This window comes from Parasteatoda tepidariorum, chromosome 3 (genome assembly GCF_043381705.1).
Source record: "Parasteatoda tepidariorum isolate YZ-2023 chromosome 3, CAS_Ptep_4.0, whole genome shotgun sequence".
Classification (NCBI taxonomy): Eukaryota; Metazoa; Arthropoda; class Arachnida; order Araneae; family Theridiidae; genus Parasteatoda; species Parasteatoda tepidariorum.
This window is the reverse complement of record NC_092206.1, coordinates 16,918,674-17,062,852: the sequence shown is the minus strand read 5'-3', so window position 1 is coordinate 17,062,852 and position 144,179 is coordinate 16,918,674. Positions and strand designations below refer to the sequence as shown.

The 144,179-nt window shown below is 28.8% G+C and overlaps 1 protein-coding gene and 1 long non-coding RNA gene across 5 annotated transcripts; one reads left to right on the top strand and one right to left on the bottom strand.

Annotated features, from left to right (window-relative positions):
* Positions 1 to 61,919: 61,919 nt before the first annotated feature.
* Positions 61,920 to 141,967, bottom strand: LOC107438564 (glycerophosphocholine cholinephosphodiesterase ENPP6). Of its 4 annotated transcripts, none has more exons than XM_043047481.2 (8): positions 141,595 to 141,967; positions 104,637 to 104,824; positions 96,083 to 96,254; positions 90,826 to 90,935; positions 84,857 to 85,018; positions 73,532 to 73,669; positions 68,023 to 68,137; positions 61,920 to 62,220 (listed from the first exon to the last, which is right to left on the bottom strand). In XM_043047481.2, the coding sequence occupies exons 1-8, from the start codon at positions 141,875 to 141,877 to the stop codon at positions 61,982 to 61,984; spliced, it is 1,407 nt and encodes a 468-aa protein (XP_042903415.1). In that variant the 5' UTR covers positions 141,878 to 141,967; the 3' UTR covers positions 61,920 to 61,981. The 4 variants fall into 4 exon arrangements, 2 of the variants coding, with proteins under 2 accessions (XP_042903415.1, XP_071034470.1); XM_071178369.1 differs by having other exon boundaries at positions 62,047 to 62,220; positions 68,010 to 68,137; XR_011636351.1 differs by having other exon boundaries at positions 62,081 to 62,220; positions 68,010 to 68,133.
* LOC139425123 (uncharacterized) lies at positions 121,082 to 123,507 on the top strand. Its single transcript, XR_011636349.1, has 3 exons — positions 121,082 to 121,383; positions 121,986 to 122,124; positions 123,398 to 123,507. It is a non-coding gene; the product is annotated as an uncharacterized lncRNA (long non-coding RNA).
* Positions 141,968 to 144,179: the final 2,212 nt, after the last annotated feature.

Genomic DNA, 144,179 nt, shown 5'->3' with positions numbered 1-144,179 from the left:
TGTAAATGATTAAAAAAATCGTATATTATTGTATTTATGTTTTTTTTAACCGTACTAGTTGTAAACTGTTCAAAACCGTAAAGGCAAAAAATGCTGTTTACCGTAAACTTTACGAATAATTAGATGGAAAGACTGCTGCCTGTTATTTTACCATGATTTGAGAATTAAAATTCAAGCAGCGTACTATAAATTTAAAATGTTAAATTTTTCTCCCGTATCTGAAAAGCTCTCGAATTATTAAAAATATTTGAATTTATACATTTTTATCATCTTTGTTTGAAGCGTGACACATATGAGTTCCCGTAACTAGTTCATGTGATATACACGTGGAACACATACGTTTAATATAAACACAAATTTCAAAACCATATTTTTCTGCAATTTTATTTTACAGTTTCAATAAACTAGAATTTCTGAAGTCAAGCTTTGAATTATTAACCTTTATTAAAATAGGTGATATTGAAAAATATATTTTTAAACTACGTGATTCATTTTAGGAAAACTTATCGCTTATCAAACGTTTGTTTTAATCTTCACATGATGCATGTGCTGAACACCTATGTTTGATATAAGCACAGATTTTAGAATTATACTTTTCTGCAATTTCATTTCACACGTTTCAATAAGGAAAGATCTATTGAATTCTCACTATTCTATGCATTTTAAAAATAATGACATGCAATTCATATGCAAACATCGTTTAGTTCTCGAATAAAAGGATTCGACAAGATGTTTCGAATGCAAAAATAGGATTACACCCGAAAGAAATAACCTGCTTAAAATGATTCGAGAACTGGAAGAATATTTTCAACACATAAAATTTTTGGGAAGGATTTGAAATCGTTGGTAATTTGATTAAGTAAAATGTATTCAATTTATGATACTGGATAAAAATTTGGAATGTTTTAAAAACGGATGTTTTCTATTTACAGTAAGAATGATTCAAAATATATCAGAGAAATGGAGGGACGAATCGGATAATTGAAAAGAAATACAAATTCTGTAAAGTATAGATTGAATCAATATATGGAAGTTTCACTTGCTAAATAGATAAACCTCGCTCTTTGAATATTTTTAAAATTTTCATGTCTGAGCATTTAATTGAACTGTTTAAAAAAAAAAAACCGATTTTTTTTATCAATAAGCAACAATGCCACTAAATAAATTTAGACATTGAATGATAAATAATTTATTTTAAAAATATTTATTTATTAATTCAGATAATTAATCATGTTTGCTTTATAGATTTACATAATTTGTCAAGTAGACAATTGCTATGTGAGGTAAATATTTGCGATTCTATCATATATTCTTCATATTTAAAAGTTTGTTTAGTAAGTTGCATTATTTTTTAAGAAAAAAATCAAATGTTATTGCATAACTAAAAGCAGCCTACTTTTCAGGAAAATTTTTAAACAATTCACAGTGTCCGTTTTATTGTTGATTTCGATATATACACTGGAAATTGCGTGTTTCGGACAGAATAAAACTAATATAATTATATTCTTTTAGTATTTTTAGACATGTATGAACATTTTCTGTGAATATGATTCCCATATTTTCATATGAAATCAGTTTTTAAAAATCATGTTTTTCAAAAAAATTTACGCAAAATTCCCGTTTTATTGTTACTTTTAAACGTACTTTGAAAATGGCTTGTTTTGTTAAAATAATGCTATTTAAAAAATAATCTTGATCTTTCTAATATGTAAATAGTTTTAAAAAATAAAAAAAGAAAGAAAAATAATAATAAAATAAAACTTTTCACACAATGTCCGTTTTTGATGAGATTTGTTTAGTTGATGAGCGATAATTTGCACCATTTTTGAAGAAAATCAATTGGCAGTATTTTTTTAATTTAAGTATCCATTTCTTTTTTGAAAGTTCGTTTAAATTTAAAACGTACAAATAATTAAAATAATAACCTGGATATATCAAATGCTATATTAAATTAATGATTATGTATAATTTAATTATTTATATTTATAAAGTATTTATATTTGCAAAGTAGTTTAAAGCAGTGCGTTAATAATATCATTGCTTCTCACATAAAATTTAAATATTAAATGCACGTGAATCGTGTTTCATAACGAAATTCATATTCAGTTTTTCGAGTTGCAGTGTTCTCTGAAATAATTATATGCGCAGTTTTAAAAGAGATCACAGAAGCTTTTAAGGAAATGTAAGATTAACTATATTAATCTTAAAAGTATAAATGGCATTTCATATTTGCCTATTCTTGTCTAGTGAAACCGAAAAAAATATATAAAATATTTTAAATTTAAATAATCTATGCTTCATTTTAAGATTAATAGAAATTCCTCCAAGTCATAAAGCTTAAAACATGTAGCCAGCTTCTCATATTTAGCAAGAGAAAAGCTTTAATAAAAGTGCCCTATTTTTAAAGGGATCATTAAATCTCTAACTAATGTCTATAGGAATTTGTTTTTCTGCCAAAATCTTTCTATACTAAGTACTAAATTGAAATGAAAATTCAGTTTAAGCTTTATGAGTCTTTCAGAAAAATAATATAATCAGTACATTAACTCTCCTGCTTTTAAGAAACTCATTATTTTAGGAAAAAAAAAGAATGTATGAAGTTTCACTGCTTCATTAGTAAGAAAAATGTGTGATAGAGGATAACATTGCTATATCATTTCCTCGTTAAATTTCTTATGTCCGCGTAGATGCGTTTTTTTTAATAATTCGCAACTGTTATAATTGACCATAAATTTATTTTCCAAAGAATATTATTATTACTAGGCTCATTTTTTCATTAATGAATTTTAATACTTTTGCTGCCATAAATAAAATTCCAAAATTTTTTTATACGGACACTTTTGTAACTGCTAATTTTTTTTGGGTTACTTGTAGGTTTTTGGTCACATAAACTTAGCTCTAACATTTTCTTATGTTTTTTTCGTAATAAAAACATTTAATAGAGTTAATAGTAATAACTAACTTAAGTAAGTTAACACGAAATAATAACAGATTTTCTCAAGGCGAATTTTTTAAAATTTAATTTAATTTAGCAGTATTATAGCTTCGAAAAATTATTTCAGTATGCATGTAGAAAATATGAACATTAGATATCGTCATTTAATAATTTTAGAAATTAGTGCGTCACTAGGCAACCGTTACTATGAATGATTTTTATACAACAAGTTAAAAATGAATAAAGGTACGAAAGAAGAAAAGGAAAATTGATGAATTAGTGAATCGAAATGTTTATAAATTCGGGGAATCGATATATCGGTGTTCTGAGATGGAACTATAATAGTGTTTAAATCCTCTCTTATAAGTTTCAAGTTTTCAAATTACGTGAAAAGCATAATTGTCACTTACATGTTTTCTGTATACAGAGTGTTTCAGTCTTGCGGTTACAAAATTTTAGGAAAATTACAGTACATTTAGACGGTTGGAAATCCCATAACAGAAAAATCCCTTTCCTGGTTCCATGGTGATGACATAAAACTCAGGAGAAGGACATAAAAAGCTTGATAAAACATATTTATTAATTTCAGCACTAATTGTCCACTGTGATTCTTTCAGTTGGTTTCAGCATGTTGGAGCACTCACACATTATAGCTGAAGCTTGTGTCCCCACCTGAATGTAACATATGGCCAAAACAGTTGATTATTTTATTTTATTTTATAACCGTCGTTGAACAGCAGACCCAATTTAATGGGTTTATGACTACTAATGTTCAACTCTGTATCCTTGTATTTTTGAACCCAATCCAGAAGACAAGGGAACTCCTGGATCGAGTATTATGAGAAATTTGCCTTCGTGGAGAGCTTTTTGATGGAGCTAACCCGCATTTCCTTTAGATGGAGATGAAAACCACCAGAATCTACCAAGGTTAGCCTGACGCCAAGGGGACTCTAACCCATGATCCGTTTATCACTGAGGATATTTCACGTCAGCACTGTGGTCGGCGTAAGGCGGATGCGGAATTCGTATCGACAGGGATTCGAACCCGTTTCGCCACATTAGAAGGCGAATGCTCTATCCCCTGAGCCATTGCGGCTCACAGTGGATTATTTTGTATAATTCTGTGAATTGGCCAAGTCGATCATCAGCTCTCACTCTGTAAAAAATTCCGGATCAAATTACCGTTTTAAGTACCGGAACTTTAGGTACACCGTAAATAAAATCCATTCCACAGTGAAATCTATTTTTATTGTAAAATATTGTACCGTAATTCACACAGTAATATTTATGTAATGAGTGTGATTAAATGATTCTATGGTAATTATTATTTTATTATTGTAAAAATTACAGTGTCACAGATTTTTTGTTCCGTAACATGCTCCGGTCATAAGTATTGGCATCCTGAGTGCCGGTGATTTTTTACCATAATTTGACCTGTAATTTTTATAGTACACTTGTTTTGACAGCTAGGGTATACGTCAAAACCCTGGTATACGAAACCCTTATAAATAGAGCTGAGCAGAAATCGAAATAGTAAAAATTGAGCACATTGAAGGCATTCAGCCATTACTGTATCATAAACAAGTATATTAAATTTGGAAAAAAAACACTGGGAAAAATAACACAAAACTAATACAGTAATTACACTTTATTGTAGGGTCTTATTCCTGCATTTATGAGATACTTATTTACCGTAATTGTTTTTGCTGTTACTTATGGTACTCGTCAATAAAAGCAAGCTTGCTTGAAATCAAGTGAGATTTTAAGGCAGAGGGTGCGTTTTTTGTTTTTTCAGTGGCGCCATCTACGGCAAAAATACGACTTCAGCCACACACACGTCACAGCTCGTTTTGCAGAGAGGTCCCATTCATATTCATTCATCTATGAATCGCAATTTTGATCTGAAGTACACCCAGAATTTTGATTTGTTATGGGAACTTGGAAAACTTAATGACCTAACAGATTTAACGTACACATGTCACCATTTAGTACACGGGGATTCTTCCGCCTTTCAGGATTCGAACTCACGTTCTCTCGAACAGGAGCCCAACGTCCTATCAACCAGGTATCACGGCCTGTTCACAGAAATGAAACAACTGTCTAAATGTTAACTTTTTAATTTCAAACGTCAAAATTTGGCTTTTAATTAGCTAGATGAATCACATAACACAAAATAATTACCAAAAAACAGTTAATTAAAAAATAGCTAAGGTTTTTATAGACAATAATTTGCTAACTTTAAATTTTTCATGTGTTTCTGCGTCAAATTTTACTATATTGCTATTATGATACCCATTTTTTATGCATATTATAATTCTTTTAAATTTAAAAATGTTTGTGTCATACACTTTTTTCTGCATTTATTAACATTAATATTATATTCTCTTAGAAAGCTTATCATTTGAGTTGAAACATGCCTTCAGCAAATCGTATTAAAATTGCAAGTGCAATATGACACGCGTTCAAAAGTCACGATTATTATACGTCTAATGAACTTAAAGTCATATAATCACACAGAATTATTCAGTTACAGATTTAGATGTCACATCTCAATGAGTTAACTATCATGACACTCCCAGGAGATTAATAGATATACCACTTTAATAATAAACATGATGTTTGTTTACAAAAGTCATGAATTATTCTGACGTGTTTTCAAATACATACCTCACATGCATATTTATTTCATGTTAATTTGATATTCCATTGTTCTGAAACCTCAAATGATTTAATTGTTCTCAATTAAACTTCTATACACGATTTTGAATATATAGCTCTTAAATATATTTAAACTTCATTGAGATAGGGTATGAGACGAATCAAGAAGTTAGTTAGAAAGAGGTTTGCTAACTAAGTGTTTTAAAATACAAAAATACAAAATAGTACTATAATAAAGTTTTATAATAATATGAAATTATATAAAATATTTCCTCTTTATTTTTATCCTCTATATTTCTTTTTAAAAAAGAAATATAAAAGATTTTAAAATAAAATTTTGCATACGTATTACCATACTTCGATAAAACTTTATTTAAAAAAGAAAGAAAAAACTTTCTGCTAACACAAAATCTCAACTGAAAAACTTTCCGCAAGCCAATTAATTGAGTCTTGTAACTAGTTTCGACCCTTTGCCGTTACCTAATTTTGAAGAAATTATTTCGAAAAATCACCGATTTTTTTTATGGTGTTTTAATTTTTATGCAATCTGATATATACATAGCAGTCCATCTTTCTTTAAATTTAGCAGTTGCTGAAGATAGAAAATTAGTTGTTGACTTATCAAATATTTTGTCATTGTATTCATGCAGGATAGAATATAGAAATTTTNCATAAATTAAAATTTTTAACCCCTTAAAGTTAAAAGTTTAACCCTTTAAGTCTCTGCTCATTATTGTTTTTACTCCTAAAATATCACTACTATTTTGATCAATAAAAAAATATATCACAACTATTATAATATGTATAATTAACTATGTTTTAGTTGAATTTATGAACTGTTACAATTGTAAGTGGAGACAATTGTAACAAGTACACGACTGTCAAAAATTGTTAATAACTAATATAATAACATTTAAAATAAGGTATTTATTTTTTTCCCCAGTAGAGGATAGTCTACTTTACTCGTCTGTCAAATAATGCTAATAATATATTGGATTTTTTGTTAGTTAAAAATAGTTAAGTAAAAAATTTTACAATTGTCCCCACTCTCCCTATATATGGTAATACACTGGAATAGACTTATACATACTGGAAATTGCGTGTTTCGGACAAAATAAAACTATTTAAAAAATAATCTTTAAGGTCTTTTAGACATATATGGTAGTTTTAAGAGGGTATGACGCCCATATTTTTATATTAAACTAGTTTTAAAAGAATTTTGCTTTTCAAAAAATTTTTAAAAATTCAGAAAGTGCCCCTTTTATATGTTACTTTAATTTTTACATTCGAAATTGCGTGTTTCGGACAAAAAAAAACTATTTTAAAGATAATCTTTAAGGTATTTTAGAGATATAAGGGCATTTTGAGAGAATTCGACGTCCATATTTTTATATGAAGGCCTTTTTTAAAAAATCCCACTTTTAAAAATTTTTTAAAAAATTAAAAAGTGTCCGTTATGTTTTTTTCGATTTATACGATTTACACTAACTTCCGTTTATAAGATTTCTTTAAAGATTTCTATATTTTTTATAAAAATACTTCTTGGCATATATAAGTATTTTCTGAAAAAATGGTGTGCAGTTTATAAAACAAAATTTGCCTCACAAAAATAATAAAAGGAAATTCGCAAATTGTTCTTTCTTATGTAAACGAAAAAATGAAATATTTCAAGAAATGTAAAAATGCTTTTCAGTCAAATTTTATTTATATCACAAAAGGAAAATAAATGCTTCTCAGGAGGAAGATTTATCATTATTTTTAAAAAAAATATATTTTAAGTATAAAAAATTATAAGTTAATAAATAAATTTCCTTTAAAAAATCATGTATTTTAATTTTTTTTTAAAAAATAAATTTTTGAGTTTAAAAAATTGAAAACTTTTCTCCATAAGAAATAAATAAGTTTTCAGTATACATTTAAAAAAATGACACAATTTTTATATGACAATTAAAAATTAACATAACAGAACCGGCGTTGTTGAAAGCCGTGAGTGTTCTTATGCTTAATATTAAAAAAGCTAAAACTTTTCATCCAATTCTAAGTTTTCGATCATGCTCTTTAATTTAAGCTTGATTTCGTCTTAATAAGATGAAAAACTCATATTTCGTCTTAATAGGATGAAACAGATGAAAAATTTCGATCGAAGCGAAATTTCAATAGGAATTTTTCTTCATAAAGCGAACTACAAACGGTACTTTCTGTTTTAATAAGAATATTTCTGAATTTTTCAAATCTTTCATATTTGGAAAGATTTTATTGTAAGTTTTTCCCTTGTCAGTTTTAATTTTTGTCTTTCATTCAGAAAGAAATAAAATTATAACTTCCGTCTTTTCATTTATTTATTTATTTTCTAATAACCGGTGTTGAATAGCTGACCCAATTCTTAGTTTACGACTATCAATGTCTCCAAAGTCTTGTAATTTTGAACCCAACACAGGAAACAAGGGAACTCCTATTTTCAAGTATTGAGACAAACTAGCTTTTGTGGTGGACTTTTTGATGGAACTAATCCGCATTTGCGTTGGCAAAATTATCAAACTTCGACCAGTCTGTGGAAATAAAAAGGTTCAGTAGCACTGAGTCAGAGTTAATTCGAAATATCAATCACTGAAAAAAAATTAATATGAAAAAAAATGTAAATTTCGTCAATAATATTCTCAATAAAGTTTTATTTGTGTGGAAATTTTATTTATGAATATATAAAACACTATTTTCGATCAAATGTTTCCCCATTGGGAAGATTTTACTCGTGATAAATTATTAATTACACCAAAAAACAAATCAATAGGGTAAATTTTCACCACATGAGCTGAAAAGTTAAACCCTGATTTCTAGACGTCATTTATTAGGGCAGGCTTCTAAGTCTTGTCAATATTTGTAATGCCAAAAGTTCGGAGGAATGACTCAAAATTAATTGGGTCGAAGTTATTTTAAAGGCGTTGTTTGAGAATTTATTGCCTTCCGCTCGATCCTGAAGAACGTCAACTGAGACATCCGAGGAAGCGGGCGACAACGCATAAAAGCTTATTTTGAGATATGTTGATTTTAACTGGGCGACATTTTATTGGAAAATATTTCACTGTCTTTTGAAATAATTCATCAAACTATAAGCTTTGAGCCTCAAATTGATAGTACTCCAGAAGGAAAAGTCAATTACGTGAATTGTAATTATGCATTTAAACAATTGTTAAAATAATTTTGTGTACGATGAGGGAATGAAAACTATTTTAAAATTGATTTGAGATTGAGGAGGGAATGAGTTAGCATAACTTTTAAAAGATGAAAGTTTTCCATTGATCCAAAGTTTTATGATTTAATAAATCAGTGTTTAATTTGGAGTTAACAGACTAAGGACAAATAACACTGAATGATCATTCTATTGGAACTAACATGATACTTTTTTAAAATATAAATAAATAAAAATAGTTTCATCCAACTATTTTTAGTTGTACTAGTAGGAACTGAAATAGCTGTACTAAACTGAAACAAAATGTGTGACTTTTTTTCAGCAGAAATTAAGGTAACGATTAACGTAATATTTTTTGGTTCTGAAATGTTACATTACTAATGATAGTAGTTTTGGAAAAATAATTAGTAATATGTGCTAAAATATTGTGTTTCAGTTTAGTACTGAATCATTGTTTGTGTCACAATTACTAAAGAACGAGATCAATTTATTTTTATTCGGCCCCTGCTCACCAACCTACGTGATTTATTTTTCATTCATCATTCTTTTACGTGCTTAAAAACCGAATGAAATGCTTATTTTGTTTATGAAACATATAACTATTATAATTTTATCTAAGAGCATTTTGCTAATATGTTAATCGTAATCAAATAAACGATTACCTAGATTAGATTGAGTCGTATTTAAAAGAAAACCGTACTTAGAAAAAAAAACTGAACTTAGCAATACAAAATGTACCACTCAATACGAAGTAATAAGTAAGAAATAATTTTACTAGTTAATCATGTATAACGATAACTTTATACCATATAAAAGTTCAAATTGGAAACAGTTTTTGTCTCTCTAGTGTTTTCTATATTTTTAATAATAAATACTGATATAAATGTTAAGACTATATCTGAGAATATCTTATATATCATTCTATTATTTTTTTTATATCTTTCATATTTTTTGTTTCTTTTAACGTCAAGTCAAGTAAGTGCTTGCAAAATAATGATATTGAGAGAAATTTTTCTAAAAGAATGCATGAACAGTCATTCTTTAAAATGAAAATAGTGAAAAAAAGCGAAAAAATTAGTTACATTGCAATAACATTCGCTCAAATTGAAATTTCGAAAAAATGCGTGAAGTTTATAAATGAAAATTATCCTCTCAGCACGTCGTGTTTCAGTTATATTGCTTCCAATTATTGGGCTGCACATCTGCCGCACGATTTATTAACACTTTGAATGCCATGGGAGTCACCGGTGACCGACACTGAGTTTGTTCGTAGAGGCATGGGTGTCACCGGTGTCCGGCGAAGCCAAGATAATTAGAAACACATAATTCGAGTAAATTTTTAATGCTTTTAATTTTTTTAATATTATTATCGTTACTAAACTGGTTTGAAGAAATTAATGCAATAAATACCGAGAAAATTATTTTTGTCAGACGGGTAAGCCCTGTAAAATTAGCGTGATATTCAACGTCATAATATCAGAAGTTTAACAGTTGTTAATTCTCAAGCTAATAAATGAATCGTTAAGTTCTTTACTTCTCTGTACTTCGTACCGATTTTTCAACACACCTTCGTAATTTCAATTTTCTAAGTCTAACAGTTTCTAAGTTTATAAAGAAGTGAGATAAATTTTTAAAAAGTACATATAAATGTAAAAACTTCCGATCTAATTGGAATTCTGGAAAAAAATCGTGTAAAGTTTATAAACAAATATGCCTTTTTTAATGCGTCAAATTTTTTTTTCTGTAGTTGATTTTTGCAGTCTGCAAAGCGTCTTGCACGGTATTTTTTACTACAAAGCTTAATAAATAATAATTCTAGAACTAATTATCGAATGCTAAATTCTTTGCTCCATTGCACTACTTTCACATTTTTCTACACTATAATCATCAGATTATCTCTTTCAGATTTAGATTTCTGTTTTTTAAAATTTTTAGCTCATTATAAAGTTTTTAACTCAGTCTTAAAGTTTTAATATTTCTGTCATATATTTGTTTGCATCTGTTTATTTCACACACGATTACAATTTTAGTTTTAAAGTTGAGTTTTTTTCTTTCTTAATTTTCATAAAAAACACTTAATTCAAATAAAATTGCATAAATTCATGTAAATTACTATTTTTATATTGCGAATTAATTTATTTTTATATTGCGAATTTATGTAGAAACATTTACATTTTTAAAACAATTCCAATCTTTTATCTTACTTATTAATTTTTTTAATTTATAAATAGGGTTTCTCTCATATTTTTATTTACTCTTATTTATTTAATCTGTTATACGATGAATTTCATAGAAAAGAAGAAAAAAATGTGCATTGAGAATTTACTGAAAAACATTTATTATAATTGTCAGCAGTTACGCTTGCACCCGTATTTGTTCTTCTACTAGTTGAAATTAAAAAAAAAGTAATGGTGTTTGTCAATCATATAAATTTGCATTTTATTCAAAAGAAAAATAAGTTTAAGAACAAAAAGAATAGACACCAATTAAAATATTTAAATCATATCATAATTCATTCTAGGGATTAGAACAGAACGTACTTTGTCATCATCACACGCGACATCCCTAACAAAAAACATTCAAGCATTTTATAAAATATAAAAGAAACAAATAACCGAATGATGAGAGTGATTTCTTTTATCTTCAATGGAAAATAATAAAAGAAAACTTTAAACTCTTAGTCTAGTTATTAGTTAAGCTTTTTACCGCAATGGAGATCTTTACCCACATGATCGAAAAACTTTGTACTGAAGTACAAAAAAAAAAAAAAATGCAATGTTCCTAAAAGCTTCTTTTAAAAATCTCATAAATCTAAAATATGTGGATAGTTTAAAAAAAGTGTAAAGTATCTAATTTTTTGCATAAATAGCTTAACTTTAAAAATAATATTAACTTATGTGCAGAGTTTGAAAAAGAAAGATTGATAAATACTATGTTCCTGAAAAGATATAGTTTGAACTTTATTGCCTAAACTATTTGGATACTTCTGAAAAACAGCAATATGCATAGTTTTTATAAAAGTATCCCTCTCTAAAATAACATTTATTTAATTTATTTTCCTAATCCCCCCCCCCTGAAAAATACAACGTTGTAAAGTTTCTGAAAAGAGACATCTTTAAAATTTTTTTCGCCTAAATAATGTGGACAGTAAGGAAAAAAAATAAATTAACAAAATTTAAAATGGAATGTTCCTATATATAGCCTTTCTTTAAATATGATAAGCCTAAATTAATGAGGAAATTTTGGAAGAAAAAGCTGAAAAATCTAAAACTATTAAATAGTCTTCTTAAAACGTAATGGAGTTATAAGTATGGGAAAACTTTGAAAGAAAATCTATTTTAAAAAGGAAATTCAAAATATGACGATCTAAAAGAAGATTAAGATTTTCAATTCCTAAGTTTGACAATACTCCTTAAATTATATTTAAGCATTAAATGTCAGAAACGTCAAATGTAAAATTTTTTTCTCCGTTTTTAATCCATTTTAAGTTGAGGTACATTCAATTTACATAGCAAGCACTTAAATAACATTTGAAGAAAAGTCTTCTTGATTCTGATTTCTTTTAGAAATTGAAAACCATTTCCTTGAATTTCGACAATTCTTAACACAATCTTATTTCCCCTTGAAGCGAAAGTATTTAATAAACCGTGTCATATTTAAATCATAAATGCAACACACAAGAAATTTTGCCGACTACGAATTTTCAAAACCTAATGCTACAATAGTTGCAATGCAAAATTGTTATATCGTTTGTTGTTTGCTAAAATAGCCTCTAAAGTATCTGATAATAATGTTTAAACAGACCTTATATTAAATTCTGCATTATTTTGAGCCACAATCAGATTTTGTAAGAATTTTGAAATATTTCTTTTTTATTTGAAAACGAATTTGACTTTTCAATTAAAAGAAGAATTTGAACTCCAACATATATTTTTGAAAATTACTGTTTTGTTTTAGATTTCTTTTGCGTATTTATGCTGGATCTATGGAGTCGGTAGCTTAAATGTTCAACTCCGACTCTGGATAACGTTTCATATTATTATAAAACAGTTGAAGAAATAAACTTTATAAAATAAATTTGTACGAAATATTGAAATTGTGCAAAACCTCAAAATCTCACGCGTACATTCGCAAATTTATAAACATCTTATTACAAGAAATATTTTTGGAAATATTCTGTAACTTATAACAAATGATGCGTAGATTTTCTTTGTGTACCTTTTTAACTAACTTTTCAAACGAGTTAAAAAAATTATTCCGGAATGCATGTACGTTTTCAATAGTACAATGAAACACAGCCTCAAAACTATTTAAATGAGATATGTTGTGTTTAAATAATTGTCTATCTCAGTAATATGTTTTTTCATATAATTACAAATATCTGTCTAAATAATTATTAGAGGACCGATAACATTGTTTCCTTCCTTTTAAACTATGGAACCTACTTTTTAACCAAGTGTAGTCGGAGTTCTAAAAGATTTTTGACTTTGACTCCAACGAAATTTCTTCCGAATCCGTCTCCACAGCCCTAATTTTTATTCGTATCTAAAGCTATGTATCTAATAGATATTTTTAAGCATTTATAGTATTTAAAAATTCACTTAAATATCTATTATATATAATTCTCTTACGTGGCTCCCAAATTTTGGCTGTATTTCTTTTCCGCCGGTGGCAACGTTTGCTTTGTTTTGAAAACACCAAAGCATTCTGCCTCTTAATGATGTGTTTCTGATCTAAAATATATAATTCTCTTACCCCAAATTTTGGTTGAAGTACTTTGAACAACTAAATAAGATTCTTTTCACAACAGTTAAATATTTACTTTATTTTCTTCATTCATAGAGAAAACAGTCGGCAAAGAATTCTGTTAGGTTAAAAAACATTTCGCTAAAAAAATAACGAATTCTAAAAGAAATAAAAATAAACAACTTAAAAAATAAAAATGCTGTTAATTTTAACTTTTTCTATGACTATACTCATTTTCTTACTCTTTTTTTTGTTCTTCATACATTTTATATTTTTGTGATAAAATAGAAAACTTATAGTTGTTCTGCTTCTGAACACTGATGAAAACACAAAATGATGGGTTTCATCAACAATCAAAAATATATACATTTATTTTACAAATTCCATATTATTAAGGTGGCGCCCTTCAGAGAATTAAAAATACAAAATTATCTTCATCAAAGCCGATGCTTTACATCCGGCGTTCAGTGGCAGACTACTATTTCATATTGTTTTACAACACATGGCTTTAGCCCTCTGGTGGGAAAGACTTTAAAACAAAACTTACAACAGTTACTTTTCTCAACAACTGAAATTTAGAATAGTGTGATTAAGAAAAATATGTGAACTGTTTGCAATTTCAAATTAATATTGAAATGTACAGGTTTAGAATTTTCTACAGTGAAAAGTTTTCGGAACTTCAGTATTCAAAAAAGTATACAAAAACTAGACGTTAAGAACGTATCCAATGAGCGAGCAAAGCGAGCATTGGATTGCGAAGCAATCCGAAATGAACTGTGAAAGCAGTTCCGGGGGTTGGTGAGCGCCAGCGAGCAGGGGGCGAAGCCTCCTAGTATATTGAAATTGTTATAAAAATGAAATGAAATTATTAATTAAATGAAATATTAATTTAAATGAAATTGCTTACAAGATAAACACTTTTAAGGTTTAAGCTTCAAACACTCATAAATTAGCGTAAAATTTTACGATAGCATTCTCAATTTTGAAATTAATGATTTTTGAGTAACACTAAAAACATATTCTAACGTAAAACTAATGCAATTTTCGTGGTACTTCAGATTTTTTAAACATTTTAAAAATTTTCATTATGTTTCAATAAAGTTTAAGAACGTCCGTTGAATTGTCTGACAGACATTTAGTGTTAATTTGTCATATTTTAAGTTATTTTATAACTGTCGTTGAACCAAAGACCCAATTTGGAGTTTACAACTACAAATATTCAACTCCGTAGCTTTGTAATTTTGAGCCCAATCCAGAAAACAAGGAAACTCCCCATCAAGTATTCTGAGAAATTTGTCTTCGTGGAAGACTTTTTGATGGAACTAGCCAGCATTTGCTACACGGAGAGGAAAACCAAGGAGAGGTTCACTGCACGGAGGGGAAAACCACGAAAATCTCCCATGGTTAGCCTGATGGCAAGGGGACTCTAACCTTCTGTCCGTCTACCGCTAGGATACTTGACGTCAGCTCTGCAGTTGGTGCATTATTTGTATCAACCAGTCATCGCTGGGATTCGAACCAGGGTCACCGCATTTGGAGGTTAGCTCTCTATCCCCTGAGCCACCACCGTTCTTATATTTTAAGTTATACATTTTATATAATATTAATTTAAAATTAAACTTGATTTGTAACAATCGGAAAATTTGATCTGATTCATTTCAAATGATTTCTCGCAGCCATGTTGTCTAAAAGTCAAAAAACGATGGACAATATATTAACTGAGAAATATATTATAAAATATTTTATAATGAAAGTGGCAGACACAAAGAAATAAATACACAAATAAAAAAGAAATTAGTTGACTTTTATTCCATAATGCAATAACTTTGTACGAATTTTTTTGCCGCACCCAGTAAATGATTATTATTATAAAAAATATTAAACAAAAAGATTTAAAAATATTTCATTTTTGTTTGACAAATTTTTAGTATTAAAAAAAATCCTATTACTAAGTAAAAAGAATATTTTTTAAGACGTGACAATTTCTTTTTTATTACAAAAATATCCTTAATGGTCTCTTTAAGGCTTGCGACATATAAAAATAAACATAATTTTCTTTAAAGTAAACTTCATTATTTTACTTTTTTTGGAATAATTATTGCTTCATAATCTTAATAGGATTTTTAAATTATAAATTCTTTTTAATCGAAAAGTTCAAAAGAATTTCCTAGTTAATTTTATGCAAATCAGTTACTTTGGTTTTTCTCAAGTTTATGCATAATGCAAGATATTTAGTTTAGCTAAATCTGTAATAAAACGCGAAACTATAATCTTTTGTACTGTTACAGAAACAAAGTGTTTTTTATGTCAAAGAAGTATTTTTTAGGAAATTTTTCGACAACCTTGTTCATTAACATTTTATCTTAACAAGAAGCAATGGCATTATAATATGCTTCGGGTACATAAAGAATACATTTAAAATAACTTTCAACGTCTTTACATTTTTTTTATGACATAATAAGTTCAAAAATTTTTAATTACAAAAAATCGATTTATTTTAGAAATAATTTTTTTCCATACGAAGAAAATTCATTTTTATGATATATTTTTTTGTGGTTTATGCATTTTTTAAATATTTATTGAAGAGATTTATAAAACATAAAGAAATAAATATATAATATATCTAGAAATAAAGATATAATAATATATATAAAGAAATATATTACAAATATATATAACGAAATAAATATATAATATTAGTGGGACCGGAAAGTAATGTTGTTTCGGTGCATTTGATATTTGTTATCAAGATTTTATTTTTAATCAATTATGTATTCAACTTTGTTAGCAGCAACCTTCCAATGCCGGATTGAAAATGAATCGAAATGGATCGAAAGAAATTAATTGGTTTCTAAGACTAACTAATATTTAATGCAACTAAATGACATTACTTTCCGGTCCCTTTAATATAAATATGTAAAACATAAAGGAATAAATATATATTTTATAAAGATTTATAAAACACAATACAAAGATTATATTTTACGCTTGCAGTGTAAATCTTTTATTTTCTCTCACACGTTTAACAAAATAGAATTGAAAATTGCTGAATTTTAAACTTATTAGTCCACCTAGCCACAAATGCTTTTATTTCTAGAAATATTTTAAGTATCAAAAATATCAAAGTATACAGTAATGCTTACATGCTCTTAAAATTTTAAGTAAGTAATCTTATAACTAACAAATTTGGCTTAAACATGGAATGATTTTAAAATATCTTTCTTAATATTTTTAATTTTATTGTGAAAGTAAACACACAGTAAGTTTCATTTATTAGTTACTTCATAACAAATGAAGCAGTTAAATCCCGAGAAAAAAATTAAATAAAATTATTAATTAAATGAAATATTAATTTAAATAAAATTGCCAACAAGATAAACAGATGTAATGTTTAAACTTCAAACACTTATAAATTAGCGTAAAAGTTTACGATAGCATTCTCAACTTTGGAATTAATGATTTTTGAGTAGTACTAAAAACATATTCTTACATAAAACTATTGCAATTTTCTTCGTATTTCAGAATTTTTAAAAATTTTAAAAATTTTAATTATGTTTAATTAAAGTTTAAGAACATCCGTTGAAACGTCTGATATTCATTTAGTGTTAATTTGTAATATTTTAAGTTATTTTATAACCATTGTTGAACCAAAGACCCAATTTGGAGTTTACAACTACCAATATTCTTTTTTATTCCAGAAATATTTTAAGCATCAAAATATACGATAATGCTTACATGTTCTCAAAATTTTAAGGCAGTAATCTAATAACTAACAAATTTGGCTTAAACATGAAACTATTTTGAAATATCTTTCTCAATATTTTTAATTTTATTGTGAAAGTAAGCACACAGTAAGTTTTATTTATTAGTTATTTCGTAAAAAATAAAACAGTTAAATACCGAGAGAAATTTCTATAGCAATTCACAATTACCTCTTTATTACCTCGGTCAACATGTGTGGACCTTCGCTTATTAGCTTTTAAAAACAGGCTATAAGAATATGTATAGTTATACCTTCACTGAAAGATTCGCGAACGTTTAAGTTTTTTTGGGGATTCAAATAGTTGCAGACCATGTAATTTATTTAAGTAGAATTCCACTTAAACTCAAGCGATTTTCGAAATACGAAGCTAAATCCACGTTTTTGAAAACATAAGTAATTTTAAATAGTATATAATTTAGTTATTCTGAAAATATTTTTCTTTAGAGTTAGCAGTTCTGTGATCTGTATGAATTTTTTAAATTTATGTTTACTTAATATTTAAAAATACAGTCAAGAACATGCATGTCCACGTATGTGTACTTTGCGTATGTGTCAGTGTAGTAGTCAAGTTAAATCTCATAATATTATGATTATTTAATTTTATATCTATTTAGTAATATTTTAATGCGTATTTTAATTACATAAAAAATTAAATTGAATAATTGTTTTACATTACCGTACATAGATACAATTAATAACTTAAACTTTTTATAATTTTGAAATTTTACCGCACAGGTATTAAACATTTTATTATTATCAATAATTATTTATTTGCGTGATTTGCATAATTAAAATAGTTTTGAAACTAAGATTTAATGTAGTATTGTATTGTACTATTTTTCTTTTATTTCTAAAATTCAGTTTTTATCTGTAAAAATTTTTTTTTTCTAAATAATTATTCTCTATTCATCATTGTATTTAAATAGACCATAATATAACAATATTCATGTTTTTTTCAACCTTAGGTTCAATTTAACATTTGAAATATTTATAATCTTTTACTTAGTTAAGACCTGAAGCTCCACGAATGCATACCTGAAATTATTTGCCCCCCTGGCAGTTTAATTCATATTTTGTTTATCTTATAATGAATTATTGCAATAAAATAGAAATTCGGAACTGAGAAAAGCTTTGTTGCTATATTCCTTTATACTTCAGTAGTGAAGATGTTAATATTTTGCTAGCTTTATTTCATTTACTAGTTAAAACGGCGTTGATCAGTTTTAAGACTAAAATTATAAACTCAGTACTGTCTAAAAAGAAATAGTTTTGTTACATTACATATGAAGTTTATTATTAAGTTGCTAAGGGCCATTTGTGCTCTGTACAAAATACCAGTACTGGGCCAGCGCTAAGCATTCGCCACCTCGTCAAATGCGATAAAATCGTAAATTCAGCGCAACAAATTGCATTTTGGCGGAAATATTGGCAAACGATTTTTTTCTACCAACAAGAAAAATTTTAGACTCCCCACGATCCTGAAAATTACGTCAAAATGAATTTTTTCTGGGCAAACCTTGTATTTTTTTGTTCGATTTCAGTAACTTCCGCTAGGTACGTCGCATAACCAATTAGAATTACATTAAGTCCAGATAATCTCAACAGCAAGAGAGTTTATGCATACATGAAAATACCCTTAAAATTCAAACTAACACTTTCGATGCCGGATCACGTCATGTTACGTGACGAAACTCTTTCGTACAGTTTGTGTCAATAAAGCTAATCAAGTGGTAGCCAAGATTCATATTATAATCTAGCTATTTTTGTAGAAATTATGTTTTCTCTTGAAAATAACATATTGATCACTAAAATAAACTTATCGTAAAATTTAAAAACTAAAATGGTTGCTAAAATAAGAAAAATTAACTTCATACTTTTGATATTTGGATAATTTACTGACTAATAATTTGAGGTTCTTAGCGTATGCCCTGCAGTACAAGATAATTGTAATACATTTAAAATAATATTTTCGTTATCCTTTGAAGACATGCTTTTAAGATCAATAAGATTCAAACAAACTAAAATCAACTGTAAGTATATATTTAATTGTTCAAATGTACAAATCTTACATTTGAAATTATTTTCAATTCTGTAAAAATATTAAGAAATTTTTTGTACGATTATAACCAGTGTTCGATTTTTAAAAATGAAATATCCGGAATCTTAAATTATCAAATGGTACGACCAAAAATATATTCCAATAAAATCTTTAATTTTTTCCTTGCTTCAAAACTGAACACAAATTTTGAAAAAATAGTAGTGCAAAATGTAGCTTCTGTTATTGTTAGGTTTATTAAATTAAGCGAGATATAATTTTGAATTTTTAGAGGTTTATGTTTTTTCCTTTAGAAAATCGAACACTGAATATAACTACAAACATATCACACCATTCTATTAACGACGAGCTAAATATACTTTTGAAATATTACATAAATCATCACAATTACCGTCTTTGAGTCCTTCTATTATGATCTTCACATCGATGTTGTTTATCCAACCATATTTCACAAGGCTGGCAACAAAACTGGCAGCTTTCTTAACGCTTTCCTTTCCAGGTTCACGTGACTCTCCGGAGATAGTCCTACAGATAGCTTTCTCGAAGCAATCACCATTTTTCATTGCTCTGGAAAACTTTCCGAAGTTTTCCACAACCTTGCCATAATCATAAGAACCAGCATCCAAGCTTCTGGCTTCTTTCTTGTTTGAAGCAGTTGTTGTGACCACCTGCGTACCCGATGACATGCCGCCCATCAGCCCGTTGATCACCACAGGCACAAAAGAAGCCAGCATAACGGATAAAGGAACGAGTGCCGCTGCAAAAAAAGGTTCAGACACGAGACTGGACAAAAGACCACCTTTCTCGTCTTTCTTATCTTGTATTTTTCCCAAAGCTGCCATCCATGGATTGGTCGGCGGAGAAGTTAAAACGCTCTGTTCTGTTACTTCAGGAAACCTGAAGGGACCTTTGAAAGCAGGGTAAAATGGATATCCTTTGTAGTTTTGTCCAAAACCAGGGTAGTTGAATTGAGGGTAAGCTTTAACGTTACTCTCTTGCTGATAGCTTTCCTCGTCATTGTCGTCATCTGCAGTGTCGCCATAATTATTTTTGGGAAATTTGTGACCCTTGTCATAAGTACGTGCAAATCGCCTGACTTCAGGATTGAAAGTTGAATCCATTTCAAAGGCAGTTTCATCAGCAGTAAAATGCTGAAAGACGCACATAAACGTTGTTATACAGAGTAGTGACTTCATTGCTGAAACGATCAGATTTTACTGTGCTGCAACTAAGCTTGTATGAATGAATGTTTCAAACAGTCTGTTTTTATACTACTATATGCTTGAGATCCAAAAAAACTTTTATTTCCAATGGATATCGTGACAAGTTTTTTTTAAATCTTTATTTGGGCCATTCATCTGGCAATGAGAGGTAAAGCAAAGCGTGATGAATGAAACTAAAGAGCATAATCTATTGCCGAATGCAACTGTTATTGCCAGAATTTGTAACCTAAAAAGTGATAAAATAATGCTCCCAGACAACTGTTTTACTTTATCTTTCGCTGAATTTGTTTTGCTATTCGGTCAACCTTGGACTAAATAAAAAAAAGTATTCCGTAAGAAGTTATTATTACATAGAAATGTATTAATTTAATATTAGTAATAACCCCAAAAAATAATGCGAGAATATTATTTCTAAAATAAAATTAAGATATAAAATTATAAAAATATCCCAAGTTTCTTAGTAATAATTAGAATGTTATTTGTAAATCATTAAGTATAATCATACAAAATAAGGCTAAATTTATATGCGCTGTTATACGGGTTTCTTTCTTTTTTGTTTCTTAAAAATAAAGGCTCAAAAAACAGAACAAAATAGATGCTTTGTTTTAATGCTTATTAGAAAACGTTAGAATGTTTAAATTGATTCTATTATCTGTTCATTTTAACTTATAGCATATATGAATTACCATATCGACAAAGGAAAGAAGGATAAAAAATCAGGTGGAGAGGGAAAAAAAATCTAAAAAGACAGAGTCACATTACTAGTTATAAACTTTAATAGGATTATATTCTTTAAATAAGTAGTATTTTCTTTTAGATATTAAGAAACTAAAATGAGTTTTAAATGATTTTTTAGCGAATGTTTTGATAAAAATACAATTAAGTGTCTTATTTTGTCGAATTTTTATTTTTCCATTGTGATTAAGGAAATTTTATTTAGCAAAATGCACCAGCTTCTCTACAATGCATCAGCTTTTTTAGTGTTTAATATTTGGAAGATCATTTCCGTGAGTTATCTCTATGGAAAATGAAATGGAAGAGATTTTTCTTCTTTTATTTTTTTGATTAAAGAAATAAAAATGTTTGTATCTCAAATTTGGATTATTTTTTTTCTAAGATAAAGCTTAGAAGGTGTGCACACAATTCTGCAAAATAATTAAAATAAAAAGTAAATTTAAATTTTTTTATAATACCCTCTATTAATGTTGGCTGCATTAGTTTTTATGCTTTATTATTATTATAATAAAGCATAAAATACGTTATAATTTTATATTATTTATTATTGCATTTGTTTAATAATTTATTATTGCATTTGTTTAAAATATGTTATAATTTTAAACAAATGCAGCAAATAAAAAAAACAAAATTTTAAGCAAACGTAGCATCAAAAAATTTCTTTTTTGCAATCTGTCTTTGAAGGAAGGATGTGATTGCACACACGAAAGAAGAAATTGTTATTAATAATAAATATAACTAAATTGTCAATAATAATATTCATTCTTAAATGATGTTGCTTTTTAGAGTTTTGTCAATGTATATTTTAATATTAGAAGTTAACAAATCTACTTAATTTTTAAATTACCAAAACAATGGGGTGTAGAAAAAAAATAAAAAACCAGAAAATGTAACTTTTAGTAAAATTAATTGGTGATCCTGGATCATATGCCATATTCTTGCCAATCTCATTTTTTGACTTCTTAAACACTGCACAATATCTCCCAGCATAGAGCAATATTCCATATCTAATCAATTTGGAACAATGTCTTGGATCTTCAAACTCTCATTTGGATCTTCAAACTCTCCTTTTTTGATGGGAGTGATTGCACAGTTTTGAACCGTTTTTAGAAAGAATCATTTTCATGCGTACTGGTTTCTTTTTTGAGAAAACGCTTAATTATGAAATATTAACGTTTAATTATGAAACTGAAAACGATTACTGTAGTAGTAGTAGTACTTTACTAACGTCACATTAGAACTGCCCAATGGGCTACTGGCGACGGCCTGAGAAACATCCCTGAGGATGATCGGAAGACATGCCATAGAAATTTTGATTCTTTGCAGCATGAATTCCTTCCCTGTTTTGGTAGCCCGATGACCTGCGCACGAAGTCGAGTACTTTACGGTAGAGTAGTTTTAGGACGACCAGTACCACACACTCTCTGTCCCTTCAAAGGTTCATTGAAGTGGTCACTCACCAGCTCATGATGCTTGACTTCGGTGATCTACTGGCAGCCGTGTCTTACGATCTATGAGAAGATTATTATGAATAGATTCTAATTCAATGGCGTTTTTGACCAGTTAGTCCACTGTCTCATTTCTCGGATAGCTCACACGTTCTTTAAATTTATGCAATAAATAGTTTTTCAAAATAAGTGTAATCAAGAAGAGAATGGTCACTTGTAAATGTGGTCACTTATTCCTAATTCAATCCAAACAAAGTGATCGTGAAAAGATTTAATGATTTATAGTTGGATTTCACTGCCTATTTCTTAGACTGAGCTATAGTAAAAAGTTCTAAGGCAGGTTTATCATAGTTAAATCTAAATTTGTAACATTCTTACATTAATTTTTTAGAACTCCAAGAAAATTATTTCTTTTAGTTTGCAATTTTTTTATATATAAAACCAGAATCAGCCAAGAAAGTTGTATTGATGACCTGAAAATTTAATTTAGTATATTTTTGAAGCTGACACCGGTCGTATTGAGTAATAACCGTCCTTAATAGAAAGTTTTAGAAGACTTGTAGAAATTTAAAAAAATTGTGCATATATTAAGGTCGCTAACTAGTTGTTAAGCGAAAAAAAAAAACACTATTGAAATCGAAATGAATCATTACAGGGATGGAAGGGGGACTGAAAACATCAAAACTAGTTTGATTGTCAGGGAAAAAATTAAGAACTTTTTTAGTTTTCTAAATCTGCAGCAATCAAACAGATTTTCACGTGCAACAGAAGTGATTCGTTTGATAGCGTATTTTTTTTCGTGCTTAAATATAAATTTTTTTGGCTCTTAATGTATTTTTTGTGCTTAATTTTTAATTAGAATTCTAAAAGCATTTATTAGGGGTGATCATTAAGAAACATCGTGTAAATTGACTCTAAATTGTGTTACATGTGATTTTTCTATAACAAATATCTTCGGTTTTACTAAAAAATTTAAAATTCTATAACCGGAAAATAAGATTGTTTATATACATTTAAGATTTTATAGATATGAAAATTTTACTCATGTAAATTCGGGATTTGTTATAAAGAGGTTTAAAATCATTTCAGTAAAAAGAATTGGACCTTGATTAAAAAATTTAATCAATGGTATAATAAAAAAAACAAAGAGAATAAATTTTGACGGTTGTATAAAGTGGAATTCGTCAACCGAAATATATGTTTCTGAAATTTAATTAACTTTAAAGATAGGAAGAAATTTCATTTATTTTTAAAAAATTATAAATTGAATTTATAAAACTTTATAAAGCAAACAATTGTATCTCATGCTATAACATTTTATAAAAATTTACTATATATATATATATTTTATTTTTTTCAACGTAAAATAATTTCATATATTAATATGAGGAATTCTCTTGAATTCTAAGTATACAAAGCAACTTAGAAAATGTAGTTCGGGAAAATCGTATTGTTCTACAGGAAGAAAAATAATATTATTTTGCTACAGTTATAATTAATAGTTGTATTTCGAGTTCAGAAATACCAAGTTATTTTACCACATTTAGTTTTTCTTGTGAAAAACAAGGTATTGCTTATAAAAAGATAAAATTAATTGTCGTGTTTTAGCTCTACTTTTAGGAACACTTTTTTATTAATCATGCTGAAATCAGGTAGCGAATCTATAAAATCACGCAACGCATTCAATTTTTTTTTGGATCGAAAATTCAGTCAGATATTAAAATAAGATGCTTTATTCTGTTTATTAAACAAATTCGTTTTTTTTTAAGTTATGAGGGTTTATTAGAAAAGCTATATTAGCATTTAATTTTAGGTAATCTTGTTTATATATTCTTTTGTGAAACCGGATCTTTTTGGCATTTGTTATATAGTTTTAAAAAACAGATATATTCTGCTATTTCGTTCTCGTTCTTATATGTTTCAAAATAAATAAAAACTTGCAACGAATAAAATGTATTCCGATTTAATTTAGTTCGGGAGAACTGTCTATGCAAACTTAGATAGGAATGATGAGATTTATTGCTTTTAAAATGCATAGCCAATGGCAATCTTTTAACAACCAAAAAATTTATCTATATTGCAATGACATCATTAAAATCACATATCCCTTCCAGGAGGTGAATTTTTTTTTCATTAAAAAAATTCGGAATATCCTATGATAATGAATTGGAGTTTTCATTGTCACTTTTTCTCAAATTCACAAATTTTTTTTTTCCTTCATGTTTTCTGCAGCCCAAAGAGATAAAGGGATAAAAAAAACAGGCATCAATCTTTCAAAGAGAATTTTATTTTTACAAATTTTTTGTGCTTATTTTACTTACAGTTAAAAAAGAAGCTTAGCATCTTTTTTGTCACTTTACTATTTTTTTTAAAATATGCTTTTAAAATCTAATTTACTTCAAAATATTGATCATATGAGAATGATAGTTAAAAAAAATCAAGTGTTTTTTCCTCCAGGAAACATTTTTAAGAATAGGTTTGATGAGTTATCGAAAATAAAAGCAAAACTTTCATCACTGTATTGAAACTTTAAATAATGCTTTAGAGCAGTGTTTCCCAAACTTATGACTTTTGTGTACCCTTTCTAAATTTTTCGTAACGCTGTGTACCACTAATAAAAAAAATGAATGCATTTTTTACTGTAAAAAAATTGCACAAAAGTTAAAAATCGTTTACTCAGCAAAAAATAGCCAATCGAAAAATACGTAACCGTAAATTTTCATGGCTAGCTTTGTATTTAAGTAAAATTGTTTGAAATATTCGTTTGTTGCAAGATATTTCACATAAGAACGCGTACCCCCTCTAAACTGTTCCCGTACCCCTAGGGGTACGCGTACCACACTTTGGGAAACACTGCTTTAGAGTATCATCTTAAATGCACTTAGTTAATTCTAAATAGTACTTTAAAGAAATACTATCTGCAATTGACATGCATGTACGTGTTATTTGATTTAATATAGTTTTTTTTCGAATTGTTCATTTTGAGATGTATTATTTTGTTTCTTGCTTATAATACATATTTAAAATGTGTATCTAACTTAGAGGACTGTATAAATTAAAACCATCAATTGCAAAAACATTAGTTCTTGCACGATAGCAAAATCCATCATTGCAGAACAAATTCAAATTATTTTATTTTGATGCTAGCAATTTAAATATTCTACACGTTTGATATATATTATTTGCTGAGTTTTATAAGAACGCATTATTTTAAAAATTATTTGCCTATTATAATATATAGGAACAAAAATAAATTAAAGAGAAAAATTTCTGGGAGAATACTTCGCTGTCTTGTATATTTATTGCTGTAAAATATTATGGATAAATGTTTCTGCGTTCAATATTTATTTCGTTAACAAAATTGAAATATTTATACTGCATATATGAGTTACTCGCATATTCGTATTAACTTTTTTAAAACTAAAAAAAACAAAAAACAATATTTTCTAAGATTATATTTTGCTCCAGAGAGATCTATCATACATCTAAATATTTTGTTCATGGTACTAATTTTCAACGAACAATTTTAAATAAATAAAAATTGAAAATAAAAAACACTCCAGAAAACGGTTTTTATCAAATTTGACTAGACATTTTTAAGTTCATGTTTCACAAAAGCTTAGGAATGGTGTTTCAGCTATTTTTTTAAGTATGAACAAATTAAATATTTTAAATGTTAGAACAATGTACATTTTATGGATTTAAGTCTTATTGTACAACTATCAATGAAATGCTTAGCCACTTTTGATTTATGGCTTTCAATGCTCGACTTCGATTTCGACATTTTGTACCCAACCCAGAAGACAAGGGAATTCCTGGATCAAACATTGGAACAATTTTGCTACGTCGAGTACTATATTATAGAACTATTCCGCATGTGCGTTACCTAAATAGGAAAACCACAAACATATCCCCCGGTTAGCCATATGGCAAGATTAGTAGAGTACACGCTTTATCCCCTGAATTATCTTTGTCTTATTTGTATAGTAGTCTTTCAAGATTATTCAAGACAGGTTATTCAAGATTTCTCATTTTGATAAAAACAAATTAAAATAGCCTCTTATGACTGTTTGTATTCCACAAACTGTAATAGAAACGTAAAAATTTTATAAGTTTTCAATGTACAAAAACATTACATTTGTTACATTTTCAATCTACAAAACAGGTATCGTGAAAACATGTTTATTTGGTTATTAAAACAAAAAGAATTTCGGCTTCTTTGAAACCACATTACACTTATACTTTTGATAAATTTTGTAAACATCTCGAATACATTTGGAATAGTTTTACACGTTAAAATAAAAAAAGTGTGCCATCTATATTAGAGGGGGAATATCTTTTGATGCTCTTGGAAAAAATTACATCTTGATTTTCTTAGTTAATGTATGTTATGTCGCATTCCTTGATATATTTTTCTCACCACTCTGGAATTCAACTGAGCTCTCCAAACCCCCACAATGCATTTAAAATAACGTATTTTTCATTGTATACTATAAAGATTTCTCGGTCAATTGCTTTTCTTTGTTAGAAAAGCATTAAAATTACTTCAATTGCTACTAAACTAAATATTTTTAAAAAAATTGAAGGTCAGAATTTTTTTTCTCCATAAGTCTGTATTAGAGAAATAATCAGTTAGAGGGTGAATACCTTAAAATAAAATTAATAAAACAAATAACGATTTACTTTTGATGCTCTCACAAAAAATAAGCTTTATATTCTAATATAGATATATGATATAGTCAAATTAAAAAAAGTCCCAAATGTCCTATTATTTAATGAAATATTGTAGGTCTAAGGTTACCTCATATAATAAGAGTCTTAACCACGGAGTTTATAATAATTAGAATCTATCCCAAGATTAAATCCTAATTAGAATCTGTTCTAAAGATTAAATCATAATAATCTGGTATAAGATTAAATCATCCTTAGAATCTGTCTTAAGATCAAATGCTAAAAAGAATAATTATAGTTTTGGGATTGAATATTTATTTTACCATTCATTGCAATTTTTTCAGACATTACATGTTTTCTCTGATAATATATGTATATTGAAATTGAGAACCTGCTTGGCACTAATGGTCACACAATCGACATACACACCATTAGTGCCATGCAGGTTCTCAATTTCAATTCAGAATAACTTAAAGTTTTTTGTTAAATATAAACTTCAAATATGTGTATAAGCTTCTAAGTTAAAATAGGAAAATTTAAGTGAGAATGCTTGTTTAGAAAAACTGGTGAAATATAAAATATTACAGAACACTAAAAAAACAAACATACATACTTTTAAAAAGAGGAAAAAGATGAATTTCTGCTTTAATTTATACTTTAATCTTGTTGTGCTTATTCTTGTTATACTTTAAACTATCTTAGCTACTCTAAGTAGTTTAGTCAAAATACTCTTTTTTATGGTTTAGGACATTCCACATAGTATAAAGCTGGATTCCGAGAAAAAATTTGTTTTCGCTTTTACCAATTATTTTTCATTTCTTTTTATAATCTAAAGCTGTTCTGCTTTTAATTTAGAAGCTTCTTTAATCAATTTAAATTTCTGATAAAGCATTTTTGATATCATCTAAAGCCCTTTTTCGATACAATAAAAGTAGCGAAAAAGCAATATTTATGCATTTTTTGGCAGAATTTAAAATTGAAAAATATTATTATTCAATTTTTATGATTTCTAACATCGTCTATTGAGATTGCTGCCTATCTTAATAATATCTGATATTGCAATCTGGACAAGGGGTTTTAATATAGTTAAGCTATCGTGCGGTTTTTGATGTCTGTGACAAAATATAAGCCCTATTTCCATAAATTTAAACTTATTAAAAATATAATCCATATTATTTTTGATCCATTGGTATGGGAAAGCTTGAGGTTAGCTCTCTACTTAATTTTGATGCTAGCTGATTATCCATTCTCTGAACGGGGTGAATAAAAATAGAAAAAGAATAAATTATTACTGAATACTAAGAAATCACGCACAAAACAAAAAGGCATATACCGATATAATTGATAAAGCTAAAATAATTTTAATTTTCATTTATTTATTATTATTTGTTGCTCTTCTCAGTGGCTTTACGCTATTAAATTAAGCATGTTTTTTGTGATTCATCCCATGAGAATAGAGATTAACTGTATTCAGCATGACTTGGCATAATGCTATTGCTCGCGTCTTAGCAAAAATTTACCTCAATAATAAAATAGTAATGCACAATAATTACGGCAGTAATAATAATTTACATCAGAATAAACTACTTAGAAGTAATTTATTCTAGTACACATCCCTTTCGAGGGGTTGTAACGTCAGACATTTATTTCCTTGAAACTGCTCAGTATTGGCACAGCTTTAATAATAACCACAAGTATCCGTATATGTCTTTATACCAATATTAGTATATCTGGTACCTATCACATAAACATTCAACCTTTGAGTTTTGTACAAAATGCATTGATCAGTGTTACTAAACAAAAACCGAAGTTATAAGAACAAATACAATTGTTATACGACATTGATAAGGTTTTTAAAGCATGAGCATTTCTCTATTTGACCTTTAATATACTGTTTTTAAGCAGTGGTGAAAAAAGCTCTTCTAATTCTAATTCCTTAAAATATTTCAACCCTATTTTTTATACCACTGGAAAACATATCTTCTGAAACTTCGGAAATTCAGTCGTAGAATTCTTATTAAAACTACACCGATTACCATGATACCAGTGGTACTTATTACCGAAATTAATTAAGCATCATCGTATAGCGATTTTCTTATGGTTTCCCTGAACAAATAAGTACCCTTTCTCCATTAGGCTTCTCCCGAACACATACTGGACTGTTTGGGACTTTCCAGAGACGACATATACTCATCCCCCCTTCTGGTTCTTGAACCTTGCATTTGGAGGATAAGACACAACAACAACACAACAAAAATTAAATAAATATCATTGCCGTCAGTAATAGTAGCTTGGCTCTTTTTTACACTTCTCCTAAGCGAATAGGTACTTTATTCAATAAATTTTGCAATTTGGTACATAGCTTATTTTTTTATTTTATTTTACCATGCCTCTATTACTTTAATTAATTAAGCATCGGAGGCGTCTATAACAGTATGTCTATTTTTTACGATTTTCCTAAACGAAATAGTACCACGCTCCTATTTATTTTTCCTTTCATTTCATAATTGTTTTTTTAATTTCAATTACTAATAATCTTAAATAATTTATTTTTTATAAAAATACGATGTTTTAAAAGAATTACTATAAGCAAGAAAAAAAATTGATATCAGATAACTTTAGAAATAGGGATTTAGCCACACAGTCTTCCCATGCTATCACTCTTCATGGAATTTATTTGACATAAATAACGAAACTAACTAAAACTCAACTAAATGTTAAAGTACGTGGAATAAACTCTTTCCTTGATTGAATAGAAATATAAATTTAGCAAATATTGTTAATATTATCTTTAAAATATTTGGAAGATAGTCTCAATGGCATATGACAGCAATAACAAAATATTTGGGAAAATAGAATCGCTTATAGTTTATTCTAGAACAATATCTGGCGTTTAACCGATCGGAAAATTCCTTTTCCTTTTTAGCTCGAACAGTTAAAGGTAGAATGTTCTTAAGTCTTCCAATGTCGACAGTGACTTTCCGGGCTTCAAATTTTCTATATTCCAAATTTCATCGCTTTCGGTTGGATCATTTGGGAGTCTATAAAGGACACACAGATAGACATGTACAAATAGATTTGCTATTATACTGCCGAGGAGTAGAAAAATTAACATAAAAGTAAAACAATTGAGATTTTTATCGATTTGGCATTTTTGTATGGTAAGCTAAGTTTTTCATAAAATTTTTAATCATAAAATTTCCATTAGCAATAAAATGAAAGTAATTGTCAATTTTTTTCTTGAAATCTCTTCGTAAATTGTTTTTTAAAGTGCATGTTAGTATTTTTCTCGCTAAAATTATATATTCTAAATTTGTGTAATTAAATTCAAAAATCTTGACTTAATATATATTTTTCCCCTTGATAATACGATACTTAACCTATGATTACCTATGACGACACTTAATATACGACCACCTTCAATGTATATTTTTAAAATTCTCGTAAAAAAAAAGACAAAAAAGAGTACACATGTGTACATTTTTGTATGAGTGTATATTTTTGTATGCGTGTATACTTTTTAGACTTCAACACTATGGTAACGCAAATTTATAGTTAAGCAAGAAAAAATGCTCTCAAAATCTAATGAATAACTACTGAACCAAGTATATGATAACTATTTTATAACTGAAGGAAATAATCAGGAAAATAAAGGCGAGTTTTAGAAATACTTTTAATTTTCATCAGACAGTTAAACTGGTTTTTGCTCTGAGAAAAAAATATGGTCAAAACTACCCGAATATGGTAAAGTTTACAGTCTTTCTGGTTATATGAGAACACCAAAAAGCTCGGAACTCTTTACTGAAGCGCTTTGGTAATGATTGTGATGGAATTAACAATAAAATATTAAAAGTTACATATAAAGTATAGTTAAAATTTGTTAATTTTATCATGATACCTTAGAGCAAGGCATAAAAATAATTTATTCGGTTAAATTTACTTCTCAGCTTCGTATTTGTTACTAAATGGGTGCTTATAAGAACAGCAATTTTGAAAACCAAATTTTTCGTTAATCTGTTATTATATGAGTGTAAAAGCTATGAAATGAAAGTTTTAAATACCCCATATTTTTTATCTGAATTCTGTATCTTTTTTTTAAAATTAGAAATGTCATTTAAGTACAGGTATTTTATAAGAATTTTTTCCCAGTGTATGTTATGTTTTTCCACCTCCATTTTTTCTAGTGATATGAAATGTTCCAGTAATGTTTCTGTTTCTTCCCAGCTGAAATATTAATTTCAATTTTCTAATGTATGTACTTTTTTGATTTCAAAGACTTATAAACAAGGATTCTAAAGATGTATATAAAGGCTTAAAGAACCACCTACATATTATATAGCTTGTGCATTTATTAAAATGTTCTCTAATCTTCATACTATTAAATTATTTTAAAGTATTCAAATCGAATTATTTTTGTTAAAATTTTAAAATTGCATTAGTAAATTTTCTAACATTTATAATGTGATAAGAAAGTAAGAACATTTTTAAATCCATTGCTTTTTAACCAAAAGAAAGAAAATAAACTCAAAACGTTCTATTTCATTCTAAAATTTATTCCCATTTAAGCACTTATTTTATATCTCAAATATTTAACGTTTCGCGTAATATTTTCTCTAAAATGTTTGCAAATCTCGAACATTAGTCACATCAGAACATTTATTTGATACTAAGCATATATTATTTGAATATAAAAGCAATAAAACTTATTCACAGTCACAAAAAGCTTGTAAACATGTTCGCTATTTGTTTCGTTTACTACTATTTTAAATGGTATTTTAAGTCTTAAGCATTTTACTCAAAAATATTTTAAAAAAGCTTGTTTATCTCGAAGAAAGAGATTTTTAAAATAAACCGAAAACAAACTTCATGAAAAGCAAAAGGTGTTTTATATTTCTCAACGTTAGTAAACATGTTATTCAAATCCTTTAGTTTCATAAATAAAACTATTCACATTGACATTCGTGTTTCTGGCTGTCATAAATATGCGTTTTTATTCTTGTTTAGAACTGGAATAAAGGAAGTACCTGTCAAGGTTTTGAGAGAAAAATATGGACAACACTTCTTTTCACTCCCGCCGATCTCCATGGCTTTATTTCTTTCATAACTTTACTTTGTTTATGTCCTAACACCACTTTCTTTCGTATTTAAATTGTTTATTGTTAGTTCAAGCACAGAATTGTTTCGAGAGAAAGTTCTCTCTCGTGTACTGAATACTTTTATTTCGAATATATACAATGTGATTGTTTCTGAAATTTCCAACTATTTTCTTCTTTAAATCTCATGCAATAGTTTTTTTTACATTTATTTCATATTTTATGGATATAATCGACATAGACACTTACTATATTTAATTATTTTAGTTATTTAGACTGATTCTTAAGTCCAAGCATCGCAGCTAATTAGCGTTATTATTTAATTTGCTTATAATAACCTAATCAAAACATGGTGTTTATACTTAAATATGTTATATTATTCCTAATTATATTTACATACTGCAAGAAGCACCTATCAAACTTTTATAAGAAAATTATGGGCAAAGTTACAACTCCACTTTCTTCGGTATTTAAATTGATTATTATTAGTTCAAGTACAGATTGGTTCAAGAGAAAATATTCTCAAGTATATTGAATGCTTTTAATTTGAATATGATTATTTCATGTTTTATCGATATAATCACCCTAAACAGTTACTATATTTAATTATTTTAGTTATTTAGACTGATTTTTAAGTCCAAGCATCGCAGCTAATTAGTGTCATTATTTAATTTGTTTATAATAACTTATGCAAAACACGATGTTTATACTTAGATTCATTATATTATTCTTAATTATATTTAGGAAATTAAGCAGCACCTATCAAATTTTTGTACCAAAATTGTGGGCAGAGTTACTCTAACTCCACTTTCGTCGGTATTTAAATTGATTATTATTAGTTCAAGTACAGATTGTTTCAAGAGAAAATATTCTCATGTATATTGAATGCTTTTAATTTGAATATGATTATTTCATGTTTTATCGATATAATCACCCTAAACAGTTACTATATTTAATTATTTTAGTTATTTAGACTGATTTTAAGTCCAAGCATCGCAGCTAATTAGTGTCATTATTTAGTTTGTTTACAATTAACCTATGCAAAACATGATGTTTATATTTAAATACATTATATTATTCCTAATAATATTTTTGCGTTTAAGAAGCACCTATCATACCCTAATCACTCTAAACAACTACTATACTATATAATTCTTTTAGTTACATAGACTGATTTTTAAGTCCAAGCATCGTAGCTAAATTGTGTCATTAGTTTGTTTTATAATAACCTATGCAAAATTTGAGGTTTATGCATAAAATATTTTTAATATATTATATTTTTACTTAAGATATTTGTGTATTTAAGAAGTATCTATGAAGCTTTTGTAAGAAAAATGTAGGCAGCGCTTCTTTAAACTTCTACAGATTTCCTTTGCTTTATTTCTTTCCTAACAATACTTCATTTATACTCTTAACTTTCTTTCGTATTTAAATTATTTATTGTTTGTTCGAGCACAGAATTGTTTCGAGTGAAAATTTTCTCGCGTACAATGAATATTTTTATTTCGCATATATACGATGCGATTGTGTCTGAAATTTCAACTGTTTGTTTCCTTAATTTGATGCAATAGTTTCACTAAGTTTATTCAATATTTTATATATATATATGCAATAAATAGTGCCAATGTATAGTTAGTTTCTAAATACCTATGCAAAACATGATAAATGCTAGATAAATACTTATAATATATTATAATATATAATATATTATAATATGTAATATAATATTCCTAATTTTATTTATGTGTTCAAAACGTTCTTATGAAGCTTTTGTAAGAGAAATGTGGGCCACAATTGTTTTCAGACTTGAAGATTTCATTTGTCTTATTTCTTTCCTAACGTTACTTTGTTTATATTCCGACTATAATTTCTTTCGTTGTATTATTGTAATTTCATTTGTATTGCTTGTTCAAACACAAAATTGTTTTGAGTGAAAATTTTCTCTCGTATACTGAGTATTTTTTTCAAATATATACCATGTGATTGTGTCTGAAGTTTCAACTATTTGCTTATTTAAGGCTGATGCAATAGTTTCTTTTAATTTATTTCGTAACTTACACTTTAATGATATAAATAAAAGTAGTAGTTGATACCTTACTTCTCTCATTAGTTAATTTTACTCTTCACTGTTAAATATTTCTCGGAAAAAATAGTTAAATAATAGTTTATTTAATTGTTATTTTACCATATTCAAACAAAACATACAAATAAACAAAGTAAGACGGTAGTCACTGTGACAAAAATGGTTTATTATCTGCTTTTACTTAATACGGTTAAATAATCAGAATTTTATCATACCAACTAGGCCTATTTAAAGAAGCCTTTTAGTCCCTTGCAGCTGGGTTATATTTTAGCCGATAGGGCTAATCTGTCAATCTTATGACCGATTGAACCGAGATTATAGTCCCAGCGTTGACACCGCAATATTTCTTCCATTCCCTTCAACACATGAAGAGTGTCCAGTGTCCACCACTCCCCAGTTTGCAATATTAAACTTCAAAAATACGTCTTATACGTATCATTCATAGATGTATACGCATAGATAGCAGAACCATAAAGTTGCTCAACACAAAAAGTCCAGTAGTTTATCTCTTACGATAGGTAAAACAGCCAGATAAACGAATTAAACTACATTCCATGGTTCATTTGATAATACACAACTCCAACTCTTAACTCCAATGTTCATTACGAAAAACCTTAGTTACTATGTCCAGTTAAATCTCTTTTTTACGACTTTGAAATACCGTATAGTTTTGAATTCATGTTTTTTTTAAACCATACTAGTTGTAAATTGCTTCAAAACCGTAAAGGTAAAAAATGTTTTTTACCGTAAACTTTATGATTAATTGAATGGACAGACTGCTGCCGGTTATTTTACAATACTTTTAGAATGAAAAATTCCAACAGTGTTTCGCAGGGACTCGGAGCTAGAGCAGGAGCTAGGAGCCGAAGTTGTGTTTTTCCTACGGCTTAAACAGGAGCTAAAACTCAAAAGTTTCTCGTGCTCCAGGGCTCAAACAATTTCGTTGTATCCTATGCGGCATTGTAATTGCAATGCCCGTAAGAGTTCTTGTAAAAAGACCATTCTCGGCATTGAAATACATTTAGAATGATTTATCTCAAATATGAAGAAAAAGGATTCTACTGCGATACATCCTACAGTTCAACAAAAGGATTCTACAATTTTTTCTTAAGAATAAAGAAATAATTCTACTGCGAATTAAATTTGCATTGCTCTGTAAGTGGTGATGGTTAAGTTTTTTTAATGTTCCTTTTTGCAATAAAAAATTAAAATTAAAATCCGAAACTTAAATGCGGCCATGAATATATATTAAAATTGCTGGAGGTTTAGTGGAGCTAAAGCTTTAGGTAATTGTATTGGTTTTTCAAATTTCAATTCCTTCTATGAAAAAAAAAACAACAGAATTTCCTGCAATAATTTCCAATCTAATTTTTTTTGAAAAGAAGAAGATTAGCCAGCAGCACAAAATTGTTTCGAATGAAAATTTTCTTTCAACTATTTATATTTTGTGCGTATACAGTATTGTTGTTGAAAAGTGTAAAAGCGACGAGAAAGAAGTGAACAAGAACTTTCATTTCCAATTTCAATTCCTTCTATAAAAAAACCCAGAAAAAAGCATATAGTTTTATGCAACAATTATCAATCTAATTTCAATAAAAAACGAAGATAAGCCACTAGCGCAAAATTTTTTTGAGTGAAAATTTTCTTTAAAATATTTATATTTCGAATTCATACAATGTTATTGTTCAGAAATGTAAAAGCAACGAGAAATAAGCGAACAATAACTTCTATTTCCAATTTCAATTCTTTCCATCAAAAAAGAAACACATAGTTTTCAACAACAATTATCAATCTAATTTCAATAAAAAACAAAGATTAGCCTCAAGAAGACATTTTCTTTAAACATTTCTCAAATAACCAGTAAAATCCCATTTTGCAAAAGGATTATACTATTTCAAACAATGGAATATCTAGAATCTGAATAAACCTAAGTATCGCAATATAAACGTTCACATTTTTCGAACTTTAAAAAGGATCTCAAATGAAAAAATCCAATCTATCAAAAGAATGTCTAAGTTCTTAAGATTAAAACAAAATTCATTTTAAAATGACAAAAGATAAAAAGACTTTAGTGTTTCTCGACAAAAGATTTGTATGAATTGATTGCTCTGTAGTATTTGTCAGGTAGAACTAAATGAGTTTAAACACAAATACTTATAGCATTTATTTGAGGAAAGGGAATAAAAGATCTTCAGGTTTATTGAAGATGTTTTCACTAAAATATTTAATACCATTTATTTCATTGAGAATCAAGAATAGTGGAAAATACTTGAATATTTTAAAAACAGTTTCGATGTTTATTCCCAATTTTAATTATTTTTCTGGTTAGATTGAAATGTATTTATATTGTGTTAGTTTCGAGTTATAAATATCAACATATGGGTGATGTGAGTGCATTTTTGAAAGTCTGAAGTATTCTCTAAAATCATGTTTCATTATTTTATTTTATTTTATAACCGTCGTTGAGCAGCCGACCCAATTTTATGGGTTTCCGACTACTAATGTTCAACTCCGTAGCCTTGTAATTTTGAAACCAATCCAGAAGACAAGAGAACTCCTGGATCGAGTATTGGAAGAAATTTGTCTTTGTGGAGAACTTTTTGATGGAGCTAACCCTCATTTGTGTTACATGGAGAGGAAGACCACGAGATCCTCCCACGGTTAGCCTGACTGCAAGGGAACTCTAACCTATGATCCATCCACCACTGAGGATATTTCACGTCAGCACTGTGGTTGGTGCAAGCAGGATGCGGAATTCGTATCGACTGGGATTCGAACCCGGTTCGCCACATCGGAAGGCGAACGCTCTATCCCCTGAGCCATCGCGGCTCATGTTTCATTGTTTACAATTCATCATGCCTTAAAAGAAATATTGAATGAAAATACAAGGACAGATCCAAATAATAATTGTTGTTTAAGTTATATTTATGGCTGAAATATATATTAGTATAAATATATATTAGTAGCCTTAGTATAAATAAAGAGTGACAGTTGAAAGATTGAATAGATGCGTTGAGATGGAAAGGGAAACAGTGCAAAGAATATAGAAAAGATAAGTCCAGCTTGTAGAATACGTAACTAACGCGGGGAAATGCTCAGTCCGATATGCTATACCAGAAAAACAACTTACAGTGTGAGCATCATATGTGCTAAGATCTAGCACTTGTGCATAAGAAGCAAAGTGACTGTAGGTACGTTACCAGTGAACCGGTTGTAGGGCAACTCTGCATGTAAGGTTTGGTAAGCTACCACTTGCACCGCCATTTTATTCTTTCTTTCTATGCCAAAATGTGTTAGCAGGTTTAATCTACATGGATGATATAAATATTTTCTTAAAGGAATATCTTTATTAACAGTACAGTACAGTATATCAGTAGTGTAAAAATGCAGAACAAAGCAATAATAAATAAAAATAGAGAGCTTTTTCTCTCCTCCCCAGTCCCAGTAGTGGTTGGTAGAATAGGAGGGCGGAATCCCGTTTTAAGAACCTCTTCTGTTGCACCCCTAAATGTTGTTTATTCCCTTAGACACAGGGACCGCACCAAATCTTGGAGAACTGGTTTACATTATGCCTTTGGAAGCTAGCCTTCTTCTCCTATATATATTCTTTAGAAGTAGCTCTATTATTATGTTCAAAAAACGTTTATGGTCCAAAAATGCCTTACCCCATTCATGCCAGATTTGAAACCTAGAGACTCTTTCCTGTCTTCCAAACTGAAGAAAAACTTATTTAGAACAACGTTTTCTTTAGAGAATGCTGTATAAACAGATGTTGGGAGAGTTAGCTTGTGATTTCCACTAGGATGGTTTGAAAATGAAGGGTCTGCCTTTCATTAAGTGCCTGTAATATGGATAGGGGGTTTGGTATGGGAAAATGATTTTCAACCATACTTAATTCCATCTTGTATTCTTTCCATACTGATAACAAAATGCTTCTGTACAGTAAATATTGTTGCCTCGTTAAAATGTGAAATGCATATTTGAAGCAACAATTTCATCAAAATATGCAATGCCCGAAAAAAATGTTAAGTAACGCACATGTAAATAAACTGCGGAACCTAAAATGAACAGTTCTCGACCTTGTTTTGATTTTCCACGACAGCCCATCAATACTTGTCCTCTTGTCAACTTGCACCAATGAGGGATTGTATTTACAAAAATAGTACAATGAAATATTTGGTCATTGATAGACGTAGTTTGATTTTGATGGCATCAATAGATAAGTTTGGCATGGTAACATATTTCTTATTATTTTAAAAGCCTTCCGTTATTTAAAAAAAAAATAGAAAAAAACATTTAATTGTTACATAAATTGTATTTTAGTCTTTTATAGAGAATTTATTACTTCAGTGCTTCTCAACTTGCATCAATGATGGTTTGAAATCGACATAATAGTTGAGAATAGTATAAACAAATGATTAGCCATTCACCGTCGTATTTAGAGTATGTTGACATTTACCGGAGAGCTGAATTACAATCAAGTTGCCTTTAACGATTCGCTTGCTTTTCCGGAGACTTTCTTAATTTCATTTCTTCCTGAACGAAAAAAAAGTCAAGTTTTATTTAAAAAAATTTCGAACTTTAGAGAGGGTCCTTGAAAGCCACTGAATTTGAAAATTGTTTACTTGAAGATTTTAAGCTTTCACGGTATAAAATATTAGTGCTTCAAACAACTCTCAAAACATAAATCATTTCGCCGTTTTCTTTGTGAAAATAACAAACAAAACAATTAGTTGTGAGATAAAATGTATTGTTATCTTTAAAAATATTAAATTCTAAAATAACATATCCCTAAAATAATTATAACAATACATTTCTTGCCTTCATCTTTCTTTACATATTTTAAGAATAGATTGAAAGAATAATTTGTTTTAAATGAAACAGAATAAAATCGAGTCATTAATTAATACAGCATTAAGCAACAAGGAAACATAGATTTTAAGTCACTTTCAAATGATCGAGGCTTTGTACAGATTCTAGAAAAATTCTTCATTGCACTAACTTCATTAGTTATAACTGATTAGTTACAGTAATGGTTAACCTCAAGAGTCACTATCATTAGTAAATGTTGAAGTAAATATGCTGAGACCGTGTTTAACCCCGATTATGTGACATCATTTATTTTACCGGAATAATGACCTTTCATTCTTTACTCCGTGTGATGAATTTCAAGCTTACATAGCATGCTCTTTTATAACTGACTAAAATTTCGTAACTAATTAAATTAATTAAAAATAACTTATTATATTTCATATTTTTTATTAATTATTTGGAAAAGTTGTAAGGATTAAATTAAGATCGAAAATAATAATTGAGATATATATATGTATAGTAATATTTTTGTTTTTCATTCTCAAAATAATTAATTTCCCCAGTGAATCGTATTAAGTATTTTAATACCCTGAGCTTCAAAATTCATACGATGTTAAACTGAATTGTGTTTGAACAAGTTGAACCATAGAACTGAAAATCAAGTTAGAATGAAATTTGCATGAAAATGTGGTTTATTTTGGCCCAATCGTAATTAACCATAAGTGTTCAACAATTTCTGGAATTTCTGTCAATGTCAACCCTTGTCAATGAACTTCCACGTGTGCCCCCTTCGTCGCACGGAGAATATCAAGTCGATAGTCAATTTCACGCAAGGTAGCGGCAAGCGTTATGATCAAACATCAAAATGGCATTGTTAATCGCTATAATGTGCGCATTTGTGGATCTGAATACCCCCATGAATACCGTGAGACACAAAGGGATTCCCCAAAGTTTAATGTGTGGTGTGGACTAATGCACGACCGAGTCATTGGGCCTTTCTTTTTTACAGAAAAGACGGTCTCATCAGTCGTATACTTAGACATGTTGGAAAACTTCGTATTTCCACAACTAGAAGAGCTTCAGCCACATGTCTTTTTGCAACAAGATGGTGCACCACCTCATTGGGGTATCATCGTTCGTAGTTCTTTGAATGACCATTTTCCAGGAAGATGGATTGGGCGAGGAGGTCCAATTCCTTGGCCACCCAGATCACCTGATATAACGCCGCTGGACTTTTTTCTTTGGGGATTTATAAAGGACAATGTTTACAGGAGGATCGTGTCGAACATTGATGGCCTAAAAGCCAGAATTACAACCGCAATAGCCTCTGTGGATGCCGACATGCTTGCCGCTACCTGGCGTGAAATTGACTATCGACTTGATATTCTCCGTGCGACGAAGGGGGCACACGTGGAAGTTCATTGACAAGGTTCATGAAAGTTTTTGAGTCTATCTAACCATTTATGTTATTAATTTTAATCTATCTTTATTATTTTATGAGTTATTAAACATCAAAATGGGTCCGGTACTTTATAAACACCCTGTATTTTCATAACAAGAAAGAATGACAGAAGATTTTTAAAGCTAAATTGGTTTAATATTCTTTCGATTTTAAAATTATGTTTGCCTCTATAGTCAATCTTATATTTAAGTCTTTTATTGGAAATTATTGTGAATGTTGAAAAATGTATTTAATTTGTGGCTAATTTTTTGGAGGCTTCCGCAACGTTTAATTACAATTCTTATTTTGTTATTTTCATTTTTAATCAAAGCATTTATTTTTTTGTTTTATTCGGCAAGAAAGCGTTCTTTGAGTATCGTTTTCTGCTACGAAATGGGATACCTGCAAGTGACGCAAAGTGAGTATCATGATCTTAATTGCTTGTTGAAGCGTGACATTTGTTACGTTAGCGACTGTTCTTTCCATTCTATTTCGAGTAAGCCAAGCCCGTCAGAATCAACTCCTTTAAGTGACATATTCTATATTCTTCATCAAAGATTCTTTCATAAGGATTTCAATTTTTTCACAGTATATTTCTTACTTAACCCAAACACAACCACGAAGCCGTATAGGACATAAACAAACTAAAACTAACTATGCTTCGAAGTTGCCAGGTTCACATAACAAAAATATATCATGGTTGCAATGAAATACATAAGCAAATAGTAAATCTAAGTTAAGTAAAAGACATAGGAGAGAAATAATTATATCTTAACAAATTCGATGTGCGATACTGCGTTACATTTATTTAACTTCACGTTAATTAACATTCTAACTTACGTGGTGAGACTTAGTACGCCATGTTGTTATGAATGATCAGCTGGCGCTGAGGTCATAAATCACATGATTTGGTATCAATGATCTTCTTTTTCTTGAAATGCAAATACCCAATTGTTGTATATTGAAGGAAACTAATATGTTATACATGATTTAAGTGTATGTCCGGTTCTTTTTTTAAGGAATTTTCAAAATATTTATATTTATAAATATTTTTTTAAGCATTTTTTTTCATCTAATAAACATTATTTACACATACATTTAAATAATTTGCTCTAAATATTGACATTATAAATTACTCTCGTATATCTAATAATATACTAAAAAATTATATTTATAATTTTATTTATGAAAAATAAATTTTATTATAATATTATATGGAAAATATTGTATGTTGAAAAGAATAAATGGAATATATACAATTTTGAATCTAAACATATTTGAAATAATTATTTATTTATGATTATTGTATTTATATCTTTCAACATAATTAATAACTATATTATTCTAAAATTATAAACTGCATAGTATGATTTATTATATTGTATAAAAAGTTCTATATTGAATTGACATGATTTCTAGAAGGATAAAAACACAGAAAAATTTATAAAAATTCTTGATTTTTTTCTTCAATTTTTCAAGAATACCGTTTGAAATCAAATGCAAAACAGAAGCAGTCACGTATTTTCTTAGAGAAGACATTTCTATTTCGAGTTTAAAGAATAAATTTGCGTACAAAACGTAGACTTCTAACTTTCAATTTGAATTCTTTGAAATGAGAAAGAGAGAAAAATGTTTTAAAAAGGAACTAAAATCAAAACGTTTATACTTTTTACTCAAAATACAACAAATTGAAAAACAAATACGTAATTTTACTCAATAATATGAGAGTTTTAATTAACAGAATACCTTTTTGAAATTCTGAAGTAGCTCATAAGTAAATTTATTTATTACTGAAAAACCAGCAACAATAAAACGATTACTTTTCTAAGAAAATTCTATAACAAATTTTGTATTAATATTTAATGCGTATAACATCACTAAAAATGTTACTTTTTTAATTAAACAATGTAATTTTAAGCATTACTGTTAATTGAACGCATTTTAGAAAATTTGCAGTAGCTTATAACGAAATCTACTTTTATTTACTAAATTAGTAACAAATAAATGGATACCTTTTTAAGAAAATTCTACCATTCTATCACAGGTTTTGTATTAATATTTAATGTAACATATAAGATCACCAATAACTTCATTGTCGGTAAAACTATGCACAGTGCTAAAAAAACGGACCATCCTGAACAACTTTTGATCTAATGATCGGATCTTCACATTTTAGGACTCTATCTTAATGGCTTGAAGGGCCATTAAAATAGACAAACGAATTTTATAATTGCTTGAAAATTTTTCTTAATTCGCTTAAAAAGTTTTCGATTTATAGCGAAATACGCAAAAAGTAAAATTAACATTAAGGGATCTAAGCTTTAGAGTGCTCTCCTTAACCAACTTATTGGTACCATATTATCCAGATAGCTGCTACCCCTATATTTTGGGGGTCAGAAATCCGGATTCGTCAGAAAAAGCATGTTTATTCAGAGAGAGTATGTTTTTGTGTCCGATTTTAGTTACTTAAAATATTGTCTGCACTAATTAATTAGTATATTTGAGATTAGTATACTACCTCCTCGAACCATTAAGAATGAGTCTCAGAACGTGTAGATCCGATCATTAGATCAAAAGTTATTCAGGGTGGTCCTTCTTACTGGCGCACTGTATGTTTCTTCAAAACTATGAGTGTTAAATTTAATAAAATGGATTTTAGAAAAACTGAAGTAACTTATAACCAAATCTATTTTTATTTATTAAAACAATCAGCAACAAATAAACGAGAACTTTTGTGAGAAAATTCAATAATTCAAAAACAAATTTAATATTAATATTCAACATGTATATAAAATCATCCAAAACTTCATTCTTAAAAAAAAGAAAGCATTTTCCAATGTTTCTTTCGAATTTATACACATTATATTTGCTCGTGAACAACTATAAAGCTGTTTCAGCATAAAAATCACTTAAGATAAATTCGATATGGTCTAAACTACCAGAATATAGTAAAATTTACCATGTTTCTAGCTGTATGGGAACATCAAAATGCTTGTTAATTTTGACCGAAGCGCTTTTATAATGATTTTGGTATTTTGGTAGAATTAACAATAAAATATTGTTTTCGGTTTGTGAAAAAATTTGGTAAATGCGGTATAATTTGATAATTTTATCATGATACCTTAGATCAAACCATGAGAACCATTTATTCAGTTAAATTTACTTTCAATTTTGTATTTTTTACTAAATTCGTGGTGATAAGAACTGTAATTTTGAAGACCAGCATTTTCGGTAAATCATTTCCATATAAACTGAAAAATTATCAAATGAATGGTTTAAATACCGTATATTTTATTTTTTAATATCAGAATTATGTTTTCTTATTAATCAAAAATGTCTTAAGCATACTGTACGGTGATTATCAGAATTTTTCTCTCCGTGTAGAATAAACTCAATATTAATATTTGATTAAATATAACATCATTGTTAGAAAAATCAACGAATCCTTCAAAGTTACAAAATAATAAAAAAAATATTATTATATTTGTTTATTAAATATATTTGTTTGTTAAATGTAACATAGATGTTTTCAAAAAGCATCTTTCTAAATAACGACTGCATAAAAAATGTAATTATATTCGTTTTTCAACAACTATAAAGTTATTTTTGTATTAAAATCTAACTGTTTTAGAGTATAAATTACCTAAGATAATTCAATAATTGAATAGCAAACTCAATGTTAATATTTAATATACGTATAATATTGTTTGAAAAACAAAAGTTATCTTTCAATCAATCTATGAAACAAATCTATGAAAAATGTTTATTATATTTGCTTTTTAACAATTCTAAAGTTTTTTAGTACAATAATCACTTAAGATATTTAGTAACAAATTCAATATTGGTATTTAGTAAGTCTATCATTGATAATTTGTTGTTAGAAAAATGGAAGTTACCGAAAAATGGAGTTGCGAATCTCTAAGAAATAGATATTATATTAATTTATAAAAAGTTATTAAGTTGTTTTAGAATAAAAATTTCGTAAGATAAGATGTTACAGAAGTAAACTTTGGAATGTATAATTTAGAATGTATAATTAATGGAATCTATAAATCAAAACTAATAATTTATGTTCTAATAAATCCTTTCATAAACAAGCAATTACATTTGCCATCTTGTGTTGTAATTAGATTTTATATGCTAAGATAATTTAATTTTGCGTTTATAAAAAGATTTATTAGAACATAAATGATTGAGTTTGATAATATCTATTGCTTCATTTCAACAACGAATAAATTATATATTGCATTATTTATACATTCATAATTATACATTTATAAAATATAAAGTCTATTTACAATACAAGAGGACACATTAATGAATACAATCCATAAGTAAACGAATATAATCAATAAATGAAATAAATATATTGGTTTTACCACTATTACAACTCTAAAGTTTTTTTTAGAGCAATATTAAATTATATATCCAAGAATATAATTTACCAACAAAATACTTAAAATTGACAATTTAAATGTAAAAATGTAAATGTTTATATTTGTCGCCTTTGAAAAATTTTATGTTAAAAAGAAATAAATTTGGCAACAGACATCAGCAAAAGGTTTAATATGTGTTCTAAAAATTCCTGTTATAAAAGCTCCGTTATATTATCAAAATATTTAAAAGTGCAATCACAATAAAACAGAACATGCTATTGTATAACCACATATTTTTATTAATTCAAGATATTTTTTCCCATACTTTTAAGCATGAAATTAAATGATATTTCTAAACATAAAATGCATGAAGCAGAAAAAAAAACACTTTTAAGGATTTTTCCAATTTGAAACCAATAATGCATAAGCGAAATATTTAAAATATACTTTTTAATTTAAAGATTTGGGATTAATCATTGATCTCATTTCAATTTATATAGTTATCATTTTAAAATATCTGACATTTAATCATTAAACAATTACAAAAAATATCTGTCTAACACATATGCAAAAAATTGCGTCAGGTCACAGTATATCTGACAGTGTGTAAAATAGCAGCCATTAATCAGAGCTCAGCTATTTATGGTTTTTAAAACCAGATCTCCTATTAAGACACAAATTATCACAATTACCTTCTTTGATATTTTCTAAAATGTCCTTTACTTCAAGGTTTTTAATCCAATCGTATCTTCTTAGACTGGAAAGTAATCCAAAAGCTCTTCGGATTTCGTCTGGACCGGCTCCTTGTGCCTGCTTTGTCACGGATTTGCATATGGCCTTCTCAAAACAGTCATTCTCACTCACATCCCTGTAATATTGTGCCATCATCCTTTCAAACCTATCCGAAACGTCTTCGAGATTTCTACCCTCTTTCTTCTTGGAGGCTGTTGTTGTGACCACCTGTTGGCCGGAAGGCGCACCACCCATCAAGTTGTTCATCATTACAGGCACAAGAGAGGCAAACATTACTGATAAGGGCACCAGAGCTGCAGCGGCAAGAGGATCCGACATCAGATTGGACAGGAATCCACCTTTATCATCTTTGTCTTGAGGCTTGCTTAGAGCTGCCAACTGATTTGAGGAGGAATCGGGTTGTCCAACAGCACCAGGGAATTTAAAAGCACCTTTGAAGGAAGGGTAGAAAGGATACCCTTTGTAATTCGCCCCGAAAGGTGAGTAGTTGTATGGCACATTTCCTTTGAAATCGTTAAAGTCAAGCGCTGGTTGTCCATACTTATAATCCTCGTCTTCATCACCCTTATCACCACCGAAATCTCCGTGATTTACTTTAGGGTATTTGAAGTGTTTGTCGTAGGTACGGCCGGAACGACCGCTTTCAGGTTTAATACCAGATTCAATGTCTGACGTTTCCACTGCAAAGCAAGCAGATAGTGCTGCGAAAAAGACAAACATTATTCTCGTTAAAGATTCCATACTAGCTAGAGAGAGCATACCGAACCAGAAAGGAATGATAGAGAAATGAAAACCGTCTCGCTTTTTATACAAGGATTTTGACATTTTGTACCAACATTTAATATTACTTAGTGACAATATCCGTGATTCGATAGCATGACAAGTCAGAATCAATTTTGGGTCGTCCTTTACTTTTTGTATAAATGACTCTATAAACAGTGTGAACGTAAATCAACAAAAAAATTTTATGACCGAGAAAAAGGTTAGTTTACCTGGTAACCTAAAAAGGAAAAAGAGTCCCTGCTTCCCATTTAATTTATAACCCCACGCAAAGCAAATGAAAAAGATATAGTTTTATACATCCGTAACAAGTAAATGTTTATTTTCTAATAATGAGACATTAATCTGTGCACAGTGAAAGAAATACGAAGGATTCATACACAACTAGAAATTTTTTTTCAATGGATACATTTTATTGTTAATTTTTCATTATTGAGGAGGAGGATAATAACTAAAGAAATAGCTTATTTCCTTGAATATATGATATATTTATTTTCTGTCTAATCACTGTGTTAGCCAAAAGCCTAATTATTGCCTAAGTTTTTAATAAATGATTCTATTATTCAGCATTCTTTTATCATTTGGTTTAACTGCCTTCAAATTAGAATTTAAAAGAAAAGATAATCAAAATCTATTATTTATTTAAAAATGCAGCAATTTAAGCTTAAACTGGATAAAATTTAAGAATAAAAAGTAAATAAATTATCAGAATTATTTCGATTTTAACTTTTTTTTACTCTTCTTTTGTATAATTAAGAAACAGCTTATTTAAAATCATTTTTGGTTTATCATTATATATAATAAATAAAACTAATCAAGAGTTATTTCATAAATGACTGTATCGTTGTTAAGTTTTTAATTAATCTTTTAACGAACTTTTAAAGAAAAATAGTTTTATTTCCTAATTAAGTGAATAAAATGAATGAAATTTAAGAAACCTAATTAATGCTTTTTATATCACATAAAATTAAGTTATTTCAACTATGTTTTTAATATTTCGTTTAGAATATTCTCTAATTCTTGATTTTTATTCCAAGGATAAATAAATAAAAGTTGTATTGTTCATATTTAATTAAGAACTATGGAGTAAAGATTAAACGCAACTTAATTAAGAATAACAACTTTAAAATAAGTAGATATGCAATGCATCTTTGTCACCATCTGCTTTTGTCTCATTTTTAAAGTAAAATGACGCAAAAATTGTTTACGAAAAGGATTAAGATTATACCGGGATCCTAACGCGAAAGTGTCAATGCCAAAAGTGAAAAATAAAACTAGTTATTTTAACTCTTTGAAAGTTTTCGTAGTTAGGAAGGAAGTTTAAAGTGACAGACTGACGTAAACTATTTTAGCTAAACATTGAGAAAGACAATGTTTTTGATATAATTATTTAATGCATTTAAGATTATTATTTTGTCTAAATAAACCTTTTACATAACTCAAGGAAATACCAAAGGAAATATGTTGGAATAGATTAAAAAGTAGACAAAATTGTTTTTAAAAGGTGATAAAATGAATCAATTTAATTGTTAAAGTACTCCACAAAATATATATATATGTATTCATTGTGTCTCTTTATTAAAAGAGAAGTTGTTGATCTTATAATGTAAATTTTTTTGTATGAAATTTTAATCCCCTGGCTTAATTTCAACGTCTTAGCACAGAGAAACTTTGGGGAAAATACCGTACAGTATGGTTATGACATTTGTGTTTAAAAAAAATCATAATTCTGGTTAATAGAACCAAAATGTACGGTATTTGAACCATTCATTTCGTAATTTTCCTTTCCTTTACTAGAAATTCTAGTTATAAAAATCAGAGTTATTATTACCACACATTTAGAAAAAAAACCCTGAAAGTTGAACCAAATAAATGGTTTTTATGTCATACTCTAAAGTGTCATGATAAAATTTCCAAATTTACCTCTTTTACCAAATTTTATTGGATATTACCATCTAGCAAAACCATTACCAAAGTGCTTCGGTAAAAATTACCGAGCTTTTTGACGCTTTCATAGAGCTAGAAACACTTTAAATGAAGAAAAGAGCTAGAAACACTTTTTCTCATTGTGCTATTATATCGTTCAGAGTTGTTTAATACATAACTACTATCAAGCTACGAAATGCAAACTACTTAAATGTTTTTAGTTACATGCGCATTTTAAAAACATTTTTGTATTAATCATCGTTTCAAAATGTGCAGAACGTGTTGAGAAAAGCAATAGTTCCAACATTATGCTATAATAGCAGAAGTTAGCAGGGATTGAATAAAATAAAATAGTTTCTTTTTATTCCGTTTTAAAATGATCGACGAACTTTAAAGTTTTAATCTACACAATTTATTGCATCATTTTAAATTATGTAAATTTAATTGAAAAAATTAAAATTTTAAAGAGAATTTTGCAAAATGGCTTTAAATAGTAAATATTCTAGTAAGTAATAGTTTTAAATTTTTATTCCTCAAGACCTATTTGGTAAACTATGTTCAAATTTCGATCTAACCATAATTTCGAACTTCATTTATAACTAACGGAAAAAATTCATGAATTAATAGAAAATAATTTTTTTATGAAATTATAGTCAGGCATAAGATTGTGAGATTTGTCTAGAGTCACTTAAATAGTTTCAGAAATCTGTCTAAAGTATGCAGAGGGTAAAATTAAAACAATGGGGTTAAATCTTTGAACACTCTCTGAATCAAATTAAACAGTTTGGACAATTTTTTTTCGATTGCAGGTGTCGACCATATTTTGAAGTTCAGAGTTTATCTTTGTCAAAAAAAAGTTTGTTTAATTATAAAAAGTACGTTTTTGTGCTTATTTTGCAATTTAGAACAGCGTCAGCATTAATCAATAAACATGTTTGAAGTCGACCTATGTATAAGAACTATAGAATATCATTTTAAGCATGAAAATCCTAAAATTTGCTCAAAAGTTATTTATGATGTTCTGCTTTTCTTTATTTTTTATACTTATTGCACTGATTATAGTAAGAAAAATAATAAATGCATTAAAATGGGCATTTTTAAAGAAACATCAATGCATTGAACTTTGTTAAAAATAAATAAGAATTATACACTATCAATGTATCTTAGAACTGATTGCAAAGTTTAATTTATTCATGCCTGATTGATCTTTATAATTTTAAACTTTAAAATTTTTTATTTTAATTAGAAATTTTAATTTTAATTTTAATTAAAAAGTGTTAACCTTTATGGATAATTTCCTACAACATTAAACTAAATGTTAATTTTTCTAGCACCTTTCTATTTAATTATGAATTAAGATTATCAAAGAATAATAAATTATTTTATAGTTATTTATGAATCCAATCAAGGAACTTCTAAATGTATGGAAATATATATATATATATATATATTGAAATAATTAATAATTTTACTATTTAGCTTTAAACAGCAAACAAGTTTCAAGACTTTTTACACTTCGTTTATTTATTGATCTAATTATTATTATCAGATTATGAAACAAATGAGTTTACAAAACACGGGGAAGAATAAAAAAATAATTAGATTTCTCGAAGGAACACTTTTGTAATCTTAAACAAAGCCTGAACAACATAAAAGCTTGTTTAAACAATTTTCTCGAACTTTTACTTCAATATAGCGTTAAATAATGTAATTCATAAAGGTTATCTACAGTATTTGTTGATAGTTCCTTCTTATTTTTAATAAAACTTTTCTCGTTACTTTCATATTTCTTTAAAAGATTAAACCTTTCAAAACAAGGCTGAAACTTTTTATCATATTTTTTCAAAAAGGCCAGATAATATATTCCTTTTAGATGATCTTTCAAATAAGCTACTACCATACCCACTTAAAATCTTCCATGTTACGATTTCAAGCATGTTCTTTCTTTGTGTATAAGCGCACGTTTTCTTCCAATACTATTATGAAAAACTAGTTTAACTCTAACAAGTCAGCTAAATAAATATTTGTTCGAATTCATAATATTAATGTTGAGGTTAACGAATTAGTCTAGTTAAGTCTTTGGTAGTAAGACATAAAAACGTTTAATATGCGTAGCTTTATGCAAAAATATTGCAATCAAAGTTAATTTATATTCAAGTTAAAAGTAAACATGTTCTCTTTCTTAATTTATACATTTTTCTTTCTGAAACACCATCTGTTATTTCCAATTAGAAATATAGAATTATAAAAAAAAAATAATGCCTCTAGATCTTATTAGAATAAAATACGAAGGTCTTGCGTGTTGCTGTTTTGTCTTTCAGAATAATCAACTAACACTCTTTTAATTTATTTCATTACATCAATAAGAGAATTATTTAGAACATATATTCTTAACACACGTTTTATTGATATTCTTTTATTGTCAACATTAAAATGGAGAACACATTTTTAAATAAAGTTTCAATTAAACAATATAATTGAACAATATTAATAACATTTATCATTCGAAAAATGTAAAAATAGTTTCATTGTTTTTAGGAGACATTATAAGCACACCGGACAAAGAATTAGTCACCCTTAGAGAAATCATGAAAAACATCATTTAATAGCGTGTAACACTGCCTCTGAATTTGATAACCTCTTGGATTCGGTTAGGAAGAGAGTTCACAAGGTTTGACAAGTATTTCAAATCCAGTTTAAGCCACACGCTGATTATTTGATCTCGCAAATCCATCACATTGCGAGGATGCTGATTTCGGTGTTTTACCCGTTGTTCCAACATGTCCCAACCAGTCTTTAACCTGATTTCGCACACAGTCAGGATGAAATGCTTCATGCACTCGACAACTTGCGTCATTTGAATAAAGGCAAAAAGTTTATTCATCAGACCATATTACATTCCACCAGTCAGCAATTGTTCACGTTCGGTGACTTCTAGCTCACTGAAGTCTCGCAACATTATGTGCCTGTGTGAGCAATGACTTCCTACGAGGTGCTCGAATCCAAATGTTCATTGCATGCAGCTCCCGTCGCAATATTCTCTCCCTAATAGGTTGGAATGGACCTTCATTCACTAACTGAAGTAATTCCTGTCGGGTTTGGAAATGATTTTGATTGATAAGTCGTAAAACACAACTCCGGTCCCTTTCATGCGGTATCTTCTTCCAACCACAATTCTGGCGTCGTCTTTCTTGACCACGTGTATTGCACCGCTGATTGTAGACACTTTGAACAATCCGCATCGAAACACCAACAAATCCAGAAACTTCATTCACCGTATGACCATGGGCACGGCCAAACACAATTAACCTTTTTTGCCACACTGTCACATCCTTACACTTACCCACATTTTCTGCTTAAAACAAAAATATCTCACTGATGGCTACTTGCCTTGATCCCTTTGAGGCAGTGGGCACGCAACTGAACACGTTACATAACTACTGCGTCATCTGACGAAACCTAACAATTCATCGGTGCTTGCGCACTAGGGTGACTAATTTTTTGTCCGGTGAGCTTACATCTGACATGTTACCCGTATACCCTAATTAAGGGTGGGTCGGGGTATATTCTTCCATCTGTCATGTTACTTCGAACATAAAACTTTTAGTAGAGTAAGAAAATTTTATAAAACGTTATATTTAAGACATTTTAGTTTGATTGCAAATGGAATACTGATAGATTTAATTACAGATGGTAGAAAATTCTTCTTCAACACTGGTTCAACGGCCCTGGGTGACGTTTGGCCTTCTTTTAAAAGTTTCTTCCATGCAATTATATTTTTAGCAGCTTTTTTGCAGTTTTGCAGTTTACAATATTGCGGCTACCAGTTTAGCCTTTGTCTCCAATGTTGAGCAAAAGTTCATTTTGTTAAACCTTTGTTTCCAAGCTGAAAAATCTCTTTGACTCAAGTTTAGTAAATGAAGAAGCCTTTCTTGCATTGAAAGCAAGTCACAATTCATAAGTGGTTACAGTTGCGTGTACTACAACACAAAATGTACAGAGGTCTATCGTTGATTTTTTTTAAAAAAAGTTATGTTGAATATCGTTTTTTCGACATGTTGCGATAAAAATACTGGCATTATATTTTGACCAAGTTATTTCTTATCACTCTGTTATTATCAACCAAACATCTGAGCCGAAAATATAAAGTAAACTTAAAAACTGTATATATTTTTTTCTTAATAAACCGAGTATTAAAAAAAACAGCATGTCAAGAACGTTACTAAAACGCAACAAAAAATATTTGAAGGTACAAAATTCCTCAAAAAACAACGACACATTCTTTTCTAATCCTGCCTTTCTTCGGAATGCCTTTTTTTCTTCTAACACCTGTCTATTAAGTGTCTGATTACTGCTTCTTTCAACTACTATTTTTATTTACTTCCTATTACCGTGAAGAAAAGTTGATAAATACAACGTATCGTGGTAAATCTATTAGGTTAGAACTTCCTGATTAAAAATATAATTGAGAAAAATCAGTTTGGGCGTGAAAGTTAGTTGAAAGTAGTTAAAAATACTTGAAGCCACTAACAGTGTCTCTCATTTAAAAATATTTAATTTTTTCTTCTTTTATGATATTTATTTATTTTTTGTTGTTTTGTTTTTTTATAGAATTTTTTCTTATCATCTTATTTTGAAGTATTTTAGTAACTTCGTAAAAATATTTAAAAACAAGTAATTTTTGATATCCTATTCATTATTTTTTATTGACTATTTTATCACTATTGACTATCGATCAGCACCCCACATATTTTCAAAATCGATATATGTTTTGATGTCTGATTATGGAACTTAGAATATCATTTACATTTATTAATATAATTTGATTTTATAACCGTCGTTGAACAGCTGATCCAAATTTTGACGACTACCTACCTTTCACAAAAACTTAAGAATGGTCTTTCAGATATGTTTTTACGTATGAACAAATAAAATAATTTAAATGTTAGAACAATGTAGATTTTATGTATTTTAGTTTTATTTTATAACTAGCAATGAAATGCTTAGCCACTTTTGACTTGTGGCTATCAATGTTCCATAGACTTGTAATTGTGAACCCAATCCAGAAGACAAGGGAACTCCTGGAACAGTACCTCCCAGAGGAATTTAATTACACTATTTAATTAGCATATTTGTGGTTAGACATTGGATCTTAGAACGTAAAAATCCAATCATTAGATCAAAAATTGTTAAAGCCGTTTCTTTCTGTTTTGTTGCACTGTGCATTTTTTTTCATTATATACTATTATATTAACTTTAAATAAACAGCTCGTTTAAGATCAGAAACAAATCAACATTTAAGTACATTAGGTGAAACGTTACTAAGGTGATCATTATTATTTTTTATTATTTTTCGCACAGTACATTAGAAATAACTGCAGGATAAGGTCATATAAGTTACGTTTTTTTTTCAATATGCGTGAAGACTTATTTATTATATCTTTTGATTTCTATTGCTTTTAAAGTTTTCTTAGAAAGTATGATAGATTTTCGGGAAATTTTTCGAAAGGATACAAAAAGAAAAAAGAAAGATTTAAAGTAACAAAGCAACAGAGGAACCAATATTTCCATTTCTTTCGCATTCATTAAAACTGAAACCTAATTTATTTGCAGCGCACTATTTTCGTTTTTATAAAAATTATATTATTTGTTGAGAAATTGAAATGGTTTCTTCGCTTTGGAATGGATATTTTTATAAAAATAAAAGCGTTATAGAAGTTACTCTTATTTGGAAATATATTATTTTTTTAAAAAGGAGAAGCTGCTTATAAAGAATTAATCTTATTACTTTTTTTACTTACTAAATTACTCTGCTAGTAACATTTTAAAGAAATGTATCTTACAAAATAGTTCCTTATAAAATAAGTTCTTTTGGAAATGTTGTTTGTATTCAAAAATTTGTTTTAAAAATGTTTGTTAAAAATCTGAAGAAGTAGTCATTTTTCTCCATTAAATTAATAGATTTTGTTTCATATAAACATATTCAATCCCTTTGAATTTTTTTTTCTTCACATTTCAGCTTGTATGTTGCAATGGGTTTATTTTATTGTGTTTTATTAATTCCCTTTCTTTTTATCCATATTTTCTATTAGATGAATAAACATTTTTTATAATGAACACTTTTTATGCATGATTACGAAACAATTAATTTATAAATTTTTTTTCCCTCTTATATTTGATAAAAGAAAGAATATTAATTTGTATATTGTATCATATTTTCTTTTGAAACCTTTGCACTGGGAAAATAATTTTTGTCAGCCTTGTGGATCTTTATCATTAAATTTCTTATTAATTTTTTTGGTCTTAACAAATTCACGAGGTTAAAATACTTGCAAAAAGGTATATGAAGTATAGGTAATAAAGCTATATGAAGTCCGGTTGAATTTTTTTTCACGAATAGTTTTTTTGATTCTAAAATTATATATAAATTTTTTTTTGTCTGTTTCAAAAAAATTTGAACAATCAATTATCAAAAACTAACAAATTTTCACCTTGAGGATTTGAAACTGAAATTTTTACATTCGATCTGATAAGGATAAAATAAAAAGGCAGAAGGTTTAGAAATAAATGCTTATAGAATTGAAGAAAGCAGTGTTTCATTTCAATAAATAATGTTTCAGTGTGTTTACTCTAACAAATTTTTACTAAATACGGAGAGTTAGCTGTAAATTTAACGACCCAGCTTCTTTAATTGAGAAAAAAAGACCAGTTATCGTAATTGTTTGGAATTTCAGCATTATTAACATAGTTGACCATTATTTTATACAGTTAGCTTCCTCCTTTTGCAAAAAAAGTTCATTGGCTGCATTTGCAACGAACTTCAGCAATATTAGTAGATTTATACGGTTTTCATATAAAGCTTCATAACTCAATTCTAGAATGTTACATCCTTTTTCTTGGTGGTTAGACCATCGGGCAAGGGTTGAAAAGATCCCTAATTCGAACTCAATCGGCGACAAAGAACATTTCTCTCTCACAGCATTTACATTACTGACCATTTGCAAAGAACTCATAAGACTGTAACTCATTGATGCAGCACAACTCTATTCTACTTCGTTCTACGGTTCACCTTAATTCGTCAAGTAAGTCCCTTGAGTCTTTAACAACGTCAAGGTCAAAACTAAAGATTATGAGCATAATGTTAATTTACGGTTATACTCCACATTCTTTACGAGAAAAATTTACGGTCATACTTGAATTTTTATGGTTATGATTGCTCTACGGGCATAGATATAAGCATTTTAATATGTATAATAAAACCAAATTTAATTTTGAAATAATATACATTTTTTAAACTTATACTAATATAAATGTTCAGTTAAAAAACGTGTCCACTTAAAAATATTTCGATTTTAATTGAAAAAAAAATTAAATCTAACTATTCAAAATGCTTTAGTCAATAAAAAAAATATAACTGATTTATGTACTTAAACTAATTTTTTATTTATAGAAATTGTTTGTTCTTCGGAGAGAGAAAAAAACATTTCAAGTGATTCCATTGTCAATTTTAAGAAGAAAAATCGTGAATAGTTAAAAGATTCAGTGAAAAAAATTTATTGACATTGAAATCTCATTTATGTCATTATGCGTATTCATGGAAAGTAATAACACTTTATTACGCGTTTGTTTTTCTAAGTGTACTTCCTATTTAATTAAAGCTACTATTCTGATATCATTAATGATTTTAATGAACAGTACTTATTATTTAGAAAAAAATCTGCCACTTAATTTTTCTGCTTCATTAGAAAGCTAATTAAAGTAGGTACTTTTAGTCTTCTTTTTTCTTACTAACTGCATTATTTTACCAGAGAGAGCGTTTATGATGTATCAAATGAAGAAACGAAAAAAAAGTAGTGAATTTAATCTGACAGGTTTTAAAGCTGCTTGAAAGTTTGTTTTTTAAACGAATGTTTTTTTCTTTTAATTTTCTTGCAAACATTTAGTTTTCAGTCTCTTAAAATGCCTTTTGGAGACCATTAGTTTTATTTCTTTTATTTTTGTTTCCAGCAACGGAAGTGAATATGCAGTTTACTTGTATTTTGGTCATTTAAGACTGTAGTACTTTTCTAATATAGATTGGGTATATTTTGTGTTGAGTATGAATAATGACGTGAAATGAAGCAAACCGTCTTGAATGAAAAATGAATAATGGCACAAAAATGAAAAACGTATTATTGTTACAAATTTGTAAATATGTGTATAATTTTGTGCATATTCTTTTGTTATAATGCTAAATAGAATTAGAAAATTAGAAAATTTGAAAATTAGAAAATTAAAATTAGAAAATTAAAATGAAAATTAAAATTAGAAAATTTGCAAGAAAATAGCTCAATTCTAATGTAATTTAGAAGGAAAATAACAGCTAATGTATTTCTTATGGAATACTTGGTTTGGCCACATTTTTGCCGACTTGGCAATAATTTTGGCGACCATTTCGACAATAAAATCATAGTACTGAAAACTTCGATTTTCAAAACGATGAGACCAATATTGACGAGAATTGTCAAGAATCATGTTGGAAGGTAGTAAGTCTGGGCTTTCCTCGCCAAGGGCTTTCCTCGTATTATGTCTCTATTGGTGAAACAGATTTGTAAAATACTTACGACATTGAACTACTGAAACACAAATACATTCATATTTTCCTGAATAATATAAAATCCAGGCTGTTTCTTAATCACCACCCATAATCTATCTTTTTAGAATCATTGTCGAAAATTAAAGACAAAATATTTTACACATTGGAGAACTTAAGTTAATATTTAAAAGAGGAGAGGACAAAAACTCTTTTAAACTCCGACAAATGTTCATTGTGGAATACAGTTGTGCAAAACTGAAAACCTGCTTGGGTGTTTGAGTATATAAGGAAGAGTTGAAAGACAATTATTAGAAGCACCTTTAAAAGTAGATAATATTTTAAGTTACCAAGTCAAACACAGAAAATTACTTTCTCTGAATAAATGTGATTTTTTTGAGGGATTTGAATTTTTCTCCTTCCAAATGTGGGGGCGGACGAAGCAATCTGAAAAGCGTGATCACAACAGACTTACGGTTATATCCACATAGTTTTTTTGACAGATATTTTCAAATCGATTGGAAAAAAAGTGCGTTTATTCGACGAAAGAACATTTTTGCATCTCATTTCGTTACTTAAAATATCGTTTGCAGGAGTTTCTTTACATCTTTAAGGTTTGCATTTTAAGGTTACATATAAGGTACGGGAAAATGTGTTTTCTAAATCAAAGTTTATTTTGTTATGATTTTTATTTTGCGCATTGTACAGTAGGCAAAAAAAAAGATATCGCCCTGAATAGCTTTCGTTCTAATGATCGGATTTTCACGTTCTAAGTGTCCATCTTAACCAACTATTTACATAAATTTCAGCCTCTTTAAAACTCTTATTCTTTAAGCTACCACGCATATTATTTTTTCATTAATACACTAATCAATTGGTTTTCCTTTAAAGTAAAACTCATTTCTAAATGATTGTCAAGTTTTTATTAAAAGAATTATTGCCTGCTAGCTGAGAATAAAATCTTGTTACGAAATTAGAAACATTCTGCTGTTTAAAATTATTCTTTTGCAAAACAGCTGACTGTTTACTTAGCATCCTATTTTTTCGAAAAGTGAAGATAAATTATTGAGTGACTTCTTTTAATTGTTTCTTGTGATTTCAACATAGATTATCTGAAACAGTCTTAATGTTTTGTAAGTCACTACAAGGAGCATAAAGATACCGAACATAAAGAGCTGTACATAAAGAGATACCGAACATAAAGTTACCGAATCCAAAATTTTTAAGCGTCTTAAAATATCTCAACATCTTAGATGTCGACCGAACATCTGAATTTTGAAATTAAATTTTTAATCCCCTATCACAGAACTATTTAACTAATTATTTCATTATATTTTCCCCTCTTTCTTTATTCTACCACGCAGATTTTTTCCCGATAATATGCTAAACTACTTTGTTTAATTTTTATTAGTACTTAAAATTTTTCTAGAAATTAACACTTGCTTTAAATAATTGTTAAGTTTTTATTTAAGTCTCAGAACTATAGCCAGTTAGCTGATAAGATTTCAAGAACATTTTCTATGTTAAAATAACTCATCGCAAAACGTCTGACTTATGGTAGTAAATAAGTGCACCCTTTTTTCTAAGATTGAGCAAATTAGTTATTTATTTATTTACTTTGTTGTTTCTTATTTGCTTGGTTTGTGAGAAGTAAATGCATATTAGAGCCGTTCAAAAAATTGAGTTCTTTGTTTTTTAAATGAACAAATTCGAACAGCAATTTTATTTTGACGTTTAAATATTATTACACAGTTATATATTACACCGCTAACTTAAAGTAAGCTGTTCTTTTAAAAAAAGATGTTGAGAAAATTTTCTTTTGTTAAAATTATTTTTCAACTTTAGCACAATTCCCAAGGTATTATTATAGCATAATTTGTCATTAGGAAAATGCCTTATTGTGTTAAACAGCAAATACTGAAAATTGAAATTTGCAAAAAGATCCGAAGGCGTGCCTGTTTTAGAATCATCATCTGATTTGAAAAATGTAATAAAAAATTACGCATTTTTCGAACTTATTTTGATAAAAAAGAAAAATAAACCACGAGAAGATTAACATACTTTTTACTGAAACTTTGAGTACCATTTTTTCCTATATTTCGTCATAAGAGGATAAGAATGATATTGTTCCAAGGAATTTACTGAATAATTTTTCTATTTCCAGAATTGAAATCTGTTTGGATGAAACATTAAAACCAATTAGGCAATTATTTGTTTTCGTTTCACCCAGTTATTTTCAGGCAGTCATTAAACAAATTTTATAAATCACATCAAATTATTAAATTAAAACAATCATAATTCCAATCAACTGTTTATATTACCCGGTATTTTTGTTTATAAAAATAATTTCTTTTTATGAACAGCAACTAACATTTATCCCAGAACAAAAATTAAATTGAGTACTACCCAAATCATCCAAGACCAAATCTTCCAATTAAAAATATTTAACTATCCTTAATGAGATAAATTTCTTAGTTTTCATAAAAAAAAACATAAACGATAATTGCATTAAAAATGCCAAATAAATAATAAAACTGTAATACCTAATTATTATAAGTAATCTAAAATATTTAAGTACATCTTTGAATTAATTCTATCAGAGTAAGTCATTGATTAAATCTCGAAATGCATCCACTCAGCTTTAACCAAATTATACAAATATGAAACTTAACTTAATTAATATTTAAAAGGGTATTAAAAAGATTAATTAAATTGCCTAATATTGACAAAGAGATTTTAGCCTGTTTACAAGAGCAAATTTTTAACTGCCTATCGCGACTCTGACCTAAACGGAAAGTGAATATAAATATTAATATGTTATTCTAAAGCGGAAATGTTCACGTCCAACAGATTATTGTCGCGAATGAATTTTAATTAAAATTATTTGATTGTTTAAATCAAAGACCACCGAAGTACTGGATGAATATTTCAATTCTTGTAAAAAAAGTATATAAATGGAATTAAACGGAAAGTTAAGGAAAATAATTCTTTAAGTTTCAGTTTGAAAAGAATTTCTTTATGGAAAAAATCTTATTAAAAGGCAATAAATAAAATGGCAAATTGCTATAGAAAACTATAACAAGGTGGTCAAATATGAAATTTGTAGAAAAAAAAGAGTAAGTTGGTCAAATGAGTATGGAGAATAATGGTCAAGTTGCTCGTAGTTTTCTCGTAGTCATTTGTGCAGTGATTGGTTTGACAATTTCATGCTATTAAAAGAGAAGACGATCTCAGACAATCTGTCTTTTTCAGAAAAAAAATATTATGTTGGTTTAATACAGTGTTTCCCAAAGTGTGATACGCATACCCCCAGGAGTACGGGAACAGTTCAGCTGGGGTACGCGTTCTTATGCAAAATATCTTGCAACAAACGAAAATTTAAAAAAAATGTTATTTAAAAACAAAGCTAGCCATGAAAATTTACGATTACGTATTTTTCCATTGGCTATTTTTTGCAGAGTTAACAGTTAATAATTAGTAGTTTCAACAGCTAGTTGTGATTTTTAACTTTCGTGCAATTTTTTTATAGTAAAAAATACATTCATTTTTTATTAGTGGTACACAGCGTTACGAAAAATTTAAAAAGGATATACAAAAGTCATAAGTTTGGGAAACATTGGTCTAATAAGTAAGAAGGATGATGGAGAAGTTCCTTGTAGTTTTTCCATAGTCATTTGTGCAGTGATTAGTTTGGAACATTCTTGCAATTAAAAGAGGAGACGATCTGCAGACAATCTGTCTTTTTTAGAAAAAAAAAAGACTAAGTTGGTCTAATAAGTATGAAGGATGATGGAGAAGTTCCCTGTAGTTTTTCCATTGTCATTTGTACAGTGTTTGGTTTGGCAATTTCATGCAATTAAAGAGGAGAAGATCTAAAAACAATGTCTTTTTAGAAGAAAAGACTAAGTTGGTCTAATGAGTATGGAGAAGTTCCCTGTAGTTTTTCCGTAGCCATTTGTGCTGGAAATTATTTAGTAACATCATGCAATTAAGACAGGAAACGATCTGTAGACCAATTTAGACTATCTTCTCCTTACATTATTTCGTCAAATTAATTTCAGTATAATGCTATTGCGACCGTTTCATAATATTATAATGAATCACACTTACGCTTTGGTGCAATGTGTTTCAGTGATTCATTCTTGTTCAACTAAAACTAAAGCCAACTAACTCTAGTGTACCTTTGTAGTAACTTAATAGTCATTTCGGAATTGTGTGTTTTGGTGACTCATTCGTAGTAAACTAAAACTAAACCTAATAAATACTAGAGAAGCGTAACTTTGCAATAGTGTGCTTTGGTTATTCATTCTTGTTCACTAAAAATTAAGACTAGAGCCAATTACTCTACCAATGTTTTCATGCCGTCATTTCACGTAAAAAATCAAATTTCACAGTGAATTTTCAACCGTTCCTTTTTTAATAAAATTTAATTTCTTTTAAAAAAAAATACATTTTTGGTATTTTTAGAGATTACGATAATTTGTTTTTTCGTCCGTAGAGATATATAGAGTTTCAATAAAAGAAAAAGATACTATGAAATATTAAGCTAATGTAAAATAATAAGTGCTGAAGTTGATACATCCAACTTTAAAAATCTCCATCCTGACGACTAAATAATAAGAAACCAACAAATGATTGACGCATTAAAATCCAATAGACACTTATTAAAATAGCGCACTTTTATTCAAAACGCCTTTATATAAATATAAATGCACACCAATAATTAGGTAATTCTTGAAAAATAACTGTGACTTATAGAGTTGCAGAGAAGTACAGTAGATGCAAGAATTGTTAGAGACAGTTTAGAAATCTTCACTCCCGAGGAATATCTGAGTGCGGTTATTCCTTTCGTCACGGTATTTGTTCCGTTATTTGGAAGAGGCTCGATTCCCAAAAGCTCACATAAAATGTTATATATGTACACCATCTGCAAAGGTTCAGAAATGTAGTTCTTTTTCAGACCTGAAATAAAATAATGTTAGATGTTGACATGAACATTTAGTATCTAAGTTTAAGTTTTTTTATTTATTTATCATTACTGGTTATTAACATTTTGACACAAATGGGACACCGGTGTCCTTTTTATCTATTTTTTTCCGGATGGAGCCTAGATTAGCTTTCTCTGTGGCGATTTTTTGAAATTTCGCCAAGCGACTTTTTGAAATCTCGCCAGACTAGATTTCGAGGAGATATGTTGCAACCTTAATGCAAGTTATTTTTTATTCTATTAAAAATATTTTAATAAATTTGAAATAATTTAAATTGATTTTTTAATAATGAAAAACAACTTTGATCCAAGTAATAATCGCAAACTTAGCGAGATTTCAAGAAGTCGTCAAGAGGTGAGCTATTCTAGGATTTTACCTTTTTACTAACGCTCTAATTAGAAGAAAAACAAAGTTTGGTAATTTTCAATTATAAAAAGCATTCTAATATAAAGTCTGTTAGATTATCGGAATTATATTTGTACTAAAATATAAAATTCAAAAATATATCAATCATTGATTACGGAAATTAACAGAAGTTTCAATAATGAATAACTGTTTCGCTTAGATCTAAACTGCAAATAAGTATAAATTTAAAAAATTATTGTTGGAAAGTGAGCCGTGATTGGATGATTTTACCTTTAACGCTGAAAAAGACAGCAATGTTTCATGCTATATTTAATAATCATCAATTATTAAAATGTTAAATAGAATATTTTTCACTTATTTCGACCAAAATTAATATAAATTAATAAAAAAACAAAGAAAAATATATTCAATAAAAATTCTGAGTAGAAATGTTTCGCAAAGAGCTCAGTTCAGAAAAAGTGACAAAATAGTGAAATGTGTTTTGAAATCAATAACTATAACAGGAAGTATTTTTAAAAAAAAACACAGTTTTTCAGTTCTTAACAAATTAAATGTTGTTTATTATGGTTCGCAAAAACATGAGTTCAAGTATTTATTTATAAAGAACATTTATAAAGTAAACATATTTACCGATTCGAATTATCTTGATTTATAATTCCATCAAGAGCTTAATTATGTTAGAATTAAATAATTGTTTTGTATTGATTTATGCATTACTATCGATAATTTAGATTACTACGAGGTTTTGATAAATAGACGAACCATGAAGTGTAAATGGCGAATCACTTCCATTCAAAAACCCTCCTATTATATAAAAATATTTGCTTTAAATGAAATTATACAGCAAGAAGATTAAAACATTTAGAAATATAAAATATCTTAGAAAATAAAACTTGAAAACTAAGTTGAAATGCATAAAAACCAGTTGAATTTGTATATTTCCTTATGTAAGTTGATATAAGAAATGGGTAAAATGAAAAAAAAATTTCCACACGTTATTAATTAGTGAAGGAGATAAAAATATTAATGTGGAAAAGAGAAAACAATTGCAAAAATACAAACTCTTTAATGATGTTTAATAAATCTGGAAAAAATTCTAATAAATTCTTTTGGAAATAAACTATAATAATTCTAAATAAATCAATATTTATTATTCGTTAAATAATTCTTAAATTCTATTAGGTTTTAAAAATCCCTTTTTTCTTTTCTTTCAGTTTTAAATGTCCAAGTGTTTTTTTTTCTATTAATTTGAGTTTAGAATTTTAAATATTATGGAGTTTTAAATAATATAAGAGATAGGAATTAAGAAAAAAATTATATGAAGAATTATAGTTTACTGAAAAAAAAATTTCTAACTCTCAAAAAAAGTTTTTTTAGAAGTACAAGAATCCTAATGTAAAAAAGAAAGTATATTCTGTGGTTATTAACATAGAAATACTCAAATAAATCATTCATCGCAGCTCAATTTGTGAATGCATAATTTCGGAGATTACTTTTATTTAATTTGAAATAATAGGAAATTGAATATTTTAGCGGGACTATAAATTCAACCATCTTAACTTTTGTATTGTTAAAATTCATGCGTTAACAGAATTTAAAAGAGAGAATTTGAACTGAAAAAAAAATTAAACGAAGCAGACTAATTATCTTAAGCATTTAATGAAATAAAATTTTGCCACTTTCGTAATTGCGTATGCTACGTAATACGTAAATACTTAGGTAAACGGACGGAGCGTTACGAACTTACGTAAATACGCACTGAAACTAAAATTCCGTAAGAAAAATATGAATACTGATTTCTTATGAATGAATATGTGTAATAATGTGGTTTCGAAATCATAAATATTTGAAATTTCAGTAACTTGTTTGCGTTAATCTTGTATTGAGAGTAGAATATTTTGCATATGTGATAGGTATGGAGACGGAATTTGTTTACAATTAAGAACTAGGGAACTATAACTTGAAATATAAGTTGACTACAGTAAGCAATTACTACACTAAGAAAAAAAGGCATGGTAAAACCACCAGAATATGGCAAGAACCGTGTTTCTGACTCTACAGGAACACCAAAAAGCTCGGTTATTTTTACCGCAGCGCTTTGATAAAGATTTTAGTTAAATTTATCATAAAGTATAGTGTTGTGAAATGTGGTGAAACTTGGTAAATGTGGCAAAATTTGGTAATTTTATCTTGATTCCTTATTCCTTAGATCCATGGTATGAAAACCATATATTCGGTTAAATTTACTTTTCAGTTTTGAATTTTTTACTAAATGTTTGGTAATAAGAACTATAATTTTAAAAACCAGAGTATCTGGTAAACCGTTAGTAATTGAACGGGAAAATTGCCAAATGAATGGGTTATAAATAACCATATATTTTGGTTTTATCACAGAATTATGTTTTTTTCATTTTTTTTCGCCAGAAATGTCATTACCATACAATACGGTCATTTTACCAAAGTTTTTCTCCGTGTAAATTAATTTAGTTTTGTAAATTGATTTTTCATTTAACTATGCTTTTCTCAAATAAAAAAAGGAGGGAAAAAATGTTACTGCTCTGCAACAAGAATTATCACTAAAATCCCTATGGTATAATGGTTTATTCCTAACATTGAACAATGTCAATTTGACCACACTTACACTTAACCGAAAATAACTCCTCTTTCCTTGTATTCACTTCAATTAACGACAAGTAATTTCTTTGTATATAATCTTCTTACAATTACCTGCCATTATAGAATTCTTCTGCCTTTTTTTCAGAATAGTATCATTATTCTTCGCAAAAAATTCTTAAGACAAACATTGTTTGAGTTGCAGTAATTGTTTAACGCGCAGTTTTTTTTTCCTCCATCGATTTGCAATTAATCGGAATGTGTTATTTCTTTTGCAAATACTTATAGCGAAAGAATTCTTTTACTCATTCTTTTTTTTATTTAATAAATTTATTTTCGTTTTCAGTTGGAAGATCTCCCTTGAAAAAAGTTTACTAGTATCAATCCTGGAATAATTTAGAGCATACGTAAAAGGAAAAAAAAAACTAGATATTTGAAATTCATATCGCGTGTGTTCACGGGTGTTTGTGCAGTGTAGGCAAAAAATCTTTTATTGACCTTGTTAGATTTTTTTTTTATTGAAACTGTATTTTTTTTATACATTTTACGCAACATTTGTTCTAAATCGTTTTCACGACCAATATTTTAACAATTGAAATTATTTTTGTTTTTTCTGTAAGAAAAATGTGATAAAAAATTTACTTGTTTCTATTTATGTAAGATTGTTTTAGTTATATAGATATATAAAAACGTTTCAAATTTTATTTTTGTAAATTTTAATATTTTTATGTAACTTGAAGCACGAGATATCTCTCATTAGGTTTATTACACTGAGAAAAAAAAAGGTATGGTCAAAATTACCAGAATATGGTACCGTGTTTCTGTCTCCATGAGAACAACAAAAAGCTCGGTAATTTTACCCAACCCGCTTTGTTAATAATTATGGTAAAATCAATAATAAAATATGGTTTATAATGTGAGATAAAATTCGGTAACTGTGGTAAAATTTGGCAATTTTATAGTGATACTTTAGAAAATGGCATAAAAACCATTTATTCGGTTAAATTTACTTTTTAAGTTTTGTATTTTTTAATAAAATTGTGGTACTAAGAATTATAATTTTGAAAACCAGAATTTCCGATAAACTGTTACCAAATGAATGGTTTAAATACCGCACATTTTGGTTTTTATTACTAGAATTATGTTTTTTTTTTTAATCTTAGTTCTTTTTTAACAGAAATGTCATTACTATATAGTACGGTAATTTTACTAGAATTTCTACCTCCGTGTACAGACAAAAGTTTCTGGTATTGAAAGAGACAAAGTTTATTTTTAAAGTTCATTAGTTATAGATAATGTTTCCCAGCAAAACTTTGATTCATGCAATAATTAAGCTTACCATAAAACTACTTTGTGCTAAGGTTCCGTTTAAAAAATCATTATAAACATACATTTGTCTCGACTATGTCAATTTTTTTTATTATCGTCGTAATAAGAATCACTCTCTCATTTTTTATCGGTCTCAGAAAGTTCTTTAACCAAATATTTTTTCGTGAAGTCTTCGTTATTTTAAATATAGTCTTTTATATACATGTACAAAAGTTTCCAGCGTTGTCAATTTTTTCAATATTTCATACGTTATGATTTTTTTCTTCTTTCTAAATCATTCCTTCTAATCATTCAATATACCTGCTTTTATTTAAAAAAACTCAGTGGCGTGACAGCCCATAAAGGGCCAAATCTCAGTGACCATCTCAGTTTTCTTGACCTTAGGCTTTGGGGTGCAGGAGCAGACGTTTCGGTTAGGTGGTCAGGCGAACGTGAATCCCCCAATGTTTAATTCCCAACCATGTTTGGTACTCATTTATCGACCCACTGAAGGGATGAAATGCCGAGTCAACCTTACCCGGCCTGAGGATCGAACCCAGGACCTATGATACGGGAGCGCTACCACTCAGACCTGCCTTTATTATTTATGGCTTTTAACCTAATAATGAATTAGTGCATAACAAGTGCTGTAATTTTACATTTTCTGAAACATGTTTACATATATTTCATAAGGTAACATAGGCAATGTAAAACAGTAAAAAATAAACAAATATTATAATAATTGTCAATTTTTTTAAATTAAATAAAAGAAACTCCCTCTATTTTTGAAAAAAATAGTAATTGATTTGTAGTGAGATGTGGGATTTAAACAAGAGCTAACAGAATAATACCATGTAACAACATTTTAAAAAAAATGCTGTATTTTTCAGAAAAATTATTTGTCTTTGACTTAAGTTATTACTAACGTTTGAATATTGATTTTGGCATTAATAGGGTACGCCATAAAAAAAACCTCGGACAAAACTATTGCATCACGGAATAGAAGTTACCTAATTTCTTTTTTATTTGTGTGTTCATTGCTTTTTTATTTACCACATTAATTATAAAATATTTTATTTTACATGTCTTAGTTTACGAATTGTTTATTTTTTGGATTTTGCGACAATGTCAAGCAAAAGATCTGCTATTTTAGAGTTGATTAAGCGAGGAAAACGACAGTGAAAAATCGTTCGTTTGCTATGTACACAATCATTGTACGCGAAAGTTTGGAATCTAAAACAATCGCTTCTTTGGGAATGGGCTGGATTAAAGGTCTTGCAACCCATTGCTGACAATTTCAATACGCGATTGATATTTATTTGGCATAGAATTTTGCTTTTCGGCACTATGCTTCCCAACCAGAACGTAGATAGTTGAATTTCGCGAATCCAACTATCTTTATTCTTACCTCAATGAGTGATGTAAAAAAGTACCTGAAAATGAATTATCTTCATTAATAAATTAAAGAAAGTTTACCGAGTAGGTTTACCTGGTCCTCTTGCGAAAAATATGCCTCTCATATCAGGTACTTCATACGGATCATATCCATGTGAACCTAATGAAATTGACGATCCGGTTGGAATACTTTTGCCAGGGATATCTAACTAAAAGAAATGCATCATAGTAACTCACTCTAACATTTATATATCTCATTTAACATAGTACCAAACAGGATAGAAAATAAGGATAATGTGGCGTTTCACATATCACATGTTAACTTGATTCCATCTTGAGGTACCTTTTGATAGATGAAGGTTGGCATAGTCTAAAATTAAAAATAATGAAGGGATTTAATTTTAGACTATGTCAACCTTCATCTATCAAAAGGTACCTCAAGATGGAATCAAGTTAACATGTGATATATACTACTGAATTAGTATTTAACATTTATAGTGGTAGTTACGCCACAATATAATCACGAGCCATAACACTCTTTATAAAACTCAATTAGCATTAAGACCCAAATGTGAACAATTAAATTAAAATAAAAGATACTTGATAAAGGCGTACATTTAAATAAAAAAATGTATTTACATTGATGACTAAATATATATATTTTTATTTTTAATGGCAGGATTTAAATATAAAACCATAGAGATAACGAGTATAGCGAGAAAAAAAGAACATAGATATCAAGAGAAGCAACTGTAGTAATTGTCTATGAATTCAAAAAGCCGAGTAGTGGTACGCAAGGGAACATTAAAGTTTGGCAAAAGATGAGATGGTCACCGTCTACGATCCGTCCCAGATTACAAAGACTATAGATAGTACAGTAGGGAACCGATTATCCGGAACGATCGGGACCATCGCTATTCCGGATAACTGATTTTTCCGGTTTTCTGAATCGCTACAAAAAGCCGTTTTTTTATTGTTAAAGCCAACTAAAAAAAAAAATTAGAAATAATCTTAAAAAGAGGAAAAAACGATGAAGTAATACACTAATGATTATTTCCAAAATGATGGTAAGATAAACACCTTTCAAAAAAGAAAGAAAAATCTTAAAATCTTATGAGGAAAAAAAATTTTTTTTTAAAAAAATGGGGGGAAAATTTATAGAATTTCGTTCCGGTTTTCTGAATTCCGGATAACGGGTTCTGTACTGTACTTGAAACAAAGCGATAACAGTGTCAATGCTTCGGGAAACAGTCATAGCCAGTGGCGAACTCAAACTTAAGCACTATACTAATTTTTAAAAAGAATTTGTTGAAATAAATTTGAGATTAAACTTAGAGCTAAGCCTTTAACACATAGACAGTTTTCTTGCATAAAACTCTCCATTCAAACCAAAATAAGGCGCTAATGAATTAATACATTAACTTAACAAGCAATGATCGGAAGCTTATTAAGGTTTCCATGAATCAATAAGTTTTACATTAGAAATATCTGGACTTCTTAATTTATGAAGCAAATCACATTACTCATTATAACTTAAAAATAATTATAATATAGCAAAACAAAACAAAAACTTTCACTAACACTCATATTCAAACCATGTCATAAGGGTTGAATCGTCGAGGAACATTCCAGTGACTTTCAAGTCATGTCTTGGCCCCCAAATTCACCTGATCTTAATCCAATAGAGCATTTGTGGTCGTACTTGGAAAATCAAATTCGTGCTGCCACGCTACCCCCGCACAATGTAAGGGAATTGCAGGACCAGTTGGTGAGCGCTTGGTACCAGATACCTCAGACTACCTATCATCACCTGGTGGAATCAATGCCACGGAGGGTGCTAGCAGTTTTGAGGGCTAAAGATGGTCCTACATGTTATTAGCAGGGTGGTCATAATGTAATGGATCTTCGGTGTATACCAACAAAATATATTTCGAATTAACACTTGCAATATAAATAACTTTAAACTTACTTAAAAATACTTGCATCAAAACTAGCATTAAAAATCAAATAAAAAACATTTGTATCAAGGCCTACATTTAAAGCACAATTAAATCCAAAAAATACCTACATTTGTACTCTATAATAGATACAAAATTAAAATAAAACCGAAATTCAAACTCTAATAATATAAGATTGCAGTAACTAATTTAAATAAAGCACCTTTGGATAAAAACTAAAATAAAGCACATTTTTATTATAACTTTTATTTATATTAAAATAAACACATTTGCTTAATACGAAAGCTGAAAATCAGATTACACAGAACAAAAAAAAAAGAATATAAAAAGTGAAATAAAATTTTTTTTTGTTATAAACTATGCTTAAACCCAACTAAATCACATGTGCATTTATACCAAAGTTAATTTAAGAAACTTGATTTACAAGATAACTTAAAATTTTGACATATCAGTTTCTAATATTTTTTTAAAGTGCATTGTCATATAAAGCTACTTACTTGAAAAATTAATTATGCATATTGAAAACTAAATCGAAAATATTCCTCTGAAATTATTTAAATGACAAAATAAAAGTATGTTTCATAAAAAATAGCTTAATAATAAAACTTAACGGAATAATTGAAACTTATATTTAATTAAGTGATGAATAAATAGTTAGAAAATAGAAAGCCTTCAAAATGTAATTTGAAGCAAATTATTTACATTGTTAATTAATTTTTATTCAGGTTTTCTCAAAAGTAAATATCGAATCACTCCAAATTGTAATTTATAAACCATCGAAACCATTTGTAATAAAAGCCAAAGCTTAATAAAAATGTCAAGTAACATTAACATATTTTTTCAAATTATTATTCCGTTTTACAAATAACACCTTCTGCCCTTTTAAATATTAATAAAACTTGGAATTATTTTATTCTTAATTCTAACCACTAAAATTTCACAAACTTCTGAAAATATATCTTACAATTATACGCTGTTGTGAGTAAAACATGTTATAACTGCATTAAAATATGTCACTAAAAAAACAATTTTTACGTAAAACGAAAATATATGTATAATATGTATACCTATTAATATTTTATTACGTGATGATTACATTTCCCAGGGAAAAAAAGGTAAGAATGCTTTTAAAATTTTATTGAATGCAAATTATACGCTTCGAGTTTTAAAATGCATGCATTATTCAAGATTTCTAGTAAAGAGAAACGCAGAAGTTAGAATAAATTATATTTTCCGTATCTCTAAATGTTTTCGCAGAGACAAGTAGCTTTTTCAACGCCAAGAGCACGCATGAAGAAATTGGTTCATTAGCATAATATGCGAGTAAAATATTGTACTGAATTTATTGTTTCAAAATTAAGTTTTACAATACATTTTGCTGCTTGCAAGCTTTTTATTTCTAATTATATGATACTTGCGGAATTGTTTTGATAGATTTTTTTCTCAAACAACTAATGGAATTTGCAATGAAACAGTTAACAGTGTTAGAAATGGACATGGAACTTTTTTCCTTATTGGCGAAATTTTTTAAGAAATGCTCCAAACGATTAGTTCGTTAAATTGATTTAGTTACATCTTCATTTGTTTCAAAATACATCACATCACATCACATCACATCACATCACATCAAACGCATAATTAATGTAACGTATCATTTAATGTCATTCATTAATTGATAATATGGGAAAAAACTAATAGAATTGATCACAATTGATTAAGTTGTTCGCAATAAAAAACAAAAAAGTAGTACATATTTAATGTCATTCATTAATTGATAATATGGGAAAAAACTAATAGAATTGATCACAATTGATTAAGTTGTTCGCAATAAAAAACAAAAAAGCAGTTTGCAGTCCTCACAATGTTGGAATCTTCATTCCAAAATAAGTTAAAATAATCGGCACATTCTCTCCATCAAATTTACCAGAAAATTTACGGTAAAGAACAGTTTTTACCTTTGCAAGTATATTTTAACCATTTACAACTAGCATGGTTTTGAAATCGTAAAAAACTGAACTCATAATTAATGTAACGTATCATTTAATGTTATTCATTAATTGATAATATGAGAAAAAATTAATGGAATTGTACACAATAGGCTTAAGTTGTTTGCAATAAAAACAAGAGCAGTTTGCAGTCCTTACACTGTTAGAATTTTCATTCTAAAATTGTGTTTAAATAAATGGTACATTCTTTCCATCAAATTAACCAGAAAGTTTACGGTAAAGAGCAGTTTTTACTTTTGCAACTATATTTTAACCATTTAAAGCTAGCGTGGTTTTGAAATCGTAAAAATGTAATTTAGCTGGACATGGGAGATAGTGTAGCAGATTTATGGTGCTGCCATCTATGCGTGGATGAGAGTATCATATTCTAATAGCCCAGGGTCGTAAATTGGGAGGGCAGGACACTGGAAACTCTTCATGTGTTGAAAGAAATTGATGGAATATTGTGGTGTTAACGCTGGGATTCGAACCCCCATTCTGTTGATCACGAAATTGACAGATTTGCCCTCTCGGGTATAATATATAACTATATTTGCAAAGAACTAAGTGGTTTCATTAAGTGGGCTAAGTAGGTTAAAATTCTGGTTGCTTAACGCTGTTAAGTGAAAGAAATGTTTCTCTTATAAGAATAAAGTGTCTATCTAATACGGTTAAAGAATGAACGGTTTTTCTCACAGTTAACAGTTAGAATACCATCTTATTTACGGTTATTTGACTGTTTTGTTTAAATCCATAAAAATAACAATGAATTAAATTGTTATTTAGCCATTTTTTCCGAGAAATTTAACAGTGCACCAGGATTCGAACAGGGTAAACTTTTTTGAAAAATGAGTGTATTAACCTCTGTACAATCACATCATACAGAGCAAATTGTTTTGAATCCAGACAAAAATTGATAGAGACTTCTCAATATGTACTGAGATAATGTACAGTGCATAAAAATGGAATCACACTGAATAACTTTTGATCTAATGTTCGGATCGTCATGTCTTAGGACTCATTCTTACTGGTTCGAGGAGGTAGCTTTAAATATGCTAATTAATCGGTGCAGATAGACTATCTTATTGTTTCTTTATTGTGCATTTTTTCTTCGGAAAAAACTTATGCCCGAAAATATCATCCACATCAAGAAGGAATTTATAGACTCGAAAAACATCAAAATGGAATTTTTACAAGAAAGAATTGAACTTGGAGAGGTATAATTAAGTAATTTCATGAATCACAAAAATATTATTCGCTCAAACCAGGGTTCGCTCATTAGAAGCGAGCTATGCTCCAGTCAACTTAACATAGTACCAACGAAGTATTTCTAATTTTTTTGTTAAATTCGGGATCTCGCAAAGACAGGACTCGTTATAAACGAGTTAGACTGTACTTCAAGATTAACAAATAAAAAACCATGCAAATTCCAAAAACATTTGAAAATTTAAAAATTAACAGCTAAAAAAGTAAAATCTGCAAAAATTAAAGAAATTATATAGGTATTAATAAATAATAATTATTTTCAAAATTGCATAAAAAAAGAAAGCTAAACGAAGCAAATCCTTTTCTTTAAAACTTTTCATTGTGATATTTCTCTTGATGTTGTAGAATAATCAAAAACAACGATCAAAACTTTATATAGCAAAGGATATCTTACTCCTTTTATATAATAGTTTTTGGAAGCCACAAGTAATATGGGAAGGGTAAGTCTGTTATTTTTTATGTGATAATGCTCTGGTATTTCATCTTTCAAATACACTCGAAGTCCATCTATTCCTTTGAGAGCTTTATATACCTGTAAAAAATAAGAAAAAGTATAGGTTTTTAGAAAATGTTTTAAGAGAACTTATTAGATATAGATAATGCGCAAACCAATTTATAGCTTAAACTTTTTGTCTTTTGGTCGCACGTAAAAATCCGAACACATGGTTTAAGACTCCTAGTTAGTTAAAAAAAGAGGTTTAAAAAAAACATACTAAATAAATTTATCAGATCATACGGCGCTCAAATTAAAGGCGTTACACCTAGAATAACTTTTGATTTATTGGTCGGACTTTTAAGTACCACACATAAGAACTGATAAAATCCGAACACATGGTTTACGAGACCCATTTAATTAGTCTTAAATAAAACTGCGTTTGGTAGTTAGTAGACAAAAAAAAATACACTTTCGCTTATTTTGTATACATTTTTTAAAAAGGATTTCAGATTTTAAAAATAGAGGTTTTAATGCTTTTTGAAAGATGTGATCGTAATAGTTTTTTTTCTTATTTTATAACTTATTCGACTAACAATGCTTAACACCATATTTTTGCAATTTCGAATCCAACCCAGAAGACAATGGAACTCTCGGATCATGCATGAAGACAAACTAGCTTTCGTTGCTGTCTTTTTGATGGAACTAACATTCATTTGTGTTATATTGAGAGGTAGTCCGACATTGAAGGGATTCTAACCTGTCTAGATCTGTAAACCATTGAGAAAATATACATTCATTATTCTCTAATAATACTAATTGTAATATATATATATATAAATTTAGAGCCATTAATTGCTTCAAAAAGCGACAAAGTAAATGATGTTCCCAATTGTAAAATGCTTTTGANGCAAATGGATTGTTCTGACAAAGCAAATGTTTGTGAATAAGACTGGGGGAAAAAGTTTTCGTTGCATTTAAACAAATATTTGATGTTTTCTAATTTGGATATGCGGATATCAAATCTGAAATTAGTTTTTCTCCAAAAGCTACAAAAGTTTTTAAATTTCAATTTTTAGTCTACTTTTCTCGAAATGTACAAGTTAAAAACGTTATATATAAAAGAGGTCACATAAATGTGGCTACAAACTTCCAAAGAAGTTAAGGCACATCATCAGGATTAAAATTGCATAGGAATCCATCCCCGCAAATATCGTTGTACGCAACTAGGAGTGATTCCCTACTTTACCTGCTCAGAAGCACACGAAGAAACAGTTCATAATAGGGAAGTGCCCCTAGTGGCGTAGGGCGAAACTTCTGGACATGAATTCCAGTGCAATTATAATCGATGAGGATTTTCTCTAATTCCTATAATCCCTGATGTCATCCCTAAATTCACTAATAACTGATGATGTGCCCTACCTCCCCTAGAGAAATTTGTCACAACATATATGCGAGACCCTGTAATATATAACGCTTTTAAATTTGTACATTTCAACTAAAGATAGAGTAAAAAAGTAATTTAAAAGAAACTGCAACTTGGATAGAGAAATCGATTGTAGATTTGAAATCAGCTGCCTTAAAATATTCAAATCCATTAAAAACTCGCATGCAACAGAAAACTAAAAAGAAAGTTTTCCCCATTGTAATCATACTCAGTTATTTTCCTTAATTTCAAGTTAGAAACAAACATGAAAATATATCGTTGGTTATGCAGTTTTGGAAAACTTTTCTTTTACTATATAGTTTTACTTAATAATTCTCAGAAGCTTTGAAAGGAAGTTTTTTCAGGCAGTATTCCTTAATTTATATTTGTGCAAACGGTTGAAGTATCATTGTATTTTAGTATCATTGTATTTTAGAATCATTGTATTTTAGAATCATTGTATTCTCAGAATCATTGTATTTTAGTATTTTTTGTCTGAAACTTTCAATGAAAATAATTCTGCTTATCATTTTAAAAAAAAGAAATTTTCTTCCCTTCTCTATTGCTTTAATTAAAGTGCCATGGTCTAAGAAAAGGAATACGCGTTTTAATTATATCAAATTTTTTCGAAATATCTCAAACCGTCAGGTTGCTTTAGATATAGCAAATATCCATGAAACATGGTGAAATTAGAAAAATTATTCTTTACAAGTTCTATAATTTTTATTTTGCTATGCATCTAATTCAGATTGTTGAAATATTCATCTAATTTTATTTTACTAACTGTGATATTTTTTAATGAGCAGTACTGTTTTTTTTTAAATATATTAGTCATCTGTATAAATGGATTCTTACACCCCACTTTGTAACAGAGAACAAATTTTTTCCCCGTACTTATACAAGTACTTGATCTTGTTTGATTTGGGTTTGAAGTTTTCAAATCTAAAACTAGTTTCACTCCTAAAGCTTCAAAACATTTTTAAAAATCAACATGGTTTTTTTTTATTTCTTTTTTTTTTGTCGAAATGTATAAGTTTAAGAACGCGATCTATAACGGGGCATCGTGTAAGTGTTCGACCAAATGAGTTAGAGGACACCATCGAGATTAAAATTGTAGAAGAACCCATGGCCACAAATGCCATCAGACGTGGCTGGGGGCTCGTCTCTTATTATTATCTGTTTAGAAGCGCACGAAGAAACAGTTCATAATCCGGGAAGCGCCCCTAGCGGCTTATGACATTTCGGGAGATGGGTTTCGATGCGACTTAAATTTTGATGTTGAACTCCTTTAAAAGTGTGTCGCAACATTTATGCGACTCCTTGTTATTTATATCGTTTTTAAACATTTCGACAAAAAATACGCTAAAGATGACTTCAAAAAACCCGAGTGTTGATTTGAAATCAGTGATACGAAAGTATCTAAAATTTGTAAAAAAAATCTCATGTAACAAAAAAAAAATGTTCCCCAGTGTAATCTACAAATGGTATTATTGGTATGTACCTTTAATAATTAAATGCCACCATAAATATTAATGACAAATTCCTTTATTAATGCTTCTTACAAGTATTTTCTTTATAAATAGAGTAAAAGCAAAGGAATTTTAAACATTTGACACATTTGAATTTATACATTTTTGTATGAATTTATACATTATGGATTTTATACATTTGAATTTTAAAAGGAAGTTTAAAAAAATTAATTAGTTGTAATAGTTTAAATTTTGAAAACTCATTTTCCATTAACCTGAGAGATTTAAGGGATAAAATCTTTTTATTTTTTTTTAATAAAATAAAATTGTTTTTCATACAAATTTAACTCTCAAAGTANAAAGGAATAACTACATTTGAATTTCAAAAGGAAGTTTAAAGAAATTAATTAGTTGTAATAGTTTAAATTTTGAAAACTCATTTTCCATTAACCTGAGAGATTTAAGGGATAAAACCCTTTTACTTTTTTTAATAAAATAAAATTGTTTTTCATACAAATTTAACTCTCAAAGTAGTAAAATCTTTAATAACTTTTAATTAGCATTAGTTACAAAATTTTTTTAGGTTAAGAAAAATTATATAGCTTTATGATATTTGCATATTAAAGTCATACCTGTAAAATCCTGTGGTTTTAAATATTGTGATGACAAAAGTAATGCGATAAAAATTGACATTTCCTTAATTTTAGTATGATTAATTAAATTTTTTAAACAAAACTGCTTATATTCATGTTTCTAATTGAAAAAAAAAGTTTAAGATTGGAAATTTTATGTGAATTTAATTACTAAATTAAAAAGATAGGAAACTAAAGAAAAATATTGTATTATTTGATACTAAAGTTTTAATGCAATCAGTTAAACAAATAATTTTAATATAGTTAACTAACAATACATGTATGCACACATTTCAAAAAAAGTAAATACTACAAAGTTTATAAAAGACACTTTTATTGTTTTACATCTATTGTTTACTATGCATTGTTTTTCTGTGATTTTAATTTTAATGTATTAATATTTAAACTATCCACCCTGTTAGAATTTTCACTCTTAAATTACGCTAAAATAACTGGCAGCAGTCTCCCTGTCCGATTAAGATTAGGAACATTTTTACCTTTACGGTTTTGAAACCATCTACAACAGTTACGGTTAAAAAACACCCTGAATACAAAACTATACGGTTTTGTAACCATTTATGAATATTTATGAACCGCAAAAACGAGACTTAAACTGACATTGGAGCTCTGTGGGTGCTGTGTTATTTATGCGTGAATGATAGTTATTTTATCTTATAGTTCAGGGTCACCGATTGAAGAGTACAGGATGCTGGGATTCGAACCCCTGTTCAGCCGGTCACGAGACTGACCGATTATTCCTCTCAGTTACAGTATTCACCCAGATGCAAGGGACAAAATAGCTTTATAAAATGGGCCTAGTTGGCATGCTTAAATTTCTGGTTGTTTAACCGTATTACCAAAATAAAAACAATTAAGAAGCATTTTTTTCTCACACTTACCAATTTGAATATTACCTTTTTTACGGTTTTACGTTTTACGGTATTTGACTATTTTGATTGAATATGGTAAAATTACTATTAAATAAATGGCTGTCGAACTATTTTTGCAGAGAAACGTCTAACAATGTACAACATAAATGTATGAGTTACAATTTAATCTATATGTCAGGAACGTTTTAAAATATATATTTTTAAAATAAAAGCTGATTTTTAGATTTTCCAATGAGTCAAGTGAATTAAATTTTACGGTCAACAATATCAATGATACACTGGTTGACACTCCGACCCTGGAAGAGGTACAACACGCTATCAACAAGCTGAAATGTAATAAAGTGGCAGGACCAGATGATATCCCAGCTGAATTTCTAAAATATGGTGGGAACGCTATTGTAAACAACATCTGGAAAATTATTCTATCTAGTTGGGAGAGAGAGATATTACCTACTGAATGGAAGTTGAGTATTTTATGTCCAATACATAAAAAAGGGGATGTATTGGACTGTCACAACTATAGAGGAATAAGTCTGTTATGCGTTGCCTATAAGGTCTTCTCAAATATCCTATTTGAACGTCTGTCTCCCATTGTAGACAGCGTCATAGGTGACTATCAGTGTGNCATTTAGTTCATTATATTCAAATATTCAGAAAAATATTGTCTCTTTTACCATAAAGCGACCTCATATTTAGTTTTAGAAGTTTTACTTTAAATTTTTTTTCACATATAAGAATAAGATTCTTTAATTATATCTCATATTCTGTTGAAAATACATAATGCCGTAATTTTTGTTAACTATGACAATCAAAAACTTTTTAAACCACCATTTTAGTATAACTTATATTATATACATGAAGAATAATAATTTTTTACGCAACACTTTCTTATATTCATATTTTTCAATGAAAAAAATTTAAAACACAGAATATTTAATAAATAAAATTAAAAAATAATAAATAAATAAAAAGTGTGACTTCTTCACCATAATTGAATCATTTTACTATTTAAGGTTGGATTTTTAAATATAATTCCCAATGCCTATATGAATAATTTACTTTGAAGAATAAATACTGCCAGAACTATAATGAACAATTAATTTTATTGCAAATTCTTAATATTTAACAATGGTTTATGGATAAATACATTTAAATTTACACAATCTAAATAAAACAGCAAAGTAATGAACACAAGATATTATAAATATCAGAAACATTGAAAATAAAATTTAAAAATGTAGCTTTTTATCACTTTAATATAGCTTTTTAGTTGTCTCAGTTTGCTTTGAAATCGTAAATTTTTTTTTGAAAGGGATTTTTATGCTGCAAATAATTTATATAATTATATACAATTACTACATAAATAAATCTTTTTATTTCTTTTTACCACATAGTTTCTCTAATGCAAAAAAAAATATATAAATAAATAAATTTTCCATGTTTTTATAAGTTTACTCTAGATATTATAAATAGCAGAAAAGAACTAAAAAAAAACTATTTTCAAACAAAATATATCTTTTTTATGTTGCTTAAATACAGTTTTTAGCTTATTTCAGTTTGCTTTGAAAAAGTAGAAATATTTTTTTAAAGAAGAATTTATGTAGCAAAATATTTATATAACTAAATACGAATATTACAAAATAATCATATTTCTTTTAATCACATAGTTTTTCAAATGCTAAAAAAAATCAAATAAAAATAAATTTATTCTCTATATATTTATGAATTTAATTTGGAAAATAAATTCTACCAGAATTTTATTGAGTAGTTTTATTAGAAAATTTTTATTATATAATAATGACTTACAGCTTAAGTCTATTTAAATTTGTATAATCAAAGTAAAATATCAGATGAATCTACACAAGATATTATAAATAGCAAAAATATGAAAGAATATTACTTTTCAAATAAGATATTGATTAGTATCGCTTAAATATACCACTTAGTTTATTTTAGTTTGCTTTAAAAAAAACATATTTTTGTTTTAAAAGGATTTACACGTAGAAAATTATTTATATAATTATATATGATTATATTACATAAAAGATAATTACATTTTCTTTTACCAGATAGTTTTTCCAAGAAAAAAAATTTAATATATATTAATTCGCAATGTTCTTTAGAATATACTTTAGAAAACCCAAAATTATACCAAACTATTAAAAAATGAAATATACAATACTAAATTATACCGGAACTTACTACCAAAATATTATTAACAGTTTTATTGAAAATTTTTAATGTTTAACAATGGTTTAGAGCTTAAATATATTTAAATTGGTATAATCTAAATAAAATATCAGAGGAATCTATACAAGATATTATAAACAGCAAAAGGAATAAAAAAAAAAGCTATTTTTCAACTAAAATACAACAACTTCAATTTTTCAACTTTTTCGCTTAAATATAGTTTTTAATTTGCTGTGGTTTATAATAATTAAAATATTTTTTTAAAAAGAGATTTCTATGTAGCAAATGATTTATATAATTATATATAAACATTACATAAAAATAGTTATAGTTCTTCTTACCATATTTTTTCTCTAACTGAAACAAATACAGTTATTTGAGACTTCTTGATTTAGTGCTAGATACATTGCAGACATCTTTGCAGTTGTTTTCTTTAACACCATCTAAAATGTCTTTCACGCCGATATTGCTGGCCCAGTCATCGCTCACAAGAGTAGCAACAGCACGGGAGGCTCTTTTGATGTATTCAGATCCAGGAACAAGAGTATCACCAGAGGCAACTTTGCAAACAGTTTTCCTGAGGCAGTCGTCCTCTCCAATGATCATGGCAATCTCGGCAATGTTTTCCAGAACTTTCTCATAATTAATGGGAAACTCGTAACCGTTCCTGGCGGTTTCCCTGCTGCTGGTCGCTGTGGTCTGGACAACATTAGATGCTCCTTGCATTCCACCGGTAAAGTAATTAAGTAGAGTTGGCAAAGCAGACACTAGGATCAGCGACAAGGGAATGAGAGCAGCAACCGTGAGGGACTTTGGATCTGATGCCAGTTTCGAAAGAAATCCACCCTCTTTTTCTTCCTCGGGTTTGTTCAGAGCGGTCATCATAAGTGGATAAAAAGAAGGATCAACTTGTCCGCTTGGAAATTTGAACCCACCTTTGAAACCAGGATAGACGGGGTTGTAGTTTGGTGCGAACGGTTGGTATTTCTTTGAAGCATAACCTTTGTAGCCATTGTAGCCTCCTATGGATTGGTCATCATCAGGTCCAGATTGGTAATCCTCATCGATATCGTCACTATCGGTGTCTCCAAAGTTATTTTTAGGATATTTGTAGGTTTTGTCATAGTTGCGCCCCTTTCTATGGATTTCAGTTTTGTTCTGATCAGGTGAATCAAGTGCTGAACTAACGCATAATAAAGCGCTTACAAAAAGAGCGATTTTCAAAATCGTTTTCATATTCGAAGCAATAGAATGTTGTGACTGCTGAAGGAAGGAAGGAAGAGAAGACTGATAGAAAGCTTAACCAGTAAAATGTTTATATACCTTAACTAACATCCTGTCTATCACATATTTTGTATAGAGTAATGTGTGTCCATGAACTCGTAGCGTGACGAAATAGTCTAAATACTGATTTATTTATTTATTGTAAATGAAAAAAGGTGAGAAGATTACGTGTGGATGGCTTAATAAAGAAGAATACTTTACGGTTGGTCAAAGTGAGACGCGGTTTCTTTTCGATCATGACCTAGATGACAAATGAGTTCGTTGACGAAGTTGAACTTCATGTGGATTTCTTTTAGTTTGTAACATTATAGTTTAGAGCTTGAACTGTTTACCACTCTGAGAATATGATTAATCAATTATTATTCAGTTTTCAATTGCTGTAAGTAAGTTTTAATGTGTGATCATTTTCATGTGCTGATAAAAAACTTTTGCATTAAAATTTTAACTGCGATTAATGAGCTTTAGTAACTTAAGAAAATCTATAGAATTTTAAAAACTTTTCTCCGTTAATAGTAAATATTACTTTTATTTGTGTTATGATTAAATTAGTGTAATAAATAGTAATATAATATTAGTGTAGTAAATAGTATAACGCATTTGTAAGTGGAATTTAAGTGGAGAAAAAAAAGTAATCTCAAGTAGTCGAATAATAATTGCATTATTTAAATAAAAATTAGAAGTGCTAATTACAAATAACTAGTTTTAATAATATTAAGAATGTTTGTTTTGTTTTGATATTTCAGATTAGTAAAATCTGTGTAAAATATATCATATATATATATATACACACAGAGAGAGAAAAGAGTTTTTATGTTTTATAATTTAAATATGTAATATTTTATAATTATTGTTCACTTTTACACTTCTCTAAATATTATCGAATTGCTAAAGTGCATTATAGGTTAAAAATTGCTGAATATTTTTTGATCAAGTCGATTAACTGTAAGTTACGAATAAAGATTTTTAATAAGTTAAAGAGGTATTTTTTTCAGAATTGTTCTTTATTGTATTAGGTCAAATAAATATGAAGAAAAAATCTATAATCAGAGTTTCAAAAAGCTATTTTTAAAATTACAAAATTATAAGTTACTTGAATTAAATAAAAAAATATAAGTACAAAATTATAATTTTAAAAAAGCACTGTATTTTAAAATTCTAATTGTGTTTTTCATTAGACAAGTTCAATGCATTTATGTGAAAAATATTTCTTACAAGCATTGTAGTAAAAAAAACTAAATTGTAGTTCATTTAGTTATCGAAAGAATCAAAGTTTTAATACAAAACATTTAAAAATATTACTTCTTCAAAAAAATTATCTAAGGCAATGTATACACATATTTCAAATAACTTATTTAGTTAATTTTAAAATCTTCCTTACATTTCAGTTTTACTTGAATTTTGCATAATTTTCGATTTTTTTTTAAAAATTTTGTTCCTAAATACCATATGCTAATTTGTATTGTTTTATTAAATTCTTTTGAAAAAAAAACTGTGTTGTCAAAAAAAATCTTGATATATTCCTGCAATCTTTATATAAACTTAAAGATTGTTTTGTCGGCAAAGTAGATTTGCATCTACCCTTAGTGTTATGTATTAGTAAACTTATTTAAACATTTTCGTTTTTAAAAAATACATAATAATTTTTTTTACTTTGATGTAATAAAATGAGATATTTTTGCTTATTTATTAATTACAGTCATTATAGTTTAATAAATTATTATTTTAATTTTCTTGAAATCAGTTACAAAAAAATAATTCATTAAATTATTAAAATTGAAAACTTTAAAATTAACCAAAATATCGCAGTTCATTTAATATAAATAAATTGTTTTTTATTAACTACCTCCATTAACTATTATTTTAACTTTTAATGTCAAAAGAAATATTGCCATTGAAATATTTTATGCAAAGTAGAGGTTATTTTTCTCGTTGAATGCAATTTCTTAAAAAAAATTTATTTTTTTTACATTACGTTGAAGTACTTAGACAAAACATTTTTATACTTAAGTAACTAAAATAAATTTGTTCGTAAATGTTTTTACATTTAAAATAAGCGTGACAAATTATTGCTTGGAAAACTATTTGAACATTTTATTCGTGATTTTAAATGCTTCGAAAAATTCCTGAGCTAATGTGTTCAAGGTGTAAATATTTTTAAAGGAAACTATTTTTTGATTTAGAATAGAATGAAAAATTCTCCTGAGTTGTAAATCTATGATTATGGAAATTCTATACAGAAGTCTAGGTGAAATTTTGAATAATAAATTCTTTATAAAATTTCATCTTGACGTCTGCTGATGAAGTGGCGCTTCATAACTTTTAGTTCTTTACAGGAAATATGATTTGAATGACGTATTGTGTTCCTGAATTTAAAATATATAAAATATTTCAAGAAATTGGAATTGGATTCTAAAGTTAACGAAAAGAGTCAGGATGTATTTTAAATTTTTAATTCTGAAGAGGAAATGAGCAAAAACTTAAAATAATTTTTTAGTGGGAAAAAGAAACATTTTTACGTATGTTTTATTTCCATTGATGTATGTCATAACTTTTACTTTAGTGCAATAAAATTAAAATGGGAAATATTTTGAAGAAAATACAGTGTATGATCTTGACATTTATAAATATATATATATTTTTTTAAAAAAAATTAGAGATTGTATTATCATTTTCTCATACCAAACGAAAGATAGATAAAGAAAATTTTAAGAAAATAAAATATATGAACTTTATGAGAGCAATATTAATGAGCTAAGGGTGATTTTTAAGAAAATACGAAGCATAATTTCTTCAAATGTGACTATTTTTTAAGATAATTTAATATAATTAATTTATAAGATAATTTAATTTTAAATTTTAAAGATTAACTTAAGTAATTGAAGATGAAGAAAGATTGGAGAAATAACATAGTTTTAGAAAAACAAGATGTATTTCGTCAAAAGTGATTTTAGTTGTTTTGTAAAAAAAAAAATTTTTCCCAAGCATTCATATTTAATAGAAGAAAAAAACAAAAGCACTTCGAAATTTAATAAATAATATTTTAAGAAGATGGCAAATATAAGCGACAAGACAGGTTTGATAGCGTTTGGAAACCGAGAGGAGTTGAAAGACAGTTATTAGAGACACCTTCAAGTTTGAATCTCCAATTAAACTTATTTTCATGTTTATTACACCTATCTTTCTCTACAGCAATCGATTGGATTTCCATAGCGATTCTCGATGGAATAATAATTCATCACCTCTAATGTGCATACATTTTTGCTTTCATATTCGATGAAGAATTTTTATCGTACGTATTAAGGGTGGTTTTTACGGAACACCCTGCATGCAATTGTCAAAATGACAATTTATTTCGGTAAATATGTATTGTCCAAACTATAAAAAAATACACTTACTTTCATTATCTTGCCTTCACACGGTAGTATCATACTATTAGCACCATAATATACCATGTATTTTATATCTGAAATATTTATCAATAGTTGGAGATTGATGACTGTTAATTCTCTGGAATCTGTTGAAGTCATACCATGATCAGACAACACTACTAAATTAACCTTAAAAGAGAAAATCGAAAATTTTTAATTAATTTAAAAGATTATACAGCTCTTGAAAATTTAGAAAATATATTTATTTATTCATTTTTGAACCTTAAGAGACTATACAACAAACATCTGTGAAATATTAAGATCGAATTTGATATACCTTTACTTTCCACAAACCCTTCCTCCAAAATATATAAGCGTCAGAGGCATCTCTGTTTTTGGACAAAATAAATACCTCTTTGGAAGATTCTCCCAGTTTATGCATGGCACCGCCGCTAAGTGCCTTGGATTGTCCCTAGAGTAATGATGTCCCACATTTGCCCCAACTGTCTTATCTAGACTAGTCACATAGGACTGATCACATATAACAATGCCAATTGTCAATGCTCAGTCATCACGTTTCTGTCTCCAATCATAGAGTATATTAGGGCCTCTGTGGGACAATTAATGGATGAGGGAAAGACTGTTTGCATTTTGCTGTTGTAAGGCCCAAATGCCTTATCCAGACTTAGGAATAGTCAACATATTAGCCAACATATATTTCAATGCCAATTGTCAGTGTTCAGACATCGCGTTTCCTTCTGGTTTCATTGATTATATTGGTACATCTATGGGGCAAATATTGAATGAGGTAAAGACAGTTTGCAACTTGTTTGTTGTTGTAAGGCTCGAATGCCTTATACAGACTTAGGACTGGTCACATATGAAACTATAAATGGCAATGCAACTGTCACTGCTCAGCCATCGCGTTTCTACCTCGTTTCATTGACTATATTGGTGCCTCTTTGGGGCAACTATTGAAAGATGGAAAGACTGTTTGCAACTTGTTGCTATTTAGCGCTCTTTCAGACTTGGTTTAGGAATGTAAACCTAAGAGATACAACAACATATGCTGCTCAGCATCCGTCTTGTAGCATTCAAGAGCAAGATATACCATAATTAATTTTAGAAACGTTTCTGCAAACAAATAATATATTAATGATGAATGTTTGAGTACGTTAAAAAAACGTACGATGAATTAATACTTTTACTAAAAGCAAGACTCTAAACACTTAAATTGCCGAAAGGATTGGGATTCGCAGGATCTGCTTGTTTAAAATGTCTCACAGTTTCATGAAACAACTAAACTGTGTTTTTGTTTCCTCTGTTATTTACCTCAATTAAAATTCCCTAGGTTTTTATTGCGTTTTTTTTCTTCTTATTTACATATTAAAGAGGTTTTTTGGTGCATATTTTTTCTTAAAAAGAGATTATTTTATTGCATATTTTGATACCATACCTCTATGAGTATATGTAGGCGAACTTTGCGCAGAATAACTTTGAAGAACTTTTGCGCAGAAACTATTTGATACATTTGAAAAATGCAATCATCGGCGCAAGAGGCAATGTGCGATGACCTGTTAAATGACAGTTTGCTGGAAATCTGTGTTGACGCGAACAGTCAAAACCGTAACGAATATATTTTTCTTTCGGACATCGTTCATTTAATTTCAGAATTCATAATTAACAATGCCAAATAACATGGTTTTGAAACATTTGATTAAATAATACCCTCATAGCTATTTTTAATGAATGCTGCATTTGATCAGTTATTAATTTTTATTTAGAAGAGGAATTGTATCCCCGATTCGATAAATTGTTTTGTGAATGAAAATTCTTTTAAAAAATGTTTGTTGTTTTTATAAACGTTACATTATGAAAAAAAAACTTTTTTTTAAAGAAAATATGTTTAAAAAAGGGCGTGAGACACAATAAATAGAAACCCTTTAGTACGGAACCCTTAGTTTCCTTAGTACGGAAACTCTTACATTTTTATTCCGTTGCATCAAAACAAAAAAGTATCTACAATTTTAAAGAATGTATAATGTATGTATGAAAGTACTTGTATGTTACAATAAAAATTACAGAGCTTTATGTAATTTTTAATAACAGTTCAGATAAAAATTATAGCTAAGCTAGTTGATGTGTTAGTTTAATCATTTTTGCGTGCTTTGTATCGTATTTACCAAAATAAAGAGGATATAAAATAAGGAGCTAATTGTATGATTCAACATTAAAATGATTTGTGGTAAACAAGGGGTTTAACTTAGAGATTTTTAACTGAATTTTTTTTTAATGAATAGAAGTTTTTTGTTTAATGCATATAATATTTAGAACCTTCTGTGCTGCTGTAGCATACAATACAAAAAATTCTCAAATTTTCTATAACAATCTTTTTTAATTTTAAAATTTCTTAAAATAAAATTGCTGTTCACAGTTTTTGAAGTTACTGAATAAATATCAAAAATTCTTCTATGCTTTAAAAAAATCTCCATAGCAATTTTTCCATTTTATTGTTCATTAAAAGTTATATAATAAAATTTCAAAAAAATTTTGAACTTCATGGTGCACTATTCCTATAATAACACAACTTTTAATCAAATAATTTCACGGAAATGTAATAGTTAAATTTTAAAATAAACTGATATATTTATTTTTAAAAGTTTCAAAATCTTCATTTGGGAGTTGTTTTTTCAAAAACCAAACTCGAACTTAGCCTTAAAGAGTATAGATATTTTTGTCTTAATAATGCAGGTAAAAATTAAAAACCTAAGATTCAAACTACAACTAAGTAAACATTAAACGCATAGAAGAAGGTATAAAATACCTAAAATAACAATGAAATGGATTAATAGTTAGATAAAATGTTAAATAAGACAAACTAAATAAAATAATTTTTCACAGAAACAAACTTTAAATTAAATTCCCCAAGGAAGTAAAAAGCAAGAAAAACATTTAACAGTTTTAAAAAGAGCATAATTAATGAAGAAACAGATAAAAAAAAGTATGTACATGTACGATAAACGTATTGTCTAAATTGTAAGATCAAAGATCAAAGCTCCCGTAAGAGTCTCATCCAATGTATAAAATAAAAGCTTATACAAGATTAATTCTGTTTAGTAAAAACACTCTTTGTTGTGTTTTGACTTCGTAGAAATTTAATACCCTTGACTTTTATTAATAATAGATTTACGAGGAAAATCATTTGGCTTAATAACCTCTTGAGGTTCGCCCGCTTCTGGTAAACGCGAATCCTTCTACCCAAATGCCCCCGTGGCCTTACCTTCGATTTTATTTGCACTAAATTTAAACTTGTCAATTCGACTTGAGTACGCATTGTTATTTCACACAAGTAGAGCAGATTCTAAGAATACTCTTGCACTGCTATACATATTAGTTATATGTCACATGACTAATTAGTTTATCGCACCGTTTATTTCTCTCTTTAAATCCTTTAGTAATGATTCATTTTAGTAGTTACTTCCTATTTAAATCCTTATAAGTAATGCACATTTATTTGTCTCATTAAATCTACAGTTAACCCAATCTATTCGTTTTTAAAGGTCTTACTGTCGATTTCTTTTAAATAAAATCTCTTATAAATATTTTTTGATCAGACGTAAACCTAGAAGAGTTTGCTTGTAGTTAAAAAAAAATAACACAAAATATAAATATTGCATTTTTTCCCGTTAAAATACCCCTTTACATCCAAGTCAAAATTCTTGATGGTCCTATCAAAAAAAAATTGATGGTTTATTTTGGTTTCAGTGCGATTCATGATGGTCTGACATCATTTGATGGTCAAAATCATATCAACATTTTCCGTTATGCGTTCATGGTATTAGATATGCCAACAAAATTCCATCATTCCATGATGGAATACACTACTTTAATACCGTCAAGAGAAGTTTGATTCTCATGCAACAAAAATCCATGAAGATCCGTAATGGTCCATGATGGTTTCAACTATACATTTCCATAATGGTTTTAAGGAAATTTTTGTTGGTTCTCAAGAACCATCAAAACAATTTGGGTTTTCTCATGTTGGCCCCTCATAAGTCAGTCCGAATTCCTACATCGGGGAGATGGTGGTTTATAATCGTTCCAACATTTGATTTCTCTGAAACTATGATGGAATTTCAAGATGGTCCATATTGGTACAACAATGCATTTCCATGATGGTTTAATAATAATTCTTCTTGGTTCGGTAGGGATATACCATCAAAGCAAGTTGCTATTCTAATGTTGGACCATCAAAAATAAGTGTAAATTCTTACATTAGGACGATAGTTACTTATGATGGTGACCATCAAAAAATATAATGCTTCATGATGAAATTAAGATTATGTTGGTCCATCAATGGAAAACCATCAAAAATTTTGACATTCGCTTCTTTCAATATTTATGTATTTTTATTACATTTTTGTTGCTGAGCATTAACTCAACAAACTCGATTAGAAAAAAAAGAAGTCTTTTGCGCAATAAGTCCTTATAGGGTAAAAAATAGCGCGCACATTAGAAGGTGATATAGTTATTAGTTAGGAATATAAATAAATTGTTAATAGTAATGCTTGCACTTGTTGTTATGTTTGTATAAACAAATATTAATAAATGTCTGTTCGCAGTTTTATTTATACGCTGTTCACAACCATAAAATAATTTATAAAGGGCAATTATAGAAAAAAAAAAGATAAAAAGATTGGAAATGTGAAGTTACATTGCGTAACTCAGAACTAAAACGTAAGTGCAGAAACAGGAATTTCAACTGACAGTATTAATCTGTTTGTCATTTGAGTAATAAACGAATAAATAAACGGCTAAATTTACAAACATATTAAGGGGATTCGAGTGTCCTCTTCCAGTCAGTTTAGAAATTTTCTAAAAAAAACTACTACAATTTTTAAAAAACCTTTTTTTGTTGTTGTTTGAACTACTCTTTTAGAATATTTAAACACGCGAGGGTGGGTGGAAATTCGAAAAGTTTGATTTTAGAAGTTTAGGTATATAATTTTAAATTTGTATCAAAAGTTGGCATTAAAAGTAAATAAATAAAATCAAAACATTTAGTTAAAACATGAATCATAACAAAAGGTTTAAAATTAAATCGTCTTTAAAAATCGCTACAAAATTTAATAATAAAAAACTATTCGCAGCATAAAATAGACGAAATACCCGTTACCATACACCGTTTCATACAAATTATAATAAATGCATTAGAAATTTCCAAAGTATACATTGTTTAATCTTTTTACAACGAGCATGTTTAAATGCAAGTTTTTTAATAAAATATACAGAATTCTATATCTAGCATCGTGAAGAAAAAAATGAAATAAACTATAAATGGTATTATATCTTCAACGAATTCAAACTTTGTACAACTTTTATTGCTTTTAAAGCCGTAAAATATGTTCCCAAAGGTAACTCATAATATTATTACCAGGCATTTATTTCAAATACTATACACGTTTAAATACAGTTCCTGAAAGATTTAAAATGCGAAAAACATTCTTATAGATATAAAAAAAGAACTATATTTCACATGTAACATCTTTTGAGTTATGTCTCAAACTTAAGAAAAGTATATAATCGGAATTATGGTTAAAACTTTTAAAAGAAAACTATTCACGGATAGAGCAGATTTATTTAAACTATTCCGATACAAACTAAGCAGATAATTTTCTGAAAATATATCTTTCTTTTCAACAAAATCCTTTTTGAAGGAGCTGTGGGTATTTTTCAAAGTGCAGAATCAGCTCTCGATAGATTAGGGGTTACGGATACGGAGAGCCCTCCCTTTTTTGCAAAGTATCTTCAAAAGGACTTATAAACATTCGCTTGCAGAAATCTGATTTAAAACATGGACCTATTTTTTTAAATGTCGAAAGCGCAACAGATCCATATTTATTCTTAAAAAAAAAGAAAAAAAAAGAAACGGATCTGTTATATACTTGCGCAAAAATGTTCTTGAAGTTTCTTAGATGTAACGTTTTATAACTTACCTTATCATCTATTTTCCTTCTCGTCATTTCATGTTGCAAGACATCCAGTATGCTGTCAATAGTTTTTACAGCTTGTCTGAGCTCAAAAGAATCTGGTCCGAATTTATGCCCTGAAAATCATTAATTCGTGTTATCAGTCATGCATATAAATTATTAAATATTTGAATTTAATTGATATATAAATTTTACGGGTTGCTCCGTAAGAATTTTTTCAGGCTTTAAAATAGGCAAAGAAAAAAAATGCCATCCGGTCTGTGTAGGGGGCAGGGAACTGTCCTTGCACCAGAGAGGTCCTGGGTTCGAATCCCGGGCAAGGCGATTTTTCTTTCTCTCTCTCTCTGTGTTCTATGCCCTTTCTCCTTTGTGTGTGAATGTGGCCCGCCCTATAAACGGGTTGTGGTTGTGTGAATGGCGTGACAGAAGTCGAATTCCTGGCCATAGATGGCGCCACTGAAAAGCAGGAACAATTGCACCCCCACTGCCTAAACAGGTATATGACAAAAAAAAATAGGCCAAATGTTTAAATATTAAGGAAAAATATTATACTTTTTTTTAAATCATCCGTTTGGCGAGTTTTCCTCTTAGATAAAAATTTATCAAAATCAATGAACAATTCTCGATTTTTGCAAATTTTTCTGAGCCCGCATATTTAAGTTTGCAGTAAATTTTTAAATATTTTAAAATTAAGCTACAAACGCTTTTCATTTTCACCAAAGTTTTGTTTTTCTTCATAATGACGTTTTGCTCTATTTTCGGTACAAGCAAGCATGGGGCGTTGGCCCAAGATAGGCTTAACTTGACCTAAGAGTAATATGCATTTGTTGCAAATTCTATGGCTAAGAAATAGAATAAAGTAGAAATAATTCCTAAGAAATAAATTTATTTTTTATCATGATATATATTATTACCAAGCAATATACTTATAATATAATATAAGTTAAACATTACACCCTCCTCTCAATTACAAAACTTTACAATTTAAAGAGCAGTGTTTTGGGCGATTCTTGTATGATTATCAATTTAAAAAGCAAATTGCTATAAAATTAAGTGAATTCAGTTCCTTGAGTCATGTTATTTTTCCATGAGGAAAAAAAGAGATTTTCTTTGCTTTTAACCCTATGAACGGATTTTCTCTCAATAATTAGAATGTGCTGCTAATAACGAGAACTTCTTCTAAACGAAATTATTGTTTTTTAGTAGAAATAACAATTCACAAACAATAACTCATTAAAAACTCACAAGAAAGCATAATAGCAAATTAAATTGTTTTTATGCTATTGTTTCGGTTTTGGCATCAAGATAACTATTTTAAATTCTTTAAAAAACATGCCCGTAAATTTAGTGTAAGCTATGGAAAATCAATCATGTGAATTTACTCAACGAATACTGCGAAAATTCAATAATCTTAGTAATACTTTTATAAAACCTTACTTTGGAAAAACATTTTCCTGAATAAAATTTATATATTTGTTTATATAAAATGATTTTTTTTTTTGCCAAAGAATGCATTTAATGGAAAAACATTAATGTTTCAACTGCAAAATTATTCTTCATTTAAAATACCTAAAAGACACTAAATGCTTGTTTTAACGGCATATATTTAAGCCAGTCTTTTAAATAATGTCTAAAAGTATTCTTAACGCTATTTTTCTTGTTCAAAGTTTAAGAAAATACATTCATGCACACACGCTTCGGAAATACTACCCTTAAATAAAGTCACCTTCCAATACTCATTATCATGTTACAGTCATATCTATTTCAATGAAAATCTAAAATATTTTACGATTTCGTAAGATTTTCGGTTAAGTCTCATAGTAGGAAGATGCATAATATTTAACGTTCTGTTAGTCAATTATGCAGATTCGTAATTAACTGTTCCTTGGGCTTAACGAATTCATGAGACATTTTGTGTTTCCATATTCACTCGGAAAGGAATGTATCAATGTTCTTAGAAAGTATGATACTTTCTTTGAATCTTTTATATTCTAATTTTAAGAACGCTTGTACTGGTTAGTTTTCTTGTGTGCTACACCCTACACTGCAAGAATTTTAATTCTAAATTGACGGTAAAATGATCTCAGTCTGTGAATCCAATAAACATTAAGATAAAGAGCATATTTGCCATTACGATTTTGAAATCGTTTACAACTAGTATGGGTGTTCACCATAAGTACAAAACTATACGGTTTTTTAACCAATTGCAATTAGCATGGTTTCAAAACCTTAAAAAAAGAAATTTAACTGGACATTGGAGATAGTCTTTTCGTTAGGTTGCTCACATTGGAGTAAGGCTGAGGTTGAGTTGTGTTTTATCAAATAACCCGTGGAATGTGGGTTTAATTAGTTTATTTGGCTGTTTCACCTATCGTAAGAGATGGGAAATACAAAACTTTTTTGTATTAATCCCTTAACGATCGGTTAGTTTTCAAGAAAACGGTCGTAAAAGTGCCTATTTTTTGAATACTTTAAAATTGATTAGTGCTGACATCTAGTTTAAAATAAACTATCTACAATTACCTTAAAAATATCCCGGTACTGCCATCTGGTGAGTAAAATTAGAAATAAAATGTTTTCCGAGCAAAAGAAATGAATTAGTTTTATTCTTATTAACGCGTTACTACTGAACACTCCAGCCCGTCACGGGAGCGAGAAATAGAGGGCGAAACCACACCCAGTCATTTTCATGGGAGAGAGAAGGAAGGGGTTAAGCATCTTTGCGTGCGTCTATGTGTGACCGAGAGTATGGTATTCTAATGGTCCGGAGATCACTAAGAGTCGGGAAAGAAGGAAGTCGGGGAGTGCAGGACACTGGAAACTCTTCATATGTTGAAGGGGATGGAAGAAATATTGTGGTGTCGACTAAGGGATTCGAACCCCCGCTTTCTCAGTCATGAGTTTGACAGATTAGCCCTCTCGGCTACAATATGTTGCCAGCTGCAACGAACTAAGTGGCTTCATTAGGTGGGTCTAGTTGATGCGATAAAATTCTAGTTGTATTCTAGACATAATGATTATATCAAGAACTAATTTTATATTACGTTAGTTGATAACAGAGTAAAAAATATATTCAAAATCTGTAAAGCGTAAAAAATGTTTTTTTTATTGACTAAATATAAGGACATATGTGAGTGTATGAAGGTATTTTGGAAATGTAATTTCAAACCACGATCAATTAAATATCATTTTGACGGATTGCTTATAAGTTGCCTTTCTTAAAAAAAAATAATGTAATACTTTCAAAGAAAAAAAATGCTATTTCAGCACATAGTGTAACAATTTAGGAAATCGGGCTTTCTATAGAAATTACTTTTAATCATACCTTTCCTTAAAATTCTTTAAATTCCTGTACGAACCAAATGTATCCTTTTTTTATTTTTAATTACATTTAAAAAAAATCCTTTTTAGAAAGTTTTACATTTATTAAATTATTTATTGATTAGTTTAGATGTATTCAATAAATATTTTAGGAAATGCAACTATGTATAAAGTTATTTCTTTCCTTACTTTTACATGGTTTTCGATTTTGATAGTTGTAAGAATTTTTTCATAGCACATCTCATTTTCACTTTCTCTTTTATTTTCATTTTATTTAACTTTCACAACAAAAGGTAAAATTTCGAAGCCAGAACTTTAAATTTTTCGGTTGTTAATACGGCACTTAAAATTATTGTAGAAATATTCATAGAAATTTAGGACCATTAATTGCTTCAAAAAGCGACAAGAAAATGATGTTTGTATTGTTTAGCAAAACCAATAATAAATATAAAACATTATATANTTGCATACTAAGCGCAATAAATGAAACTTATTGTTTTTCTTAACTTTCTTCGTGTTCGTGTTTTCTTGTATTTATATTATATATATTATTTCAAGTGATAGGAAATCCTTTTACTAAGACTCATAAATTGTTTGGATTGATTTGAAACTTGACACAAATGAAAGGGATTTTCTCAGAAATATTCTCTATAAAACATCTCTATCTTAAGATATTTCTATATACCTTATAATAACTCTTTATTTGTTTTATTCTTCGTATTTCTTTTTTCTTTAATTTTCATTTATTCGCATTACTCTAATTGGAACAAAAAAATCTATACACTTTAAAAATTAACCAAACTCAACATCAGGAGTCGGATTTTGGGTTGGCATAAATTGATCAAATTAGATAATTCATTTTTCAAAAAGTAATTAATATACTAAAGAGTAAACTGTCAAAACGTTTTTATCCTTATACGTATTTTGGAATTAGTTATTTGTGAATTTAACCGATACTCAAAAAAATTAGTTAATAGCTTATAAAGGAGAATTATTTGATTTAAAGTTAACAATATTAACTTCATACTATATATTGAAGAAAAAACTTTGATTTGAAATGTTACAGTCTGGCGTAACTAACACTACGATTGTCAAATATCAATTCACTAGTAGATAAGACATGTTAACTTGATTCCGTCTTGCGGTACCTTTTGATAGATGAAAGGTTGACATAGTCGATAATTATATCTCCACATTGGGGACTTGAACGTGTAATTTTAATTGCAAATTTAAATAGATATTTAATATTCTTAGTGGTAGTTACGGCACATTGCTACGGAATTTCCAACTGCTACGGAATTTCCGTAGTTTCCGAAATCTTCTTTTCAGACGGTAGCAAAATTAATGTCTTAATATTTAAAATAAATTAATTTTAGCGTAACTTGTCCACTATTACTTATAAAAGTGCAGGCCATATGGCTAGATTCTTAAGTTCTGATAAAAGTTTTATGAGATATCCATTTGTTTTAAAAATTTCTACTTTGGTTCGCTACCACTAGAAAGAATTATTTTCAAAATCCTCATAAGTTGGAGGGTATGCATCCCTTCCAGAATTTTACGTGTGATAGAATTTTATGAACGTATACCACTAGTTGATTACTGCTGTTAGTTTATTTATTTATTTTTTCGTTCATTATTTATTGTTTGTTTATTGACCGGGAGAATTGTATTTACTTCATGGGATTTATGAGCGCTATTTTATGAGCAAATCAACTGCTTAATATGGACCATCCATTGATGTTGGCGGGTTTATATCACGTCCGAAGGTTTCCAATATGAGGATATAATTATAGACCATGTCAGACTTTATCTATCAAAAGGTATCTCAAGATGGAATCAAGTTAACATGTCTTATATACTAGAGAATCGATATTTAATAATCTTAGTGGTAGTAACGCCAAACAGTACTAACAATTTTAGAAAAATAGAATAGAAATAGTACCAGTGAAATCCACTAACTCGTAATAGATTTGAGCTAACTGTATTTCATTACTCTCCAACAGCTGTAAAGCGTTCATCAAGGCTTCTTTTGTATCTTCATTTACATTAGGCCATGCAAACCCAACATATTTATATTTTTTACACAAAGATGGTTTGTGTCCTCGAATTTTGACCTGCAAATAAAACGACACATTCTTTTGAAGTACATATAAGAGAAAAAAACATCGTAGTAATTATATATAAAATCAATGAAATCGTAATACTTCTTAAATTGTATGCAGATTGATAGAAAACAATTTCTATTTCCAATAGTATACAGAGTGTCAAGTATAAACTATCCTTAATCCCTAATATTAAAATTCTTTCCAAAAACGAGCACTAGGGTCCGCAAGTTATTATTTATGCGAAGAAAAACACAGAAACACAGTTGAAATCTGCTAATCCATGCTTCTGAACTTAAAATATCAAAATTTGTTTGATTGCTGAAGGAAACAGGGGTTGAAAAGCCATTATTTAAAGCGTCTCCAAGTCATCGGGCAATTTAACTGATTTTGATGCTTTTCCATCTTGGCTTCCTCGCTAGCGATTCGGAAGATTTCAGTAGCGATTTTATTTCCTACTCGTTTGTGAACCCTACATATTATATTTGATTTGCGTCCAATATATTTCATACATTTTTACTTAAATTTTCGACAAGAGCTTTAAAAGTGTTAAGTGTGGTCATTACAGAACATCCTGTATATGGTAAGGCAGAAATATTCCTACTGATATATAATGTAAAACTGTTATTTAATGCTGATAAATACGTTATTTCTAACTAAAATTCATCGAAGTATTATTAAATATAGACTTAAATGTAGGATATATCTGTATAAACTAATTGCATAAATTAGTTAATAATCCAAAAAAACTTTGTGCGAAAGATATTAACGAGAGCAGAAACGTAAATGGTTAAAACTCATGCTTGAAACATTTATTTTACTTTGAATACTTTGAAATTTACTATTTATTTTGCGAAGTTTAACAAAAGAATATTTTTGAATTGTTAATACGTTTTTGAAATATATTTAAAATTTGCGTTGTCTGTAAAAATGAATAAAATTAAGCATGGCAAAACTTTTCCACTAAGTGGCCGTATTATAATACAATTTTAATAGTTAAAAACGTTCGCCATGGTTTTGATAATTAATTTTAGTAATTCGAAAAATATAATAAAATATATTAGAATGTTAATGAGCTAAGAGTTTTTATTTTTATTTTTAATAATAATGCTCCTTTCTTCGAATGATTTGAATTCTTGACTCACAATAGATGCCTCAATCTCAAAACCGATCCGAATATTTCAGAGAGCTTCTTCGAAAAATATTTGAAATTCATTATTTTGTATATTGTTATATATTTTGAAAAATAAAATACAGCAGGCAAAGGGAACTTTTAGTTGGCAAATATGGAATTAAATTACCCAAATATAATTCTTAGAAAAAATTATTTACTTAAATGATAATTTAACATATTTTGAATTATTAAGTACGCAATGACAAAAACTAAAATATGAAATTTTGAAAAAACTTAATCATATGCTTTTTGTGAAGTAACTATTTAAAAATAAGCTTTTTATATTATTTCTCGTAAAATAATCAGATAAAATAGTCAGATTTTAATTCTTGACATTAAAACTTATAGAATTTCATGTATGAGAAAGTGTTGTGTATTGCAGCGAAATATCTTTGTCTTTCTTGTGCTGAAAACAGAAAAAAAAGATAACGATGCACAATGATTCAAATGACTAGCAAATTTTGTAGGAAATGCATTATATAGGCTTGTTAATAATTGTAACTTTTTAAATTCAAATTCTGCCTTACACTTAAAAAATTATTTAAGTAAGGAACGTTGGTTTATTACAACATGGTATTGCATCTTGAAACACTAAATATTTTGCCTTTGACCATTGAATATTACTTTTTGAGCGACACCTATTTTGCGTTTTTTTTTCTTTGAAAATTGTTCGTTGATTAAATTTGGATATTCATGCAATTAAAACTTATTTTTCACGTATCTTAAGTAAGCTAAAATAATTCAAATCAATCATAAACGTGTTACCAATTAATATTTTTTGGAATAACTTGTAAATTTGTCTCTAAAAATATAAAATTCATTAATATATTGGGTAAGGCTAAGTCCCGAGGAAAATGTATTTAAGCTAATTTTATATGTTGACAGATCCAGGGTGTAAAATACCGAGATTGTCTCCAATTTTTAACAAGCGTGCACTTTTTGTAACATTCTGTATAAATAATGGCTAACAAACTCATGTTTCTTATCTCATTCGCTTCTTATCTCAAGAAGGATAAAAAAAAGAAGACGATCTTTCTTTATTTCGCTAGGCCTAACAAAAGAATAAATAATTTTTATTGACATTAACATTGATGCTTTATCTTAAATATAAAACTCAATTTGGACATTAATGCAATTAAAACTTATTTTTCAATCATCCTGAGCAAGTTAAAATATTTCAAATCTATCATAAACGTATTTCCAAATGACATTTTTTGGAATAATTCGCAAATTTATTGCTAAAAATATAAAATTCTTCAATATATTGTGCCAGGCCAATTCCTCGAGAAAATGTATTTATGCTAACTTGACCTTGTGCACATACGTTGATCCGATCCAGGGTACAAAGTAACGAGACTGGTTCAAGTTGCAACCGGCGTGCATTTTTTTTCCTTTTGTGCTGGGGTGATAAAGGCTAGCAAACTTATGAATTCAATCTGATTCAGATTATTAGAAGGCTTTCTTTTTATTTCGTTAAGTATAACAAAAAAAAACTTTTTTTAAAAAAACAGTGTTGTTTTTTTAATCTTATAGAGAGTAGCAATTTTGTATTTGTGAACCTATATATACACCGAAGAGCCATTACAGTATGACCACCCACCATCTATAACAATCGGCTCGCCCAGGCTTTCATGGTTTCTCGCCCAGGAACAATGATTTCCTGGGGCCCATTAGGACCCATAATCCTCATAGAACAATCCCTGACGTCTGTAAGCTACTTGAACATAGTTGTAGACCAGATTCACCTATTCATGGCAACAGTTTTTCCTGCCGGGGATGGTGTTTACCAGCAGGATAATGCACCATGTCACAAGGGTCGAATCGTCGAGGAACATTCCAGTGACTTTCAAGTCATGTCTTGGGCCCCAAATTCACCTGACCTTAATCCAATAGAGCATTTGTGGTCCTACTTGGAAAACCAGATTCGTGCTGCTACGCTACCCCCTCGCAATGTGAGGGAATTGCAGGACCAGTTGGTGAGCGCTTGGTACCAGATACCTCAGACTACCTATCAGTACCTTGTGGAATCAATGCCACGGCGGGTGCTAGCAGTTTTGAGGACTAAAAGTGGTCCTACATGTTATTAGCAGGATGGTCATAATGTAATGGCTCTTCGATGCATATATATTGAGGAGCTAAAACGCGAATGGATGCTAACTTCAGCATTGAAACGAGTTTTAATGTTTTCTGTTCCGTTTTTTTTTCAATGGTGATTCTCAAAATTTAATATTATTTTTATTTTTCGCTTGTCTTGAAAAATAATACGAGGAGGTGCAAGCTGTTTTATTTAATTTTAGCTGGAAATTTAAAAATATATACTTAGTGTGATCACATATGAATCGTATATATTAAATGTATGTTAAGAATCTAAAAGCCCGCCTTGAGTATGTAAAGTATGGTAAATTCAACGTCATTTGTGTTTGCTTATCATTTGTTATGTTGTTTCATCTGTACGTTTTGTGTATTAAGTTTCAAAACAGTTTTTAAACATGTCTGGTGTTTAAAGGTTTTTAATTTATTTAAAGGTTATTACATTTATAAACAGTTAAATATTTATAGTTGAATATTTCAAGCAAAACAAAATAGTTCAGTAATCAAATAGTTTTTCTAATAGTTAATTATTAAGAAAACTGAATTCAATTACATTTTCATGTTAAGTTTTTTTCTTGTCTTGTATTATAAAGAATTAAATTACAAGTACCATGCTAAGTCGTAAGTAATTTGTGATTTAATTGTGTGAATTCACTCTTCAGCAAATAAATAATGAAATCGGTAAATGAGTATTCGAGTGATTTTACTCTTCGGTAAAGGTAAAATAATTAATTTAAGATATAGAGAAAATTTCTGCATTTTTTTTAAAAATTTCATTTACCTATACAAAATGGTTAATTAAAAGAGAAACCAATTGTAAAATCTCTATCCTTTTAAATCCAATGAAAGAATGCTAAGATTTAAAAAATCAAACAATTGGCTGCTGTATTATACTTCAAAATGATGGGGCAGAAAAACGGAAAATAGTAACACAATATAGAAGCAGTACATTCTAATTTATAAAACTAATTATCTTTTATTAAAGTGAGAAGAATTTTAAAAATAATTCATTCATTCTTAAATTCTGTTAATAGTAACATTCTAAAACTGAAGTTTTTCTTTAATTGCTTTGACTGTGTTTTGGTAATCAGTTTTATATTTTTAAAAAAAATTCGTTTAATAACACGAAGCAGTACCAACCAAAGCAATTATTTTCTATAATTAATATTAAAAATTTTTAACAATGAATCTATTGCTCATACATTAGAAATATGAATTTTCTTATTAATGAATTCATTTAATACCCACAAGAAACTATTGTAACTGTCTTCAGCTCTTATGATTTCTTTTTAATATTTCCAATGAGCTGCATAATCAGTCTTCCCGATGAGCAGACCTAGTGCGTTCTCCAGAAGTGGTATCCACTCTTTCAGGACCACCACAATGGATTAGATACCGTTGGCCATGTTAATTTGGACATCTAGTTTCTGCCACACTAGACGGCAGCACCGAGACTCTATTTGGATGCTGAAGTGCACTAGGAATTTAATTTTGCCGGGAATGCCAAGAGCCAATAAGGCACTCCAGGGATCTTTTACATGCCACATAATCATACGACATGGCCGCTGAGGATTTTCCGCATCCCGAAAATCCGGTGTCTGGGCCGGGGATCGAACCAGCTGACTTGGGTTCAGAAGGCCGACGACAAACCAACTGCACCACCCAAGCACACTCTCTTATAAAATGCACTATATGCTATATGTACTTATGAAATGCACTGTAAAATTATACGCCGTGAGGTATGAAGTACCCATTTTAAGTTAGCCAGTACTTTTATATCGTAAAAATTTATGGTAGAAAATATAAACAGGATTTAAAGAAATCATGCTTCAGAAGTGAGCACTAAGTGCAATGTAAAATACGCCGGATCAAGTTATGGTATAAAGTATCGGAACTTAGGTTGCGTCATCCGTAAAATCCATTTTTACCGTAAAATAATGTACCTTAATTTTTACAGATATATTTATTTAATTAGACGGATTTAGGGATTCCACGGTAATTATTAAGGCAAAATTTATGGCTATCAGATTTTTTTTGTTTCGTAACCTGTTGCGGTAAAAATGAATTGTATGAAGAAAAGTACCGGCAACCTGAGTGCCGGGCGTACAAAGACTCGATTTTAAGGATTGAGGTTATTTAATTGATGCAGACCATATTTTAAGGTACGAAATTACAAAAGTGCACTTTCTCTTGATATGTGTACCTTTTTGTAAGTCGGATTTTGATTTTTGATCCTCAAAGTATGAAGGTGGGAAGCCAAAATATTGAAAATATGGACTCAATAGTGTAGGCAAGAGAACAGTTGAAAGTTTGCAACCCTTGATGCTAATTTTACTCGCCATATTTCGGGAACTTTTTAAGGGAATCAAATAATTTTTGCAAACAATAGTAACATTTATTTATCCACATATAATTCCGCTCAAATAATAATTTTTTATGTGTATAATTATTTTTTTATCAATTTATTTTATTATAAAAAATATTTTTTCTTAAAAAATTTGTTTTGTTTTTTGTCGTCTGGAATCAGAACTTCGTATTTTTCTCAAACATATGATACTTCGATAATAATCAACATTATTAGAAGTTATATCTGAGAGATAAGCAAAATTAATAGAAATGTTGCTTGCGTATGTATATAAAATGAAACGAAATCTACTTTGACAAATCTACTTTGCCTTTTCTTCTTAATATTAGACGAAAGAGAAGAAATGTGATTTTGATTTTAATTTTGTCGCACAAAAATTATAATGTTCCTTTTTTCTAGTATCATAATTGTTTACTATTGTGTATTTTTTTGTATATTTATATATTGTGTATTTTTTTTTAAACTTTTGTAAATGCCATTTTGCCCCTTTCTTTCGGAAATAATATTTTTGCTTTCTTCCAAAACACAACTATGTCTATGAAATAAAATTTTTTTAACGTTAAATTTCCTCTTCTTAAAAATAATAATTCAGAAATAGTGTTGTTTTGTTACTCTCCATGCTACACTTTTTTTGTCTTTTATAAATAATTGTCTTTTATAGAATAAAAAATTTTTGTTTCAGGAATAACAAAATTCCTTTCAGGCGTTTTATAGTTTAAATAAAAATATTTATAACTTTCAGCATAATGTTTTTTTTTTATTTTTATAATTATAACTGTATGAAACAGTTTTCATAACATTCAGTCAGCAATTTTTACTCAACATATTAACATTGTTTTTGAAGAATTTTAATATTTTAGATAATCATCATACGAACATGCTTTCAAACTCATGCACTGATATCGAAATGATATTGTTAACGATATTGTGTAGCTCTAAATGGAACACACGATAGCAAAAGCATTATTTTTAAGTGTTTATACTCAATATTATACGAATAAAAAGTGTAAAAAGATGAATATATTTAATGTTAACAAGAAACAGCTTTCAAAATTCCTATGCATGTTTCAAAAGAATGCAACATAATGCAATCTTACTATGCGAAAAAATGCAATATAAATTTAATATGCCTTCATAAATTAGGTAAATATAATTTTGTAATAGTAAGTTAAGCTTTTTGACTGTTTTTAGTGAGTTATTAAGTGCCGAAATAATCAATTCACGTGACAGTGGGCAATTAACTACATTATTAAATTTTTTTATAAATGGGGGAAGCAAAAATAAAATACACTCTTTTTATTCGTTCAGGTTAAGCTCATTAGTGAGCTAGTTTTTAGTTAATCGAATATTTTACCTCAAAAGCGTTTAAACTTTTTTGCATGCATTTTTTTTTGTTTAAACTTCCTTTTATTTTATCTATGTATATCGCTCTCTAACGTAACCTCACAGAAATTGTGAATTTATTTTTTTGCCGGTGGATACGGTAATGTCTCGATTCCATTGTACAATAGCGGACATTATGTAATTGAAAAAATAGAATTGTGAAAGAACCAAAACAATTGTGTCACTAAACTGCTTAGGAAACCATGACACATTTTTATGTAAATCATACGTTAATGAATAATGTGATACTAATGTCTCTATACCTCTAAATTATAATGGGAAATAATTAATCCTTTTAAAATTCTTGCGCCATTAAGTTAACATCGTTCATTTATTACATAGGCTTAAATACATGCGTTTATAAACTATTTTTATTTGGCTAATGTCTAATACATTTGAAATAAACATGAAAACTTGTAGAATGATGAGATGTGGTAAAACTCATCACAACTTTATGTTTTTGTATCGAGCGTACGAATCCAGCGTACGCTCGATACAACGAGTAATTTCGAGTATGTATAGAGTGACGATGTATTTCGGGTATGTATCGATGGATTTCGAGTATGTATCGAGCGTACTTGGGTCACAAAATAATCTGAAAGGAAATGCGTAGGAATACTAGTCGTAAATGTGTAACATGTCGAGAAAAAGAGTAAAAAATAGACATGAAAATGACCACTAGTCACTCGCCACGTTTCAAATCAACAAAAGAGAGCGCCTTAAATTAAATAAACAACCAGTCCTTTTTTTTTTTGAAAATTATTAAATTATAAAAGTACATCAATGCAGAGAAAAAAAACAGAACTCTTTTTCATTAAAATGTTCAATGTCTTTGATTCAAAATTTAGATCCTTCAGAAACCATCAATTTGTGGTTGAAAGATTTATGTGAAAGAAGAGTTCTTTAACAATTCACATATTTCAAAGCTGTAATGTATACATTAAATGTTTTTTGCCTCCCCAAATATTTAAAAAAAAGTTCATTAACATCAATTTGTTTAACTAAATTTTATCGCATATTTATAATATTTTTTACTGTTGAATTAATTTTTAATAACCATAGATTAAATAATACAAATTATTTTAAGAAATATAATTTAATCCAAGCAAAAATAAATAGTTCGCAAAAAGAGGCTATTAAGAAAAGGACATATCGACATCAATCACCGATTCGTTAAGAAAAAGTAGCTACTAAGTTGTGAGAGTCCATCGGCCACTGGCTACTCACTGATTAATGAAAATAGAACACTTGAACATGGAATATAGAATGATTTCTGTTTGTTGTCCTTTTATATCATGTATATTTCCCTTATGGTCAAACTTTTGATCACATATTCAGGAAATAATGTGGCATAAAAAATAGTAAATAAATAAAAACTTACTTGACATCCGTCCCACCAGTAAAGAGCACTTTTCAATCCTTGTTTTTCTGCCGTTATCCATAAAGGCTCAGCTTTGTCCCACCAATGAGGAGTGGACGCAGTATCATTTGGTCCCATTAAGAAAAAATCATCAAAGTAAGAATCATACATCATATTTTGTACAAATCCATGATTCTCTGCATACAGTCCTATAAAGAACAAAAAGAATAACGTTCATCTTCATAAAATTTCAAAATTGCAATAAAAAATAACTCAGTATAAATAATTGGATTTTGAACAACCCTAAAATTTGTGTGAAGGCACACTTTTTTTTCCAGTTAAACCAAATAATATAGAGTTTAAAGGATGTATGAAGACTCTGAACACTGATAATGCTAAAAGTTAGCCCCAATATCACTCACCTTAACACCATACGTTAAATATTTTCGCTTCCGAAAACTCTAATGTTGGCACGTGTAGATTTCGCCAGTAATTGTTTACAATCGATAACGAGTTTTGAGAGTGTTAGCGGCTGTCTTCAATTCTGATTTTCATCTGCAGAAACTACAGTGCGCCGTTAGAAATATGTATGTTTTTCGGTTGTGTAATAAAGATATTTATCTTTCAATTTCAGAGTCTCTATAAACTGTATTAAATAATTTTTTTATTGTATTATTTATATCAGCTTCTGCTCTGTTAAGCCCAGTTCTTAATATTCTCTCTGAAACACGAGGGATTTGCTTACAAACTTATTTTATTTTCAGATTTAGTGTACGCATGCAATCGTACGCATTCGGAATTTAGTACGCATACAATTTCAGAATTTAGTACGTATGCAATCTAAATTTCTGATTTCTTCTTTACATTGTCTTGTAAAAATAACTTTATTGATTCTTATATGTACCGTATCTTACTGTAGTTATAATTTTTAGTGTTATTAAATAACAAACAGGGTAGTTGGTGGCTGCTAATACGCACCAAGTAGCGCAAAAGAACATTCTTGGTGCTTAACAGCACCAAACAATATACTTGAGTTTTGGTGCAATGGAACACCACTTCAGTGTAAAGTAGTTGTCCACCTTTTTGGTGTTCAGGTTACGAAAAGTTTTTATAATGTTGTAATGGTAGGTTAGTAATGCATAGTCAGATCATAACTTGGTAATCATCATTACCGATCTAGCTTGCAGCCTCCCTTTGTATCTCGTGAAACAAAATATTTAAACTACACGAAGTCATTTTTGATTGCTGAACTTAGTTTTGACTCTTTAAATCTAAATTAAAAACCTAACTATTTACCTTATGTCTGTTCAGAAACTCCATCTATATTTATCCTTGTGAACAAATTTTGATTTTTTTTTTTTAAAAAGTCAAAAGTTTATCAAAAATCACGAATTTTAGTCATTGGAATGTTTATTCTATTAATACTTATTATCGTATTTTTGAAAAAATTATTTTAATGTGTGTTTCAGAACTCTTTGAGACACTTTGGAGTTCGGATACTTTTCACCAGACAGCGTTTTAAATGCCAAACAAATATTTTTCGTCACGAGAAAGTTAAAGGCAAAAAATGATAAAAATAGAGACTGCGAGACTTAGGAGGGATACTGTAATGAGCGATAATAAAATTATACTAGAGCACTTAAAATAAAATAATGGTAATTACATTTAACGATTTTAATTCTTCGTCGTACACTGGAGCACCCAATTAAGATAATATTTCTGACGTATTTGAAATTGCAGCAAAATATTCCAAATCTATTTCTTAAAAAAGTGTATCAGTAGAAAAATTTCAGCACTTTTTAATTTTTAATGGATCTTTTTAAAATAAGTATACTTAATTAGAGCAAATAACATTAATTAGCAATAAAATGTAAATGATATAATTGATAAGACTTTATGGCAAAATTATGTTAGGCTGTATAATTCTTTGCATGCTCTGGTATTTTTAAGCTCCACAGAATCCTTGTTGAGATCTTAAAATATATTCCAGAAAAATGTTTTCGGAACATTTTTCAAAAAAATAAACACTGACTTTCATTTAAAAGTACTTTTAAAAGCAATATTTATATAAATTCAGACTTATGTAGCAATAATTTTTATTGTTTTGTATAAAAAATGTTTTTCTTTTTCACTTAGAAGATTTTCTTAAGTAAATCTAAATATTTAAGACTTTTACTGCTTGAATTTAAACTTTGATAAGTAAGTGTTTTTAAACAAACTATCATTTTAAAAAAACAAATTGTATTACTTTTGTTAATAAATAAAAATAATAACATGTATTTGTGATAGATTAACTAAACTTAAATAGAGTAATTGTAATACTTTCTAAATGAAACATATATCAGGCCAAATAGGCTTCCTCAGTGCACTAATTTTTTTAAATTGCGAGGTATTCTAGTTTAAATTACAAGAACAGGCTAATACACAAGAAAATTAAATAATATGCCTTTTGGTAATAAGAAAAGAAAATAAACTTTATTTAAACAGCTTTTTAACAGTACGAACATCAACATCAAGCAAAATAAACTTTCAAAATAGATGTGCAATCTTCAACGAATTATAAAAAAATAGTGCTGCATGAAACTTTAATGCATCTTTTGATCAGTTATATAATAAAAAACGGAACAATTTTAGACAAAGAAAATAATACATTTTCGAAATCCTCTTTTAAGTTTCATTTTTTTTGTAATTTATTAATAGCATATGAGACCACCTCACCGTTGTTTTAGTATTTATGCAATTATTTGTCATCTGATTTTATATATTATTCATAATTTTCAGTTATATTTGTACATATTATTCCCATAAATATTTTAAGTCTCTTTCTCAGTAAACCTTTTCTTCTAACTTCATCATCCTTTTCTTATATTGCAACAATAAGTAATCTAGGCTTAAGTTACCATAACATTTTCCTTCCTAAATCTTCTTAGATAGTTTATTTATTTCCTTCCTTTACTTTGTGCCTTCAGCCTCTCTCTTATTCGGGAAATATCACAAGAAATAAAATATACTAAACTATTACTGAGTTCCTACCCGGAATGTGTTTTTTTTCTTCCTAAAAGCTCTAAGTGACGAATCAAACCCACTGAGATTCAAACAAAAATGGAACAATTCTGTTATTGTTCAACATTTATTGATTTCCTTTTCAATTGTGAGGATTTTAAAGGAGAATACATCAATGATGATTGTATTTTTTCTCGGTGAATTTTGAGATTTTTGTTGAAAATAAAAGCAGACATGTTTATATTTACATTATACTACACTTTTTTTTGTTATTTTTAAACTCTTTAATAGAACAATTTGCCATAATATAAAAAGGGAAGAGTTTGAGCGTAGGTGTCCAACACATCCTAGGAGTGTCACATTCTAGGAGATGCTGATGTGCTGCTCTTATAATTACTAAATATGAACGTTTAATGACTTTTGTCAGCCTTGAAAACTTCTAAAAAGTTCAAAAAATTCAATTCGGTTGTATCATTTGAATTTTTCTCATTACTTTAATATTATCCATTGTTATAAATCAAACTGTTAACTATTCTATTTTTTTTTCTTCAAAATTTCTTTTGCATTTACTAAATTTTTTTGTTTATCCTTAATACGGAACGTTGTTAGGATTTTCTTTTAAATTCAGGATCATTGAGCTAGAGTTCTGAAATTTGAACATCGTACCAAAAAAAATATATTGTTAGATTTACAGGAAACAATTGTCAGGTTAAAACTCTTTATTTCTCAGAAAAAAACTGTTATTTAAAAATAGACACCTGTTTCTTCAGCAGATACGTTCTGTTATTTTAACAAAAAGGAAACTCTGCCATTTTAACTTACTCAGTTCTTCTGTAACAAAACCTATATCAAATAACTCTATCATCATCGTGGTTGGTGCGACCAGTCGAGGATTCGAACTCGGATCTCCTCACTGGAAGACTCACGCTTTGTCCCCGGAGCTACAGCAGCTTTAGTGTCCCAATGTGAAAAAAACATGTTTTTTTTTTCTTTTTTAAACTCGTATTTATTGAAATGATATTTAAGTGGAAAACGTTAAAAACTGTAGTGGCCACCCATATAAAAATGAATGAGAAAAAAAAACTATATCTCTCGTTGTTGTTTCTAATGACACTTGCCAATACCAGCAGTACTGCTTTGTGAAACCAAGTGAATTTAAGGCAGAAGGTGCGTTTCTTGTTTTTCAATGGCGCCATCTATGGCCAGGAATACGACTTCAGCTACACGCGCGTCACAGCCCGTTTATAGGGCTGACCCATTCAGTCATACATATATCGTAATTTTGATCTGAACTAGAGAATGATCTATCTGCAATTCACTACATCCAGAGGTATGATTGATTAAGGGAACATGGAGGCCTTTGTGACCTGACAGATTTAACATGCACTAGTTACCATTGTCTGCACGGGGAGTCTCCTACCGGCGGGGATCGAAATCACGATCTCTTGGACCTCTTGGCCCAACACCCTACCAACAACCCTATCCCAGCCTAAAAATTATATCTAAAGAAATATAATAATCGGGCAGAGTGTAAATTTCACAATAGAATCGTGATTCAATTACAGTTTTATGTTTAAAATCATAAAAAAATTGTTGAAAAAAAAAACATGTTTAAGAAATAACCCTAAAAGAATTCGACAAAAGGTATAGTTACCGTACGGTAAGCAAAACTACCTTGCAGAAACTGAAATTTGAACAGACAGTTTTAATCCGCTTATGATTAGTACGCAAAACAGGGAAAAACCGTTTTGTCCAATACATATAGAGAAAGTCTTTACAAAAAGGCGGGAGCAAAACGGGCAAAAAGGAACAATTTTAATCTCCGATCCTAAAAACCTTTTGATATTTTCAATTAGTCGGTTCAGGAGAGATACTTGAAACTCGTAACATTATTCATTGTATTAAACTAAACTACAGATGATTCTGTTTAGGAGTGATCTTAGTGTTTATCAGACCTATCGAGTCAGTAATTGAAATGTTAGAATAAAACTCCGACTCCGATCTTTCCTAAGAACTCGACTCCAACTTATACTCAATTAAAATTTCCCCCAAACACAAGGAAAGTATCAATTGTTGCGATATAGACTTTTATTAACTTTTTTGTTACGTTAATTAATATTTCAGTTTAATTTATATTAGTCTTTTATTAACTTTTTTGTTACATTAATTAATATTTCAGTTTAATTTATATTAGTCTTTTATTATATTTTTTCTACATTAATTAATATTCCAGTTTAATTTATATTTTTATTGCTAATCTAATACCGAAAAACATCACTCATTAGTTACCTGCTAATAACGGTTAATCAGATTTGGATAAATTTTTCTCACTAGTTATACAAAAAGATATACGAAAAAAGAATAAAGCGCAATCTTTTTTAAAGACTTAATGAATCGAAAAAGTATGAAAAAAGATAATTTTAAAAAAAAACTTTTTCATGGTTCTGCACAGAAAAATAATCAATAAAATATGTAATCTTTCGTTGTTAAATACTTTGAATTCCTTTGTTGTGTTGTTTTAGTAAACGCAGATTTCGGTAAATGCTTTCTTTGTTTTTAAGGCATTATTAAATTTATAGTAGGCATTAGGGCAGTTTTTTTAATATTCCTAAATATATTTAGAAAAACACAAATTTTTGTCAGTAGATGCTTCAAAGTACAATTTCTTCAAAGTTTCAGACACTTTACGAATGAAATATATTTAAAATTATGATTAAAAACATATACTTTTGCCGCAAGGCATTTCAAATATCTTTCTTTCGCAAAGTTATATGACACTAGATCAAGCAAATTTCGATATAAACTCAAAATACATTAAAAAAACATATATTTTCTTCGATAGACCATTCAAAATATAATTAGTTTGTAAAGTTATATGGCAAGAGTAAAAGCAGATTTCGAAATCTATACGCATAAAATTGAAACATGCATTTAAGACTTCTATTTAGCTGATCAATGCATGCATGTTTACATGATTTTAATTTATAAAAACTTTATTCTCTCTAATTTTAATAACTTTGATTTTTTTCAAAAAGAAATTTAGTGTCTGTCAGAAGATGTCATTAAAATGTTTCTAAATTCAATAAATTATTAAATATATCCTTTCGAAAGATTTCAAATTATTTCAGTCTCTACAAAAATTTAGTTTAAAAAAAAAAGGAAAAAAAAGAGGAAAATTTCATTATTGCAATGAGCTCCACGAAATTATAATAGTTGTTTTTTTAAAATTCTAATTATTATAAAAATACAGAAGGATAATTTATTCTAAAAAAATTTGTTTTGACGCATCGGAACAAATTTTTTCTTAAAATTAATTTAAAAAAATTTCTCTATTTATTTTCCGCATTTAAAGATTTTTTCTGCATCTCAAGTATTATTATAAAATGTTTATAGTAAAATATTAGTAATATATAATAAATATAAGGAGCAGTTATTCTGAGAGTAATATAAAAAAATGAATTTCGGAAAATAGCTATATCAGTTAAAAATAATAATAAAATATAATAATGAATTTCTATATTCTATGCAAATGTTTTTTGGTTGTATTTTATGGAAATATTTTATATTAGTTTTAGTTAAATGATTTAGTTAAAACTTGTCTCAAAAAAGTAGTCTTGTATCTTAGGTAAGAAAAAGTTCAAATTCCAGTCGCATAAAATATTCTTTTTGCTTATTTTTAATTTTTTTTAATATTATTTTCAATTAAATTTATCTTTATTTCAATTCAATATTATATTTTCTTTTTTTTTCAATCCAAAATGTTTATTTTTAACAAATAGAAAATATTACTTTCTCAATGAATATCATTTTTAAATAATTAAGGCAGGAAGAACAGGGAGTATTTTTTAAGACTTAACCTATATCAAAAAGCTCAAATCTGACTGAACTAAACAAAATTTGGATTAATTTTTTTACTTATTTTACAAATGAAAATCGATTTCATTCAACTTAAATTCGATTTCGATATGTACTTTCACAATTGTTGAAATAAATTGAGCTAGCACAGGGGTGTCAAACTCGCGGCCCGAGATGAACATTTTTGTGGCCCAGTCAATATGTTCGACGCAAAGTAAAAATAAAATAGAAATATTAATTAGAATAGAAACTAGCATATAAAATTATAATATACTTTATTTATAAACTATACGGATCATTTTAAATTGTACGGGCGAAAATGTAAAATTCTAATTGGCTTGCGGCACTTGCCCTTCCAGGGAAACTGCATCGTATCAAAAATACACAGAAAAAATTTACTATCTTAGAACAGAATTTGAAATAAGGTTTGAAGATTTTAATTCATTGGAAGACAAATCTTGTTTGTTTTCTTCGATTTTCTCAATAAATATAGATTCAGTACCCAGTAATATGCAAATGGTAGTGATTGAGATTCAGTGCGACTCAAATTTGAAGGCAAAATTCATTGAAGTGGGTGTGCCTGAATTTTACAAATATTTACCTGCTAAGTTTGAAAATACTCGAAAATTCGCATATGAAATTTTTTCCATGTTTGGAAGTACTTATCAGTCCGAGCAATTATTTTCTGTTATGAATGGAAATAAATCTCCTGTCCTAAACCGTATTAATAACGCTCACGATAGGTCAATTTTTAAAGTAGTCTCGGCCAATAAAATTTCTCCCGAAATAGGAAAGATAGTAGCAGCGAAGAGATATCAAACAATAATTTTACTTTATATATGTTTATTACAATGTACTATTGAAAATAAAAAGATTTGTTTCTATAAACACAAATATTTTTTTTTTTTTTGCGGCCCACCGAAAGTTAAGCATTGTTTATTTGGCCCAAGTTAGCTTTTGAGTTTGACACCCCTGAGCTAGCATAAGAAGATATTTTCTACACGTAGCCTTAAAACTTATTTTAATACGCAGTCTTAAAATTGCGATTATCCTGATTACTTTTAAGTTACTTTTAAGTTTTTCTATGATTTTGTTCAGTATATATTTTCACAATTTTTTGAATGAATTGAACTGTCTTAAGAGAATATTTACTACTCGTAGCCTTAAAGCATATTTTAATACGCAGTCTTTAAAATGTAGTTGTGCTGAATTTTTTTATGATTTTGTGAAATAAACTATGATTTAAACCTTTTCATAAAAATATGCCCTGTAAAGTATTCTAGGTCAAATTGCGGTATAAAAACTTTGGGTGCATCATCCGTATAATCCATTTTTACTGTAAAAAATTATTCCTGATTTTTACATTAATATTTATTTTATTACAGTGATTCCGCGATTTTACGGTAATTATTACTGTAAAAATTATGTCATCTCAACTTTTTTGTTCCGTTTTGGTAGAAATGGATTTTACTGTAAAAAGTACCGGCATTCTGAATGCCAGTATTTTTTACCGTAACCTTTTTATAGTGTAGAAGACACTATTACATAATCTCAATAACGTTTGAGAAAAAAATTATACGTATTTTGAACTGACTTAAGAGGATATTTATTGCACGTAGCCCTAAAACATATTTTAATACGCAGTCCTAAAAATGTAATTATGCTAAATTTTTCGATAAATTTGTGAAAATAATTATTTTCTAAACTTTTTCACTGTAAAGTATTCTAGATCAAATTACAGTATAAAGCACCAAACTTTGAATGCATCATCCGTATAATCCATTTCTACCGTAAAATATTAATCATAAGTTTTACAGAAATATTTATTTTATTACAGTGATTCAGCGCTTTTACGTTAATTACTACTGTAAAAATTATGCCATGTTAATTTCTTTGTTCCGTAACATGTTTTGGTAGAAATGAGTTTTACCATAATTTTTTTACAGTGTAGAGGATACTATTACAGAATCTCAATAACGTTTCAGAAAAAAGAATTAAGCGTAGTTTTAATTTTACTAAGGAATCGAAGGCCAATCAAAAAATAATAACCACTTCATTTTTTGATATTTCCGATGCAGAATTTTTCAACTTTTATTTCAATAAAATTTGAAAAAAATGTTAGCAAATATTAATATGCAGAAACAAGAGCTAGATATATTTCGTGTTTTTATATTTCCTTACGCAGAGAAAAAGTTTAGTGATAGGGAGGTTTTTTGAACACAATTCCAATGCCAAAAGCTAACATGAAATTTTGATTAAAACGCTGTTTTTGCATAGGAACCTATATTAAACTTTTCAGGATCGAGATATTTTTGCACTTATATTCATTCCATATTGAATATTGATTTTGAATTTCTAAACGTGGCTTCAAACTGAAATTTTACCTCATTCTAACTTTTAATATAGAAAACAGCAGGGAATTTTTTTTCCATCGTGATTTGTTTATTACGTTGAATATATAACGTTATAGTTGAACAGACATATATAATAATTTTTTAAGATAATATTCCGAAAACTTGGAACGTTTAAGAGTTAAACGTTAAGACGTTTTAGAATTAAAAAACTTTAAAATATAAGATTTTTTTAAAATTAAGACAATAATTATGATGCAAAGTTTTAAATTAAACAAATATAACATAGGATTGAGCATATATGACTTATAGTTTAAGGATATTTTATATTTCGCCCACAGATGTCTGTATCTTATCTTTCTTTTTTTGTTGATTATCTTTTCCCAGCTTTTTCATCTCATATTGATTAAACCATATTCCTTCCCTTATTGTAACCTGTGTGTCGCTTGGTTTCTTCTGTCATTTTGTGTTTGAAACTAAGAAGTCTTCATGTTTACAGAAATGAAACTCTATAGCATGTTAGTTTTTGTGCATTTATTTTATCTTATAACCGTCGTTGAGCAGCCGACCCAATTTTGGGTTTGCGACTACTAATGTTCAACTCCGCAGTCTCGTAATTTTGAATCCAATTCAGAAAACAAGGGAACTCCTAGATCAAGTATTGGGAGAAATTTACCTTCGTGGAGGACTTTTTGAGGGAACTAACCCGCATTTGCTTTACATGGAGAGGAAAACTATGGAAATCTCCCACGGTTAGCCTGACTGCAAGGAGACTCTAACTCCTAATTCATCTGCCACTGAGAATATTTTATGTCAGCACTGTGGTCTATGCAAGCCGGATGCGGAATTCATATCGATCAGCCATCGTTGGGATTCGAACCCGGTTCACCTCATTGGAAGGCGAACGCTCTCTCCTCTGAGCCCTCATGAGCATTTATTTGTGCTTTATAAATTGTTCAGCTTTGTTTAACAAAAATTTTTACAATCGTTATCTTTAGTTGTATAAACTCAAAGTTTAACTATTCGCCAATCTATACAGACTTTAATCTCAAATGATTTCAGATTGTAAACTGCGTGTCACGTGATATCTCATGTAAAAAAGCAAAGCTGGGAGCAGGATTAGAAGAAGATCTTTCAAGTGGACTTTTTATTACATTGTTTTTCTTTTCCGTTTGCAACAAAATTGCAAACATCACACCCGTTTTTGGATATAAAGTAACTTTCGAACCTGTTCTCCAAATTAAAATCTCTTAAAGATTCACTCAGAATTGAAATCACTGACGCATTTATGACATACTTTGTCAATATTCTGGCTACATCACGACACGATAGATATCTCCATCAACAAGAATTCGTTAAATCATAGATAACAGCTCATTGTTGGAACCTTGGGCATAAATTTAATTTAGATAATTTCAAAACTCCTTACACCACTTTCACATCAGTTCATCTTGCTGCTGCGGAGTCTTGTTTCATTTATATGAAAGCCAATTCCCTAGTTAAAGACATGAATTCCTCTTATAGCGTTTGGAAATGCCATCTTCCCGGACATATGTATCTCTCGGCTACCGCAACTTTTCCAATTTTGTTTTTCCCCTTTATGTGTTCTTTCATTTTTTCTTTGTCAACTTTACGTTATCTGTTTCGAATTTGCTTTGTTTCTGTTTGAGAGAGAAATGAATCGAAAGACTAATTTATATAAAAATCTTATTTGGGATTTAATTAAATTTAATTTTCCACTTTTAAAACCTAAAAGTGGACATCAGCTCACTATTAGGTTTTATTTCAACCTAAATTTACCAGAATAATAATTTAAGCAGAATATAAAGGTGCAAAAGCAACAATTTGTTTCTTCATTATTATCATTTTAGGAAAGATATTTAGGAAATATTTCGCATTCTTCAGAAATGCTTAATCTGTGTATATTTCAATGTATTTACTCTACAAATTCCAAAGCAAGTAATTTAAATAGCAAATTTACAGTTGATAAATAAATTTTTATCAAAGCTTTACATTTTATCAGATTTAATTTTTATGCTAGTTATATTATCCAGATATTTAGAATATACAATCTCAGCATAGTTTGCTGTGTAAAAATTTTGGAATTTAATATTATTCAATACTAGATCCTATTTTCAAATTCTAATAGGCTTAATTTACTTTATTCCTCAGCTTAATTTAGTTTATTACAAAGAATTTAAATTCTACGTATTCTACTTTAATAAATGAAGCATTAAGTAAGACGAAGACGAAGTTTCTAAGCTTCTTATTGCAATATAGCAGTGTAGTATCGACTAACTAAAGCTAAATGCAATTTGTTATTCATGCACTGAAGCAAAATTGTGGTAAAATTGCCGTTTTGTCTTGTAATGAAATTTTATAAACCATAATTTTGGTAATGAAAGCCAAAATATATTGTATTTGAACAATTTATTTGGTATTTTTTTGTTTATATGGTAACCGAAAAGAAGTAAAAAATACAATGTTAACGAGTTTGCTTAAAAAGTTTTAAAATTCGAATAAAAAATAAACGTTTAAAGTTGTTAGAACAAAAATAAAAATTATTTTGGAACCGAAAATTCTGAACTTTATTATGAAGTAAAGAATAAGATTAGGAATTTCGTTCGAAAAATGTAAATTTGACAAAACTTAATTAAGTTGCAAATTAATTTACTTTTCAAATAACATATTTAATTAGGAAAAATTGTGAGATAAAGTCTTAGTTGGTATTTCAAATCGTACTAAGCAACAAGTTTCTAATTTTAAGATTGTTAAAGAACATTATGCAGTTTATTTCTTTGAAAAACTCAGAAAATATTTTGCATAGCTTTGTCTACATCTACCAAAAGAGAAACTTTGTCTTTTGTTTTGCTGAGTTTCTGTTTTGACACACTATTTATTTAGTCTGGCCGAAAACAGTACGTTCTCTTGACAGCTTACTTTCTTGAATCACACCTTAAACATCACTTTATTTTCTAGACAGACTTTTTATTTTAGTTCTAAAAAAATAATTCTTCGGTTGTTAGAATTTGTTAGTAATTATATCTAGTTTTAATTTTTCGAAATTAAAAGAATATTTATCAGAAAATGTATAAGGCTAAAATTTATTACAACTTACCAAATTTTATTATATATTATGAAACTATATTTTTATTATTAATTTTGCCAAAAATCATGACTAATGTGTTTTTGGTAAAACTTACTGAGTTTTATGGTGTTCCCATGGAGCCTGAAGCACGGTTAATTTTACCATATTCTACTAGTTTTGACCATACTCCGTTCTTAATCTATTAGTTTTGACCATATCCTGCTTGGTCCGACCACAGTGCTGTCGTGAAATATCCTCAGTGGTAGACGGATCATGGGTTAGAGTCCCCTTGCAGTCAGGCTAACCGTGGGAGATTCTCGTGGTCTTCCTCTCCATGTAACGCAAATACGGGTTAGTTCCATCAAAAAGTCCTCCACGAAGGCAAAACTTCTCCCAATACTCGATCCAGGAGTTCCCTTGTCTTCTGGATTGGGTTCAAAATTACAAGGCTACGGAGTTGAACATTAGTAGTCGTAAACCCATAAAATTGGGTCGGCTGTTCATCGATGGTTATAAAATAAAATACTCTTTTCTCAGTGTGGAAATAAGGCAAGTTAATATTCATTCAAAGATTTGATAAAATAATGAAAAATTGAATTTTTAATGCAAAACATTTTATATTTAAAATTTATTTTTAATAGACCTATGTTTTTATTTTAATCGTTAAATCTATTTTTATAATCCAATTAAAAATCAATCATTGCGTAGAGTGTTCCGTAATGATCACCCTAAATATAGTTTTTAGACTCATTGTCAGAGAGAAGTTTAAAAAAAGTTTACATATATTTAAACTTAAGTAGGGGGAAATAATAATTTTTTTAATGGCACTTAGGGGTTGTCCCATTGGACACAGAAATGCCAGAACTGCTACTCGTTACCCACGTCACACAACCACAAACCCGTTTTTTTTTTCTTTCTTTTTTTTAAATTTTAATAACGGCAGGCACTGAACCTTAGAAGATGCCGGAAGTGTTGCTCATTTATCGTTGCCCAGTTGGCACCCGTGAACCAAAGTCACGGAGGCGAGCAACATTACCCACGTCACTCTGCCACAAATACCCGTTCATAGGGTGGGCCACATTCATACATTCACACATCAGAAGACAACACAGAGAGAAACATCAATGCCCAGAGCGGGATTTGAACCTGCAGCCATTGTAGCCAGGCACGCTAACCACTCGGCCACCTGGCCGGCACAAACCCGTTTATAGGGCGGGTCACATTCACGCAATCACACACAAAGAAGAAAGGACATAAAACACAGAGAGAGAAAGAAACATCCATGCCCTGAGCAGGAATCGAACCCGCAACCAGCGGCTCTGCAGTCAGGCACGCTAACCACTAAGTCGGCAGTAGGGGGAAAAAACCTAATAAAATCTAACAAATTCATAGCTGAGGACAACGAGACTGAAAAAGTTAAAATATATTAAATTTTTGGATAAAGCAATTCCAAACAATTAATATGGAATCTAGTTTTGATGTTTCTAGACCCACCTTTCTCCGTAGTGATTCATTATATTTTGTTATCGCTCTTAACTTAAAAGTTATTTTGTAATCTTCAACGTACATTTTGACTTCATTTTTAGACAGATTCTAAAAATTTATATTACTATCACATTGTGCGCTATTCTCAGTTAATTATATATTGCATCGAAAAAAAAATTACTTTATACCCATGTAATCCAATTATTTAATTCAACAAAAATGAACTTCTAATCAAGATGAAATGAAAAAAAATATATTTTAAAACTAAATGTTTTAAATCGAATTTTATAAATAGATTTTGCTTCTACCGATTCAATACCCAGTTCATATATAGTAAGTTCCAACAAATAGAAAGATCCAAGCTACTTTTTTTTATCGACATTGGTTACTTTTATATTCTTGTGACTTTAAGCATTTGTTACAATAGCGATTAAGTAATTTGAAAAATATGAAATGAAGACGATTGTATTGAAGCGAAAGTTTATTTTGCTAACAAATACTGTTGCTATAATAACAAAAAAATTTTATATATATACATATACATATACATATACATATATATATATATATATATGGGTTTACGACTACTAATGTTCAATTACTAGGAGTACATTCGTGGAGGACTTTTTTTGATAGAATTAACCCGTATTTGCGTTACATGGAGTGGAAAACCACGAAAATCTTCCATGGTTATCCTGACGGTAAGGGGACTCTAACCCATGATCCGTCTACTACTGAGAATATTTTACGTCAGCACTGTGGTCGGTGCAAGCCGGATGCGGAATTCGTGTCGAGAAGCTATTGCTGGGGATTCGAACCCGGTTCACCTCATTGGAAGGCGAACGCTTTAACCCCTGAGCCATCACGGCTCACATTAATGTTTATGAAAATTTTAGTACTATGAAAGAATTGTCAGAAATTAATGAAATTTAACCCACATATTATTTATAGTGGATTAATAAACATGTACAATAGTGGTTTATGCGCAATAGTTATAGATGCACTATCGCTTTTTAATTAATATAATTTGTCTAACCTCTCTTTTGATTTCATGCAAGTTTGGTTCAATTTGCATCATTTCTTCATGGTGTTGCATTTCTCACGAATATTAGTGTCTAATACAATTATTGGTTTTCTAGTCTTATTTTAATTTGTATGGTAATGCAGTAAAAAAAAAACCTTTTGAGTTCTTAACTTGAAGTATTTGTCTCAGTAACAAATAATTACATTTTAGTACATGAAATGAAAACATATGTTTTGGAATGTAAGCAATAAATGCTATTTCTGCAACTTTCAGGGTCAATTTATCTTTAGTAAGTTATCTTTTCCCAGCTGCAACTATAGCATCCAAGTTAATCGCAGTAATGCAGATAGAAAACCTCTGTGGGATATTTGTTTGATTTTCATCCATACGAAAAACTTCTGAGTAAGCAAATAATTGCTTTCCCAGATTAGACCCATAAAACTCTGAGATTTGGTATACAATTACGAGTTAATGGATACTGTTATACGCAAACAAACATGTATACCAACACATTAGTTATATTACTGCACGTTAATGGATACTTTCAAGTAACCAACTTATATATCAAAACCATCTTCATTATGCGTGGTATTATGTTGGAGTTAAAAATGTTTCCGACAATTAAAAAAATATTGAAATGACACATTCTTATAACAAAGGTTTTTATGACTTTTAAATAGGAAATTCATAGAAATAATAGGTTCAAAATTTCACATGTTTATTACGATACACATTTTTGCGACACTTAAAGAAACTGAAAACGTATATAAATAACAGATTCTTTTACACGTTTACAACATTGCAAGTTTTTTAGAACTGTTATTTTTATATTTTTTAACGACTATCTATCTTTAACGACTATCTATTTTATCTTGTTTACGACTACTAATGTTCAACTTCGCGGCTTTGTAATTTTGAACCCAATCCAGAAGACAAAGAAACTCCTGGATCAGTTTCCCCAGAGGTATTTTATTTTATTTTTATAACGGTCGTTGGACAGCCGACCCAATTTTATGGGTTTACGACTGCTAACCCTTACGAAAATTTAAGGTATATTTAAGGTTGATTTGAGGTATTAAGGTTGATTTGAGGTATATTTAAGGTTGCACAGAAAATAGCAATAAAAATTATACCTCGTAAAGGTTGTAATTAAGGTGTACGAACTTGTTTTATATACACTTCAGCTTGTTTTGAGTTTGTTTAAAATTCACTTCAAATCAACCAGACTGATAAGGTGATTTTTGAGGTATACCAAGTTGATTTTCTTACACTTGAAACAACAGAGGTATTTTTGAGGTATAAAATTTTTTACCTTGTTTCAACTAAAGAAAGTGAGGTATTTATTGAGGTATATGAAGTCATTTTATTTATACCTAAGCTTATTTTGAGGTAGTTTTAAAATCACTTCAAATCATCCAGACTGATAAGATGATTTTTAAGGTATACGAGGTTGTTTCTCTTACACTTGTAACAAAAGAGGTATTTATGAGGTATAAAAGAATCAACCTTATTTCAACTAACGAGAATGAGGTATGAATAAGGTATATTTTTTTATACCTCGTAAATAACGAGGTATAAAAAAATATACCTTATTTCAACTAAAGAGAGTGAGGTATTTATTGAGGTATATTAAGTCATTTTATTTATACCTAAACTTATTTTGAGGTAGTTTTAAAATCACTTCATACCAACTAGACTGATAAGGTGATTTTTAAGGTATACGAGGTTGTTTTTCTTACACTTGTAACAAAAGAGGTATTTATGAGGTATAAAAAAATCAACCTTATTTCAACTAACGAGAGTGAGGTATTTATTGAGGTGTATGAAGTCATTTTATTTATACCTAAGCTTGTTTTAAGGTTGTTTAAAGTACACTTCATATTAACTAGCTCAATTCCCAGAGTTCCGTGCGAGCCGGCAAATGGCGTGTGTGTTGACAATCGAAAGTGTATTCGAAATTCGGTAAGTGTGCTTGACATTTATTAATTTGGTTTTATCACTTTTAATCAAATATGCTTCAATTTTCAAACTTAAATTTTATTATTTTTGTTTTAAAGATGCCTCCTGATCTTAAATAGTTTAAGTTGGAGGATATTCTTAGAAGCTATTAGTGTAGGCTTAGCAATAAGAGAGAACAATCGAAATATTTCTCGTCGCTGTTTAGGGTAACGTTACTGGTGAATCGTTACAGCAGGTTATGCACAGTATATTTTATTGTTTGTAATTTATTCAAATATAACTATTCTTTTATTTTGCTTAAATGTATATGTTTCAACGTTGCAGTATGCAAGCTGATTAGTTGAGTAAAATGTTCATAATTTCTCTTATAAATAAATCATTGAAAATTGAAATATCTTTAAAATAGCAATTTTGCTTTGAAATTCTGCTATAGCTGCATGCTTATCGTTTGCTCGGATATCTGTTGCAAAGTTTATATTGTTGTTTATGAGTCAAAATATGTATAATAACACTGCATTTTATATCTGATTTTTTTTAAAATCTGATTAACGTGTAATTTTTTTTCTTACATATATGTATATATATATATATATATATATTTACAGAGCTTATCCACTGTTCCCTGATATTGCTGAGATGACCTAGGCTGTAAATAGCACATGTGCAGCAGCGATGAAGTGACTAGCAAGTTGATGCTCAGCCTTCCCCTAGGAAATAGTTCTGAATTCATACCATAAAGAAAAAGTAATCTCTCCTAATAAACTACAGCATTTATTCAATTGTTGATAACAATAGTTTGTTAGATATTTCATAATTGGAAACTAGTAACTGTACTAGCTCACTTTTTTATGTTTGATCACACTGTTATTTTCACTACGTGTTATTTTTTCTCAATTTACCCACGTTAATTATTTACTCAGCAGATTGTTATTACTCATTAAAATATTGAATAGAATTAAATTTAACCAGATTTCAAGTTTATATGACAATTTGTTTCAAGGTTATGACCATTTTTATGCAGCTGTTTATAGTTCACTACTTCAAAAATTAGCGACTTTCGGAAATCTTAAATGTTTTAGAAATAAGCCAGTAGTTTCTTATGCACTTTTAATGCTGATTTGAATAAAATTAATTGCAAATAAAGACATTTATTGTTAAAAGTAATATGCAATTTTTTGAATTTCAGGATGTGTTTTTATATTTAAACAAATGTTTGTAACAACTAACTATTAGTTTTATTCGGCTTGGTATTATAAATTATATAGGAGATATTGTACTCAACTTATTTTAAAAGTATTATTTCAAAGCATTCTCTCTTAGACATTTTCCTCACATAAAATTACTCACAGCATTAAAATAAATGCTCCTTATCAACTTGTAATTTGTTCTATTCGATTGAGTGTAAAATAAGAATAAAAATTGGTTTAATTTAATTTATTAGACGATTCTTGATTCTTGGTTACATTTATTAAAAAATATTAAAATAACTATTTTTTAAGAAACTCTTATGTGATTGACAATAACGAAAGTCAATTTCAGAATCAGCGTCTAAAATTTATAAAAAAGCTATTAGTTTCATAAAGTCTGATAAAAAGTTTAAAAATATATAGACTAGGTTTATTGAGTTTGAAGACTTGTAAGAAAAGAAAGAAAGAAAATATAATTATCAAACTTACAAGTACCATAAAGATACCAAATGTATAGAAGAATACAAAGTGTTAAAATTGCATATTAAGATTGGAATTATATCTTTGAATTTCTGTAAATGTTGTTAATGGTAGTACTGATTTCAGTGTACTTCATTTTGTGGCTGTGGTACCTGTCATGCTTTTTAGCTATGAGGATTGAATGGTACTAATGGCAGAAGAGTACTACTATTTATCTGAAAGAGAAAATTAACTTCATCCAGTTAATTTAAATCATAAAAAAATAATTTCTAATTTTTTAATAGTTTAAAACCTGCCACTATTATTGTAAATATGACTTACTTACTAATTCATTTTTTTCTTTCTTTTAGGTTCCAATAATCACAAGTTTCAACAGGTAGACGGAAACAGTATTTAAAATAATATTGTTGATTTGTAAAAAAATTAAATTTTAGTTTTAAATAAAAGTATTTGAATTTCAGCTGACTAATTATTTAAATTTGTAGTTTTATAGCTTAAGAAATTCAAGCACATTAGACAACTATTTTCTAAAAATATGAGTTCCCATAAATAGTTTTTACTAATTGTAGAATTTGGATAAGTGTTATTTTAAGATGATTTAAATCAATCTATTAAAATTATAGAAGAATTATGCATTTGAAACTTTCTTTTATAGCTTAACAAAAGAAGCAATTACTGCCGAAGGTTTAATATTAAAAATTTCAGGTTGATAAATGATCTCTACTAGTGAAAAAAATGTAATGTACATTATTCTTCATATAATATATATAATATCTTTATATATATATTATATTTTTTATATAGTGAGTCTAAAAATTAATAAACTAGGTGGTCCGTATAACACCTCACCTTCGTAAGTGCTAAAAAAAACATCTTTGGTTGATAAATTAATACTTCTAAAAATACAAAAATATATACTTGAGGTTACGAAATAATAACTTAAGGTAGAACATGGAACACATGGCGCTAATTAAAAATAACCTTTCCAATTGTTGAAAATACACTTCAGGTTGATTTATAACAACCAGAAGTGTAAAATGGCCCACCTTAGGTTGAAAAATATATACCTCTACAAGCATAAAATTATATACCTGAGGTTGAAGAATAATTACCTGAGGTAGAACAAAATACATTTGAGGTTGATTTATAACAACCAGAAGTGTAAAACGACACACCACAGGTTGATAAATATATACCTCTACAAGCATAAAATTATATACCTGAGGTTGAAAAATAATTACCTGAGGTCGAACAAAATACACCTGAGGTTGATTTATAATAACCTGAAGTGTAAAATGACACACCTTAGGTTGTTGAATAAATACTTCCACAAGTGTAAAAAAATATACTTCAGGCTGATAAGTAATAACCTAAGGTTGAAAATAAAACACTTTAAAGTAGTAAATATCTACCTCTCCACAGATGTAAAATTAAACACCTCAGGTTGAAACATATATACCTCTGGAGGTATATTTAAGGTATATTTGAGGTTGATTTTGAGGTATTCATTTGCACCCTTTTCAACCTTAACGACGTATTTAAATAACAACCTCCTTTATACCTTTCAAATATACCTCGTTTATACCTCATTTGTACCTCGATTTTTTCATAAGGGAATGTTCAATTTCGTAGCTTTGTAATTTTGAACCCAATCCAGAAGACAAGGGCACTCCTGGATCGATTACTGGGAGAAATTTGCCTCCGTGGAGGACTTTTTGATGGAACTAACCCGCATTTGCGTTACGTGGAGTGGAAGACCACGAGAACCTGACGGCAAGGGACTCTAACCCATGATCCGTCTACCACTGAGGATATTTTCACGTCAGCACTGTGGTCGGTGCAAGCTGGATGCGGAATTCGTATCGACTTGGATTCGAACCCGGTTCGCCTCATTGGAAGGCGAACGCTCTATCACCTGAGCCATCGCGGCACCCCCAGAGGTATTGATTTGTTTTGGGCTCGACTCGACAGATTTAACGTGTATCAGTCACCATTTACTACACGTGGAGTCTTCGGCCGGACTGGGGTTGAACCCATGAACTCTTGAACACGGGCCCAGTGTCCTATCAACCAGGCTATCCCAGCCCTAGAACTGTTGTTTATTACGAAGCAGGTATTTACGGTTGTTATAGAAACTGAAAACAGTATAGATGTAAGAAATTCCTAATTTTCCATATTCATTACGGACATATTAGCTGAAATGATAATTTTATTATTTAGTAAAAAAGATGAGTTTTATTGATGCAAATTTCAATTTTTTAAGGGAATAAGAAGACATAGTTTTTGAAAAATGGTATCTTAAAACAGTTTATTTTGTAACTTATTTTTAATATTAAATAGATTTAAGATGTTATTGTACATTTTTAAGAAGATTTTATTTACAAAAAAAACCTTACAATATTTCATATACTTTTAGGCAATAAAAATCAAAAAATCTTTATATTGCTCGTAACCCAAACAAAAAATCCTATTTAAGTTTCAGAAATACATTTTAACTGCAATTTCACATGAAGACCTCTATCCTCTATGTATAAAAGTTTTAAGTGGCATTTTAGTGAATTTAGATTTAATGTTAATACGTATCAGTAAAAGGATTATGATTTGCCTTTATTTCTTGTCTGCAAGCCTTCAATTGGCTAAATTTACACTGATAAAAAAAGTACATTCAAAACTACCCGAATATGGTAAAATTTACTTTGTTTCCGGCTCTTTAGGAACACCAATAGGCACGGTAATTTTTTGCACGGCACTTTCATAATGATTTTAGCAAAATTAACCAGAAAATACTGTTTTATAATCAGCATTAAAATTTGGTAAATGGGGAAAAATTCGATAACTTCATTAAGATGCCGCAAAAACCATTTATTTTTATTTACTTTTTAGTTTCGCCTTTTTTACTAAATCAGCGGTAATAAAAACTATAATTTTTGAAATCAAAATTTTCGACAAACCATATGAGTCGGTTAAATAGCATATATTTTGGTTTTATTGCCATAATTATACTTTGTTTTTACCCGAAATGTTATGTACAGTAATTTTAACTAAATATTTTTTCTCCGTGTATGAATCCATATATTCCAGTTTCTGTGATTTCGAACTCGGGGATTTAATAAGTCGTTAAAAGACAGGTTCTCTGAGGTCGTACTACTAAACGTACTTAGAGAACTCTTCCATTTCAGCAGCTTTCAAAGACTGAATCCACTACTAGCCTACGCGACAAAAATGACCACAAATGTGTAAAAATACCAAAATTAAATTATTCATAAAAGCCAAAAAATGGTTTAGAAAAGTTTATAATTACTGCACATAGTTATGTTTGTCCAACTAACACAGTATGTTCGTTTAATTTACTCTCATTAAAATCGTCAATTTACGTTTTTGAAACATTTAAACTTTCAAACTCAGCGGCGCGACAGCCCATAGAGGGCCAAGGCCTACTGTGCCCATCTCAGTTTTCTTGACCTTGGGCTCTGCAGTGCAGGAGCAGATGTTCCGGTCAGGTGGTCAACCGAACGTGGAACCCCCCAGTGTTAAGTTCCCAAGCATGCTTGCTTATCGACCCACTGAAGGGATGAAAGGCTGAGTCAACCTTGCCCAGCCCGAGGATCGAACCAGGGACCTGTAGCACGACAGCGCGAAGCTCTACCGCTCAGCCACCGGGCGTCTTAAATTTTCAAAATGGAACGGAATTAGTAAGGAGAAACGGTTCAAATAATATTCGTTAAGGTTGTGTAGTGGTGTATATTTATTAGAAAATAATCTAATTTATTTAAATTTAAGAAACAAAACAAAATTATATATAGAATTTTGGTTACAATTTGATAACAAATAAAACAATGTAAAATATACTGCATTAATATATATTCATATACATTTGTGTTACACGGCACTATTTCATTTCATCCATCAATATTTGAAGTTGAAGTCATTGCAGCGGATTTATCTTAAGCAGATCACAATGAAACGCAGTTACGAAATGTTCATAATAACGAGTTTTGATTTCGAGAACTTCTGAGTTTACGATCAAAGCAAACTATTTCAATGGAGTCATTCCGAATATATATATATTACAAAATAGAGAAGCATTTTTCCTTTCCAAGATTACAGAAAATAAACATTTTTATGTAAGTTTTATGAGAAAATAAACGCTTTTCTGAAACATATTGGGTGCTCTTTGGTGGGAAAAGTATGTAGCAGATAATATTTATTTTCAAAACACTCTAAATTAATTTTAAAATGGATGCGCGAATTTTAAGATGCACAAGAGATGGATCACATTTAGAGCTTTGTCCCGCAGTGAACTACTGATCGTTAAGATACAGTTCCCAGTAGAATATCGAAGTCAAACGGTCTGCGGTCAGTGTGTAGATCGTTTACCTGTTTAATCAGGCTGTCAAAGGAATCGAGGGTGCGCGGTATCGATTACAGAAGCAGGGGAGCCATCCCCTCTGAGGAGGATAAAAATTCTGATGACATGTCTTCGGATCATGTTCATGGATGTTTCCCAGACCATCTCAATAGTCCATTGTGCAGGCTACCGCAAATTAAACCAACAACAACAAATTCATTTTGTGATTTTAATCCTGATGACTATGCAAAATCAGAACTTTTGTACCATTGCCTTCTTAAAATCTACTTTCAGTCTTTGTTTGAAGTTACTCAGATGCAACTCTGATTGCAAGCGAAATGGCAATTTTGGCATGAAAAAAAAAACATTAATCATTTTTTTTCCTCTGAATATTTATATTTCAATCATAATTTTTACTTCCATATTACTATATTCACTTTAATGTATCAAACATCTTTAGTTCAATCGAAACATCGGCAATTTCAATTTTTTTCGTTTAAAAATTATTTCATCAAATATTTGGTCATAATGTATAGATGGTTTATGTTTAGATAAATATTTCTTTTTTATTTCAAGTAAACTATTGTCACCATTAACTTTAAGCTAATTGGGTGCCTTCAAATAACGTCATCGTAGGTAGATCGTGTCATTTGTCGATTCAGAAGCCAATCAGGTTCAACACACATGTGTGACGTCGCTTACAGGCATCCAATTAAATCTGATTTAAATCATTATATGAGAAAATGATGAAGTATCTTCTGACTTAATCGTATTTTCACCAAATAATAAATGAATTTCTCTTTTAAGGGGATAGACGTAAAATATGCTACTTATTGGAAAATTGGATATTTAAATTTATGGAATTAGAATCAAAAGTGTAAGCATAGTTGGAATTCTTTTCTTTTCCAATGAATTCGTATTTCAGATCTCCTACGGGAGATAGGGTAGTTGCAATATAGAAAATATGAACTCAATAGTTCAGGATAACAGTAGTAGATTTCAGTACCTTAATGTAAATTTTATTTATTTATTTATTTTTGTTGATATATCACCTTATCTCTGGAGCTACTTAAGCTAATGAAAACATTTTTCACGCAGTTATTTTATCGCAAACTTTTTAAATTGCGAAGAATAGAAATGTTTATACTAATTATGTTTATGCTAATTAATTAGTGCAGATTGTTTTTAAAATTACTAACACTAATAACAATACTTCAAGGTAACATGTCTTATATACTAGTGTTTTGGTATTTAATATCTGTAGTGGCAGTTACGCCACACGCCTAATTTGATAGTTAAATAGTTAAGCAAGTAAACATAGTAGGTTATAAGCGATGCTAGGATTCCAGCAATAAAACAGTCTTCTAACTATAAATGATGTTATGTAAAAATAATTTCAGATGTTGAGAAGCAAATAAACTGGCAAAGCAATCATAGAATTCTAACAATAAAGAGCTTTTGCGTTATGTTAACTGTAACCTTATTTTCCGCTCCTTAGCAATACTGCGCATGCTCAGAAATAGCATCTCACAAATAACGTAGGTACGGTGGGTATGAATAGTCTTTTATTTAAATAGTTAATGAAGGTGGTTGATAAGCTTTTCGATTCTTCCAATAATAAAGCAGTATTTTAATTTTAAATGTTCTTATAATTAAAAAATAAAAAAAATCCGTTCGGCATTGAGAAGCAAAAATATTGACAAAGCAATCATGCGGTGGCTGAGAAGCGATGCCAGAATTCTAACTATAAAGCAGTCTTCTAGTTTTAAAAACAACGTTTTATAGTTTAAAACATTATAGTTCGAGAGAAATAATACTATAAGGAATACTATAGAAAGAAATAATATAATAAGAAAGAATAATTAATTTTGTAATTAAAATTTAAAAAACTAGAGGGCTCCGCCCCCTGCTCGCTGACGCTCGCCAACCCCCGGAGAATTGCTTCGCAATTCTTGCTTGGTTTGCTTCGCAAAACCAAGAATGCTTTGATTTCATATATTTCAATATTAAACTGAATATTAACTGTTATCATCGAAAAGAATTAATTTTCTTAAATGCAGAATAAGCAGTGTGTCAATATCAATGTCACTTTTTTTCGTTGACTACAGTTCCTTCTATGTCCTATTTGTTCTCTAAATGAGCCAAAATTGTCAGAAATTAACATCAATGTGCAGATATAATCTTAATATGAAACTTGTTTAAAAAAAATGATAATCACAATAATACAGACTTTGTCCCAAAGAAATGAATATATTTTTAACACATTTAATTCAATATATATATATATATATANTGCGACTGTGTAGCAATTACACACATTCTCTTTTAGCTCAACCTTTGTTAGTTTAACTTTTTTTTTGTTAGTTGAATCATCATTAGGTTGTATAAGCAAAAGAGCATTATTTTCTTCTATACTATGAAGTTTACGTTTTTCCCGCTTTCGATTAGCTTTCGCATTGAGTTGCGACTTTTTAGTAATGTTAGGTCTTTTCTTTTTAGGCATTACTTGTAAATAAACAAATCGAATTAAGATTTAAAACCAGATTAAACTTACGAATTAACGTTTTAGAAAACAAATAATCAGATTAATCAATATATCAATACGAAATAAGTTGAGATGTTGTAAAACTGAAGAATGAAATTCTAACTATTTTGTGATTGGTTGCATCTCTGAAAAAGAAAATTCAGACTTGTAAATCGCTTTTTTAAGCTTGCCGTTTTCAGACATGTGATTGGCTGTTGTGAACGGCGGTTATTCTTCATTATTAACTGCAAAATCGTGCTTTAAAACTAAAATAAATAAAAATTTAAAATTATGTAAAAGATTTGAATGCCCTAAATGTCTTCCCTGAAAGATTCTGAATGAATTGATTCCTTAATCTTAGATTTTCATCACGTAGTTAAAAAGTTTTTCAGGGGACAAAATTAACTGCAAAAACTTTTTTTTAGAATAGAGAGAAAAATTAAATACCTAGAAAAAGACGTTAACTAATTTCTGGTATGAGTAGTTTCATAATTAAGTAGTTAGACAAGCAATCATGTTGGCTGATATGCGAAACGAGAATCCAATAAACCAATCATTTAATTTGAAAAAAAGGCAGTTTTATATTTTGAAGCATCATAGCTAAAAAGGAATAACATTTATTTTGTAATTAAATTATAATTAAATATTAAATAGCCAAGGAAGAGAGTAAATTAATTTGTTAAAAAGGAAGACTTATTTTTAATTTCTCATTTACTTACGTTTTAAAATTACTTTATTCATTAAAATTAAACTTTTTTTAGAAATTATAAAAAAATTTAAATAACATTTCCTTGGTCGATTTAATTACTGTTTGTTCATTTCATCGAAAAACGTCTATTTATCTTTCTTATTGAATATAATTAAGTAAATATCCACGTAATTGAATTGTGGGCTCATGTTTAAATTCTTAATTAACTATGATAATTTATTTAAATGTTCATTAGGAAACAAGAACAGTAAACTTCTGAATGTTTGAAATGATTAAAAAATAATTAATTAGTTGTGATGAAATTATTTTATTTTAAAGTCAACACCACAAAATGCATTTTTCAATAATTTAAAGACTGGTTATTTTCTCCTCATTTTTTATTAAGTATAAATTTGAAACGAATTTTACTGTGTATTTAAAATGTCGTTGAGTTGAGAAAATTAATTTTCTTACATTGAATGAAGACGGACAAGATTCAACACAAAATTATAATCATGAAAAAAATTCAATCAACACTCTTTTTTACTGCTTAATTAAGAAAGATAATTATGAAGAAAAAATTTCAAGTACGTCGTATTTCGAATACGTACGACGATTATTTCAATCGGCAATTTTACATACAATGACATAAATGCAACAATGCAGATGCGTTGCAAAAAATACCTCTTTCCGGACTTTCCCCGTTTATTTGACGGTTTAAAGCTGTTAAGATGATATAACGGTTTTTCACTGCTTCTCCCCCTTATCATAAGCAGATTGAAACCGTCAGTTCAAATTCTAGTTTTTGCAATACAGTTTTACTTGCCCTACAATAACTTTACCTTTTCACAAATAATTTGACGATTACTTTCTATGTCTGTTTCTATTTTTATAATTAGTGAGCCACTATAGTTGTAAACGTTTTTAAGCATAAATATGATTTTATTGTGCAAGATTTTCAAGACAAATACAGTTTCAGACTTTTTTTTTATAATAAAACACTAAGGCCGGGATAGCCTAGTTGGTAGGGCACGGGGCCCATGTCCAAGAGGGCATGGGTTCGATCCCTGTCAGCCGAAGACTCCCCGTGTAGTAAATGGTGACTGATGCAAGTTAAATCTGTCGAGTCACCAAAGTCCTCCATGTTCCCATTACAAATCATACCTCTGGGGGTACTGATCCAGGAGTTTCCTTCTGGATTGGTTCAAAATTACAAGGGTACGGAGTTGAACATTAGTAGTCATAAACCCAAAATTGAGTCAGCTGTTCAACGACGGTTATAAAATAATAAAACACTAATACCGTGTTAGCTAAAGGGAAAGAGAATTCGCCTCTGAACTGTGTAAGTAACTGTGTAAGTATGGTTCAAATAGTCAAGTCAGCTGAAAGGTTGTTTATTTCACTCTTAAATCTCTTATATCTTTATTAACCTGAGCTAATCGACCAATTTCCTTCAAATAATGGAGTTTTCATTTAAAATTACGTCAAAAAAATCTGCTGAAGAAATTTGTGGTGAAATATCTCTTCGAGTTCGTTGAACATCTTTAAGAGTTGTGAAAAAAGGAACACTTTTTCAAAATCGAGCTTTCATAGCTTTAAGCACCCAGAATGCAAAAGGATTGCACCAAGATTATTTTTATGCGATACATTAAATATTTCCTCTTTCGAAAACTCCAATGTTGGCACGTTTTGATTTCGTCTGCAATTGTTTACAATCATTAACGAGAGTTAGCTGTTACATTCAATTCTGTTTTTCATCTGCTGGAAATAAAATTCGTCATTAAAAACATCTATGTATCTCTTTAGTTGTCTAATAAAGCCTTATACAAGGCCCGCGCTAAGGATTTCAAATTATTAGCCAAATAGCAAAAGTATTCTCCAATTTTTGACAGTCTTCGCCAAATGCAAATCTTAACAATCTTTTATATATATTTTTCTTTCCACTGCAAAAAAAAATAAATCATTCGCCAATACTTTCGCCAAAACACAATTTTATTCACCAAATTTACGATTTTATAGCATTTGGCGAATGCTTAACCGGGCCCTGCTTATACTATACTTTAGTTTTTAAGTCTCTGTAAACTGTACTAAATGATTTCTTACGTATTATTTTAATCTCTCCTACTCCGTTAAGCCTTGTTCAAATTCCTCTTAATATTATATCTGCTATGCGTATGCTTAATTTACAAACTCAAGTTTATTTTAAAACTTCGTTACAGCTTAAATTACTGATTCTTAGTTTATATTGTCTCATAAAAATAAATTTGCTGATTCTTATGATTATCATATCTTATTATTATAATATTATTATTACTAGGAGGCTTCGCCCCCTGCTCGCTAGCGCTCGCCAACCCCCGGAACTGCTTTCGCAGTTCATGATGCTCGCTTTGCTCTCTCATTGGATACGTTCTTAACGTCTAGCTTTTGTATACTTTTTTGAACACTGAAGTTCCGAAAACTTTTCACTGTAGAAAATTATAAACCCGTGCATTTCTATATTAATTTGAAATTGCAAACAGTTCACATATTTTTCTTAATCACACTATTCTAAATTTCAGTTGTTGAGAAAAGTAACTGTTGTAAGTTTTGTTTTAAAGTCTTTCCCACCAGAGGGCTAAAATCATGTGTTGTAAAACAATATGAAATAGTACTGAACGCCGGATGTAAAGCATCGGCTTCGATGAAGATAATTTTGTGAGAATTTTTTTGATAATTCGGTGAGAATTCTCCCGATTAGACTTATGATGCTCACTGCGTGCTCTTGCGCGCCGAAGCCTATCAATTAAAACGTATTAGCGTCTTATATAATATAGATTAGCCATATGATGCTCACTACGTGTTCTTGCGCGCCGAAGCCTATCAATTAAAAATGAAAACTGTTGCCAACGCGAGTAAAGAAATATCATCGGTTTTATTGATACATACGTATTAGCGTTTTATATAATATAGATTATTATATTATGTCTTATTATTATAAATTTTACTGCTATAAAATAACAAACATGGTAGCTGGAAGCCGTACCTTACCCCAAGTAGTGTAAAAAAACATTCTGCTTGCTTCACAGTATCAGGGACTATCCTTGAGATTTGGTGCAGTAGAACATAATTTTGGTGCAAAGTATGTGCCACCATTATTTGTGTTCAGATACACAAAATTTTTCACTTTACTATTTGAATTTTTTATGGCTACTTGTAAATTAAATAATAATAAATAATAACGAAAAATAACTTACTACTTTTTATTACTTTTGGGTGAAAAAGTCTTATATTGTGTAAAATTTATTGGACTCTCTTCATTGGTTTTAGAGATGTAGTAAAATACGTGAGAAATGATATTAACATAAAAGGATCCGTGCACTCTCCGAACCATTAGATCAAAAGTTATCAAAGTGTTCTCCTTCTTATTATGTAAATGGCAGAAAAAATGTACTGTAAATATAAAGCAAAAGCTATAATCGGTTTCGGACTTCTTTTCCTGAATTAAGACATGATTCACTGTAATACAAAGGACAAATCAACAAGGAAATAGTAAATTCTAATAAAACATTTAAATTAATATAAAGCTTAGAATTCTTCTTCTTTTTCTAGATTTTTCTTTTTCAAGTTTTTATAAGATTATTTAATTATTTTAAAGAGAGAAAATAAAAATCTTTTTCGTTCATAAAAATTTGTTGACTACTATATAAAAAGGATTTTTCTCTTCGGTTTCTTTTTACAGTTTACTCAACTTCAAATCGAATAAAAGTGTAAGAATGTAAGCAACTCAAGTGAAAATATAAAGTTTCAAAAGTATTTTTGGTCAAATAAACTAAAATAAATACAAAATACTATGTTTACATGTTTTTTACAAATGATATAATTTTAACCTTTTCCTTTGTTATTACTTTTTACATGTATGATTATAAGAACTTTTAATTTCATCTTCGATAAGTGATGGTTTGAATTTATAAAACTTTTCTTTCTTTTTACTTTTTATTCTTCATATTTCATCTCAAAAAGAGTAAACAATAAAAAAAATTTAAAATTAATTAATGTTTAACAGTTTTACTTAAAAATAACATAAAATAGTTTTCTAAAGATTTTTTTTTTAATTTTTGAAAATATTTTAGAAGAAATTATCTTTTTTCTTGGAAAGAAATTTTTTTTTTGTTAAGTGCGATTTTGTTTCACTTTACGACATTCTTTCTACCTCAAGAGTTTATAAATATCGCAGAATTTAAATTATTGTTTTTTTATTTAGCGGAAATATGAAACTATTGGGAAAAAAAAATTTATTCGCATGAATATTCAACAAAAAGAGAGACCAAAATTCGTGATTCTAGGAAAGCTTTTCTGAAAATTAAGATTATCCGGAAGTTTGGGGGGGGGTTAAGGGATAAATCCTCCTCGCAGAGACTGTGAGTAAATTGATGAAAGTTATCAGTGTTATCACAATTTTAAATTGAGTAAAAATTTAAAAAGGTAGGCAAAACATCAACAAAAAAAAAACTTAAAAATTATGAGTTTGTGGAAGGTTTATTTAATTTTATATTCTATTTTATAACCAGCATAGAACAGCCTACCCGATTCGACCGTCAAAGTTCAACTTCGTAGCCTTGTAAATTTGAACCCGAACCAGAAGGCAAGGGAACTTCTTGATCAAGCATTGGGAGAAAATAGACAAAATCCTTTTATGATAGTTTTTTTGTTAGTCAGTCCATCAAAATATCCATGGTGGATATTTTGATGGCACTAACACCCATTTGTGTTACATGGAAAGGAAAACCTCTCACTGCTAGCTCAACAGCAAAGAGATTCGAACCCATTGTTTATCTACTACTGAGGATATTTTATGTCAGTACTGTATTCAGCACGAGTGAGAATCAAAACTCGTATCGACCAGCCAAGGCTGGGATTCGAACTTGAGATACCTCATTGGGAGAAAACATGTAAGCAAAGGAAATTCAATACTAATTGCGAATAGTTATTTGAGTTAACAAAACAACCTTAATAACAATTGAAAAGCGAAAGTGATTCGCGTTAAAACAGAAACTTCAAATGAAATTGTAGAACAACAAGCGATTTGGGATAACAAAGAAACTTCAAAATGAATCGCACGTCAAAAGTGAATTGGATTAACAAAGAAACTTCAATAGGAATCGTAAAACAAAAGTCATTGAATTTCTAAAAGACTTTAAGACGTTTGGATTGCGTAGTGGTCTGGGCACTGACCTCACATCAGAAAGGTCCCGGGTTCGAATCCCGGACAGGGTATGGATGTTCTTTCATTCTTTGTCCGTACTGTGGACGTTGTCATACCTGACATGGTGCTGCTGCCAAAGTGGCCAACAAATCTGCCAACTGATACCTAAATTATGAGTATCAATCAGGTGGGCATTGGTTAAAAAAAAATAAAAAATATGAAAAGGCTTAAAGAATTACAAAGCAAATCTTAAAGCGATAGATGCTGATTACATGGGTATAAAAAGGAATTTAACTTTTTTTCTAGTTTTTTATTTGGTAGAACATATTTTATAGGAACAATTTGTTTTGTGTCATACAAGAAGCAAGGATAGTTGCGAAGCAATGAAGGGAGTTGGTGAGCTGAAGTGAACAGGATGTTGTCCCTTCTAACATAATTATAAATTCACTTGCTATAAATTCGCTACATTCATGACTTGTTTCTTTATTAAACTCGTTTTTATTAAACCTACATTTATAGGTATTGTGAGATTGTCTTGAGAATTATTAAAATTTAATTTAACCTTCCCGCAACATCGAATTTTGATTTTTATATATTAATTATAATTTTAATATATATAGATGATACGATGGTGTCTTTTTCTCTTTTCTTATTACTCTGTTTCTGAAATATAGTTCATAGAATTAAATATTAAAACAATATGTGATTGAAAAATATCACGTATAAAAGTTTATTTTTTTATTTATAAAATAACTGTTTGTATAAACATATAGTCTCAAATTTATCTCTGATTTGAAATCATTTTCTTCAGAAAATGATTGTATCGTAATTCGATAATGTACTGTATTTCGATTGTCTTTGATTTTTATCATCGTTCAAGTTTTATAAACTTGAAATAAATTTATCGGGTACTTATCTGTTGAATGGACTATATGTTGGCAGAGTTGCTAAGTTTCCTGAGTTATCAACATCGCCAACATTGGAACCTATAACCGATAGTATCGAAGTTTAATACCGTGATATGTTGCTAAAAATATAGATACTTCACAATCTGTAGCAGTATTTTTTCAATTTAATTAATTTATACTATTTTAACATTGGTAGATATTCTCGTTACCCAAATAAAATGTAACAACTTTCACAATAATATCGTATTCAATAATTTTCGTCATGTATGAGATTCGCGATGTTATTTTTTAGATATGTTAGCTATAATGATTGCCATATTGCCGTATTTGATACAATTATCAACAATAATCGTGATATTATCGTATTCGATATGTATGATTCTCATTAGTGATCGTGATGCTGTGGTATTTGAGGTACTCATCTGTATTGTAGGTAACCATTGACCCATGTAAACCAGAATCTGGAGCTGTTCCTGCATTTTGGTGAACGTTCCTGCATGGTTTGTAAAACAAATAAGTACTATTTATCTTTTTGTGGAAATAAATAATTTAGATATCAAATTTACTATATAATAATTCCCAGTAGTTATGTTAATTGTATACTACAATATGGACTAAATTAAATTAAAATATAAAAATACTGCAATAGCTCTAATAGTTTTATAGCATTTTTTGGTGCTTAAGGTGTAATTTATGACTCCTTAAGGAGTGATAAAGTAAGGAGTAATAAAATAAGCCTAAATTTATTTTTAATGCATGGCTTACAGAAGGGATAAACTCTGTTAAACACATTAATAAAGCAAAATAATGTTGATAAAGCTCAAATCATGGCGCAAAAACTTTGATTTTATAAACAGAAACATTCCTCAGTGTTTAAACTCAAAATAACGGGTGAAAGTACAAGACAAACTCATTTAGAAAAAGAAAAAAACAATCTAATCAATATAGTAAGAGAAACAAGCTTGGACAAGATACTGAAAAAACAGAGTAAAAAAACAGCAGCGAAACATTGGTTTACCTTGTTCAAGCTCGTTCGTCTTTCCCATCTTTTTCTTATTGCAACGCGCGTGTCTCATTATTTTCTCCTATGATTTTGCGTTTCAACACTGAAGAAAGCTCTTGTGTATAGAAATGAAACTAGAGTATGCCTATTTTTTGTGCCTTTGTCTGCGTTATATTCGCGTTGTTCTGCTTTATCCATCGTGACTGAATTTTAAGCATATAAACTTACGAAATTAATACACACATTAATGTACATGATACACGAAATTGAAACAAATCATACCGTTTTTTTCAGTTACGAATGTTCACAATGTGACCCTTTTGTTTTACTTTTGACATACGACCCATAATCAGTTTTGCTCCACACATATTCTAGTTTCACACTGTCAACAATTCATCACTAATGCGATCTTGAAGTTCTTGCTGTATTTTTGACACCAGCATTTCATAAACAGTGTCTTGGGCATGAGAGTGATAGGTGAATTACCCTTAATCACCTTACCCAGAGTCGCGATGGCTCAGGAGATGGAGCGTCCACCTTCCAACGATGCGAACCGGGTTCGAATCCCAATACGAATTCCGCATCCAGCTCGCACCAACCACATTGCTGACGTGAAATATCCTCAGTGGGAGACGGATCATGGGTTAGAGTCCCCTTTCCGTCAGGCAAACCGTGGGGGGCTCTTATGGTCTTCCTCTCCATGTAACGCAAATGCGGGGTAGTTCCATCAAAAAGTCCTCCACGAAAACAAATTTCTCTCAATGCTCGATCCAGGAGTTCCCTTGTCTTCTGGATTGAGTTCAAAATTACAAGGCTACGGAGTTGCACATTAGCAGTCGTAAACCCATAAAATTGGGTCGGCTGTTCAATGACAGTTACAGAACAAAAAAAAAAGAAATCACCTTACCCTGAGATGCGATGGTTCAGGGGATAGAGTGCTCGTTTTTCAATGAGGTGAACCGAGTTCGTATTGATGAATTCGAATCACCCAGTGATAGCTGGAATTCCGTACACGGTTCGCTCCGACCACAGTACTGACGTAAAATATTCTCAGGGGTAGGCGGATCATAGGTTAGAGTCCCCTTGCCGTTAGGTTAACCGTGGGTGGTTTTCGTGGTCTTCCACTCCATGTTAGTTCCATCCAAAGTGTCCTCCGTGAAAGCAAAATTCTCTCAATACTTGATCCAGGATAGGGTTCAAAATAAGGCTACGGAGTTGAACATTGGTAGTCGTAAACTCTAAATTGGGCCGGCTGTGAAACGATGGTTATAAAGTAAAAAATAAAATTATCACCTTTTCCAATCGTATTTCTTTTTAAGGGGCTACGTCGAAGATACTGTTTTTAAACCACTAAAGCTTAAGTCACCGCAATAACTTTAAGAACGCATTTTTGCAGCATTAGAGAATCGCTGACAATGAGAAATTACAAAACGTGTGGAACTACATGCATTACAAGTTAGAGCTCAACAATAAAAGAGTAACACATAAAACATCTGGAAGTAAAAAAAAAGGTGCATTTTTTTATATTTGTGTAACTTTAAAATGTGCTATACACTTAAAATCATAAGTATTTAAAATCAGATCATACATTTGTGTTAAGCCTGTACAGTGCACAAAAAATTAAGTGAAATAACCTGAATAACTTTTGGTTTAATAACCGGATTTTCACTTCATTTTGACTCAACTTTAATGGTTCGTAGGGGTGATCTCTGCTAATTAATTAATGCAGACGATATTTTGTTTAACGAAATCAAACACCAAAATACCTCTCTGAATAAACATTCCTATTTTTCGATCCAATGGCCAAAAATTTGGTCAGGGCTGCTGTCGATAATTTGTAAAACTTATCATTTTACTTACAGTGTATTTCCTCATATCTCGAGAACTTTTTGAAGCGAATTTAAAAAAATCTTGCACGCAATTATAAAATTTGTTTGCCCAAAGAAACTTTCTTACAAAAAAGATCATTTTAGTAAATATTTATTCTTTTTTATTATTTTACTTATTAATTTTCGAAAATTATTTTAATTGTATGTTATACAAACTTTTACATCACTTTAAAGAAAGTAATTTTATATAGCAAATTAAAAAATTTGTACGAAATTGGTTGAATAATTCCTGAGTAATCGAATTTTAAATACCTGATTTTTCAAAATTTGACTTCTCATAAACGACAGACTTCGTTTAAATTTTGTATTTTACTATATAAAATTATTTTCTTTAAATTTATGTGAAAAATTTGTATACCTTACGATTTTAAATTGTTCGAATATTATTAAATAAAATAATATATTAATTTTTTTTTAATAAAATAAAATAATTATTAATAAACTAAAATAATTATTAAATTATTAAATAAAATAAAATAATTACTAAATTATTAAATAAACTAAAATAATTATTAAATTATTAAATAAAAAAAAATTAAATTATTAAATAAAATAAAATAATTATTAAATTATTAAATAAAATAAAATAATTATTAGATAAAATTATTTTTTTTATTTAATTATCTTTGAGTTGACATGACGAATATGAGATATGGCGAAGATGCAAAAGATATAGCGAAATATGCAAGAAGTAAAATTAACATTTTCACATTTCCTACTGCTCTGCTGGCCAAACAATTGGGACCATAATTCCCAGATTTTTGGGATAAATAATCATAATCCGAAAATTAAAAATTGAGTTCTAGTATGTGGTAGTCCGATCATTAGATCAAAAGTTTTTCAGTGTGTTGTTTGGAGACTTTACAATAAAAGTAAATTAAATTGTTACTAAACTGCACATAAAACTAAAGAAGAAATTTTTTTTCACTTATTGCTTTATACAAACTGCATACTGAACCATTTTCGAAATTTTTTAATGAAAATTAAAAAATTTAAAAATGGAATTTATGATGCCCTTTCTATGAGTTTCTTTAACATAACGGCCTCAAATTGACGATGCATTAAATTATTTATTATCTCCTTACCAAAAAGTATAATTTTTGAATGATAGTATAATTTGATAAGTATATAAAAGTATAAATCAAAAAGTATAATTTGATTTTGACGAAATAAAGCAGTCACGTGTTTGAAGTCAATCACAGTTCATGGAGAAAGAGGTAGGAAATTAAATTTCAAACAAAATTATGTTATAGAGCAGAAAAATGTATATTTTTGACAGTTTATAAAGTTATGTTTATAATTATAATTAAAACTAGTAGGCATATTAAAAATCCATGCTAACTTAAACATCAATTCCAAAATTTTAAAAGCATCTTTAAAACTTTAGACAATTCCATCTTATTTCCACTTGAGTCAAAAATATTTACATTACTATAAATGTAAAATTTTTACACAAATTTTACATTTGATAAAAAATAATAATAATCTTTATTAAATTCTAAATTGTTGACTGTTAATTTTTAAATCTATTTTTTGTCAAATTACACAAAATGTGTCATTAACGAAAAATATGCTCTAGCTAATTAATTAGTGATTTCTTCATCGCATATATTTCATTTTTAATTAGCCATCAGCTCAGTTCTTCAGCCCAAAAATATTTAATTTTTCAAGATTAAACTAAGTATGAACTAAGTATATCACAATTTCAATCAACCAAGTGCGAAATAAATTCTTGTCAGACCCTATTAAATAAGAAATATTGAATCATGGGTTGAATTTTTCAATTCAATTGAATCTAATAATAATTTTTAAAAAAAACTTAGTATACTCTTGATTTTTAAGTTCAAGCGAATCTAAAAATGAATTATCTAACAACCAGTTTCAAATTTTGTTTCATATTTAACCATGTTTTTTGAATTTGTACTCCCATTTCATTCATTATGGCCGAAGCCAAATTCCTACAAGACAAAAAATTTAAAATATTAAAAGGCTTACAGCTCCTTACCTGTAACAATAGTGTACCAGTTGGGATAAGAATTAGACGGAAAAATCGGAGTGACATAAGGCGCACGCACGCCATTCTCCGCTAATCTCCTAAAACCAGGAAGTCCTTTATCTCGGTCGGGATAATCCCACCTAAATCCATCCAAAAGAATGAGCAATAATTTATGACGAGATTTTCCGGACTGCTGTTTAATGGAACTGCTATAATATTCGTAACTCGAAGCCTCTCCGGAAAGTGCAGACCATAACAGAAGTAGTACAACTCTGCAAAACAACTGAGCCATGCTTTTCAAATGCAAGCTTTTCCCGATTCCGGGAGAAGAAGGAAAGAATGACTGTCCGGATTGCACTCCGGATCGTCTTCTGGCATATTTCACTCCCTGGGCCGCACTTAAAACAGTTGGGTGGAAAAACTTGTGGCGTTGAAAGTAGGAAAGGGGGGGTTGAGTACATATTGCATTTGACAGTAAGCTTCTAGCTTAAGTGAATAGAAGCTTATATCATGGTAGAATGAATAGACTTTTGCATTTGACGGAAATAAAGAGAAAAGCTTTTATTTTAGATGGCATTTAAAGCACTGCAAATGCTCCTGGAACATTTTGACAAGAACAAAAATATTATTTTCTGTTAATTAATTTAACTTAAATAAAGTACGTATATTTGCAACTATTTTCCTTTATTATAATAGTGTTATTTAACTTATTATTTGCGTAACAGGGGCCCAAATGAAAGATGTTTTAAGCAAACCACCATAAAACTTTTGAAAAACAACATATTTTGTTTCAACAAATAGAAGTTTTCATTAAAATATATAAAATTTTATAATTTCTTATTGTTATTGATTTATTTTAAATCCTATTATTTGTTAAGAATGGTGACTTTGTGAACGATTTTACACTTAAAAATTGAAAGTAGATCATAAATTAAACTCTTCCATGATATATTTAACTAAATATGCATTTTTTCCCACTTCTTTTAAAACTTTTGGCTTATCATTCAAAATGGGATCGTCACATATTCTGAATATAGAATATTTTGAATTCTAATAAGAGTTAAACTGTTAAATTTATTTATTGAATGAAATATTGAGAAACTTTGCATGAGTTGAAAATAGTCAAGCGATTATTAAATATTAAATCAAAGAACATTTTTTATAATTTAAGCAATAATAATGTTGATATTATTACAGACTTTCCAAATGCCAATATGAGCGTGTCGTATTCTTCGAATGATTATCTGGTATGTACAGCGAATATTAACCACTATTTTAATGATTATGTTAATCATTCATGTTACACACCATCTATGCGCTTTTCAAAGCACCTAATTTATTACAAAAAAAAACTCAAATTGAACAAAAACTATGTTTAAGTTTATTCACAATTAATTCACGAAATATAGAGCATAAATATTAAATAATCACTCTTCTTAAAAAAGATTACTATAGGCTTAGAATCTTGCACTCTGAGCAACACATATAAAATAATTTTATTATTGTTAGTAAATGTGTAACATTAAATTAAAAGAATATTATTTTGATAAATTTTATTTTGCAATTGAAAACATTCGAAAATGTTTGTATATTGAAAAAACTCCATATTAATTTACGGTATAAATTACCGGCACTTAGAGTGCATCAGTCGTAAAATCCATGTTACTGTAAAATCTATTTTTGCCAAAAAATATTATACCATAAATTTTACAGTAATATTTATTTAATTAGACTGATTCGGTGATTTTACTGTAGTTATTACAGAAAAAATTACGATACATCAGTTTTTTTGTTCCATAACGTGTTCCGTTGAAAATGGTTTTTGCGGCAAAAAGTACCAATACCCATTGTGCCAGTATTTTTTACTGTCAATTGATCAGAATTTTTAAACAGTGTAAGAGGAAACTGTATTCAAAACTGTATACTTCAAAATTCCACTACTTTTCAATTTTTTTTTGAATTTTACTTCCAGATAAAAATTTAACTTCAAAATGTCATAAATTCATTTTTTTAAGCTAAAATTGTTAAGATTTATTAAAAAAAATTTAAAATTTCGTTTAAAGCCAAAAATTAATTATAAGTTTTATTAGTTTATGGTTTGTCTATAAAATTAAATGTGTCATTGTGGCATAATACTATCACAATTTTGCCTCACGTTTTTATTAAATAAACAAAGATAAATAATGGTTTGAAATTATTTATTGACAACTAAAGATAAATAAATAAGGAATAGTGAAAAACTTCAATAATATCATAAATATTGATTTAATAAATAATATCACGTTGTTAGAATTTTCATTCTAAAATTATGATAAATAACTGTTAGCTGTCTGTCCATCCAATTAACCACAAAGTTTACGGCAAAGAATAATTTTTACCTTTAGAATTTTGAAACTGTTTGCAACTAGTATGGTTATCGAACCATGAGTACAAGATGATACGTTTTTTTACCATTTACAAATAGCATGATTTAAAAAACATAAGAAAATTGAACTGGATATTACAGTTCAACTTTTCGTTAAGTAATTGGCAATAGAGAGCGCATGACACTGGAAAAATTTCATACTTGGACTCGAACCCCCGTCCAGCCGATC

Bases quoted from the DNA above. Each gene is read 5' to 3' on its own strand.
- LOC107438564 (XM_043047481.2), bottom strand. From the start codon at position 141,877: ATGGCTCAGTTGTTTTGCAGAGTTGTACTACTTCTGTTATGGTCTGCA. The intron at 90,936-96,082 runs GTACTATTTCTA...AATGATTTTCAG, and splicing joins CGAGTTAGTGGATTTCACTG to GGCATAAATTCGGACCAGAT. The intron at 85,019-90,825 runs GTAAGTTATAAA...TTCTCTTTTAAG, and splicing joins GAAGGAAAATAGATGATAAG to GTTAATTTAGTAGTGTTGTC.